This window comes from Strongylocentrotus purpuratus, unplaced genomic scaffold (assembly GCF_000002235.5).
Source record: "Strongylocentrotus purpuratus isolate Spur 01 unplaced genomic scaffold, Spur_5.0 spur5_scaffold_19, whole genome shotgun sequence".
Taxonomy (NCBI): Eukaryota; Metazoa; Echinodermata; class Echinoidea; order Camarodonta; family Strongylocentrotidae; genus Strongylocentrotus; species Strongylocentrotus purpuratus.
In genome coordinates this window covers 14,338,156-14,443,269 of record NW_022145604.1, presented here as the reverse complement: position 1 = coordinate 14,443,269, position 105,114 = coordinate 14,338,156, and the positions used below count along the sequence as shown (strand labels likewise).

Genomic DNA, 105,114 nt, shown 5'->3' with positions numbered 1-105,114 from the left:
AATAAGCGATCGATGCATGTATGTTGTTATAATTTGTAAGCTATTTTTTGCAGAATGTGATAAATGTTACTTCAGTTCAATTCAATTCAATTCTTTTATTCATAGGTTATATATATATATATATATATATATATGCGAAACTATATCGTTGTGTTTATAATCATAAAAGAACCATCAAAATAAAATGTAGACAACATAATTATAAATATTCTTATATTCTAGTATTACTCATTGAAAATGATGAAAGGATTGAACATCAGTGTGAAGGAAGGAAGGAAGGAAAACCAGGCCAGGGGGTGTTTCACAAAGATCCCAAGTCGAACTCAACTCTAAGTTGGACTTAAATATTATGGAGAGCCATTTGTAGCCTTAAAATAAAATATGTTCAAAGCGAAAATTCAAGTATTTTAGTCTTTTTATAAATTCCACATCAAGAACATGAAATCTCTTTGATAATAGAAAATTATGATTGATTTGAATCAACATTTTATACCTCTTAACAAAACTTTTACAAAATATTTTCAAAGATGCTAACGGCTTTCCATAATTTTTAAGTCCAACTTAGAGATAAGTTTAACTTGGATCTTTGTGAAACAACCCCCCCCCCCCCAGATCGATACTGGGACCCACATGATCCTCACTCCATTTGGTTGTACAAACGGATTATGAAACATAGTGGCCCAAATATAGGCCTGTCCGACATTTCAATGAGCGCATTCTCCTTCCTGACCCTAATAATTCGTATAAGTTATTTAGACTGTGAGCATAGTAAGTATGGAATTAATGATAACAAATAAAACTAAGAACATTAAAAATTTGATTTTGTTGCTGTTATGCTTTTCGACAAACTCCTATACTTTATGGAGAATTCTTTCCAACGACCGCTTCCTAATTGAATCATTCATTATCATCCATGAAAAGGATTAACCTCACTTTTAAAGGGTCACTCTTACCAAAACGGGCTAAAAAATAAAGAAAAAAGAGACATGTAGAATAATTGTTTTGAGAGGTTGGAATAAATATATTTAAACGTCTTTGCTTGTGCGTGTGCGGGTGTGGCTTCTTCGAAAACATGGAACAATATCCCACTTTCCATCAGAGAATCAGCCTGTCTTGCCTCTTCCTAAACATATCTTAAAACATACTTCTTCCCTCATATCAGTCACTTGATATGATATCCCTATTTCTATGAGCATATATGTTTTTCACGTTTCTCTTCACATTCTGTAAGTTTGTAAGCGCTACTACATGATAGATATTATTATTATTAATTGTTATTAACAAAAAAGGAACACCCGTGTGTTTTGGAGGAACCCCCCCCCCCCCGAAACGAAATATCGGTCGGCCGAATCCCCCCTCCCCACTTATTCACCGGCTGGTTGAGCCGTTGCGAAATTTGTCAACAAATCCTGGACCACCCCCCCCCCCCCTCGAAGAAATCCTGCGTACGCCCCTGGGCGGCGTACAGGGGAGGGGTAGGCGTGGCATTTCTAAAAATAATCCCGTTGTACACTATTTGCCTCCCTTCAATTAAAAGATTCTGGTGCCGCAATTGGATGTCTAATTGGTCTTCATCTTGGCAAAGCTGCTTCCAACCTTTGCATTTTCTTCCTGCGATCTCCTTTTTAATTCTTTTAATAATTTGATCCATCACTGATTAAAGTTTCCTCGAACCATAATGGTTTGAGTGGGCAAAGAATTGAAATCTGGATAAAATTCATCTCACATGGGGGTTGAAATTACACCACTACACATTAGAATGAACGCCCCACACCCTTGTAAAATCAGGGTAGCCAATTCGATACTACCCAATCACCTGATACAACGAAATTAACATTCCAAGAAAAATCTAAAATCTATGGCATAAAAGTTTGGTCGAAACCTTCCAGACGTTTCAAATCTTTAAAAATGAGGGCATATGAAGAGAAACCCTTTTCAGGACACATTCTCCTATGATGTTCTTCCAAACTAACGTAAGGCCTAAAATAAAAACATGTTGTATTCCCCTTTGGGTGCCAAAACATGGGTCGGTCGGTCGGAAAAGTGTTTTTTTTTTTTTTACTTTTTTTTTTGCCGCCCTCTTTGGGCCGATATTTTCAGATTTGATTTTTTTTCTTTTCTTTTTTCCCGGCCTCTTTTAGCTGATATTTCTGTTTTTATTGCTTAAATACATGTGCTTCAGCGTCATCATTCCATTGACATCATTTTCACCTCATAATTATCCATGGTTTGCACGAGTGAGAATTTTGGAATAGTTTGATTTTATGCATTTATATCCCATTTAAATAAACAAAATACATATATTTTAATTCATTAATTTAAAAAAAATCTAAAATAAGGTTAAAAGAAAAAAACTTTTTTTAAATACCGACCGTAGATTTTCAGATTTTTAGGTCGGTTGCAAAGGGCAATACAAAAAGTTTTTATTTTAGGCCTAATATGAATGAGAAAGCTCACAACTGAGTTCTCACCTTTACCAGAACTCTTTACGTTCTCTTTAAGGTAATACAAAGTTTTGGTAATATCTCAACAGGATTGGATTATGAAATTTAAAATTTGCATTTTGTGAAACCTAGTGTTAGAATATAAGCAACTTTGACAAAATTGGGCTCTAAAACACCAAGGATTTCAAGATATTGAAATATTAAATTAATCCGTGCTCCCGATACATTTCATTTGGTAGCTGCGACCATGAAAATCTTGGAATATGCAGGTCTGTATAAAATGTCTAAACGGGAATAGAAAATCGGTCAATTTTAATGAAGAAAGATTGTTTTGACGCTAAAGTAATATCAATCTTGCGAGGGAGCTATACAACATAAAGAGTTTATTATATATAATGTAATCACTTTAGACTCGATTTCAACTGCGACAACGATCATTGAATATTGTAGGATCGCATATCCCGATATATATGCTTCCAATATGTTTATTTGAACTAAATTCATGACCCCAAACCAAAACTTTGTAGTACCTTTAAATAAGCACTTTACCAGATTATAGACCTCACAACTAAACACATTTAGAATCAGATAGAAGACGAATACCAACAAAGTTTATTTGTTAAATCAAATTTTTTAATGTAAAAAATGAAATGCATAATTTCATTTATGCTTACCGTAGTGCTTTCTTTAAGGCCATTTATGTTATACATATGTACACTATCATACAAAATTATAAAGAAATCATTTCATTGGAGGCTAATAAGACAATTTAAAAAGAGATCAAATTAGAAAACTAGAAATCATCCATGTGTATCATTTATGAGAAATAAGACTAGAATTGGTTTCATTAAATTGCCATTTAAAAGAAAGAAAAAAACACAAAGAGTTATACAATGGTTATTACCTAAACATCCAATTTTCTTGAATGACTAATAAGTGCAGAGCAAAGTTTGCTATAACTTTTTTGTTTAAAGCAAACTGAGAACTGCAGAAAATATAATACTTGTGTGTGTGTCCTTGTAATAATAATTTCACTGCCTGCAAGGCCGTTACTCATATTGACGATACATAGATCTTACTACTAGCTCCTTGCATGCAAACAGCTGACGAATATTCAAATTCATTGATATCTTCTTCAATATATGCTCAGAATTGACATCACCTTACGTACAAAGTGTTAACGTATTTCAATAATACAAATATCAGTTGCATACACATGTATCTGTTGCTATATCAGGTATGCTTTAGGCAAGCCTTGGGATAACCAAGGGCAGCCACCTTAGAATAGTAATGCAAATATTATAAACATGTTTGTAAGCTAGTCTGCTAAAATCATGCTAGTATTTTTGTCTTGCATCAATACAAAATAACTCGTAAGAGAAATAGTCAATATCATTGTACATGTAATGTCATTTTAACTTATTATTTTTTAATAAAAAAAATATTTCATGCTGATATATGTGTACTTATCTCCACAACTTATAAGAAAATATTAGATAGTGGTGTATAGTGATTATACATTTTTGCACATAACATACATAATATATGTGGATCAAATGTAAGTGTTAATATGCATATGCGGTCAAAAGCAACAGCTTTACTATGTATACTAAACCTTAGAAGACATAGCAGCGAGGCATAATATGAGGTTTCTAATAAGATAAATAATTGAAGAAATGGTCCATTGTTTCTCCTAAGCTTTCATACTGTATAATCTACAGAGCAGGCAGTCTTCACTGATTATCATCACTATGAAGGTCTATGATTGGCTGATCTCTAGTTGGGGTGGCGTAATCAGATAGAAGACAAGTTTTGATTGGTTGATACTTATGATGGGCTATGCTGTCAAAGATCAACTCGCCGAAGATCAGTGATCATCATCACTATCAGAGTTTCACTATTGAGGTCTATGATTGGCTGATTTGTCATGGGGCTGGTAGGATCAGATATGAGGTACTCTGTGATTGGCTGATTCTTATAAAGGGCTATACTGTCTAACACCCACTCTTTAGGTATCACTGATCATCATCACTAACAAGGTCTATGGTTGGTTGATCTGTCATGGGGCTGGTGAATCAGTCAAAAGGTACTCTGTGATTGGCTGTCTCTTATAAAGGGCTATACTGTCTAACACCCACTCTTTAGGTATCACTGATCATCATCACTATCAAGGTCTATGGTTGGCTGATCTGTCATGGGGCTGGTAAAATCAGTTAAAAGGTAATCTGTGATTGGTTGACTCTTATAAAGGACTATAATGTCTAACACCCACTCTTTAGGTATCACTGATCATCATCACTATCAAGATCTATGGTTGGCTGATCTGTCATGGGGCTGGTGAAATCAGTTAAAAGGTAATCTGTGATTGGCTGACTCTTATAAAGGGCTATACTGTCCAACACCCACTCTCTCGAAATCACAGGAACTCTGAACTTTCTCTGCAGACCTAAAATGGAAAGACACACAAAGAATATTACAAAATCAATCTGATATACATGTATTAACCAGAACTAACCTACATTCTATATATAAAGTTTTAAATGTAAACATTCAAGATTCTGGTGATATGGAACAATGAAGGGAACCCATCGTAGCAGTTTCAAATACATTTCTACTAAAAATTAGTTATTAGTTTTTCTTTCAAAGTTTGAATTTACATGGTAGACTAATCCTGACTGATTAATTGTCTTTGTGGATAACATTTCCTTGGCACCAAACTTTGTCTTGTAAAAAAGCAATTTGTCTCAAATCACATAATTTTGATTTCAATTGTGGTGTATTCTACACTTCTTTTCCTCTCTGTCTGTCTCTCTTTTACTCCTTTTATTGCTATCTCTGTCTGTTGGTCTGTCCGTCTGTCTCTTGCTCTCCTTTCATCTCTATCTCTGTCTGCCTATCTCTCTCTCTCTCTATCCTTTTATCTCTATCCCTCCCTCAGTTTGCATGTCTCTGTCTGTTTGTCTCTCTCTCCCTCAATCTGTCTGTCTCCCTCTTAAAATATGTTTATGTAATTTCTTTTTCTATGAGCAGGACCTAATGTATTCAAGCGTGACTGTCTTTTTAAGGTCCTTCCATCTGCAAACGTTTTCTTCCATTGTACATTACACATACCGTAGTTATATAGTTACATAGTCGCATCAATATGCCTACCGTATACAGTCAAACCTGCTTTAGACACCTGTCTACAAGGACCACATTTTTTGTTTCCCATGAAAATGGTTTCTCATTCAAACATGCACTGAAGGAACCTGTCTTCAAAGACCACCTGTCTATAAAGACCACTTTTGTGTTTCCCTTGGGTGGTCGCTATAGACAGGTTTGACTGTATATCAAACATTCATGTATTATGTATTTAAATATATTTGCCTATGAGTGGAACAAAAACTATAACTGAACTGAACTGAACATTCTCTTCTTCTGGGACCCGTTTCACAAAGCCTTTTTTCAATGACAAATGTCCATAATCGGTGACAAAATTGCTGATAACCAATATCAGAAGCAAGGATTTCAGTAGCTTATAACAAAAACTGTTATTTGTCAATGATGACAAGTTTTGTAAAATGGGGCCCTGGGGAACAACACTGGGTCGGTTGCATGTTTGAATGAATTACTTTCAAAGAGTCTTACCTTGGTAGTTTCTGTCCGTGTCTAGGTTGGGTTCTACGACGATGAAGGCCTTCCTACCGGGGTTGTAGGGAAAGAGAGATGGATGCTGGACTGTGGAGGCACCACACATCTCACACAGACCTACTAGCTGATCTGTAGTGGGAGAGAAAGAGAGAGAGAGAGAGAGAGAGTGACATATGAAAATTATTAGGCAATGCACTGGTTCCCAATTTTTGTGCATGTAATTACCTTAATATATCATCAGTTGTTATAATGAAATAAGTTTGACCTAAGAAGAAAGCATTTTACCTATTGAAATTCAAACTTGTTAGTGTCAAAACCCAAATTTAGAGCTATTTTTCACTTTCAAGGGATACAAAATCTGTTTTTTTTACAAGATAGAAACTCAAAAATTTGCATGAATAATCACTGAAACATATTCTTAAAGACCCAACATATTTAAAGGTGTAGTTAATAGCAAATGAGTTTTATATCACAGTTATTAGATGTGCTGTAGTTCACAACAAAATTGTAAGAACTCATAGTATTCATTAGGCCTGAGTCATGTCGGGATTTTCATAAACCGGGTCCCGACGGCCTCGCACCGATCGGGACCCGGTGTCCCGAAGTCAGCTCGCAAGATTTGTCACTTGCCTCTATAAAAAGCGCAAATCATGATTATCATCAGTATGTCCCTTAAAAGTGACCTTTTTGTCAATCAAATAAATCAACACATGCATACCTCGGCTCAGATCGGTATATTCTTCCATTTGACATTATTTTCATCCATGATTGGCGATGTTTAGTGCCATTATCGTGCCTCTAAAAGTAAAAAAAAACTGAGGCAAAAATCGAAAGACAACATTCGAGCCGCCAGTTTGATTTATGCAGGTCGAATAAATCTGGTCAAGAATATGAATGTTAGAATAATAAAACGGCTTTCTAAAAAATTCTTCTTCACAATATACCGATCATATAATTTTTAGAGACAAAATAAATATTTATCTCTTATTTTAAACATCGCATGCTTTTTTTTAAAAGCTGAAAATTACTTGGTAATCACAAGAAGTTTCGATACGGATAGCTGTTGCAAAGCAAGTTCAGACTAGTCTCGGAAAAATGCGCAGTGCTCCTCGTTAGCTGTAATGCGTGCCAGAACGAACGCGAACAAAGACGTGATCGTAACGAAAAAAAAAAAATCATTAAAAACTACGAGCACAATTGGAAAGACAACTACTGCTCAAAATTACCATAATCAGATACATAACTTGGACAAAGAATTCAATAATCGCCCAAGAAATGCCACAGAAACTGTGATAATCGAAGAGTAACTGGGTACATTTTTATCGCAAGACCTGCTGCAAATACTCGAATCCTATGTTATACTGCTTTTTACCGTAGAGGGCGGTATTTGGATTCATTCTAGCCTCGTGTTCAAACACGTGTAATTCGGACATATCAGCAGGCCCATTCCGATAATATGATTGTACCTATAGTAACTCCTTAAATATCACTATTTCTGTGGCTTTTCTTGGACAACTATTGTATTCTTCCTCCAAGTTTTGTATCTTCTTACGATAATTTTGAGTAGTTTCTTTCCAATTGTGCTCTCGTAGTTTTTAATGATTTTTTTCTCGTTACGATCACGTCTTTGTTTGGGTTCGTTCTGGCACGCATTACAGCTAATGACGAGGAGCACTGCGCATTTTTCCGAGACTAGTCTGAACTTGCCTTGCAACAGCTATCCGTATCGAAACTTCTTGTGATTACCAAGTAATTTTCAGCTTTTAAAAGAAGCATGCGGTGTTCAAAATCAAAGAAAAAATATCTATTTTGTCTTTTAAAAATTATTTGATTGGTATGTTGTAAAGAAGTACTTTTTAAAAAGCCGTTTTATTATTCAAACATCAATTTTTCTTTCAACCTGATTTATTAATCCTGCCGAGAGACCCGGCCAGTACAGTATGCTAGCTAGCAGCTGGCAACAACAACCCCATGCCATGGGGCGAACTCCTTTACAACCCATATTTATATCAGAAGTTCGGATTGATTCAGGATGAGCTTGAAAATGATTGGTAACAATTAAATACTAAAGTTTTAAGGTGGATTGATTTTAGTGGTGTGCAAAACTACCATTTCTTACATATTTCATTATTTTTTTTCGGAGCGTCGGTTCTCAAAAAACGAAACCGGGACCCGACGCGACGGTCGGGTCCTGGTGTGATCGACCGTACCGACTCAAGCCTAGTATTCATATCTGGTGAATAAATAAGGAGATAGATTAAGCTCCAAAATCTGCGTTTCTCATAAATATGAATAGTTCTGATCCTAAAAATACACGTTTGAAGTAAGTAAACATAATTTAATTTTTGACCCTTCTGTGGATACATTTGGTATATGTTAAAAAAAACAGTGCATTATCATAAATTTACATCTTGGAATTGGCGTTAAACATCCCCAGTGCATCCAAAAGATGCTTATAGGGGTTGAATCATAGGTTTTTTTATTAGCATACCAGAGATTGGACCACTTAGCATCTGCCTAATGTTATAGGCTAATTCTTCCTTAACCCAAGTCACAATGAACCTTGGATATGCTGAGGGTCTCTTATCCTCTCTTACCTTTGTTGAGTCCAGTAAACGGTCCTATGCAGCATAGATCAAATTTAGCCATGAAGCCTGGTCCTTCCACAGTCCTGGCCCTCTTGGGTCCGTGATGGTCCTCACCATTCACCACGTCACCTCTGACCTCATAGTCTTCCTCCGCCAGGATTTTTCTTGCTTTCAGGCTATCGTGAACCCCTGTCAAGAAGATAAACGTACGATTGTGGTTAAAAATATTCAAAACAAATACAAAAACATTTCTGTTGAAATCTGCTGCTCATTAAAGTGACAAAATAAAAAATATTTTTGTTCATGGAGACAAAGACTAATTGGTAAAATATAAAACATTTTAAAAATGACTAATACTGCACATATTTCAACAACTACTCTCTGGGCAATTTTCAACACTAAATTTGTTTTATTTGTCTCTTAACCAAATACTACACCATACCTGCCAACATTTGAAAGTGAGAATTAAGAATTTTTAGCACGGTATGTCTTAGAAAATAAGAAATCTGTACAGGTGTTCGCACATGCAGCGGCAGTGTTACTAGCAATATGCAGTAAATCTGTGCAAAAAAGCGAATACAAATTCGTTGCTCAATCATGCAGCCCTTCAATGGACGCAATACGTGAACTCTCACATCGCGGCATATGATAAAACAAGCTTAATTTGGCTTAAGCAACACACACACACACACAAAAAAATTGGGGGGTCCTAAAAATCCAGAAAAACAGAATATTCCGGATTATTCGGAAGGGTTGGCAGGTATGCTACACATGTCTTTACCAAACCCCAAAGCTAAACTGATTTAACTGAACCTTTAAGCCAAATGCAACCCAAGCCACTTTATTGATGACAAAATCAGCCCCAAAGAAACGATGAATCACCTATCACTAACTAGATGTAGAAAGAATAATTTGGAAACTTGAAGAATACACACACAATGCAATAAATTCATTCTGATCAGGGTCCCGTTGCACAAAACTTACCATTGATGGTAACTTTGCCATCAATGGTAACTACATGTACCATGGAAACCTTGATTTTGATTGGCTGTTGAGCCCTGTTACCATGGTAGTTACCATTGGTAGCAAAGTTACCATCAATGGTAAGTTTAATGCAGCGGGCCCAGTTTTATTGCAATCTTGTATGAAAGAAATATAGAGGTTCGGATTACAAATTGGAAAAGAAGGAAACTTGGGGAATAAGGGGTAGAAAAGAAGACAAGTGAGAATACCAATGCAAATGATTCAGTACACTTCTCAATGTATATACAGTCAAACCTACTTTAGTGACCACCTGTCTACAAGGACCACATTTTTTGTTTCCCTTGAAAATGGTTTCTCATTGAAACATGTACTAAAGGAACCTGTACATAAAGACCACCTGCCTATAAAGACCACTTTTCTTGTCTCCCTTGGGTGGTCCTTATAGACAGGTTTCACTGTTTATTGAATTGAATGTGTAACCATATACTTACATTGAAAGCTAACGATCCATGCACGAGCTGCAATGCCTTGGAAATATTTCAGAGTACGCTCGCAAACTAGGGAAGAATCTGTGGATGATATTTGATATGAAGCATATACATGTATTCAATAAGGTTCTAGAAAAATGATGTATGAAACAAAATCAGTATGGTCTTTTTGGTCTCAATTTTGTTTTCTGATCTTGCTTTTACCTTCAAAATTCTTCTCAATGCATCGTGCCCTATATTCTTAAGTTTGCAATAATCAATTGCGTTTAAGAATATGATATTCTTTCTTTTGGGGATTTGTAATGGAAAAGAAATAACACTCTTCCCACAATGCATTACCTGTTGACACTCAAAAGAAAATGACTAAAGATATACATTTCACATATTAAGGTGAAACTTAAATGACACCTACATGTACCGGTTAATGGGATACGAGTGTGTGTAATTGGTTTGTACAGACGTGTATCAATCAGAGTTGATTATTTACGTCTAGGATCGACCATCTGAAAGACGCGACTTAGTTTCGGACATGGGTCCCAACAAAGTCAGTATGTAGGCAAAGACAAAGAGCTGACCGTACTGCGGACATTTCCACTAGACCAACTCACATCTTACACTTACACACATCTTCCAGACTTTTTCACTATGATGTGTAAAAGGCTTCATTCAGTGATACATTTAAAAGCTGTCCGTACTAGTTTGGCCAGAAGGGATTAGACCACCCAGCGAAGTGACTGACAGGTGGCTGTCTCATCAACTCAGCTCTCAATTGTCATAAGAAAAAGAGGATCATGGGGGACCAGCAGGCACCGATTGGGGAAGTTTTCTATATAGAGGGAGCAAGTAGCTACAAGTAGTACAGACAGGTGGCTATCTCATCAACTCAGCTCTCAATTAACATAAGAAAAAGAGGATCATGGGGGACCAACAGGCACAGATTGGGGAAGTTTTCTATTTAGAGGGAGCAAGTAGCTACAAGTAGTACAGTGGGGCTTTAAATCACTGACCTGTCTTGACAATGACGTGAGTGGTGTTGGCGTTGAAGGCACTGGCAAAACGACAGTTGGCTAGCTGACTCGTCAGTTGCTCGACTTGACGCTGTAGGAGGGGACAAAAACATAACTTTTTGAATGAGATTGCATCTCTATAGTAATATTCATCCACCTATGTTTTTAGTAATATTGGTTGCTGATATATCATCATGATTTCATTTATTAATGTCATTATGCACACAAAAAAAAAAAAATGGAGTCTATCTGCAGATCTGCTAACTACACTATGAATATGATGGACAAAGAAAGCGGACAAAATATACAGTTGCTCAGGTAGACAAAGGAACATCCCTTCACTGCTATTATGTAAAAAGGTTAATATGCATGTGACACCTGTTCTACACATTTTTACATAATAGCAGTGAAGGGATGTTCCTTTATCTACCTGAGGAACTGTATATTTTGTCCGCTTTCTTTGTCAGTCATATTCATAGTGCTAGTAGTACGCTATGCAAAGATTTTAAAGATAATTGTGAATTGACCTTTGATCATGATGCAATCATTTCAAAATCTAATCAAGTCATCTACAAATGCAAAGATAACATATCAAAAATTCTTATTTTTATGCCACTTGAAATATTTGAGATTTTTCAAGTGAATTGAATGTGTTTCTAACATAATTACCCCCAAAAATGTATTCAACACATCCAAATTGGGATGAAATTTGAAAATGTGTTTTTAGAGATATTACAAAAACAAAGTCATATCTATGATCCTCATGTAAATGGCCTCATTAAAATTGATCCAGTGAGTCTGTAACTCAGGATCTATGCAAGAACACATACAAAGATAATACTTACCAGTTCTAATCTATTCAGACCAGTAGCGATGAGGGACATGGGTCGAGAGGAAGGTCTAGAACTTGGACATGGTCGTGCTTCAGGAGTTCTCAGAGACTGATCTCCAGACCTTCTCTCAGAGTGGGCGGCTGGTGACCTCTGGGTTTTCATAGAGACATCCAATGGGCTTGGTACTGAGAAGGCCCCAGGGGTTCTTCCTGGTGTCAGTCGGTCTTGTAGGGTGCGAAACTTAGGGGTCTGGTGGCCCAGAGGAGTGGCGATTCCTGGGACGCTGTGACTCCTTCCTTGTGGTGTCTTAGACAGTGACCTTCCACTGGCTGATGCTCTACTGGAACTGAGTGTTGGAGTTGTTCTTGAAGGAGGTGTAATGGAATGAACAGTTTTACGTTCTTCAACTGTCCTACCGACTGAGTTTGATCTCGACTTTGCTGGTGAGTTCACCCTATCTTGAATAAAGTCCACGTCGCTGTCCACACTGTCCATTTTTCTCTTCTTGGAGCTTGTTCTCGACGCCTCTGCCCTAGGTGAAGAAGAATTCCTAGATGACTTGCATGAAACCATGGCAACATCATCATCATCACTTCTATCATCATTATCAGAGGCATCCTTCGGGTCGTCCTCTATCCGTCTCTTCTTCGTAGTGACCTTCTTAGAGCTACTCTTTCGGTACTGCTCCACCATACTGGTGACGGAGCGGATACTGTCCGACATCGACAACGACGATGATGCCTTCCTGACGGTGCTCGGTGACAAGGGTGGAGGAGGAGACGGAGATCTTGGTTCAATCATGTCTTTCTCATCATCCATCTCGTCCTCTTCGTCTGAGGTTTCCAGAGCTTTGCTTCTACGCTTTGTCCTCCCTGGGCTACTTTGTCGAGACCTTGCTGAGTTGTTTTGCTTCTTTGAAGCAGGAGTGGATGCCCCTTCTGTTTCTTCAACAATGAAACCTTGTGGATTCTCCTCCACTTTCTCTTCGTCTTCATCATTAGTATCATCATGGCTCCTGCTCCCTCTCTCTCTGGCCAATGCTGCATGTAGCTCTGCCATCTGCTCCTCGAGGGCCTCCATGTCTTCACGAGTCTTCTCTTGTTGCTGCCAAGCAAACAACAAAGACATTTTTCTGAATATAAATCGATGCCCTTAATACAGGGATGCCATTTAGAACTGATCAGGGGGCCTGAAAATCACCTAAAATGAGCTATTTTGTACACAAAAAAGCCTAAACTAAGGTCTGAAAATAACTTGACAGGGCCTAAAAATTGGCATCCCTGCCTTAATAGCAATTCCATCTGTAATAGCACATATGCATCCATTAAAAACATTTTCTGAGTCTAGGACAACTGCTCCCTTGAATATCACCCAAGAAAACTATTCCCCTGCCCACTCGACAACTATATCTCCATAATTAAGACAAATACAGCCCCCGACTACATCTCAAACAAATACTGTACCCCCCTAAATTCAATAGCTTTCTGATTTTGATATACCACGCATTTTCCCTCCATCACTGACTCGGTAATCTCAAGGCAAATAGAAGTGAAGTCATTAAAACTATATGATTGGCAACAAGGACTCTTGACAGAGCAATTGTTAAAACTTATGACTATCAAAGTGTCAGAGGATAATCCAACCTTTGACCTTTGTTTATGTAATATTAGAGTTACCATTCCTACCTGTGTGTTCATGATCTCACTCTGACTGGAGGGAATAGATGAAGCACTGGTGAGGTTCATGTGATGACTGGCACAACTATCTTCGGAACTCACAGACCCTCCTGGAATCAAGAACAACAATCACACATAAAAAAATCATCAGGGGTGTAATCTGCAAGGTCTACTATGATTTAACATAAATCTGGGACCTGTCTTACATAGAGTTGATATCAATCGGAACTTATTTGCGATTGATATAAATTGCAACTATGTACACGAGAGAAAGGAGACTGCAAACTTGCGATTGATTGGAGGACTTGCGATTGATTTGGATCAACTCTTTGTAAGACGGGGCCCAGGTTGTATGTCAGCAGATTTTATGAATTACAACTAACTGGCTAAATTGTGATTGAGTAGTGGCTGTTTAAAGAGCATGACCCCCTTCCTGTTTCTTGATTCTTTGGTGCTTCTCATGTACAGGTGTCTACATAATTTTTTAAAAAGTTGGTAGTGACTTAAAAAAGAATCAGTTGTCACAGAATCTAATAAAATTTAAACAGAATGTTAAAACCTCAGAATAGATTTTTGCAAAACAAATTTGACAATGTTTGATTCCTGTATGATTAACAAAGGAAACATTTAGGATCACAAGTAAGGTGAACTACAACACCGTTATGCTGGCCCACGATGTCTGGTATCCTTAAATTCAAAGCATTGAGGTTTTTAGACTTTTGCGAAATCCTTTAAACAACTTCTTATAGATTTTTAAAAATTTAGAACTGCAACCTTGTGTATTATTTTGTCAACAAATTTGACAAATTCTGTTCTTGAACCTTTCTTGTAGAAAATCTGACTAAAAATATTTACCATATGCTCCATGGCTAAGGTGAGGACCTGTGTGGTCTCCGAAGAGTACCATGGGGTTGTCCTCATCATCATCTTCTTCTTTCTCTACAGGTTTCTGGACCGAGGTCTGCAGAAAGGAACATGGTATCAGTTCATCATCACTTTCATCTTCCTCATCTCTTGCAACTTGAACCATTCTCCGAGACTTCCTACGTTTCTGTCTCCCGATAAAGCCTTCCTCCTCTTCCTCCTCCTCATCATCGTCTGTGATCACCTGCTTTCTCCGTCTAATGGTCGTTTTCGGTATTTCATCGCTTTCGTTCGAGGATTTGATGGGAGGTTCTGATTGTGTGTCTCCAATAATCTGAGATGTTACCTTCCTACATGTCTTACTTCGTGGTCCATCCAGCCTCAAGTCACAAACTGAAGGCTCCCTAGGCGACAACTCAGGGTGCTCAGAGGCAACTTCCTGATCTCCACCTTGAACAGTCACAACATTCCGGTCTCTAGCACTTTTCTCTCTTCGATCCACTGACCCACGTTTTCGTTTTACAGGAGTGTCCGCTATGCTTTTGTCTTCAGTCTGAGACCGAGGTACTTTGTTTCTCTTTCTGGACACAACAGTCGGCGTCTCCATGACGAGACTCTTTGAACGAACAAAGTCCTGTTCTTTGGTGGTATCTTCACTGGGACACAGGAGAGAACTCATATCAGGTTCCAACTCTTCCTGTGCCTTCTTTTTCTTTGGTATTGCTTTTGAGAGTCCACTTGTATGAAGAAAGGACGACATGCGGGATTTGGACATGTCATGACAAGGAGGTGTGGGTGGTATGAGGGCTTCAGTGTCCTCATATTGACAACTGCCCTGTGATATCATTGCATCCTTTGTTTCATCAATCTCATCGGGTACATTAAGATTTTGAGATTTTCTTGTAGATCTTGGTGTTTCCTTCTGCATTACCTGCTTACATTGTGATGCATTACCAGATGGCTTTTCTGCATTATCTAAATCATTTGAGCTACAAGTATCTTTTGCATTAAGGTCCTTGGACAGAAGCAGAACCTCTGCATTCATGCTCTGGGATTCTTCAATTCCCTTGGCTCCCTGATTACCAGCTGTTTCTTCCTCGTCAAACATATCCCTGGACTCCTCGTCCAAATTGCAGGTGTCCAAGGACCTGTTGCTCTCCTGAGACTCTTCCTTCACAGCCAAGGACATTCCAAAGCTTTCATCAACAACGGTGATGCATTCTTGAGGTGGAGTAATAATTCTTTGTTCGATTTCCTGTTCCTCCTTTTCAGTATTACTCATAGCAGACTCATTGCGTGGCTGAATCATATCTCTTGATTGTCTTGCACTTCTTCGTAGCTGCCTAGGTGAAGACCCTGGTGTGCGCTGAGGATTCTCTGGCCCTTCAGGCAGGGTTTTCTTTGACTGCAGTTGGAATGCTCTGGCAGAAATAATGACATCTGATAATCGTTCGTTCATTTCAGATGCACCTTGTGTTGTCGGAATTGCACTGCCATCCGATACTAAACCTTCATATTTGGTATATATCTTGTTCCTTCTACTGGAAGAACGTCTTCCATCTCTAAGGCTTGAGGCCTCGTTGCAATTGCCATCAAAATCACCATCTGGATTGGATGGACTAGGCTGCACAACTGGTTCCTCAACATCGCTACCTCGAATAGGACTCTGAGTGGTGAGTCTACCACCACTGCGGCTTTTCCTTTTCAACGTCAATGATGATTTACTCGCAACTGACACCAAAGTCTCCTGAGAAGTATTAGCACAAGATGGAGATTCTTTTTCAGAATCTTCTATATTCTTGACAGCACTTTTTCTATTGCTCTGGCTATCAGATAAAGGTAGGGACCTATTTTTCTTTCTTGTCATTGGACTTGCTGTCTGTTGAGATGTCAAGGTTTCATCTGCAACTTCTAATGTCTTCCTATCCTGAGGTGACTTAGATCCCTTCCTGACCAACCTTTGACAGGAAGGTGCCTTCATGTTTTCAACAAAATCTATGTCTTCATCAGCTTCACATGTTTCTTTATGACTAGGTGCTTCTGGATACTTTTGATATTGGATGGCCTCTTTTGTCAGGTTTGATTTGTTTGAAGATGCAGTAGGTTGCTCGAGACTCTCAGGAACTATTTGAATGTTCTGACTTGGCAGAGTGGCTATCTCTTTTGAAGCTGGAGCAGATGGACTTGCATCAATGGTGAATGTCTTTCGTTTCCTACGGGATATTCTCCTTGTTGGTCTGCTGTTGCCTGACCCTGAAGAAGTCTGAACCCCTTGCAAGTCACTGCCACCACATGCTTCCTTTAGACCATCAACCTGTTGTATAGCTCCTGGTGAAGTCTGCATGGTAGGCTCCTTGACAATATCACCATCTGGTGTGTGCAGATTGCTTCCTTGTCTCCCATCCTCGGAAGCTTTTCTCTTTGATTGCTTCAGAGGCAGTAGCAGAGATTCGCTTGGCTGGGAGTTCAAATCAAGAGAAACTGGAAACGACCCTGAGGTCTTTGTCTGTGAAATGATTGTCACACTGGCTTGACTTGCCTGCTGCGCTGAGGAGCTTGAACCCGATAGTACTGTCAGGACCTCATCAGGCTTCTTGCTCAAGCAAACCTCTTCTTCTGTTTGCACCTGATCAGAAGCTGTGCCACTGCTGTTTCCACCGGGGCCAGGAGAAATTCCCAAATCAGGATGTTGTTGACTGGACATTGAAGGCAGAATACATTCCATAATGGACATCTCATCATCAAAAGGAGGCTTTTGTTGTTTTTTAGGAGGACTGTTAACATCTTTCTTAGCTGATGACCCTCCTGTTGATGGTTCAAACTCTTTCTCCAAAGCTCCATCTGGGTCTTCATATTCGTCGCTATCGATTTCCAAGTCAATGGACTCTGTAGTATCTGATCCTCTGCACTTTTTAGGACTGACTTCATCGTTGTCAACTTTGGGAATGTCCTCAGTATAAAGAGGCAGAGATGCTTGAGTTGGTACTTCAACTTCAACGTTCTCTCCTGCTTCTCTCTCTGCTCGCTCAATGGCTGGCAAACTGAATTCTGCTTCATTAGCCACATCACCTGCACCACGTAGTACTCTCACAACTCCTCTTGTTCTTTCTGGATCTGTCTCATTTTGTTGAACTTCTTCTGATACCTTAGCTTTCTTCTTCTTATCCACTCTACCAGACAACACTTCTTCAGGAACATTGTTGTTGCTGTTAGGAGGCCCTGGATGAGAACCACGTTTAGACCTTCTCAATGATGGGGTCAACCGTTGGGATGATTTGCTTTCAGGGGTGCAGTCATCTGCAGGTTGTTGATTCATGGAGCTCTTAGTATCCTCTACTTTCCCTGGCCTTGATGACTCCAAATTCTGCTCTTGACATTCTACCTGGACGATTCCTGTTTTGGGAGACAGTTCTCCCTCAAGACTCTTCTTTCCTTTGGGTTGGTCTAAAATAAAGGGAGTCTCAGGAATTGTCAAAATTTTTGCTTCAGGAGTGTCATTCTGTAGGACTTCACCATTCTGATCCTTTGCATGGATATTTCTCTGAATTCCTGGAGAAGCTTTTCTTTTATCAGAGGCTAAAGCCTTCCTTTTATCTGCTCCAGTACTAGTTCTTTCTTTAACAGTTGTTTTGACAGGAACTCTTTTGAGATTTTGAGTTTCAAATGAATCAATATCAATTGTTTCATTAGATTCTTTCTGCTGATTTTCTTGGACATGGCCTTTAGATTTCCTGACAGGTATACTCTCAGGAACTTTCTCAATGGTAAGTTTACCCTTCCTCCTTCTGGATGATCTTCCACCAGTTTCAGTGGGTTCACCTTTGAGATGCTCTGGCTCGGTGCCAAACTGACGGGCCAGCTCAAGAGCTAGCTCCCAGTCGCTCTTGATCGTGGCAGCTTTCGATTCCTTTCTCGCAGCTGCCGATTCCTTCTTTGCAGCTTTGGCCTGTTCCTTGAAGTTTTCTTCCATGCGCTGCTTTACAGTTCTACGTCTGGGGGGAGATTCTTTGTCCACATTCTTTGTGGATGTATTCATAGTTGAATCTTCAATGTCATGGATGTCTTCTTTGCCTCCTACATGATCCAGTGTCCTCTTTTCTTCTCTTGATTCTTTGTTGAGTCTACCTGAATGACGTCTGCCATTTCTACTCTCTAATACTGTTTTATCTCTCTTTTGGGGAGTAAGTTTCATTTGGTTAATTTGGTCTTCTTTTGATTTTGATTCCTCAACTGGTTCTGACTGATCTACAATGGTGGTTACTTTGGGGAGGACTTCTGGGGTACATTTGCCTTCCTCCAAAGGCAAACTCTCGTAATTTAAATCATCACTTCCTTGATCGGTTCCTTGAGTAACGAGAATGTCTGGAAGTTCTTCTGAATTTTCTGCCCCCTCTTTCTCCTTCCCTTCTTCTCCATCATCATCAGACTCATCACTTCCTGCATTCTTACTGACCAGCCAGTCAAGGATCCTGTCCTGTGGATCGAGAGGCGGACTCTTGTCCACTCCATTCTTTACTTTGCCGTAGGTGGTGGCAAAGACCCTTCTTCCATGATTCTTGTTGATCACTACCGGCTGGGAGTCGATCATCATCCCTCCTTCAGATGACTGCTGGCTCCCTTGGATATTGCCACCAGCTCCCCTTGGTCTTCTGATGACCACAACAGGTGTAATAGGTAGAGGATGTTTTATCAGGTTCCGATCCACGTGTGGGGCCTTCTCTTGAGCATTACCATTAGTTTTCAGACAGTTACCACCTTCGTTGTCAAGACGAGCAACAGTATCATCCATGACTACTTCTGTACTATCCATAAGATCAACATCTTCAATAATGGCTGTGGGAGTTTCATCCTCCTTTGCGAGATGGGTATGTGATTCCTTACCTCCATTCTTAAGATGACTGGATGTTCGAGTTGCATTCTGTCCCTTTGAGTTGGCTTTAGCAATAAGCTTCACACCCTCATCTACAGTCTTGCTTTGGTTTATTGCACTCTCTTGATCGCTTTCAGAGCAGCTACTGGCACTCCTATGATCCCTCTTTGGAGCTCCCAGCTTTGTAAACCTCCCATTCCTGATTGGAAATTCCTTCTTTCCATTCTGATTCTTCTTTCTCCCAGCTTTCTTTTTCACTTTCCGCGGGGTGCGCTGGCTGGGCACAAACTCATACGGATCTTGATCCCCTTCTTTAGGATTGTTCACTTGGCCAAGGACTCTAGGTGCAGGGACCGCAAAGATTTCTGAATCTGCTGGTGTTGTCAGATTCTGAGATATATTTGGTTGGCTGTCGAGTATACGACTCCCTTTTTCCTCGGGATGTCCAGAATTGATTGGAAGTAGATTGATTTCATTATTTAGCCGGTTTAACTCGTTGCTGTAGCCGGAGATGATATCCCTACGGCTGGTTAGGGGTGCAGCGTTTAGAGCAGCCAGAAGATCTTCTGCCTCTTTCTCCAATTCTTCATTTTCTTGATCATCATCATGGTAACCCTTTTTGCCATCGGTCTTTAGTCTCGGGAAGGATGAACTGTGTTTTTAAAAGAGAATGTGGGAATGGTTGACAGTTAGGAATATACAGGACATTTGCAATATATTGATTAAACTGCGTATATAAGGCACATTTTGTTTTCAAATTCATAATATGACTAATGCCCCTTGAAATCCAGAATGACTACCAAATTTTAGCAATCATATGATATCACAGAACTGTTGAAAACTGAGCTAAAGTTTCCCTTTTACTCAACAAAATTGAAAAAAGTCCCTGCATTTTTTCTAAGAAATGGTACTTAACCGACTTTAAAAACTTCTGAAAACCCATGTCTAACATTTACATTATGTTTTTAATGACTGAAGGACAGTGCTATCTATCCATTGGAAACTGTGATGTGTAAATCCATTTCCTTCTTCTTTCTCTTTTAATTATTAGGATTTTAATGGCACTAATGAAAGTCACCATCCTCCTTTTTTTTATTCATTACATAGTATACGTACTGACATTAGTGGAAATTGTATGCAGCTTTGACAAGTTGCCTATAGATTAGAAGATGCTCATTTTGGGGGCTCACCTGATGTTAGTATGACCAACTAGAGGAAGCTCAAAGGCATCACTATCGCTGGATTCACTGTCATCTCGATACACACTCACGGTCTCGGCAGCTTTCCTTTTGGTCTTTCGCAAGTTGCCAGTTCTCCCTTGACCTTTGACCTTGGAAGAGATTTGACCTTTCGCCTTTTTCTGAGGCGTCGGCTCTCTGGGCTTCGGGTCGGGCTGGGAAAAGAGGACTGGACCTCGTGGTGGAGAACCTACAAAGTGATTGGATGACACACATGAGTTATAATAATAATAATAATAATACATGAGATTTATATAGCGCCATTATCCATTTTAATTAAATGCTCAAGGCGCTTCAAAATATTAGGGAACACATTACATCATGACAAAGAATAGTGTACATTTACATAAGAAAGAAAATGCAAAAATGAAAGAATGAATGTCTGTCTTCAAAATGCAAAATTAAACAAATGGGAAATTAAACAACACTAGGGATTATCACTTTAAGGGATTTAACCTAATATTATATTTAAACAATTTCGGGGGCTCTACTTTTCAAGCTTGCTTGCATGGAAATAACACTATTAATTTGTTTCGCATTGATCTCTATGCAAATTATCGGGGCTCTTTTAAGTCTTTTTGGCATTTTGGGGACCACTTCGCCCCAAGATCATGTGTATTTTTTTTCCCTGGACCTTAAACCGTTAAGGCGGTGATGACAGTCTGGGCTATGGGACAGCTCAAAAAAGAGAGGATGGAAAATAGGTATGTACAAAACTGATATGGTTTCATCTAGATATATTTGCTACAGTGTAGGAAGAAAAAAATACATGATTTGTCATTCAAACTTTAGAATATGAAAATAGGTTATGTGATGACTATTAATGGGAAAATGGGGCAAAGCAATATAGGGCGTTTAGATGAAGAGATCGGAGAATGAAGATGTGACTCACATCGTAATCCTGAGTCCTCTTCCACGGCAGTAATGACGGAGCGTACAGCTTTCACGATCCCATCCAACTGCTCATTCTTGGTCAAGCTCCTGTTTGGAAATGAACAATAATTCCATCACATCAACTTAAAGCAAATCAATAAACAAGAGCATAAACATAGTAAATTAGTATTCAAGATTCAAGATAATTTATTGTCATGTAAAAAATACATAAAATCTGTCTTCTGACATTTAAAGGTGCTATCACTATGAACATGACAGACAAAGAAAGTGGGCAAAATATACAGTTCCTCAGGTAAACAAAGGAACATCCCTTCACTGCTATTATGTAAAAAGGTGAATATGCATGTGACACCTGTTCTACACATTTTTACATAATGGCAGTGAAGGGATGTTCCTTTGTCTACCTGAGGAACTGTATATTTTGTCCGCTTTCTTTGTCAGTTATATTCAGTGTATACATGTATATAAATACAGACAAATAATTACATTTCAACATAACATTTAACAAACATCACAATTTTAAGAAGATTGCATTAAAAGAATAAGATCATACTGAGGAAAAGGCAGTTAAATGCTCTAATTAAAACAAGATATACAGTGAAACCTGACAGTGTACCAGGTGTATAATGGCTGCTCAAAGGAGACAAGAAATGCAAAGTCACTAAGCAGGTGCTCTTTATGTACAGTTCTCTTAAAGGTACTACATGTATGTCCCATTTACAGGCCAAAAAAATGAAAAAGTTAAATTCCAACTGCATTTGAAAGATAATACAAATTTAGAACTTCCCTAAAAAAGGTGGGGCTTGAAAATGTCTTCAAGTGGGAAAATAATGAATATTAGTTGTCAAATCGACTTAGGAGCTATAGAGCCAATAAGTAATAGCCTTGATTTTCAGACAATTGTACTGAATGGTCATACGTTTTATGCTGTGCAAAGATTCAATCAGTTTAATTTTGGCCATCACAAGAAGTGGGTTATTGATGTAGACAAATGCTCATGTACCCTTTACAACTCATTTCATGTATGTATGTATGTAAACAGGTTTCCTTGTATAATTTGAATATTAGGACACTGCTAATGTTTAAATTTCACAGATAGGACATACATGACATATTCATGATTCCTGCAAAGTTCTACAGAATTTGAGGTTGGCCGCAAAAGGGACATAGTACCCATACCTGCCAACCTGAGACAAGAGAAATTAGGAGTAAATTTTTCTGGATGGACTACGAGGTCGCGAACCACCGAAGGATTGGGGTAGTAGCCCGTAGATTGGGGGGGGGGGAAGAACTAACGATCACGTTCGGGCTGCGCTGTGTATATCTTCTATGAGCGCGAGCGCGGATGTCGGCGTGATCTGGTTATCGGTGCTGTGTTATGCTTTAGTCTTATACATACATACATACATATTGGTATTTATTGAGCGCCTTTACATGAACATGCTCAAGGCGCTTTTCATTTCGAAATACAAACACAATAGTTATATACTCTCCAAGTGCATTACACTCTAAAAAAAAAAAAAAAAAAAAAAAAAAAAAAATGTAAATTAAAAAAAAATCGGAGTTTTGAGGCATGCATTCGGAATTCGGAGTTGGTATGAAAAATGCGGAGGAACTCCACCTAAATCGGGGTGGTTGGCAGGTATGAGTACCTTTAAAAACAGAGAAAGAGAAAGACTATTCAGTATTCAAGGTGAACAAAAAATACAGTCTGCATACAGGTCCTCACCAAAAACAGGTTTATTACGATACCATACGTTCATAGTACTGGTTTTCAGCAAGTCATACATTTCCTACATAACGATTCTCTGCACTAGTTTGGCCAGGAGGGATTAAACCTCCCTACGTGGTCACTGGCAGGTGGTTATCTCATCAAATCAGCGCTCAATTAAGATAAGGAAAAGGGGACTGTGGGGGATCAACAGGTACTGATCAGGCGTTGTTGGCTGTATAGAGGGCACAAGTGTGGTTTTTGAAGACAGGTGGTCATATTATATGGGCGGTCGCTAAAGCAGGTTGCACTGTATATCGGGATTAACAAGACGAAAGTAATTTTGAGGGCTTACCTTTTAGTGATGACAATCTTACATAGAGGGCAGCGTGCAGATGGCTTACTGGAACTCTGCAACAATGCTAGAACACAGAAGCTAAACGATATCAAAGAAACAAAAACAGGATTATATTTTATTGACAAAACCTTTTCAAAAGAAGGCGCGATAGCTCAGTCGGTAGAGCAGTAGTCTAGTAATCCGTTGACCCTGGTTCGAAACCAAGTCGATGTGCTAGTGCCCTTTGGTGAGGCATTAATCCTCATTACCAGGTCCCTCGGAGAGGACCTAAAGCCATCGGTCTTCTGGTTGCTTTCTTAGCTGTCAGGTAAAATAACCACCACCACTACTATAAACAAGTGACTCTCCGTTGCTAAATGAACTAGATTCCACATACAGCATGTAAGTAATAATTATATCTTGCTGTTGAGTTTGAAAATTGTTTTTATTTTCAAATAAGATTAGAATTTTACATTGTAAGCATAGATATGAAATAAAATTACATATTGGCAACATTTTGTGATAACATCTCGCTATTTCAACACCATTCAGCACTTCTCAGCTTGACTTTTTCACTTACTTTTCTTTTGGGGTGGAGACAATTGTCCATCTACCTCATCCCACTTTTTTATTTTGAGTCAACCATCTCATTTGTTTGTTATGATGGTAAACTTTTATAAAATATATATTTGTGTCTTCAATGATCCATTCATACATTTACAGATTATTTTAAGTTGAATTTTGGGCATAGCTTTAGAAAGCAGTGTGTTGGGGTAAGAGTCACTTACTTGCAGAATTGATGATCACACTTTGTTGAAACAGGATCCTTAAGCAAGTCCAAACTGTAAGTAAAAAGCAAATAAATAAATCATCAAACAAAACTGATGTTAGAGGCTAGAACAGCTCGCTACAATGAACATAGACCTACCAGAATGTGTAACTCATTACCTACTCTATCACTATGCTACCAACTTTGCCGTTCGTATCAGTTTAATTTTTGTTTTCTTCCTTTCACACAAACAAGTGGCTTGTCATCATAAGCATCACTACCGGTAGTCCAAATGTAGTAAGACAGTTTAATTCCAAGGGATGTGGAGCTATAGATATCCTGAAAGAGCTCTTGTAAAAATGGAATAAACTATCCACCACAAGTTACAACTTGCCATCAGCCCATCCGTGGTAAAATTGTCCCACTTCTTTTTTTCGTGAAACAACAAATGTAACTCCCAAAAGATCCCGCATGACATAATGGATGAATGTTGTTATGTTCTTACATCTATGATTGATGTGACTTCGCTTACCAAATTGAACACTCATGGGGGGTGTTTCACAAAGATCCTAAGTTGAACTTATCTCTAAGTTGGACTTAACAATTACGGAAAGCCGTTAGCATCTTCGAAAAATATTTTGTAAAAGTTATTTTGAAAGGCATAGAATGTTGATAGACCTACAAACCATTCATATTTTCTATTATCAAGGAGATGTCATGTTCTTGATTTTGAATTTATAAAAAAGTCTAAAATACTTCAATTTTCGCTTTTGAACATATTTTATTTTAAGGCTACAAATGGCTCTCCATAATTTTAAAGTCCAACTTAAGAGTTAAGTTTGACTTAGGATCTTTGTGAAACACCCCCCAGGTGAGATTTTGTTACCACTGTAATGTGACTTCACTTACCAAATTGAACACTCCAAGTTTTTCTGCATCAACCCGATGCTGTCTGTGATTTTCTTCAGTCTGACTTCAGCCATGTTTGCTCGCCTTCATCTCACTGCAAGCCTTTACTGAATCCTCATCACTCTCACCGTCAACTCTATAACATGGAGCAGCAAAAGAACAAAGGAATTACTGTAAAAAGTTCACAGATCTACCACTTTAAAAAAAAAAAAAATTTGTGAATTTTAATTGAAGGGTCACAAATTTAAAGGGAATTTCAACCTCGATAGAAGCAGACTGATGAAAGTTTGAATGAAATTGGACAAAAGAATGAGAAAGTAATGAATTTGTTAAAGTTGTGTCCCTATACATTTACATGTACATGGGCTCTTCTGTCTTCAAATTCGCTGAATTTGTTATGCCTCTGTGATGTAGTGGCAGACTAGGCCTAGTACAGGTGTAGTAGTAAGTTTGTTAGAACTAGTACTTTTCTAGACTTGAGACATGGGGGACTTAAGTTGACGTTAGATAACTTTTTTTTTTTTGGGGGGGGGGGTAAAATCTGCCAAGGCCAAGGCAACATTTTCTCTGAGTTAATATGAATGAAATGTCCCATATAATGTTCCAAATCAATTTTTCTACCCTCTTCCTTTTTATACAATCTATTCAGTAAATTAAGTATATCCACCTCATCCTGGCCTGGGACTTCCTTTCTTTCTCTCAAGTTTCTCCTTATTTCTCTCTCCTGTTTCTCCAGTCCTGCCCATAAATGATCAGTTCATCTTCATCTTTCCTCTTCACAACAGAGATAGATCATCTATCCATATCTTCTCCATGATCTGCTCTTTAATTTACTTAAAATTGAATCTTCTCCTTTAGGCTTCAATTATACCCGTCACTTTACTTCCTTTCTAATTCTGTACCTCATCATTTCGCCTCTTCTCTTTTCTCACACTCACACTCAACTCACCAGATGCTCAGTCACACTCACAGCTCTCTCTCTCTCTGACTCTGTCCGTGGACTGAGCTCCGGCCTCAAATAGTCAAAAATTAGATTCTAGATTAGATGTTTAGATCATGTAGATCTTATTCTAGGTCTATTTAAAAAAAAATGTTTTAATTGATCATTGTAGTGATACCATCTGTCCATGGCTAGGGCTTTTTGTACGACGAACCACACTCAATAGTCTCAACTCTCATCATCCACGATCACGTACGCGCGGCCAACCCAATCTAAGCCGCGCCCTCCCGCAATGCGGGGCCGACAATCGACAGGCGATAGTCGCGCAAAGGCAGAGCAATATCAACAAAGACGTGGTTTATTTCCTGTATTTCACAGGTCTACAGAGATTTAGACCATATATCTGATTCAACTTATAAATATTTAACAATTATTAACGGCGATTTTACATACCATAATATCCAATAGCTGAAATGCTGTTTGGCTTTTCGTCAGCTTAGGCAATGAGTGATTTCAAGTACGGTGTTCGGTGTTGGTGTTGGTGTTGAGAGCGCGCAAAGGCTGCTGAACCGAGCTCCAACACCGACGGTCAGTTTAGAAGGACGATACCGATCACGTAATCGATAGCTCAACACCAGCCTCAACACCGAGTGACTTCCTACTACAGGCGAAAGCGTCTTGCGATAAAAGCATAATCCATTCTGAAATTTCAATAAATTACGTCATATCGCATGTTAAATGTAAAATCATTTTAAAAAATCAAAAGAAAAAATATTGTTATTCAGTGATTTACCTATAAGTTTAATCATTCAATATTATCTTTACTGTAAAATGGATTTTGCGATCGGTATGTGATGAGTAGCCGTAAGCGAACAGGACCCGTATTGCCGTAATACTACGGTATGGCTTTGTTTATAAACATGCATGCTCAAACTAAATCGTGAGCACGTTCATGCATCTTTTGGACATTTTAGTGTGTTCATGATTAGAAAATGTGCAGTCGTGGTTGAACTATACAATAAATTTATTTACAGGGGAAGAAATGCCTAGGTCAGGAAGTCTCCGATAATCTTCCTAGATCTAGTCCTACAGCCATTTTGTCAATCAATCAATTACATGTATTACAGGTAGCGTGTAGGCCTGGAGTCTAGGCCTAATTAATGCATATTTATTATTTAAAAAATAAGAAGAATATCAAATTTACATTAACAACAAAATTACATAGTCTAGTCTATATTCAGTAATTAGTGGAATGATAGAAATAGTTTTATTTATTTTAACAGATCAGGGGTATAAAATGATTTGTCACAAATTGATCTCAATTCTTGGCAAAAAGTTTTGTAGAAAAAGATGTTGGTGCATGGATGACAGTTGAGGAAGTTTACATGCAAAATCTTTTATGTTTCTTTTCAGACTTCTGATGGACAAATATTTACGATGGTTAATCTTTAAGGCTAGACTCTAGATATCTACAGTGATATTTTATGCAAACTTTTCATGAAAGTCAGAGACAAAAGAAAAGGCTTCATTATTATTATTATTATTATTATTATTATTATTATAAAGCGTCCAGACCATATTCACAACTCTCCTTCATCGATCATTTCCCTGTGGTTCTTTACAAAAAAATCTTTAAAAAAGGATAGCCTAGTCTACACTCATACCAAGGTCTTCTGAATATATCTAGACTCTACAAGCATTACAAGTAAATTGAATCCTATTCCTAATCGTCTGACTTCATTTAATTAGATCTAGATCTAGACCTAGAGGGATCTAGACAGACCTAGATCTAAAACTATCCTAGATGATAGTAACTAAAACAAAGTAGACCTAGATCTAGATCTAGATCTAGACTATAAAACTTTGTTTGACTTTGAGTAGATTTTTCTATGACCGAGTCTTAGACCTACTGCAAAGGTTCGAAATATATCCTAAAATAGTCTACAGACCAGATAAAATGTAAAAACTTTTAAACTAACTCAGCTAGTACTGGGTCAAGGTCTAACTAATTTTACTCTGTCATTTCATTAGCTACAGAGCAGTCGAGTCTCGCTTGCGGAATACCGACCGACCGGGCCGGGCGGGCTGCGCTCCCGTGCCTGCAGGCGAGCCAGCCCACGGCATAGATATAGGTCGTCCAAGAGGCCAGGTCAGAATCGTACCCGATTCGATTCCAGATGATCAAAAGGCTTAATTGCGCCAAAAAAATATAGCAGAAATTTAGGATTTTCAGACCGTATCTGAGACTTACCTGGAGTTGACTGAACTTTTCCTCAAGATCACGAATATCTACCAAATACATCACATGTGAGTAACAGTTAAATCCATTGACATGGTTACGTGTCATTAACGATTTGTAGTATTTGTACTTGTAAAGTTCACTGAAGTGGGCGCACGTGTAGTAGACGTAATTAGCATAAGCAATGCAAATTTTATGACGCGTTTACCTCTCCGTAGTCTTTTCTCCCTGCTGTAGTCCGAGTGTATATAAATAGAAGCTGTTTATCAATGATCTGTGCAAGCTATTTTTACCCTATGTTGTCCTTGCGATAAAGACTAATATTTGTTTTTATCTCGGTTTTTTTTGTTTTGTTTTGTTTGTTGTGATAATAGAAAGTTAATGGAAGGTTGATCTAGACGAAATATTTATGTAAGACAGGGTCAGGGGTCTAATGATTGTTTTGTGTTTCAAGTAATTTCGGTGTAGCGTGTGGGTACTTGTACATGTAGAACATAAATAGAAATGAAAAGGATTTTTAAAATAAAAAGATCTAGAGTCTAGATCTAGATTCTTTATATAATTTACTGAGGGTGCATGCTGCGAAGGTGATTGTTTGTTAGTCGTACTATCATGACAGTTACCCTCTAAACAACCGCCCCACCCCTGAAAATTACCCCCTGTTTATTTAAGGGGGACGTCTAAGTCTAACAGTATGCTAAGCTTGTTGCCGGCCTTGGGGGGGGGGGTTGATTGCCCGAGGGGGTAATTTTCTGGGGGGGGGGGCGGGGGTAATAAATGTCCGATACGGGGAAGGGAGTAATCGTAATTGTCCTAGCACTCCTAGTCCTAGAAGTTCCTTTTTGCCTTTACACATTTTAATGGGGTAGGAGAAGGGGGAAATGAAAAAGGGCTGTCATAGGACTTAATTGTGTTCACATCGTAATCGGTGTAGTCCTCCGCACTTCTTAATAATTTAACATACTCCCAGTTTCTAATAAAGTGGAATAACGTAATTTCAAGTTTATAAGCCATCACATTGAACTACACGCGAAAAAGAAAGAATTTTTCATGACACGATTAATTTTGCCATTAAACTTCATCAATGTTTAATACTGAATTGGACCTATTTATTTATAATCTTACTTTATACATCAAGATCAAGGGAGTTTTTTGTTTACGTTATAGGATGGAGACTCCCAAACTGAAGAAAGGTTCTTGGAGGGTGAATGAGATTATGGTATGCATGGATACGTACCTCGAATTACACAGCACGTACAAAGCCATGAAAAAAAGTGGACAGGCAAAACTGTTTCATGATAAAATATGCGACACTTTAAATCTGCCGCGAGGGTGTACTGAGAACCTCATGAAGAACATCGGCCGAGAGTATCGGGATGAGGTGAGAAGCTCCATGGCTACAGGGGGTGAAACCCGGACGCCTACACTGAGGGGTTCCAGTGACTTGTATGACAAATATGACGAATACTACCAGTTGTACTTCCCAGCTGGTGGACAGGTGATTATATTAATAAATTATATCATTCTTATACAATTTTACCTGACTACAAGAATAAGCAAGTTTTCCGTAGAATAAAGTACGCAATGAATTCGAATAACTCTTTTCTGTCGCTCTATCAAACTTGACAGATATTAATAACATAATATATATGGCCTATATACTGATGCCAAATGTCTATACAATTTACAAAGCTTAATATTAACAATGCATGTAACTTTAAACAAGGTATCATAAACGGCAAATTATTTTACAAAGTTCATGAATTTCAACTTAATCAAACCAAAATACAAAATGATACATACATGTAACAGTCTGTTTTTTGGTACTTATTTAACTTTTAAATTTAATTAAAAGCTTTAATTTTACTGTATCAACATCAAACTGACTATAAGTTTATCAGAAGTGTTGATATATTTACCATTTCAACCCGTTTTAGGTTAAGCCGCATGCAGTTATAACCGAAGGCATGGTGAGAACCATCAATGCCGCGGCGTCCGGACCAACCCCATCGCAACCAGGTACATCTGAGCAACCAAGCCCCAAGAAGAGGAGAACTCAACAGGATGAGATGCTCGATGCAATGAGAGAATTGGTTGACACCCAAAAAACAATTGCAAGTGAACTGAAAACTATAAGAATGGTTATGGCAACACATTGCGGCATTGAAGTGAGGGTTGAGAGCAATGAAATTTAAATTATCATTTATTTTCTTTACAGTTTTTAGTCGTTGCTTTTGGACTTTTACATTTCCAGACTTTAAAAAAAAAACAGAAATTTATTAGAAATTAATATTGTTCATCATAAGACTAACATCACTGTTGACCGTTGGTACTGATAATATTCATGTAGTGTTGGGAGCCCCAAATTCGCCTAAAATTTGACCGCAAAATTTAAATTGTATCATAATGTGAAAGCGGGTGTCAATTGGAATAATTTACAATGTACCATATAATCAAATCATCAATTGGATTCCAGGATATTGGTTGATCTATGAAGTTAAATGTAATTTGTATACCTATTATGTAAAACAGACATGGCTACCAAACATTTAGAGGGAAATAGAACACCGCCCTTTGCAGCCATTCGATTCTCTTTAAGTTGCGCCAGTCGCCATCTCAGCTGGGTAGCACCTATTGTCCTTTCTACAATTTGACGAAGTTTGGTGACGTCAATGTTAAAGCGTGCTTCTGCTTCGTTGGGGTGCTGTTTGACAACTCTGTGCACAACCGACTGATGGAGATTACGATAGGCTGGATCTCCAAGGACAACAAAATTGTCTGGGAGATTGTCGAGGAAATGCATGAAACCAACACTCCATTCCGTTGCTGTTTTATCATGTGTCGCTCCTGACAAACCTGCAATATTGTTTTGGTGTAAAGATACATAACTCAAATGTTAATGACCTTTGCCACTTATTTTTCGTGATTGGTGTTCACTGTTCACGATTTAAGACATGATAATCGATCTTATTAATTATAGTTACAAAAGTATTCCGGAGAAAATAATTATTGTAAATGAGCTAATTGCTTTGATTTATATTGATATTCAACAAATTACACTTTGGAAAGTTTAATGGCACTATATCTTCATTATTCATTTTAGTATTAAGTGCTATGTCAAATTGCACATTCTTTAGATATCTAATATTTACTCTGATATAATAATTTTGAAAAATTAAACTTTAGAAGTCTATACATGACTCATACATATCTGAAATTTTTTAGTTTCATGCGTGATTTTTTTTTAAATCAATATTTTTTCTTGATTAATGTTATAACATTTTTTATTAGGATCATTGTTCTTTGTTTTATTTACCGGTTATTATATGACGAACTTGGCCAAACTTATCCGAAATGAGCTGGGTGTTCAGTGAATCACATGATTTGCCATGGCGACCACAAAAGTAGGCGTCGCCTGCATGGTCAGGTCTCTGGATCCGGGAAATATACCCGTCGATGTATAAAATTACTTGCTTCAACTTTTCGTTCCAGATAAAAGAAAGGGGACAAAGTAAAACCTAAAATTAATTTAATTTGTTTTCATCATAATAAATATCATTATGATTATGGCTATTTGTCGCCGGTATTTAAACAAAACTCTTCTAGCGACCGCCCTCCCCCACTACGATCCAGCTACCATCATCATCATCATCATCATCATCATCATCACAATCATCATCATCACCAGATCATCATCATCATCACCATCACCAGGTCATCATCATTATCATCATCATTATCATCACCATCATCACATTATTATTATAGGCCTAAGTTAAGTTTTTTTTTAAATAATTATTTTCATTATTGTAAATTTGTTTATTCTATATTATTATTGTTATTCGATATCATTATCTTTACGTTATATATACCTGCCCATCCGGCATCATGATTTCAGACGCAAGCCGTTCGTATTGTTCTGGCCGCGGAAGAGAAATATACTCCGGCGCCTTATCAAAGAGAAAATCTGTCGTCAATCTGGTGTGACGAAATGCGGTGGAGGTGGCAATTCCCGCGGATCTGCCCAGTTGTCTGTAATAGCCACCTCCAGCCAAATAGTCTAGTAGGGTTTCTATCATTTGTTCTGATTTGAGATACCCGCGTGGTCCTGCCCCCCTCCAGTCGTTAAATTCACCTCCAAGTTGGGAAATTTCTCGCTCACTTAATCGATAATGTTTTACAGATGATTCGCTTGATGATGCTGGGACTCTATGATGATTTGGGCGCCGACGATAGTTAAGTAGATTGAACATGATACAAAATTAAAACTAATAAAACAGTATAGTGAAGAAAAAATTAATAATGTAAAAGGGGTACTTCTTCCGTGCAGCAGCCTTAATCGTAATGATAGCAACACCAACACCAACACCGAACTTGAAATCATGAATTTCCCAATCCCTAGGGGCTGGTGTTGGTGAATGGGAAAATTACACGTAAATCGTCAACACCAACCGCGATACTCGGTTCAGCAGACGACATCCAACACCAGCTTCAACACTGCGTACCGGAAATACGTCATATCTTCCGAGGTCAATCCCAACACCGGCTCGATTTCAAGTTCGGTGTTGTAGCTGGTGTTGGTGTTCTCACAACACCAACACCAGCTTTCAACACCGTACTTGAAATCACTCAATGGGACTTTATACACGTATTAAGCCCCTAGTTTCATAATATCGTATCTTCGCGCGGTAATTTCGTTGCCGGCTTGATGGCTGGCATTTTTCAAGTGATTTCATTTACAAATTGACGTTAATTATAGAAAACACAATAATACCATTCACCTCTTTATAAACTTGATGATTACACAAAGAAGTATAGATTTTATAAAATCTATGAGAATTAATTGAAAACATCATGATAAAACTCATGAATTATCATCGATTAATTTTTAGTAAATACGTATACTATATCAGATCTTTAAAACATACAATTACATCTGCAAATTGTTTTCTAAATAATATGCGCAACAAATTAGCTAGTCTGCCATAATCTTGTTGGATCGACGATAGGAAGAAAGAGAGAATGAGCAAGAGGGAAAAGAAGAACAGGGGCGGATCTATAGGGGGTTTCGACGGTTTACCCCCCCCCCCCTTGGGTGGCCAAGTGAGAGAAAAAAGGGAAAAAAGGGGGAAAATAGGGGGGGGGGGAGAAAAACGGCGCGGTTTTGGGGAAAAACAGATCCGCCACTGGTTCAACCCCCCCCCCTCCCCCGGGCCCCCTTGGCAAAAAGCTCGATCCGCCCCTGAAGAAGGAGGAGGATTAAGAAGAAGAAGAAAAAGAAGAAGAAGAAGAAGAAGAAAAAAAAAGGAAGAAGAAAAATAACAATATTTCGAGTCAACTTGGCCTATATTCTCCCTGTATTGATTCTCACATCAGGCCTTGAAGTAGCACTTTCCTTGGAAGAAGAAGAAGAAGAAGAAGAAGAAGAAGAAGAAGAAGAAGAAGAAGAAGAAGAAGAAGAAGAAGAAGAAGAAGGAGGAGGAGAAGAAGTCAAAATCGGAAGAAGTAACCGGGAGGAGCTGAAATAGAAAAGAAAGAAAGAAAAAGAAAAAAAAAGAAGAAGAAGAAGCTAAGATGGAGGAGAAGAAGAAGTAGAAGAAGAAAAAAAAGGACTAATTTTTTTTCTAGCGTTGGCCAATATCCCTTGCATTGAATTCTCACATCAATTTTTTTTAAAGTGAGATCACTATAATTTTGGTTTCAAATTATTCTTTCCACCTGAGCGGGGGAGGAAGTTGTGGGAGGGGGGGGGGGGGTTCCCCCTCCCCGTGATTGAGAAATTGATGGCATTTTCTATTTAAAAATCAAGTGTTATACGTATAGGCCTACAGTATTTTGCGGTTTCACTAATAACTGTTTCCTACACAAGTTAATTGCACTTTTGGCATTGTTTCCGTATATCAGACTGAGCATCCTCCTTCTTTTCAAAAAATGTCTACCAGTACCTCCTCCAGCCTCCAGGTTGATGACCTTGGCGTAGTGTAGACTCAGTCATTGGGGGTTGGGGGGGGGGGGGGGGGCTCCAGTCTTTAGTATACTAGATCAGCGTTTTTTAACCTTTGTTTAGCTATCTTAAATAGCGAGAATTGTTTTCCATTCCTCTTATATACATAGATGTATATGGGCTCATTTTCGCGCGATCAGAAATATTGCGAACGAAAAAGAAAAGAAATGAAGAAAAAAAAAAAATCACTTTTAGTTTTCGAATTTGTTTAATTAGTCATCAATATACATTAGATCAAATCTAAAGATATATATTCGGTCATCTCGTGGCAAGGAATCATCCCGATTTATCAATTTTGCGAGAAGTGAAGCGAACGAGGAGAAAAAAAGACACTTTTTGTTAATATAATTTAATTTAAAAATACATAAAGAAGGTTATATTCAGGCTGCCCGAATCATGACGATATTTGAGCAGCGGGATGCCCACATATCGTCATAACATAATGATGTGGATATTCATGGGACCTCGTTGCCCGAAACTCTAGACCGATTCCAAATTTTGCGAGCGAGCGAAACAAGCGAGGAAAAACACACTTTACCATCTCTGAAATGTCATTTCCTTATCAAAATATCTAAAGTGGGCATCTTGTGGTTACTATATTCTTTGGTTCCATGACGTTGACGTTATTCCCAAAACATATTTCTAATATTACTAAATACTCCCGCGGCACTCCGTTAGAAAAATGTCAGAAATAATCCATTGTAAAAATTTGAGGGGGCATAATTACTAGGCCAGGAGGGGATAAACCCCTTGCCCCTTTAAAGCGGGAAAATGTTGTATGCATGTTAAAGTGAAATGGGCACACAAACATAGGCCTACTCCCTCTGTCTCTTTTCCTGTATACCGTGTGAGTGAAAAAAAAGTTTACACCTAGAAAATTGCTAATTATTTTTAAAATCATTTTTGAACAGTAAATTATTATACATCTTATGAAAGAGTGTTTATCCCAAATCATTTGGTATCATTTTTGTGTGGTATGTGTTCGCGCTTGAATGAACAGGAGGCATTGTTTGCGAGAGTGCAAAAATCGACTTGCGCCAAAGTGATGCCTACAGTATGTATTATGTTGGGATGAGCGGAGTGACAGAATGAATTGAATGTATCAAATAAAATGCATTGCATATTATGCTTTTTGCAGAAGCAAAGTCACACACACACACACACACACACACACACGCACGCAAGCGCGCACAAATGTTCGTTGATACTTTTTATATTAGATATTTGATATGTGTGGCATGATTTATTTTGTTAGGGATGTTATTTGGATCTGCAAACACCGAATTAAAACCCAAATCCCAATTGTTTTATTCAAACATCACATAAGCAACTTTGGCGCGAGTCGATTTTTGCACTCTCGCAAACAATGCCTCTTGTTTATCCAAGCATGAAAACATACCACACAAAAATGATACCAAATGATTTGGGATAAAACACTCTTTCATCAGATGTATAATAATTTACTGTTCATAGAAGATTTTTAAAATAATTTGCATTTGTCTAGGTGTAAACTTTTTTTTGACTGTATGTCTTCTATCTTTCACTCCTAATCCTATCTCTATTTATTTTTTATTTTCAGCTGTATTATATACGCTTCATCAATGACGTATTTTGATCACCCAATAAAAGCACTTTTCGATAACCGTTTAATGCCCCTCACTTACTTCTTTGCTGATTAACATAATATTGTAATATTTGAAAAGCGTTTTCGAGCAATCTATATCTCATTATATTATCTTATGTTCGTTTTCCTTTATTCCTTCATCTTTCCCCTCGCTCTCATCTTTTGTTATATATATATTTTTTTTAAGTGGACCTTAAATAGTCAAGTAGCGAGGAAGGGGGGGGGGGGGTGCGTTTGCACCTGACCATAATTATGGGCCTGTACTATGACTTAATTTTTGTAAGGTGCCCCCCTCCTGCCACCTGCCCTTCCGTGCTCACCCCTATCCAAGAGCATTTCTTTAAAGATGAAATTCTAATTAACCACCATAATGATTGTGTTTTTTAGATTTCGGATCTGTACATTTTCTCGGGTTCATAATGCGTAAGCTTTTCTCCAATGCATATCCAGGCGTAGCCCGGACCCTTTTATTTTCTTTCCAAATATATATATATATATATATATATATATATATGTATACATCATTAACACGCCTGTGGGGACTTTAGAGCTATATCTTAACGTATTTCTCATCCTATTATGGTTTATTCTTCTTTCATCTCATTTTGTCTATTTTACTTTATATCGATTACCCAGTCTTTCGTTCTCGAATCCTATCCTTTTTTTCAAATATGTTAAACGTATGTCTTTTTTTCCTTTCTTTGAATTTCCTTGTTTCTTTCTTTCACGTTTTTGACAAACAAGTATATGGTACTATGTTTTCCTTATTAATAATTGTTTTAATTTCCATTCATAATAATCTTTTAATGAATTTTCATAATCATCGTAATAATAATATACACACACCTTTATAAAAAATATCTGTATAAATTATATGCAAGTTTGAAAATAACGTTGTATATTAAAGACTCTAGTCTCAATATGCTAATTTACAATTGAGTATTGCAAAAGGTATAACATTATATTAAAAAGAACATTACTTTGCATAAGAAGAACAAAAATTAACTGGAATGAGTTATCACAGTCATCGCCTATTCAACAGCGCTTCTCAACCAGTTCGCTTGCGCTCTCGCTTCTATATTATTAATATAGTTCAGTCGGCCTACTTTAGTAAGTTTGGCCCGGGGTGGCCCAAATCCAATATCAGACATTGTTTGTCCCGGGTGCAACAATACATAAATTCGCCACTGCATATAATTACCACACAATTCGTTCTTTATTTTCCTGTGTCATGATTCATTGCTAATATTTTCTCATTGTTTTTGTGTGAGGTACGTGAGCCTTAACAGCCATAGTGGGCCTCGAGTTCAAAAAGGTTGAGAAGCGGCTGGCCTAGTGCATTTAGGATAATATTGTAAGCGCGACTCTTTGGTATCACGAGAGGAATATTTACAAACACATTTGACATTAACATTGTTTCATCGACAAACAAAGCGTATATAGAACATTGAAATACTTAACATTTCAGACTTAGCATTTTCATAATAAGGAGCATGGTTTTAGAATGCACAAAAGATGAAAGGAAAGGAGGAAAAGGAAATAAAGCTGGGAACTTTATTTTGACCAAAAAGAAGCCATGGGGCCAAAAATGAAAATCTTTCTTGGCTCCAGCTTTTCAGTCTCTCCCCAACCCCTTTGCAGTCCTCTCTTTGCCACTGCCACGCACTATTAAAAAAAAAAAACAATTGAATTTATTTACACAATATTATTAGAAGTGCTTTTGATAAACTATCTATATTGCAAATCATTGAAAACAAAACATGCCAAATAATTATTATTATAGTTATTAACATTCATTGAACTTGTCTTCACTTTACAATTATGATTACCGCGCAGTACACATTAAACAAATCTAACTGATGAACATACTGGAAATAGCTGCATGGCTGCTAAAGGAGCCTTTAAAGTACTGCATGTACTTTTGCTTTAGCCAAGTTTCTATAAGCCATATACACTGGAAGCATTCAGTTAATTACTTCCTTTCAAATATCGTATAAAATATACAACTGGATTAAGAGTGGAAAATGAAGATTAATAGCTGTGACACTATTCTAAAATACTCTGACATTGAGAAAACCACTGTCTATCCCTTTGAAATTCTACACAATAGATTGAATGTGGACAATGTTGAACAATAATATTAGATTCCTCCAAGTTTTAATACTGAAAATTGCCATTAAGTACACTTAGCATAACAATGAAACAAAACAAAAATGCAGCAGGTAATGAACTCAATATTCTTTGTATCGATGCATGAGTTTGATGATGTTTTTAAAGAAAAAACTTCTTTTATCGAAAAAAAAGTATTTCGTCATAATGCATTAAACAAATAGGCCCGTATTATTTTTTAATATCTTTGTCCAATGTTGGAGAATCACCGTTGCGGAACCAGTGGGTATATACACAGGGGAACGAGCCTCCAGAAAAAAATGCGACCTCATTTTTTCCTTCCTCGTTTAAAAACATTATTTTTCATCATATAATTTGTATTCTTGTCACATGTCACACAGGACTAGATCCGCCACTGAATCGTTTGTACGATTACACTATGTGACAACAACAACAACAACAACAAAACAACAACAACAAACCATGACCGCATAGACTTTCGAGGAATCAACTCAAATGTAAATGCACTGCCCTATTGTAGTCACGTTTTGATTAACTTTGTAAGTATAACGCGTCATTGCAACGTTCGCATAATTTACAAGGTGATGCATGAAAGGCTATTGAAATAGCTTTAGGTTCATTTTATTCCTCGAAAATCTTTGCGACTGTGTCAATAATATCAACAGTGAGAAAGCATTAATGATATTGATTTAAAAAATGAAATGTGATTTGAATATCAGCATATTTTGTTTTAAAAGCGAATCTTTTTACAATCAATTAAGCCTATTGATATGAAATGCCTTCCAATTAGGGAAATGAACACAAAGTGGCCACGGTCGTGAAGAATAGTTGCATTGACATGTTCTACAATACTTTATTCTCAATGGAGACAATAAGGCGTTAAAAAAAAGATGTTGTATTGTCCTTTGCGACCGACCCCAAAATCCGTTTTTTACACACAAAAAATGTTTAATGCATATCAAAATATGTATCAAAGCATTCAAAACTGAGAAATATCAGCCCAAAGAGGAAGGGCAAAAAAGAGATTTCCGACCGACCGACCGATGTTTTGGCACATTAAGGGTAATATAACTTTTTTTTTTAAAGGCCCAATAGAGACAATACAGAGGGTGCAATAATAATGTATCCACTCTTTTAGGAGTCATAACATGGATCAATTCGTTCTGGTGTTGAATCTACCCTAAATCCATATTTCTATTACTGACTTACATTTTGCAATCAATTATTAATGGCCAATCAAGATCATCGTTGCATGCACATATTGATGATAAGGTTGACTATTCACCAATCAGAACCGTTATTTAAATTTTTCAATTGACTGTAAACCTATATGTTACGTGGCTCTGCTTTAATATTTCTAGTTATGAAAATTAAGTGCATTTTATTGGTGGGATAACCTGTCAGGGGTGGATTTTTAAAATAAATTTCACTCTTTCCCCCTCCTTCAAAATACGCCAGTGATTATGACTCCTCTTCAAAGAGTGGACTTCTATAAATCTTGAAAATCTAAAAAGGGTACAGAACGTCCCTTTAGAGCCAGAAGGGCGTTAAGTCGCCGTAGAGGGCCATTAGTTAACGCCCTTCTGCCCGTGGAATCAATCATGATATTGAAGGAAAGCTATCGTATCAAATTTTGTCGTAGTCTTGTCCCGATGAGGTCTCCATCATTTGAGTTTTACCGCAGCAGCTGAAGAGGAAGAAAAATCCCTCCTGTTATAAACACAAAAAAGAAATAAAATTGCATGTTATTAAATGAAATCGAAATACGTAATAGTTTTTGTTAGGCCCTGCCTGATTGTATAATTTAAACGTCCTGCACCATAGTAAATGTTATTCATTATTATTATGTTTAAAGATGAAGTTGAGTTCTGGTCATGCGATTGCATTGTGAAAGAAACGGTGTGGAACCGACCAGAAAAGGTTGATCATCTAGCATATAAGCATTTGTGTGTATTGCAAGGTTCTGGAATCATCAAAATGATAAGAAATTTGGCCAAGTCTTCTTAAAGTTACAAACACTTGCACAGAAAGATGTATATGGGACTACACGAACACGTGGCGTAAAAAGCCGGCCCCCCGATTTTTACGATTCAACATGCATATTTAGAATATGAAGCCATTTGAAGAGCCATGCTTTTCAGGGAACATGTCTTAACTGATGTTCTTCCACACTTGCATAATAAGAATGAGTAATGCTCACAAATTATTTTTCACCTCTTCCCAGAACTCAACCTTCTCTTTAACTGTCCAATGCTAACGATGGAGAACAGTCTGTAATATCATATCTAATTATTATTGTACCTTATTGCAGGCGTATATGGGGATTCGAAGTAATAAGTAATCATGCTTTTGCTCATGCGTGTAACGGAGATGAAAAATAACAATATAAGTAGGTATCCAAACCTGTACCATGAGTGAATAACAATATAAATATATTTCCAGTCCTTTACCATGAGTGAAAAATCTCTATAGAAAACCGTTGCAGCAGGTGCGTGGTATAGTTCATTTTCAAAACGCACACACACACACGCGCGTACGCACATATCTTTTTTTTTTAAAGTAATTTTGTTTATTCCCCCAAATGTAATACAAACAAAAACAACATACAATTGAATAAAATAAATAAACGTTTTCAATATCGATTGCTTGTACATAAACACAATTAAATAAAAACTCATTTGCAGTATTATAACTGAGCAACAAAGTAAACTTAAAGCTTATCTGCCGTAGTTTACAGGAGGGATTAGACTGCCCCGCAAGGTCACTGGACAGGTGGTTATCTCATCAACTCAGCTCTCAGTTAACATAGGAAAAAGAGGATCATGGGGGACCAATGGTCACCGTTTAGGCATTGTATGTTATCTAGAGGGCGCAAGTAGCTACAAGTAGTGCAGTGGGCCTTTAAAGTACATAAGCAGAATATATAAGTCAATTGTACATGTTATTCACTTTATATACAATTTTTTAAAACAAATCTGGAGGTTACTTTACTGGTACAAGAAACACAAAACAAAGTCCTGCCCACTCCCTCACACAAACACCCCCCCCCCCACACACACACACACATACCACACTACTCACTCAGTGGATGTCTGCTAACATTCTCAACTCAAGAACTATACTAAGTAAGTTAACCACACACGCACGCACACACAAAACACACACGCGCACGCGCGCGAACAAAATGAATTACCAGGATAAGAGTGGGTAGATCAAGCCAGAAGTGTACGTGAGGAATAATTTCCATCCCCCTCGCCCCACTGCAGCAGCACATATAGAAAGAACCAAGCAGGAAGTATCCACAAACGAAGCTTACAAATCTGGAAGAACAAATAGACATAACATCAAATTTATTTCTTTGATTATTTCATTATCTCAATATGATTTCATTTTAAATTCATTAATTTACTTCTCTGATTTCGACACTGATTGCTTTTTACTCACACAAAACTTAAAGGCACCCTGTCCTACTTGTAGCTACTTGCTCCCTCCATATAGAAAGCTCCGCTAATCGGTGCCTGTTGGTCCCCCACGATCCTCTTTTTCTTATGTTAAATGAGAGCTGAGTTAATGAGATAGCCACCTATCACAGTGACCTCGCTGGCTCGCTGGCTCGCTGGGTGGTCTAATCCCTTCTAGCTGAAGTAGTAAAGCCTGCCTTTAAGGTATAGGGCTCAGTCATAGTTTACAAGAACAAAAACTAATATAAATTGATATATAATAGTGAGAATGATTACATAATAATTATACATAACTATTGAATTTATTTGGTTTTGGCTTGTTTTGCTTCTTTAAGCCCCACTGCACTACTTATAGCTACTTGCGCCCTTTACACAGCCAACAATGCCTAAGCGGTACCCGTTGATCCCCGATGATGCCCTTTTTCTAATTGAGAGCTGATTATTTTGAAGAGATAACCACCATGCCAAACTAGTGCAGAGGGGCTTTAAACTAAGCATACTTACATAATGCAGATCACTCCTCCAGCTGTCAAACCGTGCGTCTCTGGGTGCGGTCTGATTGTTGCCCGGGTAACGGGGGGCGGTCCGATTGTTACTTTGGTAACGGGGGGCGGTCCGATTGTTACTTTGGTAACGGGGGGCGGTCCAATTGTTACTTTGCTAACGGTGGTCGGTGCGATTGTTGATTGGGGAATGATTGGCTGAGGTGTGACGGTGGGCGGACCAGAGGTCTTTGGAGTTGCAATCGCAGGAGCACATGGCATGAGCAGGATGAAGCGCTGCCAATTAAAAAAAAGAGAAAGGAAAAGAGAAGGAAAAAAGGAAAAGGCAATTAGAAATGACATTGAAATAAATTGAATTGAATTGATATCTTTATTTATACACGGTTAAAAAAACCCAAATAATATCAATATCTATGAATATGCAATATTCAGAAAATAGTATCAATTCTTCAGAATTCACAAAAGATTTTGTGTAAGGTCATGCACGCAATATATGATACAAATCATATAACCTGGGCAAAGGCATGGGGAAATCAAGTTTTGGGGGATAAAAAGGGAAATTAATGCCAAAATGGGATTAAACTATATAAAGCACTTGATATATAGTGAGGGCATGACGTCACAAACTGATAACCAAATTGGCAATTTGTGTAGTGATTTCCATTATTCCATAGTTTTACATACTTTTTCAAAAATTCATAACTTTCTTATTAGTTATCCGATTTTGCTCAAACCTTTTTTGATTGGTATGTCTGATTTTTCTGCTTCTATTGAAAGTAATTTATTTTTGGTGTGGATTTGCCCTTTAATTGTGAAGCAAAATGTTTGTTCCTTATTGCCACGGACTAGAAAGGAAGGTATATCTGCCCGGAAACAGTAGATGTTGCAGGATCAACTCATAACATGATGTAGGGATGTTAATGTATCTATTTATACATATATACATATATATATATATATATATATATATATATATATATATATATATATATATATATTACACATATAGATATACTACTTCGTAGCATTATTTTTTTCTCCATATTCATAGTGGATTATCTTCGTATTTTGTTTGTTTGTTTATTTATTTAAATACGGTGATTAAAAAACATGTTTTCAGCTTAGCATCGCTGTTTTGTCAGCATGTCCGTACATGGTACATTAAAACACATGAATAAACAGATAAAATACAAAATTAAGCAATAACAATACATAACATTAAATAAATGAAATCTAATGAAAACAAATACATATAAAAAAAGAGAAATATAATTCAAGTTAACGAGAAAAAAAAAGTATGTATAAAAGTATCAACATAGTTAACGCCATTCTTCCTCAAAAAAGACTTTAATAAAGGCGAAATTAGACCTCACCTATAATTTTCCTTTGTTAAACCCGATTTCGAATGAAAATTGATAAACCTAACCAGGGGCGTACGCAGGATTTTTTCAAGGGGGGGGGGGGGTTAAAATCTGGCCCAAAATATTTTGCTCCCGAAAAGTCGCTCAGTGGGGGGGGGGGGGGGGGGGGGGGGTAAGCGGACATTTTTTTTTTTTTATGGTCTCGAAATTTGAAAATTTGACATTTTTTTTCGTTGGGGGGGGGGGGGGTAAGGTCACTTTACGTTGGCCGTGGGCATAATTTTTAGGGGAGGGGGGGGGGGTTTAGTTTTTTTTAGGGGGGTTTACACACATAAAAATACCAAAGGGGGGGTTTGAACCCCCAACCCCCCCCCCCCCCCCCCCCCCTGCGTACGCCCCTGAACCTAACGTCGGGTTGAATATGTTTTATATCTTGAAACTTTTGAGAGGCTTACATGAATGACTTGATTCGGAGTTGATGACTGAACGCCCTGTACGACGATCTGGACTTCCTCTCCTCCGTTGCAAGCAGAATGGAACCGACTGATGTACCTGAGGGTGTTTCACAAAGATTCGAAGTCAAACTTAACTCTAAGTTAAAGCCCCACTGTCCTACCTGTAGCTACTTGCTCCCTATATATAGAAAAACTCCCCAATCGGTGCATGTTGGTCCCCCATGATCCTCTTTTTCTTATGTAAGTTGAGAGCTGAGTTAATGAGATAGCCATCACCTGTCAGTGACCTCGCTGTGTGGTCTAATCCCTTCTGGCCAGTAGTATTAACGGTCTTTAAATATTATGGAGAGCCATGTGTAGCCTTAATTTGAAATACATTCCAAAGTAGAAATTCAAATATTTAAGACTGTTCATAAAATTCCACATCAAGAACATGAAATCTCCCATGATAATAGAAAATATGAATGTTTTGAATCAACATTATTATGCCTTTTAAAATAACTTTTACAAAATTTTTTCAAGGATGCTAATGGCTTTCCATTATTGTCATTAAGTCCAAACTAGAGATACGTTCAACTTAGGATCTTTGTGAAACACCCTCCTGGTAGAATGAGATACATACAATAATATTAATAAAGGTTCACTTCTCAGTCAGGGATGGCGTAGCTACCTGATGGGGGCACATTATTTTAGAATTAGCATAATTATAGAGAGAGGAAATGTGACTGCTGTTTGGAATTTCACAATGCATACTGTTTCGACTAAACAAAATAATGCCATTCACAACTCGTCTTGTTTCTTGAAAAATCTACAATTATTCATAGCTCATGAAACAGGAAGAAGCCCCTCCCCTCCTTATTACCCCAAATGCCCGCCAAGAATTAAAATTTGATATTTTCATTTACGGTGCCAGAAGAATAATTTGGTACAGGGGGCTGGGGGCTTGGTGGTTCGTGCATTCACTTTCTCTCCCTTAAATTAATTTATAATAAAGATTTTTTTTTGGGGGGGGGGGTGGGGGGGGGGGTAGGTGAAGAAATGTTGACCCCCTCCCCTTTAGAATCGCTACTGTTCCTTTGCCTCAAGTGGGGCTTCGACTAAAAAAAAAACATTAAAAAATGACTTACACCAAATCCGGGTCGCTAGGATCTGTATGGTTGTACTCGAGCACCACACCATTGTCAGCTTCGCTGTAGTACATACGGCCAGTACTGGTAGCGGCAACATTTAGAGGGATGCCCAAGTCACTTATACGGCAGACCTTTGTAAAGTAAGGAAGAGGGAGAGAGAGAGAGAGAGAGAGAGAGAGAGAGAGAGAGGGGGGGGGGTGAGAGTGATAACGTTTTTATTGAACTATTAAGGGTGATAGTATGTATGGGTTATTGTAGTCAACAAAGAAACACTTATAACAATAATAATAAATCAATGACAATTATATTGATGATGATGATGATGATAATAATAATAGTAACAATTATAATAATGATAATAACAATGATAATAATTACGTCAATAATAATCGCGATAAATAATGATAATAATAATGACGTTGATAATAACAATGATAATAATTATAATATTTAAAACAAAAATCGCTGTCCTATACACTTACGGCCACACCTGCGCACTCAGTCCCCAATGTAAATCCATAGCAAGGGTTTATGGTATATAAATTTGGGTCCTGATTTACATCTAGAGCAGTCACGTTGTTCCATCTGAAACAAGAAGGAAAGGGCAGTGATGTCGAAAGTATGACTTAAAATACTACTATATTACGTTCAAAAGGTAACCCAAAGTCGTTATATCTTGAATTTAACCGGTAGGTGTAATTTCGGTCTAATAGAACAAAAGGCTTTTATGTCTCGACTTGCCCGCCTCTTTCTCCCTTTCTCTCTCTCTCTCTCTCTTTCTCTCTCTTTCTCTCTCTTTCTCTCTCTCTCTCTCTCTCTTACACACTAAATGCATGCATATAACAGAAGAAAAATAGTACATTTTGTATCAGAATTCAAAAATAAAACGTACTGTATTTATCTTGTTTAAAAAAACGATACATAGACAACATTCCTTTTTTTGGTTTCTTATAGTATAGCTTTCATATTTCTTGTGTTATGTTTATGTTCTCAACATTATTGTATAATATACTTGTCCTGATGAGAATAAATCGAAATCGCTTATGAAGTTTAACCCTTGCCTCTTGTGTATGGTATCTAACGTTGTAAATTTATATATTTTGTTCTATATATATTGTATATATATATATATATATATAGAAATTAGAATTTCGGAAACATATAGACCTATATTTTTTTGTTTTAAGTGTTTATATTTTGTGTTACGTTTCCGTTCTCAAAGTTTTATAATGTAAAGCGAAATTGTGATTATTATGCGATAAACACATTTGACGTTATCATTATTATTATAATTATATTTCACTTTATTTTACCTTGCTGTTCCATCAGTGTTCCCCGCACTAGTCAAATCTAGTGTCTGACCGTCGTCGTACTCCCAGACACAGTTTGATAACTGTCTCCCATGCTGCTGAACGCTACTCGTCACGAGCACACTCATTAAGATCGCAATGGGAACGTACCGCATCACGCCCATTCGTGCTGGTACGTAGCGAGAGAGAGAGAAAGAGAGAGAGAGAGAGAGAGAGGGAGAGATACCAGGCAACTACAAAAATAATATGTAGGCTCAATCAGACAGCGATAGGGTCCACAATCTTCCCCCAGAGTCTAGAAAAATGCAGAGAAAAATAGGCGTTTCCGAAAATATAGTTGGTTTAGTGAAGTTGCGTCCGAGTTAGAAGCACTTTAAGGCAGGCACGGTAATGTATTTCAAGAAAACGTATTGGAGTATATTCTTCCTCTACAACTTGGTGGAAACCACTAACATAATCTGCGTGATTATTTAGCTCAGACTCAACACAGCTGTACAACAATAGTTATAAAAGTCTCCACAAGTTTTCAAGTCACTGTTATTTTCCAAGACGCGAAGACTGACTTCGTTCTATAGCTTCAATCATTATAAAAATAATAACAGGCCCTATACTGAAGCTGTCCTGTACAGACCAATATGCATGTAGAAAGCTATGTGTAAATAGACCGTCATGTGCCTATAGTCCATCCCGATAAACTCTCCGTACCGTGTACAGGCGGGATACAGACCTTTGTATTTGATCAGTTCAAAGGTTTTTTTTTTGTTATCGGGTACTCATGTGATTCAATAAGTCAATTAACCACAATTCATGACCCCAATCGCTCCGGAAGGATATTCTACTGCTATTTTGTAGATAGGCAGAATATAATTACATTGACTGAGATACCTATGAAAAGTTGCAGAATAAAAAAAAAAGGTGATCGGATTAACAACAACAACACGCCGGCAAAATATTGTTATCCCTTGGGTGTACAAAGTACCATAATACAGACACGATCTGTCCTCTATTCTCCTTAAGCCCCCCCCCCCATCCCGCCCTTTCGAGTTGGTAGAGAGGGAGGGAGAGAGAGAGAGAAGGAGGGCATGAGAGACAGAGAGAGAAATACCAGGCAACGAAATCAATCAGTCAGCGCTATATATAGGGTACACACAATTATGAAATATAATAAAACCACAAACTAAAGGCCTCGTATTTGCCATTGCTTACTATACTAAACAATGAATCTCAGAAATCAATACGAATCGATGAATATTGATATGATTTTACTACTCTATAGGCATAATTATCTTGATTATAACAAGGAGTTACTACACTACAGTGTAGTAACTCCTTGATTATAAACTGTTTATAATTTTGTCAGGTTGTAATTTTTGTGTGTGGTTTGTTTGCTTGTTTTTCGTTGTTGCTGTTTTCGCAATTATTATTTTTTTATTATTATCAACTAACCATGATTGTCAGGGATTCCACAAGTCAACTGCACAGTCGCTCCTTGAATGGGGCTAAAATTATAATATATTGACAAAATCATTTAAGTAGTTATTGACAGTTTTAGAATTAGTGGCGGTGCCATTAAGTATTTTTGAAGAGATCGGATGCCTCAAACATGTCGAAACTCTCTGACAAGCGAAAAAGAAATGGAGAAGAAGAGGAAGAACTAGAGGAGGAAGAAGAAGATGAAGAAGAAAAGAAAAAAAGAGAAGCAGAAGAAGGAGAAGAAAAAACGGAATAAAAGAAATAGAAGATGAAGATGAAAGACGAGAAAAGGGGGAAAAAGAAGAAGAAAAGGAGAAGAAGTAGGAGAAAAAGGAAAATGAAAAAAAAAGAAACAAAGATGAAGATCAAAGACGAGAAAAGGAGAAGAAGAAGAAGAAAAGATGAAGAACGGAGCGAATTTGGAGTTTCGCCAGGGCAAAAGGTTCGTAAAAGATTGTAAGGAAGTTCGCAAACAGTTTTCATTGTCGTAAATAGTTTTTCTTGTCGCAAATTAAAATGTTCAAAAGTAGAAAGCATTTGCAAATTTAGAACCACATTAGGCGCATTTTCAGGCACTTCCTGGAGTTAAAGCTTATCTGCCGTAGTTTACAGGAGGGATGAGAGTGCCCTGCGAGGTCACTGGACAGGTGGTTATCTCATCAACTCAGCTCTCAGTTAACATAAGAAAAAGAGGATCCTGGGGGACCAATGGTCACCGATTAGGCATGGTTTGTTATATAGAGGGCGCAAGTAGCTACCAGTAGTGCAGTGGGCCTTTAAATGACGTTTAAATTGCTTTCTCCTACCCCCTCCAAGAGTAGGGATCTTTTGCAATTTGATAACCATTTTGGTGCAATAATGTACACTTGCACTACCTGGGAAAAACGAGGCCTTCTGATTGGTTAGAAGTTAGAGAAAAGTGATCTGTCACGTCGCGAGACGTATAATTTATGCTTCGTTGCTGCACAATGCACAAAGACGGTGGTCTGGCACCAGAAATACTTCAAGTTGCAAAAATCATCTCGAGTGTATAAACTGTGTTGCTTTCTGGGGCGTCGCTAGACCTTTTCAGTGGGGGGGGGGGGGGGGTGTAGAAGCCACCGATTACCGACAAAACTAGCCACCAATTACCGACAAATATAATTATTAATGTCAATTTTCCAATGTCTACAAATATTTAACCCTATAAACTCGGGGCCAGGAACTAAGTTATTTTTCAGTTTTCCCACTCCCGCGCAAAGCGTGGAAGCTTTGACACTTCATTAAATTATTAGAGTAAGAATTCGTCCTTTGTACCGTTCCCGAATCTTAATTCTTGTGTCGCCCCTCCCGCGAGAAGCGCAGAAGTTATGACGTTTCATTTAATTATTAGGGAAAGAAGACGATTCGTTGTACCGTTCTCGATTCTTAATCCTTTTCTGAATTCAGTTTCCCCTTCCGCTAGAAGCGCGGAAGCTTTGACGTTTCATTAAATTAATACTTTTAATCCTTGTCTGAATTCATTTTCGCCCATCGCTGAAGGTTTCACGCTTCATTAAATTATTAGAGAGAGAAGACGATTCGTTGTATCGTGTCCTTGTGTGAATTCAGTTTCCCCTCTCCCGCGCGAAGCTTTGACGTTTCATTAAAATATTACTCTTAATCCTTGTGTGAATTCATTTTCGCTCATTTGTTTTAAACATTTCATTAAATTATTAGAGAAAGAAGGCGATTCGTTGTATCGTGTCCTTGTCTGAATTTAGTTTCCCCTCTCCCGCGCGAGCGGCGCAGAACCTTTGACGCAGTGGCGTAGACAGGTTCGTACACCTGGGGGGGGGATGACTGGGCTGCCAACGCTAGTGAGGGCGCGAAGCGCCCGAGCGAGGGAGCGAAGCGACCGAGCGGGGGGGGGGGGAGGGTGTGGGAGGGGGTGTCCCCCTCCCACGGTAGGGAGCTTTTGCAATTTTGAACTTGAAATCGTGCAATCTGATGCATACTTAATGAGGTAAAATAACACACACAAGCGTGCACGCACACACACACATACTCACACACACACACACCACATACTCACACACACACACACACACACATACTACGCCTTGAATGGACAGACATACATCGACAAGATCTACACCGTGGCATACGAATACAGAATGGACTGACACATAGTATTGCATATTGAACCACACTACGTATTTATTTATCTCTGTGAATTTTGCTGTTACACCTCTTCAGAAAAAAACCAATGTCAACTGTGTACATGCAGGTATAGTCTTTGTTGTCTTGATAGGGGTATGTGGTTATGAATGAAAACAGCCTCTGTGGCCATTTGTGAATAGAACACATAAACAACAAACAAATAACGATTAAACTTTGAACAATTTGTTCATTATAAAGCATAATGAATACGTACATACTATGCTTTTTTTTTACCTCAAAGAAACAGGCATAGTATCCATAGATGGATATTGGCTGGCGGCTCATTAACATACAGATACAAAAAACATAAACAGTATCACTATGATCCATGGAGTAACAATACTGCTTTGTAAGTTTGTGAAGAAATCGGAACCATAACGGCATTTCATCGTTTCAAATTAGGGCATTATTTACTTCTATTTGATCTCAGTCTTATAATAGTAATAATAATAATAATAATTATAATAATAATAATAATACAAATAAAAAATAATACTAATACAAATAATAATGCTAATACAAATAGGTTCCTTTTATCTCGCATTTCAAGACAGGGTAAATTCACACTGCGCTTTACATGAAACAAACTTCTTTAAACATTTCAAACTTATGTCTTCATCAATCAACATACTTTAAATGAATACAAAACAAAGTGCATCTTAAATAAAACAAAAATAAATAAATAGTTAACAATACAGAACAGATGTAGCTGCTGCAAGCTTAACAACAAACTAATGTATACCATAGTCCTGATATCAGCATTAGTGTAACAATAGTCATATAGTGGGAGCATGAAGTTGAACAATTCATGATTATACATAATTATATATGTTTGTTTGAATAATACTTGTTATAAAGATAGTAGTATGGTACTCTCTGTCACGAATTATTATGTATACTTTTGTATCACATTCATTTTCTATTCTGTTTTAGAATTGGCTTTCACCGTGTGAATGCGGCTAACAATAAACACAATTACAATAATGATGAGGATTATTATTATCATCATCATAATTATTATTATTATTAATATTATAATTGTTATCATTATTATTATTACTATTATTATCATCATTATGACTTATTAAGTAAGCAAATATCATTCCCCAAAACCTGGGGGGGGGGATGATTGTACATGCCATCCCCCCACCTTGTGAAGTGGGGGGGGGGGGGGATGCATCCCCCTCATCCCCCGTTGTCTACGCCCCTGCTTTGACGTTTCATTGAATTATTACTCTAGTCTTAATCCTTGTTTGAATTGTTTTCCTCCTCCCGCGCTAAGCGCGGAAGACTAGTTTTGACGTTTCATTAAATTATTAGAGAAAGAAGACGATTCGTTGTACTGTTTTCGACTCTTAATCCTTGTCCGAATTCAGTTCTCCCCCTCCTCCAGCGCGAAGCGCGGAAGCTTTGACGTTTCATTGATTTTTTAGAGAAAGACGACGAATCATTGTACCGACTCTTAATCATTTTCTGAATTTTCTAAAATGTTTTTTTGTCCGATAAAAAGTCACAATTCGTGGGGGAAAAAAATTTGCCGGCCGACCGACATAACACATCTCACCGACTTCAAACTTCTGCATTGATATAGTACACGAGGATTGAGCAAGAATACCGACGCAGCAACATAATTATATATACGTATCTTTCTTGTTCCCTCGACGTCGGGTGACTCAACCCAACATCCCCCTCTCTCTCTTAATCTCACCCCTCTTCTCTCAGGCTCTCACCCCTCTCTCTCCTCTCTTTCATCCCCCGTTTTTTGTTTCCTATTTCTTTCCTTTTTCCTTTTCTCCTTTTCTGTCTTTTCTTTCTTTTCTTTCTTTTCTTTCTTTTCCTTTCTTTTCCTTTCCCTCTCCTTCAATTTTTTTTCTGTTTTACTTTATTTTTCTTCCCTTATCTTTCCTTTCTTTTCCTTTTTTAAAATACTTTTTTTCCCTTTCCCTCTCATTTTCCCCGGTTTTCTCATTTTCCTGACAGCAGCGCAATTTTACCGCCAATATCCTGACAGGTGGGGGGGGGGGGAATTTACACCCCCACGATCCCCATTTAGAGACGCCCCTGGTTGTTATCCCATTATTCTTTTATAAGAAATGCAATTCCTCATGCTCTCGCACATCTCTTCTATCGTTCTTTCATTTTTTCCTTTCTCTTTTAACTCACAAAAATTCTCTCTTTCCCCTTTTTGATCCATTTTTTTTCTTCTTGTGCTTTTATTTGGAGGGGAGGGGGGGGTACACGCTTGGCAACAGAGACTCCATAATGCACACTGCAAAATTGCGTCCCCCGCCCCTTTCCCGGTAACAAAAAAAAAACGCCTTTTTATATTATCACCCCCTTTCTTTCTTTGCCCTTCTCATTATCCTCCTTTCCCCCCTTTACTCTCCTCCGTCTTACCCCTTTTCTTTTTATTCCGCCTTTCCTCTCCTCTCTCTTCCCTTTCTTCTTTTCCTCCTCCTTTTTCTCTTCTCCCCTTTTCTCTCCTCCCTCTTTTCTTCTTCTTTCTCTCCCTTTTCTTTTCCCCCTCCTTTTTCTCCCCCTCCTTTTTCTCCCCTCCTTTTCTGCCTTTCTGCCTACCCCCTTCCCCCTTTTTTTTTACCAGAGGAGGGAGGCATGTGCCCCCTGTGCCCCTGAATCCGCCATTGTTTATAGTCAAACTGTAAGATGTAAAAGGCAAAGATTTAAAAGAAGATGGCTTAGCGCGAGGCAGGTGAATCAAAGAAACTACTATACCGCCCTCTAAAGTCTAAAAGCAGCATAAACAGCCATTTTGGATCAGGAAGTACTGACAAAACCCGAGCCTCTTGTATGATTTCCGGGTGTGATATATTACCATTAACCTAGCAGCCGAGAAGTTATCCTTGTCAGAAATGAGTTGTATATGGAGACTAGAGTGATATTCGGGACTGAAACAAAGCACTAAGGTATACAATTAATTTTACTTTATGGTTGTAGACGGGGACATTTTAAGGTAATCGCAGGAAATTCTCCGCCGACTACACAGCGCGAGGCATGCAAGGTAGACCAAGTCTGACGTCTGCCGCCGCAAGCTTTCGTGTGGTTGCTTGCCAAACTGCCCGTTGCTGTAGCCTAGTGAATATAATGAATGCCCATTGCATTGCATTTGTAGGCGTGTGTTATTCTTGTGTTTATCACTCTTGCCTAACATTTGACCTCGATCTCTCCATAGGTATATATCTTGTTTCAAGTTGTTTGCATATTACAATATACCATGATATTAAATGTATTCAACATATCTATTGAAAGAATGAAGAGTGAGATCTAACGCCCCTTTTAAAAATTAGATTGATTGAAGCTGCCATTTAAAAAAGAGGGGGGGGGGGGGGCGAGGGGAAAGAAGTTCGAATTGGAAGGGTCTAAAATAATGTATGAATATTTCTGTTATCATGATCTTGGATATTGAATGGTGGGGCTAGATCTACTGACATCATGTAGCTTGTTACTGTTAACGTTTATATCTCGGTTGCGTACTCCAACCGAGATGACGCACGGACGATGATGGATTTCGCGCCGGTGGACACTTGCGATCCCTGGGGGCTAGCGAAAAAACAAGCGCATGGATCGATTCCTTACGACTGGGACTATAATCAATCGATCCATCATTTCTAAAAAGTGGCAAATTTCAGAGCTACGATGCAAACAACATTTAAATCGCTGAAATGACACCCCTTTGGAAATATGGAGATTAATCTGCTCTTTCATATGACGCCTCATTTATTGAGTATTACCTTCAGGATCATGAGGAATAAAGGTTTGAATCTCGATTTGGTCATAAAAACATTGACCAATTTTGCATGATCGGGCAAAGCAGCGCAATGCACATAGACTGCATAGGGATGCGTGTAATCTCTATGGGAAGAATTTTAGGACACAACATCGGTTGTGAAATCAGACACCCTACTACAGTGTATTAGATGTATTAATATTATTAGATGGTAAAATTATTTTTTTTTTCTTTAGTCAGAAGAAAAATAAATCTTTGCAGTCAAATTGCCAAAAAAGAAACTGAAACCAGAAATGTAAACCAACATCGTAACAAAAAATGACAATATCATTACTATATGGATATAGTGGAAAATGCAGAGATCTGCAGTCAAGTTTCCAGGTCTATCTGTTATGTGCTCTGTGCACATTGCTTCAATCAAATTTAGTCTTCCCAGGGGTGAGAATAATGATCACCACACCAAAAATGTGTCAACACTGGCTTTGAAAAAGTTCACAGATGTGGCAGTGACAACCTCTGTGAGTTGGTAGGAACTTCCTGTCATGACCAGGTGATGAATATTCCATGCATATCTGCGTGTATTTATATATTTGTTACAGGAATGTAAATGTGTGTGTACATTTAATATGCAAATCCAATTGCTACTTGCATGTAACAAGGGATTTTCACCACATCTGGGCACTCGACAAGCACAGGTACGATAATACGCCAACGACGGTCTGTTCTTAATGAAGAAGAAGAAGAAGAAGAATAAGCTTGTCCCCAGTTTTGTCCCCAGAGACTGTGGGAGATTGTTCCATAGTTTTGGTTTGGCATACTTGAAAGCACGGGACCCATATGTTTTGGTAGATTGTAACTAAGGGGCGTGAACGAATGTTTTGAAGATGAATGGAGATTACAAATTGGTCGATGACTTGAAATACTATTGTGCAAATACCAGGGAGCATCATTGTGTTTACGTAATTTATATACAATTGTTAAAGAGTTTAAAAACAATTCTATCTCTTAGGGGTAGCCAATGCAAATCATATAACAGTACAGTATGTATGAAAAACTATGCAAAATGACTTTTACCTACATTTACAATTTTGTAAGGCAGATTTGATTTTTTTTCTAGTTTTTCGCCCAGATTTAAAGAGAAATGGAAAAGAAGGTTTCACAATACGGAAATGGTTGTCATTAGCTTTAAGAACAGGGAAGTGCTGTCTTTCTTTTTGAAAACTGTTGATGTTGGCATTGGAGAGCATTATACACATTACACAAACACATTGACATGTATCCTTATTTCTTAAAGGGATTTGGTATGCCTTTGCTTCAGATTCTAAACAAAATCCTGGATTTAGCTCATGCTGCAATCATAATTATAAACCTTTAGATCAGTCAGGAATCCAATGACTTTTACAAGCCAATCGCATGTTTGATTAGCAAGATATTTATGATTGGAATTCAAAATTTCAAAAAACGTTTTTCCAACGGTTTTACAACACTACAATCTATTGAGGGAAATGAGTATAGTAAAACCGGTCACTCAAATATTTTAACTTTTTTTGAAGCTCAATTTTACGCCATATCACAGATATTGATAACACGTACCTGTAGGGCCATACATCTCAAATTGGTAAAACTGGAAAAACAATGCCTTTAACCCTTGAACACACTGTATCCATCTGGTTTCTATACTGTAGCGAGTCCAATGATGAAAGCGACACGTCTGTATCAAATTCTTATGGACACTAACCTGAAACCTCTGGATACGGGATACAGTAGGAAAACATGTTAAAAATTCTTTGCTCTCGAATCATTTGGAGATGACTGATGCTGGAGTTCCGTCAACAGGGCTAGTCTGGCTTCAAGATGTAAACATGATTTTTCCCCCTCTTTCCAAAACAAGGTTTAAACTGGGTCTGGAGTACATAGACTAGATTCTCCTAACTATATATTTTTGTGTATTTCATTCTGTGTTTATCTCTTGATCCTCATTCAGGTACAGCGTATGACATAATAAACCTTGGCTTTAAAAAAAAATGTTGATGTATAATGTAATATGTTTCACATTTCTTTATCTTATAACACAGAGCTCAATATAAAAGTGAATTTGCTACGCATAGTTGCCATTCATTTACTGTATGCTTTTTAAAGGTACTGTATGTCCCATTTGCAGGCCAAAAAAAATGAAAAAGTTAAATTCCAACTGCATTTGAAAGATAATACTAATTTAGAACTTCCCTAAAAAAGGTGGGGCTTGAAAATGTCTTCAAGTGGGAAAATAACGACTATTAGTTGTCAAATCGACTTTAGGGCTATAGAGCCCAAAAGCAATAGTCTTGATTTTCAGACAATTGTACCGAATGGTCATACGTTTTATGCTGCGCAAAGATCCAATCAGTTTAATCTTGGCCATCACAAGAAGTGGGTTATTGATGTAGACAAATGCTCATGTACCCTTTACAACTCTTTTCATGTACAGTGTATGCTATTACCAAAGAAGAAAAAAAAAGCCAGTCAGTCACTTAATAGTGTCTGACAGTGAAGTCTAGCAAGTAAACGGCTTTCCTTGCATAATTTGAATATGAGGACACTGCTAACGTTTAAATTTCACAGATAGGACATACATGACATACAGTATTCATAATTCCTGCAAAGTTCTACAGAATTTGAGGTTGGCTGCAAAAGGGACATAGTACATGTACCTTTAAGGCTGTACATAACCGTGTAATGAGGTACTCGAGTACACTCCCGGGCTTACAAGTGAATACTCAGAATATTCGGACGCCAAAATCCCGGGCACTGTCCAGGCCGACGCTTACCCGTGCCAGGGAGAGCGCCCGCTGCCGGCATGGTACCGTGGGTAAAAATGTTTCCAGCTCAATCACTGTCAACTCACCTCTCAGATTTGGTCACCTCTGGGACCAAATGTCCGGATTTCTGTTTGGACTCGGAGGTAAAGTCATCTTTGATTTTAAAAATAGCATTGTTTACTTTTATTATTATTATTATTTAATCGGCGCCTTCAACCGCAACTCGAAGTAAAATAGCGTGGGTTTTCGGAGACAGACCTGGGATATTTCTACCGTTGTAGTATGGTGGTGGCAATTTTTTTATTTTTTATTTTTTGGGGCAGGGAAAAAAATACTTTAAAGATAAAGACCAGTTATGGTCATGCGATTGCATTGTGAAAGAAACGTTGTGGAATCGATCAGAAAAGGTTGATCATCTAGCATATACAGTAAGTATTGGTGTGTACTGCAAGGTTCTGGAATCATCAAAATGATAAGAAATTTGGCCCAGTCTTCGTAAAGTTACAAGCACTGTACACAGAGAGATGTATATGGGACTACGCACACGTGCGCGACACGTGCGTTTATCTCTCACACACCAATAGATAAACTAATTTACCAAATATATCAATTAGTAGGCGGTTTCCCGACAAAATTTTTATCATGTATTAGTCAAAACATGTTTTTTAAATTTTTTTAAATTGGGGCATTTCCAATACTGGTTTTACCTTTAAAAATTTCAGGGGCTACTTTTCAAGCTTGCTTGCATGAAAATAACCCTCTTTAATTTGTTTTGCATTGAACTCTATGCAAATTTGTTTGGGCTCTTTTATGACTTTCGGGGGCTCTTTTTAGCATTTTGAGGGCAAATTCGCCCTGAGCCCGTGTGCCTGTTGGTCCCTACGATCCTCTTTTTCTTATGTTAAATTGAAAGCTGATTTGATGAGATAACCACCTGTCAGTGACCTTGCAGGGAGGTCTAATCCCCCTGGCCAAACTAGTGCAGACAGGCTTTAAGGAAAAGTAGACAATCAATGAGGAAGTTAGGGTTGATGATTGAAGATTCTCTTTGTAAATGACATAAAGATTACTACACTTAGCTGATTGAGATGAATTGGCAATTCAATCATGAGTTTGTGATGTCATTCCCCTATCGACACACCTCTTTTTTCATAAATTTCCCGTTTGCTCTAGAAAAAACTGTTTTCCTCATGTCTTTGCCCTTTGAATATGATTCTTATTCCATATTTACACTTCAAAAACATAATTCTTTCACATATTATGAAGATTTTTTGATGATAATATATTAATTTTGTCTTTATATGATTCATACATTTTATGAAAATTCCTGCTACTGATACTGTTAGCATCAAAATCAACAAGATTGAATTCTGTTTTACCTGCAGGGTTCCTAACGGGGAAAGTCAATGCCATGTGTTTCTCAACTTCTAACATAGCGGTCTTTCTTCATCTTCTTGCCATTTAAGTCCGTTTAAAACATCCTTTCTATAAAGTTCTACCTCTTTACGGGGAAAGTCAATGCCATGTGTTTCTAACGTGTTTTGTAACTTCCAACATGGCAGTATTTCTTCATTTTAAGTCCTTTTAAAACATACTTTCTAAGTTCTACCACTTTGATCATTGTTGAGGCCGGCTTGAAGCCAGTGCAGGAGACGTGGATGCATGTATTGGGAGTGGAGACGCGGCCCTCCTAGTACATTGTACAATGAATGAATTCCACAATCCTACATTGCCATTTCCTGCAAGGTGTCTGCCTAGTTAGTTTTGCCTTGAGTCATCGGTGGGCATGAGGGACTTGGGCTAAGTTTATACTCCCCTCAAACAACTGAATTCTAAAGCCCACAAATGTCAAGTTTTATCATTTAATCGTTTGTTTAATACAGTCAAACCTGTCTGTAGCGACCACCCAAGGGAAACACAAAAAGTGGCCTTTGTAGACAGGTGGTCTTTGTAGACAGGTTCCTTTAGTACACGATTCAATGAGAAACCATTTTCAAGGGAAACAACAAATGTGGCCTTTGTATACAGGTGGTCACTAAAGCAGGTTTGACTGTAGTTAATTACAAAAATACAGTCAAACCTCTGCTAATGACCACCTCTCTAGGAGGCTACCATACTTATTCCCCCCCTCAAGTAAAACATGTGTATTACAGTACTTGGCTAGAAAGGTCACCTGTCTATAGTGGCCACTTTTCCACTTTTTCAGTTTCCCTCAGGTGATCTTAATAGACGAGTTTGACTGTTTCAAGGTTACCCGAGGGAAGAAAAAGAAAGTGGTCACTGTAGACAGGTAGCCTTTCTAGACAGGTTCTACAACACACATTTCTTTCTTGGGGGAGACCAAAAAAAGAGAAGGCAATTTGGCCACTTTAGACAGGATACCTACTAGTAGAGAGGTGGCCATTACCGGTAATATAGACAGGTTCGACTGTACCTGTGTAGGGTAGTTGAAAAAAAAACCTTGTGAATGTAATACATGCATGTAGATTATAAAGCCTCCCTGTAAATTGTGAAGTGAACAGTAAGTTTTCTTTAAAGATAAAGTTGAGTTCTGGTCATGCGATTGCAATGTGAAAGAAACGGTGTGGAATCGACCAGAAAAGGTTGATCATCTAGCATATAAGAATGTGTGTGTATTGCAAGGTTCTGGAATCATCAAAATTATAAAAACTTTGGCCAAGTCTTGGTAAAGTTACAAACATTGTACACAGAAAGATGTATATGGGACTACACTAACACGTGGCGTAAAAATCCCACCCCCGAGTTTTACGATGTTACATGACATACTTAGAATTATGAAGGCGTTTGAACAACCATGCTTTTCAGGGAACATGTCTTATCTGATGTTCTTCCACACTTGCATAATAAGAATGATAACGCTCACAAATTATTTTTCACCTCTTCCCAGAACTCAACCTTCTCTTTAATAGAAAGAAGCTGGACGTCCTATCTTTTGTTATTTCCTGGTACAGACCCTTGACTATAATGACCAGACCAGTGTTTTGTTAAAGATCTCATTGTTATCGATATCCTCAATGAGTTTGTGGGTCATTTCTCCTTACAAAACAACAACATACATTGTACATGTACATTGCTAATGTACAACATACATGTGTTTTGTTTTTATGTACAGTGTTCTGATAGACCGCTTTACTAACATAATTTTATGTATTCAAATTCATGGATGTTTCTTTCTTGGGGACCTAGTGACTGTTAGTACTGAACGAACTACCATAATTAACGGTGTATTAACCGCACCTTTTTGCCGCCGAAAAAAATTCAAAGTCGGGGGTGCGGCTTATACACGGTACACCAAACAGTTTTAAAGTTTCGATTTATGCCCCTCCACCTGGCGCTATGCCTGGCAATGTCTCCCAGCTCGATAATCGGTGTGTTGACTCACCACTCGGAAACTAGAACAACATTCAAATTTGTCTATCATCTTGGTTTGAAAGTAATCTTTATGTTAGATCTCAACATGTAGTTTATAATAATAATTCCTCCAATTTTTCTACTATTACATGGTGTACCACAAGGTTCTATCCTAGGTCCCTACTGTTTTTTAATTTACATTACCGTAATGATCTTTCACAAAAAAAAAAAAAATCTCAGCAAATTTTTTTTAATTTTTTTTTAAGGGCGAAAAAGAGGGGTGTGGTTAATACATGAGGGCAGTTTATACAACGTTAATTACGGTACAGTACTTGGAATCCAGTCTGCAAACTCTGTACATTACTTGTTGCTATACATGTACCATGACAAGTTCATGGCATTTTTCCGCAGAAGGGCGTACAAAAAGCCCCCAGAAAGACCCAAAACTTGAGGCCATCTTACGGTGTATTTGGGAAGTTATATATAATGGAAGTCTTACAAAGTACACATTGACACTGCATATCCTTGCCTCAAGAAAGATATTCCGCAGAAGTGCATACATCGAAAGAAACTGAAAGACCCCAAACTTGCCATCTTACGGTGTACTTGGGAAGTTGCATAATGGAACTCTTACAACGTACAAAGTACATAATAATTAATACCGGTACTGCGTATTGTGCCTCAAGAAAGGATACATTAGACTGCTCTAAGTCAGATCAATCGTGATGCAATGATACTGTTTGCCAGAATGCCAGATACAAAGCTCTTTGTGTAGTAGTATAAGAGGTGACCTGTATGCTCTATTGTTCAAATATTGAGTTCAGTTTGTTTATGCATGAGTGGAAAAACAATCACGGTTTCAGCATAAGGTACAATCATACAATGGTCTACCTGGTAAATGTATATTTTTATCCTGCATATTTGGCATTTGATGCATACTTATGAGATATGGCTTAGGTGTACCTTGTAAACGTTTATTTGTATCCTGCATTGTTGGCATTACACCCCATTCACAGTGGCCTCAAACACCGCGACAGCAGCGGGACTGTCCCGCTGCTGTCGCGGTGTTGTCTTCAGTGTGAAGGCTCGGACCCGTTATAAACTATCGCGGGATAACGCCGCCTCGCGATAACGCCGCGACAAACTATCGCTAGGCTCGCCTAGCTACAGCAGCGGGACAGTCCCGCTGCTGTCGCGGTGTTTACTCAGTGTGAAGGCTCTCCGCTATAACACCGCGACAAACACGTGTGATTTGTTTACTTACCTATCACTGATCTCTTTTCTCCAGCAATGGGGAACATAAAGTGAAATAGAAATAAAGTAACCAGTGGATTCAAATTGATTTTATTATTATGTAGATTTATAATTATCCAAATAAAAATATTTCACACTTCAAAAAATTAAAATATTCTGACTGGAAGCAATAAAAATGCTAGTTTTTTAAAAAGTAATATGATCGAGGATACAAAAAAGCAACTTGACATGTTTACCCTAAAACCCCGCGCTGAAGTATTTCCGGTCATATCGGGGTCACTCGCGGGTCATGAGCCATGCATACACGTGTTTGTTACGGAGGTAATAAAAATCACCCGCTGCAGCGTGAATGGGTACATGATATTTATCCCGCTGCTGCAGCGGGATAACTTTTCTACTGTGAATGCATTTGTAGCGGTGTTATGGCGGTGTCGCCGCTCCGCTACAACGCCGCTACAAATTTCAAAACCACTGTGAATGGGGTATTAGATGCATATTTATGAAATAAAGTTTATGTCAACACATTAAGGATTTGGAGTACCGGTAGGAAGATACATGTTGAGTCAGGAAGAATGAAAATCCATGAAAAGAAAGAAGAAGAGTGTTCCATGAATATTTGAAGTACGGTACATAGACAGTACATGCAGTCTTCTATTTGTATGTTAATGCACAGTAGTGGAGTTTGGGGCATCATTTCAAACGAAAACTCTATGTTATGCATGCGCCCCCTGTTATACATTTAAAATGTGGGTCCAGTGTTGTTTTTTGGGGGGCTCCTGGGGCATCAGCGACAGTTCATGTTAAGCTTGTTATCGCAGCAGACACACAAACTAAACCCAAGACAGAATTCTTAGGGAGCTTTCCGATTTGCGGAAGGATTTGCTCTGTGATCACGTAATGTACGGTATTCTTTGCTTGTCGGCACTTCTCTTTTATACAGAAGTGACCTTGGACTCGGTTGGGACTTCATTTCAAATCAAAACTAACTTGAAGTTACTTTAGGCCTTTCTTCATCAGCTCGAAATTGACAATAACCCGCTATTTTAACTATCCCGATCGCAAATTATCCAGCTAATTTGCGTCTTCATCAGCCCGAAGTTACAATTAGCAGGATATTTGGTCAAGATAATCATCCCAAGATATCTTGGGCTAGTTTGCAAAATATCCCGCTATTTGTCCGGTGCGTCTTCACCAGCCTGAAGACTCGCACTATGCGCGAACGCTGAGCGAAATATCTCGAGCTAATTTCTCGAGTTCTAGTTTGGAGGTCAAGTCTCGAGGTGATGAAGACAAGATTTGTAACTTTGGGCTTATTTCCCAAATCAGAAACGGCCGGCTATTTGGCAATCTCGAGCTGATGAGGACATACCTCTAGATAGTGGTCCCTGGTGAAAGCAGGATGTCCTCGAATGAGATTTCTTCTGTGCTCGAGTGCAGTCTGGGATACCATTTCCAGTTCATACTGAAATAAAAATTGACCAGGGCCTTGTCAATCGCATTTGATCCAAATCAAGTCCTCCAACCAATCGCAAGTTTGCAGTCTCTTATCTCTTATAGTTGCGAGTGATATCAATTGCAAATACTTAAGTTGCGATTAATATTACCTCTTTAAAAGACGGAGCCTAAAGACTGGCCCAGAAGACAACTTTGGTCAGTCCCCTGTAAGTTCTATTACAGGTCTAACTTGGACCTCATTCACCCAAAATGGAAACAAAAACATGTTCTGCCTTGAAGCGAGACTGCCAAGACGGAAGAAGCGTTTATTTTTCTTTGAAAGTCAGACAGACTGGGAATGGAAACCATCTACTATAAGATGTACATGTAATGTACATATGTCACAGTGTTGGATTGCGATTCGGCAAGTGTCCCATTTTCCTCTCTGCATGTGAGCTGGGAAGGAAGTGATAGAAGATGTGTTCAGACTTTTCAAAAAAATAGACCAATTTACCAACATATTCAAATTGTTTGCATACTTTTAAAACCAAGGTTGTGCCTGACAGCCCAAAAGCTTGCCCGGCATAGCACCAAGTAATATGTGCAGACTGGATTCCAAGTATTCATTCAGTAACCGAGGAAAGAAACATCCATAAGTTTGAATGTGTTAATAAAGAGGTCTATTGCTATGTATAGAGCAGCTAAAGCATTCTGTACATTGGTTTTATCTATTTTTCTGTACTTCATTCATTCTCTAGCCCATTGCAGTAATGCTTGAAGCAGCGTCTCTGTACTGCTATTAAAAAGGATTACCATGGCTCTATAGCCCTCAGCTGAGGCTCCCACCAGCATGGTCTCTTCAGGGACCTGGAGCTACATTGTACATGTACATGCATGACCTACAAATTGTACACTGTAGCCTACGTTGCATACCTGGGTCGAGAGAGGCAAAAGTAGGTTGGTGATTGTTTGATGAATAATTTATCATTTGTGATTAATGCCTTAGCAAAGGACACTAGTGCATCGACTTGGCTTTGAACCTGGGACCTCCCAGTTACGAGGCCTCTGCTCTACCACTGAGCCATCATGCCTCCTTTAATTACAGTTGAAAGGAAGGGTCATTCTCTGGATCTTTCAGCTACCAGTCTAGTTCCATGTGTATGTACGGTATCTTCATTAGTTTAGGTGTCTGGTGTCTTGTGCCTGGATGTTGTCCAGCTAATTAATGTTCCCTGGTGTTATTGTTAACAAGTCGGTTAAGACCCTCAATGAACCTCCCACATAATGTCAACAGTGTATTGTAGGCATACATGTAACATGTACATGTAACTACTTCTGCCATTGATTTCAACTTGTAGATAGTTGCTTTGCTTTTAGAAAGCAAAAGGAAACTTTGTATCGTAAACGTATGAGTATCAAGTAGTCATGCAGTATCACTATGTTACAAGATATTTTGGAAAGCGCTTTATAGAACCCTCTTGTATAATATTAAAGCCCTTTAGAAATATAATCTATTATTATTAATAAAGATCGTTTGGGAACAAAAGTCTTATGACAACTAATGTCATGCAACCATTTCTGCAGTCAGCTTTCACACTTCTTGTCTCATAAGAACAATAACATTTGATTCTGCTCTGAAACTTAAAGCAGACAATTATCTATTGATAGTCACTCTTGCAAAAGCAGAAACTGGACTTTGCTATTGTATTGAAGAGGCTTTAGTGATTGCCTGCCTGTATGCTACTTGGACATGCACATAGGCCTATCCTGTACACATCCACCATAAAGCGATAAAAAATTGCATAGATACGTGTATGTGTACGTTGTCCCAGACTACAATAAACGTTGATACCTGATTATAATGTAAATACAGTACATATATAGCCAACGTAGTGAATGCGATTATCAAAGTTCTCGTTTTTTTCCGCTGAGTTTGAACATGCCCTTAATATAGTGAAACTGAAACTCTTGTATGGCTCCACAGCCTTCTAGTGGTATAGTTTTGAAGAAGGTTTAGAAAGGGCTAAATGGGCAAGCTTGAAAATATAGTGATACTGACAGGCAGAGTAGTCTATGCCATGTACTGCATGTAAAGTAAATGGAGGCCTATATTTATGTTCAGTACTGCAGTTGAGATATCATAATGGTATTATTACTGTGCTATGTAGGCCTACATTCAAGGCACAATGGCTCAGTGGTAGAGCATTTGGTCTCGTAACTGGGAGGCCCTTGGTTCAAAACTTATTTGATGCGTTCGTGCCCTTTGGTAAGGCATTAATCCTGGTTGCTTTATACAAGCATACTTTTACACATGCTTCCTTAGCAGTCGGGTAAAACAACAAACCAACCAACCTTCAATATGTATTTTGTAGTAGGCTTTACATCATGTGTACAAAGAAAATTTCCATATATTGTATATTTATTTTAGGCAAACTGTTGAATAGGGTCGCTGATGTATGCATATTGTTGGAGATGTTACCTTCCCACTGCAATGAGAGCATACAGTACATGTACATGTACTGTACATGTATGTTTTTAATGTAAAAGTAAATACTACTCTATATGACCTTGCTATGTATATTTAGCCTACATTACTACTGACACTCGTGTGCGTGTAATAAACATACATGTTGTAGCCAGCTCCCATGCCACACAATACTGTATACAATGTGCTGACTACTGAGTATGTTGTACACTGTTGGCTAGTCCTGTACAGTTGACAACTATATTATCCAGACTTTGTGGGCCAATGAAGATTGACGAACCATCCTGTACTGGGCCCGTTTCATTCAACTTGTTATCGATCAAACTCAAAGGCAAGTTACAAGAACTGATATGCATTGTACGTAAGCTGCTGAAATTTTGCATTTGATTGGCTTCGTGCAAATCTGTTCAGATTTTGGTGCTTGTACGAAGCTGCCCACCATTCCTACTTTTTGGGGAATAACTCCTACGTTTGACCTTCAAAAAAGTTCAAACTGATGTTTTGAACGATAGATTCCTCTCTCTCTTTCTGAAATAGACTTCCTAATTCTGTCTAGAGTCTAGAGAGATTCTTGAATTTTGCTGTGAAAGGTTTAGTAGGCAGATATGCTTGTTAGTAATGAGAAGTTTTATGGAACGGTCCAGGTCCTCCTGTTGACTAGTTGTGGTACTGTTGGGCGGTGATGTACAGCTAGTGTACACCCTCTGTTTGTCATAGAGATGCTGGCCAGTGATAGCATTCATGCAGAACTTATCACCAAGTTAGTCATCCAATGGAGGTAAACAAATGCACCCATATACATTCCACAGGTGCTGGAATGAAATGCAAGCTCTGGTATGTCTGTCATGACTCCATACTGTATGTGGAATATATGTTTTTTATTGATTTTTTGCATTTGCAAGCTGAGATTTTTTATACAGACCATGGTGTATGCTGTATTTTTGTATTTCATACTTATCCTTTACTGCTTCTGCACTCTGCAGTGATAAATCAAACTTGTTATACTTCTACTATTTGCTCATTACATAAAAAACAACCTGAACTTTACTGTACTAAACTGAAGTAGACTTGAATCAAATGAAATGCAAGCTCTGGTATGTCTGTCATGACTCCATACTGTATGTGGAATATATGTTTTTTATTGATTTTTTGCATTTGCAAGCTGAGATTTTTTATACAGACCATGGTGTATGCTGTATTTTCGTATTTCATACCTATCATTTACTGCTTCGGCAGTGATAAATCAAACTTGATATACTTATATTGATCCAAAATCTTACTATTTGTTCAACACATCAAGAAAAACAACTGATTTATTATACTGTAGATCTCCGGAGGGGCAACAAAACCTTCACGATAATTATTGTTTTTAGAGCTCCGGAGGGGCAACAAAACCTTGCCGATAATTATTGTTTTTAGATCTCCAGAGGGGCAACAAAACCTTGCCGATAATTATTGTTTTTAGATCTCCGGAAGGGCAACAAAACCTTGCCGATAATTATGTATGTTGTTTATTGGCAAGGTTTTGTTGCCCCTACGGAGATCTAAAAACAATAATTATCGGCAAGGTTTTGTTGCCCCTCCGGAGATCTACAGTATAATAAATCAGGTTTTTGTTGCCCCTCCGGAGATCTAAAAACAATAATTATCGGCAAGGTTTTGTTGCCCCTACGGAGATCTACAGTATAATAAATCAGGTTTTGTTGCCCCTCCGGAGATCTAAAAACAATAATTATCGGCAAGGTTTTGTTGCCCCTACGGAGATCTTAAAACAATAATTATCGGCAAGGTTTTGTTGACCCTCCAGAGATCTAAAAACAATAGTTTTCGACAAGGTTTTGTTGCCTTTACGAAGATCTAAAAACAATAATTATCGGCAAGGTTTTGTTGCCCCTCCGGATCTAAAAACAATAATTATCGGCAAGGTTTTGTTGCCCCTACGGAGATCTTAAAACAATAATTATCGGCAAGGTTTTGTTGACCCTCCAGAGATCTAAAAACAATAGTTTTCGACAAGGTTTTGTTGCCTTTACGAAGATCTAAAAACAATAAACATCTGCAAGGTTTTGTTGCCCCTCTGGAGATCTAAAAACGATAATTATCGGCAAGGTTTTGTTGCCCCTACGGAGATCTAAAAACAATAATTATCGGCAAGGTTTTGTTGCCCCTCCGGAGCTCTAAAAACAATAATTATCGGCAAGGTTTTGTTGCCCCTATGGAGATCTAAAAACATGTCGGTATCGGCAATGAAATATCGTCAATAATTATTAATTTACGAGTTTGTCCGTATCGGCAATGAAGTCTCAAAAACAAAACACATGTAACAAACTGCACAAAAATAACGGTTAAACGGAGCGAGAAATGCTAAACGGTTTTGATTAATGCGGTCGTATAACCGTCGGTTAAACGTTTTGACTCGGGCCTAATTTCACTTAGATGTTGGTGAACTTGTACATTTAACAGTTTTGTGAAAGGCTGCCCTGGACCCCAGGGTTTTTGCTTGCAGTGCAAATGCCCCTTGTAAAGTGTCAAGTTAGAGTCTGTGCCATTCAGAAATAATGATAGACATTATTTGCTCGGCATGGTTGACGACTTGACAAATGAGCTGTTGCATATATATGTCCCTGATTCTGGTATTCTGACCACATTCTCACACAGCTTATTTTGGTTTTGCTAGGAGTAAAATTTTGGATTCCATTACTATTTATTTTTCAATTTTGTACCCTACATGTCTCTCTTTTTTGATAATTCTAGTTTGGGTCTTGATAGAGCCATTTTGCCCCACCCCCACTCTTGTTTATTTTTGTACTGCTACATGTACAGGCCTATGGAAGAAGCATTGTCTCAGTATATGTCTCTTATGTTTGGGTGTATTTCAGTCAGAATGTACCGGTAGCTATTGTCTATGGATGGGATCATCATTATCGATGGGTATAAATGCCATAAAGGAAATGACCGTTGGGACACAGTTCCTTCTGTTCCTTCCTTTCTGCCTTGTTGGTTCTGCCGGGGCCTAGCTCCATCTATTGTGTAAAGTATCAACAGTTGGGTTCACATAGCAGTCCAATAACTTAGGGTGGTATTCTTGAAAGCGGACTAACTTTAGTCCATGGGTTAATCCATCGACTAGGGTGTATGAAATGCCAAGTGTCCATATGAATATGTTTTTGAATAATTTAATCTGTCACTAAATTAAAATGAAATGTAATAACATAATTAATAAACAACAATATAACTATGAAATAATTATGTTATCATGGTAATTTAGGGACATTATTCCAAAATATACTCATATGGACACTTGGCATTCCATACTTAGTCGATGGATTAAACCATGGACTAAAGTTAGTCAGCTTTCGAGAACACCACCCTTTAAGTTTAGGTCATGGTTTTAAAGTTATCTTGTACATGTAGTAAGGGACTATGCTGATGCCCTCATTGTTATAAAACCAAGTTTACTCAAAGTTATAAACCACAAGCGATCTTAAGGTTAGCGTGATAAGTACAAGCAGCAGGGGATCTTCACTTGGAAGTTACGTGTCCTGCCGATGCAATTAATTTCAAGTTATGCCGATACACCGGCATCTACGGTGAAGTTAAAATGAATGCTCTCCCTCGCTTGAAGTTTAAAACTTTTCTTCCTCGTCGTATCAATGCCATGTGATCCCTCGTTGCTGTGATTGGATCTTTGTTTAGAATTTTTTGCAATCTTAACATTTTAAAGCTAAGGTGGTTTCGTGTGAACATAGCCTATATAGACCTCCCTTGTCTGATTTTGTTTTCCTTGCAAGGACATCCCTTTAGCTCTGTCATTTCCTTTCTGTGTGAATTCAAAGAATTGTTTGAAGGTAAGAAGAAGCATTTGGGTCTTGGGTGAAAAAAGCTTATTGTCATGTATTTGGAAAGTTGCTAACTTTAAAGCACTTTACATTTGTATTAAATTTTGTGAAATGTAACCTCCCAGTACGTCTCGAAGTACAATATATTTGTAGTGTTTTCCCTCTTCCAAATTCCTGACATTGAAACAACAACATCGTCATCCATTTTTTGTACTTAATCAGAAACAGACAATTGCATGTCTTATGTAGTTTAGTTTTCAACCTACCGGTATCTATCTACTGTACATGTATCTAACTATCTATCTACATGTATCTACATTATCTATCTATGTCTGTCTGTCTATATGTATGTATCTTTCGGTATCTATCTATCTTATCTTTCTATCTAGCAATCTATCTATCTTATCTCCTGGGAGTTAAATTTGTATCTTTATTTATTTATTTATTTATTTATTTATTTATTATTATTATTTTTATGTTTTGGGGGAGGGGGGGGGGGATGATTATGTCTGGCAGGGCTTGATACCCAACAGGTGAGTGTGATATGAGCCTCAAATTGTAACCCTGGACCCCTCCTCCCCCCACCCCCCATTTCAAAATATTTAGAGGGGGTTCATGCGTGCACACCCTCAATCCAAATCTCCCGCAATATAGTATAAGCCCTGCTTAAGGATATATACTATACATGCGAATCAACTTTTTTGTCCTCACTTTGTGTGATTGTTCCCCTTAAAGCAATAATGATTAATGATCAATAGAGGTTTGTGGGTTGAGACTATTAATGCAAACAGGACAGCCAATTATCCATGACATTCTCTAATATGCTTGAGCCACTTTAATAACCAAGAGGTTTCAGATACACTTTTGAACGTACAGTTTATGTATGAGAAGCCTACCAATACAACAGTCTCTCCTAGCAATCGACACTCGGTTAAATTCACGAATATGTAATGACTTCGGCCATGGATCACAACGAGGTGTCAAATCTGCATGACACTGCAGTTTACCTTTCGCCTTAGCAGTTTCTGATATAGAGAATGTTAAATATAATTATTAGAAAAGTTTATTTACAGTATTTGTGTAACATACAATGTCAAATTCTGGTATTAGGAGTTTGTTATAGAAATGCTTCTATCGTGGATACAACATTGGGCAATCGGCGATTCTGTGAGATACAAGTATAACATGTGACTTTTATTGCAATGATGATTATGATAAAATTATTATTTTTATATTTTTAATATTTTTGGGGAGTGGCAGGGGGGGGGGGGGATATACAATTACAATGTTTTGCAAATCCAAAGTTTAAACTCTGTCTCAACATAACTGATGCTGGAGGGCTTTAAAAAGCATTTACATGTAGGAAAAACTGGGAATTGGAGGGCAGTTGACTTCCCACAATCTTAATTTGTGCAATTGTTCTAGTAGTCAATTTTGAGCCTAGTTATGTAAATCTGTATTGTTCGTTGAATTCTGTACTGGAAAAACTCGTAGTGCCGTTACAGGTGAGCTGTAGCAGTATCAGGGAAACAAATACCCTAAAAATTTCGGGGGCTACTTTTTAAGCTTGCTTGCATGAAAATAACACTCTTTAATTTGTTTTGCATTGAACTCTATGCAAATTTTTTGGGGCTCTTTTACGACTTTCGGGGGCTCTTTTTAGCATTTCGGGGGCTAATTCGTCCCGAGCCCCGTGTATTTTTTTCACTGAGCAGTATGGTTCTGTAACTCCCTGCTTTCCTAGCTGCGCCTTTGGATCTCGCATCAAGTCTTCTGTCTGCGAGGTGGGCATTGTTGGCAAGTCTGACATGAGATGGCGCTGTGTAATAAACTACGCTACGGCACAAAGTTCATCAGTTCAGTATCGCTTTAACATTTTTTTTCTTCTTTGTTCTTTTTTCTTGGTAGGTACTATTGCCTGGATGCTGTGAAAACCCTCCTACCACCACCATTCCAGGGAGATAACCAGAGGGAGACCCAGTAGGGCTGAGAGAGGGATCTAGATCAGGGACCCCTCTGACAAGATGCCACCCCCGCCGCCCCCACCGGGGCCCCCTCCCCCGCCCACCTTTAAACAGGCCAACACGACCCCGCCCAACCTCAACAAGAATGAGCAGAAAAACAGAGGGGCCCTTCTTGGGGATATTCACAAAGGAATGAAACTCAAAAAGACAGTAACAGTGGACAAAAGCGGCCCTTTGCTAGGTAATTAATTAAATTTATACTCACTTAATATGTGATCAAGGTTATACATGTAGCAGGGCTACCGTAAATCTCTGTGTATAAGACACACTTTTTTTCTTCCGGAAAATTTGAAAGTAGGGGGTGCGTCTTATAGACAGGTACAGGATATTTTGGGTCCTCAAAATGCTACTTTCTATTGGTTTACAAACATCTCTGTGTCTCAACCTAAATTACAAAATGCGAATAAAAAATAGGATCTACTAATTGAAGTTAACCTACGTTCCTAATTTAAAGGGAAGAGACTTTTTTTTTTGTCTTAAAAAATAGGGGTGCGTCTTAATATACACAGAGATTTGCTTCATACAATCATCAGATACACTGAAATCTAAGCTGTGGCCAGTATGGGATAAAATAGCTTTCACCTGCCCATGTAGTAAAAAACAGTTCACAGATATATTTTGTTTAATACAGTATAACTCAGTGGGGTAATTGACTACATGTGTATAAGTTTTCGTAAGATAGAGAAACGGGTCATTTATTAAAACAATTTATCTATAACTGATGTATTTTTTTTCATGGATAAAGCGATGCCAGGTGTTATCTGCCAAGATCCTGAATAAATATGACAGGGCTTGACACTAAGAGGGGTGCGGACCACATGGCCCCCCCCCCCCCCAAAAAAAAAAAACACAAGACAGACCCAGCAACTCTTGCTCCCGACCACAAGAAAATAATGTTAGTCTGGCCCTCTTTATGTTTAGAGTTATGTTTGATTTTCTGTCTCTTAATGTAAGATATATTCCATCTTTCATAGTGTTTCATGGAAACCTACAGTCTAACTGATTACTTTCCCTTTATTATCTTTCATCTTTTAAGGTCCATCAAAACCTAGTGGAGGAGGAGGAGGAGGAGGAGGGGGAGGAGGCGGAGGAGGAGGGGGAGGAGGAGGAGGCGGCGGAGGAGGATTTGGAGGAGGAGGAGGAGGGGGTCTTGGAGGGCTATTTGCAGGTGGAATGCCCAAATTGAAGCCATCAGGAATGAGGGGCGGCGGAGGCGGCGGTTCAGGTGAGATTCAATAAAATGGTGATCAGACATTTGCTTCAGGTTTTTATCTGAAAAAGGTTATCTGTAAAAGCAGAAACTTTGCCCACATTGATTCTTTTTCTTCTTGTGGTCCAAACATAATACAAAAGTTTCAAGCTGCGAAGCAATTTAATAAAAACTAATCCATACTGAAAGAACAGAAGAGAAGAGAAAAAAATGATGCGAAGCTTGAATATATGATACCTACATGTTCACTCACAAAATTGCCGTAATTGTACAAAACTTGACTGAATAGACACCCTTTTTTCCATCCTAGAGAGATTCCATATTACCTGCAAGCATACCAGAACCAGTATAATTTTAGAAGACGTTTAATGATGATTACTCAAAATTAGAAACATTTCTTTCTCTGATGTGTCATGATGAAAATCATGATGGACGTCATATTTTCCCCATGTTTGGCTGCACATCGTACCAATGATGTAACAGGATGCACATTCTTATGGACACACATTATGTTGCAATTATTTATCCTCTGCATGATTCACTACTAAAGTAAAAGCGGAGAAGATTTCTTTTTGAAAAATCCCTTTCAAGGAATGCATGTGGGACACGGCGTAGTGTAGCCTAAACCTTTACCTCCTAAGGCACAGTTGATTTCAATTGAATAGCACCCTGGGCAGCGTGTCACGAAATCTTCATAAGTACAAGTTGGCGGACACCCCATTGAAACGTGTGTATTAAATGTAACATGCGTTTCAGTGGGATGTCAGTGAACATGTACTAATATGAGGGTTTCATGAAACGATGCCCAGATCTTGTACTTGTACATGTACATGTAGTTGTACAGTATGGTACAGATCACGGGCCTGTTTCACAAAACTTCTTATCAATAACAAATGCCAAAGTTCTATAACAAATTCACTCTTTAAAATAGCCAATTAAATGCCACAATTTCAATAGCTTATACAGTGATCGTAACTTGTCATTGATAATAGTTTCATGAAACAGGGCCCATATACACATTTCACACTGTTGTATTTAATTCTGATGAAAGATGTTGATCTAACAAAAATACTGTATTAGACCCTTTTATAGAGGTCCAATTTAATTTTCAGAGTTCCGATAAAAAATATTTCAAATAGTCAATACTGAGAACAAGCTAATCTCACGTTATAATTATCTGTCTGATGTTCCCACATAAAAATGTTTTTGTAATACATTTACATAATGTTTTAAGAAAGATGAACTAGCATGATTATAACATTGAAACAATAATTATAATGTGACTAGTGCTTTTTATTTGAAATTGATAAGTTGCAGCTTTTTAGAATGTGTTAAGTTTCTCAAATGCTTGGTACTAGTAAATAATCTGAAATGTGATTTTGTGACTATTATAAAGTTTAATTCATCAACAGTTTAAGCCTTTTCATTTTAGTTAGAACCTTCAACCCAATCTACATCTCTCCATCCATACAAACCTGTACATGTATCCCTAATTTACCAACATTGCTTAAAACTTGCTATTGGTTTGTTGTTAAGGACATGTTTGTATTTACAAAATTGGGTAATCTTCCATAAAACAGATAGAAATTAAAGTTGAAAAAGTTTGTAGGCCTACTATGGTTTCTTTAAATCTTTCTTGCTAGAAAATACTCTTTGGAGTTCTTTCAAAAGATTGTCCTATGATCACAGCCTCAATTGTGTTGATATAATCAGTACATTTTACTTCACAATCTATAGTGTAACCAATAGAATACTCAGATTCTGGCGGGATTCCTTAAACAAATGTCTTTGCTAATCATGGCAAATTTTTATGCAAGTAATAATTAAGAAATAAAATCTACATTCAAAATTAAAATGAAATTTAAAATTTGATTAAATCATTAAACAAAATGAATGATTTGGCTATATTCAGCTGTTTTATATCACTATGGAAATTTGTTAAATACAGGTTTAGATGCACAGTTAAGTGCTCAATCCTTAATACAGCTGTATTTGGTAGATATGGCTTTGTTAATGAAATTACTAATTAATCAAAGAATAAGAATGCTGAGATCACTGATATATATATATATATATTGCACTGGACAATGTTTAGAGGTGGAAATAATACTGAGAATGCTGTTTCTCTCTTTGATTTCTCTAGCACAATCAAACACACCCTCATTACATGCACCCTCATCAAACCATGTCCATCATAGCAACAGAGGCCTGTCAACGTCACCTCAGCCCCCAAGACACAAATTTGGTAATGGTGGAAAGCCCAGCGGTGGCGGACTTCCCGCTTCACGACCATTACCCCATCCCTCAGGGAACTCACGGCCGCTGCCCAGCCAACCACAGAACACTCACAACCCGGTGTCGGCCAGAATTAGTAATAAAGGCAGCAGCAATGGGCACGGGGCAGCAGACAGAGCACCACCCCCTCCACCTCCTAGTAGTAACAGACCTAGACCCCCATCAACAAGTTTTCCCCCTCCACCCCCATCATCTTTACCATCCTCAAAACCCTCAAATAATTTTCCACCACCCCCTCCCACATCATCTATACCCTCAAGAAATAGTAGAGCGCCGCCTCCCCCAAAGAGAGATCCCCCTAGTAAAGGGTCGACGCCCCCGCCCCCGCCCCCTCAAGGGAGGATTGATAATAAACTATCCAATGGTCCCAGTACAGGTCCACCACCACCACCGCCTTCAAGGCAGCCCCCCGGTGGCAGGCCGCCCCCACCCCCAAGAGATACCCCCAGGCCGGGGACTGCACCACCACCGCCTCCGCCTTCCAGAAGTCAAGGCCGGCCGCCGTCAACGGCTTCAAGTTCGTCGTCGAGGGCGCCGCCACCGCCGCCTAACAGAACGTCGACCGGTCATTCTGCTCCTCCGCCCCCATCCAGGGATAAAGGACCAAGACCGCCGTCAATAGTGGGAGGACCGCCCCCACCACCACCTTCTAGAGGTACACCCAGGAGTCCCCCTGCAAGGAACCCCCCTGCCAGGGATTCAGGAATTATGAATGGAACTGGTAAGTACCATGCAATATTCCTTTATCTAATTTTCTACCTCATTAAACAGTGATAAAATGCTATTTAACTATTTGCAATATGTAGAAAATGTTCCATCAAGTATTAACATTACTGCAAACCTGGCAAAAATGGTGATGTTTTAGAGATCCATTTCCGCATGACACTCCTGACATGGTGCGTGGTTGAGTTTTAAACAACATTTTATTTTCCGGGACAACAACGATTCTATCCCAGTTGTGTTCTAGATGCAGAAATACTGGGGTTTCTGTACAAAAGACTTCAAAGAGACACAACACCAGGTTATAGTTACAAAATCCAAGATATATAACCTTGAAGTTCGGACAAGATTTCCTTGTTTGACACGAACACATGTATTTCCTTATAATACCAGCCATCAACAATGTGACATGGGCCATGTATTATAAAGCCTTTTGATTGATCGTAAGGTTAATGTTGAGCGTAATTCTATGGCTCATCGTGTATTGATCAAGTTTAAGATCAATCGTAACTCTTTATAATACTCGGCCATGTACATGTACTGTATGCTGGTAATGTTCCATACTGCATCGCTTGCCAGAATCCAAATGTGTGTCTGAGATAGTTTTGATCCAGATAAATTCTTGTCAGTTCCAGGTAGGAATATGAAAGATATAATCTATCTAAATGTTAAGTAGACTTGGATACTTACAGTGTATAATATTGGATGGCTTTGAGTGTGATACAAGAATATATTGCTCGAGCTATGACAATATTGGACGAGTCAAAGACGAGTCAAAGACGAGTCTAATATTGTCTTAGCATGAGAAAAACTGACAGTTTTTGCTTGCAACTTGTAAATGCAGCTCATGAGTAGAGACTAATACAGAAATTTGTATGATATGCTTTATGTGTGTATGATTACCGCCTTTCGAATGCGTAACAGCTGTTTCTTGTTCCATTAAAGGTACTCAGCAACATATCTTATTAAGTTAATTCCAATCAGTTCATTTTGGGGTGGGTGGAGGGTGTTTAGGTTGTAGCTCTCCGATTGTGGACAGATACATACATGTACATACATCGTACATGTGTGTATGTTATTTTACTGACAAACATCTAAAATTATACTACTGTAAATGTAGATTTATCCTGAGAATCGTATAGCTATACGATATTATTAAAAGTAAATGCCTTTAAACAAAAATCTGAACATTGAATAGAGAAACATCATGTAATATGTAACAAAACGATTTGTAGAAAAACTCATGTTACAATGTATGTACAGTACATGTTATGTATGATATTCATAAAAAAAGTATAAATATTCTATTGAAGGAAAATCTCATGACTAGGCAGGGCCAGCGATTGATGTCTTCAAAACTAATTTCTTTATTTGACCTTTCTTTATATGATCTACAGTGTAGGCCCTTTAACACAAAGCCTAGCAATTGACCAAATGATTGATTTTTGCGATCGATTGCTTAAAGTAGTGATCACTGCAGTCAATTGTAAAAATCAATCGTACGATCAGTTGCTATAAAAATTTGTGTAAGTTGGGCGGTGGTCTGCACGCCTCTTTCGCTATACGATCAATCTCAATATGATGTTTCTTCATTCTAGTTTCATATACATGTAAGTCTCCTATAGTCTGAAGTCTGAACAGTCTATTAGTAAAATGGGTTTAATGGCTTTCTAAACACTCAATGTATCTTGTCAGTTGTGCGAGGCTTATCAGAGCAAAGACATCGTTGATGAGGCCATAGTCCAAAGACGAACGAAGTGAACGTAGAACAATTCCCAAGTGCACTGTACAAACATGTATACATCATAAAGTATGTCACACCCCCTGTCCGCACACAACATTTTCTGTGATTAGGCGTGATTAGCTATACCATTTCGCGATGGTGATACCGTTTCGTGATAGTTTTACGATGAAATTGTGTGTGTGGACGCTCACTAACGATACGTCGTATAACGAAACTAGTCTAACGAAACGCAGGTTTGGGCATCGTTTCGAGCTAGAACTCAATAAAGAATCACGCCTAATCACGGAAAATGTGTGTGGACAGGGGGAGTGTAACTAGTGTAACTAACTGGGCGGGGCTTACCGTGACCTCGAGCGAAAGGAGACCAGACCTCTCATTTCCGCTTCCATTTCATGACCGCAGTAGCAAACTGCGCACCTACAGTATACGACATTTCACTGTAGAGTTTCAGAATTACTTTCTACTGTGTGTGGACATCCTAGAATTTATATGATGATTATTTATACGACGTTTCTTGTGTGTGGACACTCTGAAATTTATACGATGATTCTTTATACGACGTTTCGTTATATAGTTTCGGGATAAATTGTTTTGTGTGTGGACACGCTGATAGTGAATGAAGAACAATTCCCAAGTGCACTGTACAAACATGTATACGTCATAATGTACATATGTCACAAAGTCATAGGCAAAGGTAGAATACAGATGAATACAAGTAAGACCACAAGTGTAGGGAAAGTGTAAATAATTCTTCAAGACAATCTTTGCTATTAAAGATAAACTTTAGTACTGGTAATGCGATTGCATTGTGAAAGAAAAGGTGTGGAAAGGATCAGAAACAGTTGATTATGTAGCATGTAAGTATTGGTGTGGACTGCAAGGTTCTGGATTCATCAAAATCATAATAAATTTGATTGAGTCTTGGTAAAGTAACAAGCACTTACACAGAAAGCTATATATGGGACAACACTCATGGTGTCGGGGCTGGTACTACCTTGATTTCCTTGTCTTCTTATGCTCATTACTCAGCCAGTATACATTTTCTTCCAAAATTGTTTGGCACATGTCATTTATTTGTAATCTTGAACATTCAGTGTAAGTTTCGTTTGATTCTGTGAGAATTCATTTTCTTTTTTTTACCAGAACTCAAGTTTATCTTTAACTTTATAAAATACTATGACCCTCATTGGATATAGAATGGAACAGTCATGATATTAATAAGTCACATTAATTTAAGTTTTGATGTGATAATGCTAAATAACTTTTTTGTTTTTCTTAGGATAGAAGATAACACTTGTTACGTGTAGGGACATGATTTAAATTCTTATCAAGTTTTATTTTGTGTAATTGATCTACTGCATGGTTATAAGAACATCTATTTTTATCCATTCTAACAAAAATTTGATATTAGTAACTCTATTTGTAATACAGTACATTTGATTTTGAAGCTTCCTTTTAACTTTGAATGGTATCCAAACAGGGAGGGGGAAGGAAAGGGTGAAAATATGATGAAAATGGCAAGTTGTATGAGTCACTGTTTTGAATTCATTGAATGAATACTTCAAATACAACCCCTAAAGCCACTTCAAGGCATACAGTCTGTACACATATGCAGTGGTGCTTGTACAGTGTATGCATTCACACAAGAAACTTTGAAAGACAGAATTTTGTCTGTTTTCTATCTGTAGACGATACAGGCTATTAAGTGGAGTATTGAAACCTGATGCCTTATGAGTATCACAGAAATATGCAGCAAACTTCACACATTCCATCTTTTCTAGTATACTCGTAGTCCAGAATCTGCACGGTCCTTTATAATTTCCCTACACTTGATTCAAGCCGTCGAAGATGGCGTTATCAACAAACTCATAATTATGCTCACAAGCCCAGCCGGGCGTCCTAATTTCATGATCACGCCATCATCGGCTGGGAGCAAGTAAGTAGGGAGAGGTTAGCGTTGGTGGTGGAGATCAAAATTAAATAGGCCAGATTCTGGACTAGTATACTCGGTACTCCAAATACCAAACACATAAGGAAGCAATATCCTGCAGCACTGCTATGGTGTTGTACATACATGTACATCACAGAACGGAAATCAGGGGGGTGTTTCACAAAGATCCTAAGTCGAACTTAACTCTAAGTGTGACTTAAAAATTATAGAGAGCCATTTGTTGCCTTAAAATAAAATATATTCAAAAGCGAAAATTCAAACATTTAGACTTTTTATAAATTCCACATCAAGAACAAGAAATCTCCTTGATAATAGAAAATATTGATTTGAATCAACATTTCATTCCATTTTGAAATAACTTTTACAAAATATTTTCATAGATGCTAATGGCTTTCCATAATATTTAAGTCCAACTTAGAGATAAGTTCAGCTTAGGATCTTTGTGAAACACCCCCCATATCTTTTCCTACTTGATTCATGTTGTATCACTTTGTACTGCTGAACTTCAGGCACTCATAGTGATCTGTCGGTTTCAGCAGACAGATAAGGGGAGCATGTCGAAAGCAACTCTCGCTATGATCAAGGAGCTCCTACTTTGAATCAACTTGTATTTGCCGTTTCAGGCGTATTTGTGTCTGCGAAATTCTCAGAAGTCTTTTTATTTTCATGAATATTCATGGTGTGTGTACTAGTAAATCTATTTTATTTATTTATTTATTTATTTATTTATATTTATTAGTCTTGTTTTAATAGTAGGGTGGCTCTATCAGTACCGGTAGTTCAATAATGTTTTCCGTGGAGGCCCTTCAACATAATACAAAATTTACAAGCTTATTGATGTAAACGATACAAATCTAGACAAAATAAATTTGCTTACAACATTTTCGAACAAAAGAAAAGAAACTAAAAACAAGACAATGAAACAGTTCAATGAGTAAGATTATGAGTGTTTACATTATGTCATGGAACTACATATTTTTCCATTGTCAAGAACTTAGACAATTCTTAGTTTAATCAACCCAAGCTGAAATAAAAACTTATTGTTATTTTGAAGCATTCATGCTACTTCTGTACTGTAGATGTTACATCTAATAAATTCTTTACACATGGTACACAATTCAACTCCTTCTTCCATGTATAACACATGTAATTGTTGTCATATATATATTTTCCTATGTTATGAATATGTTTGATATCATTGTTGTATTGAAGAAATACAAATAATGTAGCAAAAACAAAACAAAAATCATTTGATGGTTAGCTTAATGTAAAAAAAAAGGAGAAGTTTATACAGTGTAATCTCTGCACGGATGTATATTGCAAGTCACATGGTTGCCTCTTATATTGGAGACAGACTGGATGGAAAATACCCAACTAAGCTGGCAGACTATAGGGGACATGCCAGCGCAGATGTGATCTATGTTGCCGATAGCAACGACAAGCAAAGGGAGGCTTTGTGAGGAAATGGCAAGAGGAGTGGTGTCTGAACAGTCCTCTATTTTGGGAGAGATTTCACCGAGACCCGGGAACTCTGCCCCCTTCCTATCGAGGAGGCAGCCAAGGAGGAAAGAATTAATAAGGGTTTGCAAACTCGTTGTGCTTGTTAGTGTAGCAGAGAGAGGGGGAAAGATGGTAGAAGTTGGGAGGAAGGGAGAGGAAGGGAGAGGGAGGGAGAGGTAGAAGGGGGGGGGGGGGTTGAGAGAGAGACAAACAGAGGGTAGGGGCAGTTGAAGAGAGATGGATGGACAGAGAGAGAGAGAGAGAGAGAGATAGAGAGAAACAGGCACAAACATTTAGAGAAAGAAGACAATGAAAGAGCATACATGTACAGAGGTGAAAGAGATAGACAAAGGAAGAGAGAGATAAAGAGGGGAGGGAAGTCTGTTTTGTTTGTTGTTGTTTTTTTTTTTGGGGTGGGGGGGGGGGGGGGGGGGGGGAGGGTGATCACATGAGGTTCATGTATGTGTATGTACAGTGTACAGAGAATGAAAGATGGATGAAAAAGAAAGTATATCCCTTAGGGATGTTCAGCCAGAAGTAGACAGTTATGAAGAAGAGGGACAAATGACATATTTCTGGGAAGAAGAGAGGAAGAGACATAGTGGGAAGAGGAAGCTTTGCAAGCACTGAAGAGAGAGAGAGAGAGAGAGAGAGAGAGGGAGGGAGAGATGTATTAAGACACATGTACATGTAGGTACATGTACCACGGGAGGCATTTACATGTATTATGTATAAGAGAGGGAGCGATAGAAGGAGAAAAGGAAGATGAAGAAGAGAAGATTAAGAAGAGGAGGGAGGGAGGGAGGGAGGGAGGGAGGGAGGGAGGGAGGGAGGGAGGGAGGGAGGGAGGGAGGGAGGGAAGGAGGAGGAGGAGGAGGAGGAGGAGGAGGAGGAGGAGGAGGGGGGGGGGGGGGACATAGTGGGAAGAGGAAGCTTTGCAAGCACTGGAGAGAGGGGGGGGGGGAGGGGGAGAGGAAGAAAAGGAGAAAGAGAACGAGAACGAAAGAGAGAAAAAAAGAGCAAGAATTGAATCTCTGAATGGACATGAGTTAAGTTGTTGGAGGGAGGGAGGGAGGAAGGTAATGATACTGTACATTGCATTTGGCTACAGAATTTATGTGCATTTTAATGTGAAACTTCCAATTGAAACTATTTAGTTCGTTGGTAATAGTCCTGAAAGTCAAGGAAATACAAATGCATTTTATAACTAGTTTTCCATGTCAAAGACATTTAATTGCCCCATATCATTACTTGCGATCAATTAACAATGTATCCATTTTGTAGACCTTCATATCATAGAAACAGAAAGCACCAAATAATGTACATGTACGTCAAATAATTTCCGTAAATGTAGTTTACAGTGTAAGGTACTACATTGTACATGCACTACATTAAAGTCTAAACTCTTTGTGTAATCTTTGCTATTGGCTTGTAATGCTCAATTCCCCTCCTTTCTTGTTTTGTACACAATTCGTTGCGTGTATGTTTCTCAAAATTCTCGGAATCTGTTTTATGAGTTGTTTTCCTGCCAAGTCGCGTCAGCCAGCTTCTGGTGTCTATTTTTAGAGAGCAGGACGCGTCTTCCGTCTTTTTTTTTTTTGGGGGGGGGGGGGGAGGGGCATTATGCCCTACATGCGTACTTCATCCAGAAGCATGTTGTGAAGACTGAAGATACTACAGTGTAGCTTAATGTTATTGCCATTAGTGTCTTCACTAATTGCATATGCAGTGATTCTTAATCCAGATATCATAAAATTACATCATAACTGATCAAATACACTCTGAAGGTTTAATGAAATTGAAATTACCGGTAGGCAGATCTGTTTTTTCAGACTTTTTTTAATCAGCACTCTGTGATCGTACATCAACGGCAGTCCCCTGTATGTTGTTTGTCATATTGAAAAGTTTGACTTATTAAAGGGATCCGGTAACTTTGTCTTAGATCCTTTAAAAAAAGCCTTGATTTAGCTCATGCTGCAATGATATTTATAAACCTTTAGGCCAGTCAGGAACCCCATGACGTTTACAAGCCGTTCGCCTGTCTGATTATCAAGATATTTATGATTGAAAATCGCAATCAAATTTTGCGGTTGCCAAACTATTTTCATAACACTACATTCTATTGGGGAAAATGAGTATGTTAAAACCGGTCACTCAAAGGTTTTTACTTTTTTGAGGCGCTTCTTGATCATTTTGAAGCACAATTTTTTTAGGGCTTCAATATAAACACCATATCACAGACACTGATATCACGTAGCTAGGGCCATGTATCTCAGATTTAACATTGTTAAACGATCCCTTTAACAACATGCAGTACCATTGCTATGGCTTGTAGTCATGGTTGACTTTTTTAGAGATTAATTTATAAAAAGATAAAAGTTTTTAAATCAGTATTATTAAACATTGATTAAAATATTACTTTGAAGAAAATTTCTGTCATTTTTTCCCCAGCTGTACTGTAGTTGCATAGGCTCTGCTAGTAACTGTGCATCATATTTCAGCTTTAAACGTTATGAGAATTTGGGATGAACCATACAAATGAGAAAAGGAGGGAACATTCCTCAAATTCTTTTGCTTTTGGATTCTTTAAATATTTCCCCCTGTACCCCTGTACATGTGTACGTCCCTGCCGAGCTTTAAGGGAGAGGCACTCAGGATCTCGTTAAGATACAGAGGTTTGTTTAAAATCCTTTTATTGAGACACTGTGTACTGTATACACCTGCACAGCACCTATCGTTACGAGAGTACACCCGATGGTTGCCTGTACTTATAGCAAAGAAGAAGATGTACTTTTTATAATCCTGTACAAGTTAATGTATTAACCAAAAGGTCAGCAGCCAGGTTCAGAAAATGTATTGAAAAAGGATGAAATCTGGAAAACTGATCCCCATTTTATTAAATTTCTCTCCTGGGGAATTTAATTAAAATGGCCATCCTTGCTAATTCAAGTATCGTTTTTGGCTGAAGGGAAGAATAGTCTTCTGTACCGGACATGGAATAACTGAAAGAAAAACTTTCTTTTTAATTAAAAGTAACTTATGAAACTACTATAATAGAGTCTTCATTTCATTTTGTTTGCTTATGGCTCTTATGGATCACAACTGACTGATACTGTTACTCCTATGAAAACCATTTAAGGAAATAAGTCCTTATATCTACTTGATATGTCCCATATAGAATTGATTAATTTGTTTATTAATTTTTCTATTTTTATTAATGATTGCATTTATTTATATTATATTTACATAGTAGTTAGTTAGTTTGTTAGTTATTCACTGATTTAAATATTTACATGTATATCTGATATTCACCAACATTGGTTCTTCATTAGACGCTCTTTGGTAACGACAAAAATCAATAACAAATATTTATAAACTCATAAAATTCATTCTTGTAATCATTACATACATGTACAGAGACCCACACTTTTCTGCAACAAAGAATAAGCCCAACAGAATATTGCAAGAGAGTCACTGATATGTGAAATTTGCATCGAATGGGAGCTTGCTAGTATAAAAGAAGAATACAAAAAAAGTTGGATTGAAAGAGACATGGCCTTGAATGATTGCCCATGCATCCTCGTGTCAGAGAGACAATGTCATTACTATTAGTATGATCCAAGAATGAACGGCTTAGCTTCTGCGGGATACGAGTAATGAGGTGCAACAGTACACTTGCATGTACTGTTAACAACTGAATCATTCATATCCTTGAAAATTAGATGTTTTTGTCTGTATTTCCTACCTACATGTACATGTAACTCAAATAAAAGGAGGACTGGTTGAATTAGGGCCTTTGATGAATATTTGTTATGTTTCACTATTAGATACAATTTTTTCTTCTCAAAAACAAAAAGGAACCACTAATTTATAACCTACATGTATGTATGTAACATGAGAAACTGTAAGAATGAGGAAGTTTACTGTGAACACATAATAGATTGGAGAAGGCGACATAACATGACCAAATCACACACACACAAAAAAACCTCATAATCACAAGTTATAGCAAGTGATAGACTGCAGTTTTATCTTGTATGCGGATGTATTTTATTTGACAGTGACAACCATTAGGAATTAAAATACTACTCTACATGTATGTTTAAATGAATTATTATAACCTGTATATTTATGAGACAGCCCAAGGGAGACAAGATATTATACGGTCTTTGTATACAGGTTTCAATAAGAAACTGTGTTCAATGGAAGCCGAAAGGAGTGATCTCTATTGCCAGGTTTGACTGTATATTTTATATTTGTAAAAGAAAGGGGTTAATGATACATTGTACATGTATGTACGTTGATCACCAACTGCTTGTTTTTGTACTAGCAGCTCCCACACACACCATTGTGAAGTATCCTGACCTTTCTCTCTGACTGTAATGTAATGATTGTAACAAGAGAGGGGGTAATTCATCTAATACTTGGGGCCCAATTTGCAAAACTTTCACCAACAGTAAGTATAGTAAAAATAGTTGTGGAGGGTACTTGGGTAGCATTTTGATCTCACTTGAAGTCATGTTTAACGTTTTACAGACAAACCTATTTTCAAAACAGTAGTTTGATGAGAAAAGCAGTCTTCAAGTTCTTATACAGGTTGATGCAATGTGACTTTGATTCAGATTTGAAACAGCTATCTTTGCTAAAGTAAGGGAAAACAAAAAGTGTGATCTTTATTCATGGTGATCTTTCTAGGTTGTTTGTAAAGTAGGTTTTACTGTATTTCCACAACTCCACAATGCAATTGACAGAGGATTGTATCGGCAGATTGTTTACGTGACATTCACACTATCATTGATTTTGTTACTTGCTTCACTGACTTTCGCCGAGTTCTTCAGGTTTATCGTGACATAATGGACCAGGGGGTGTTTCATAAAGACTAAAATCGACTTTACGTTAGGCTTCACTATGGCAGGCCAGTCGTGCCACTGGTTGCTCTCACCATTATGATCTTTAGATAATATTTTTTCCTTCAATAATGAGTTATCAAAAATGAAGATTCTGTAGATTTGTGACCATGAGACTTGTATGTCCCTTGATAGACCAACACCAGTATAAAAAATGATGAGAGCAAATTACAGTGGCCTGCAGTAGTTAAGTCCAACTTAAAGTCGAACTTAGTCTTTGTGAAACACCCCCAAGGGACCCATTTCACAAAGCCTTTTTTCAATGACAAATGACTATTAATCAGTGACAAATCTGCTGATAATTAATCAGAAGCAAGGGTTTCAGTAGCTTATAACAAAAACTGTCATTTGTCACTGGTGACAAGTTTTGTGAAACACCCCCCCCCCAGGACTTCCTATCTGACATGGCATTCCCTAGGTCTTCAGCTTTGTGCGGGTACTCGAGCATTCGACTACCTGTCGCAGCCTTAATAGCAATGTTCTACAGATACAGATGTATGACTCAATAATTTCTATTTTTGTTCCTGTTTACTGTTAGGAATAAATCCAGTGCTTGCCAGCTTGATAACAGCTAACACCTGGCATTGTTTCTATGCCTGATGAGTTTTTCCTCTCCCATGCTCTCAAGAAAAAAAGTTCACCTTAGCCAACAAAAGGTCTGGATTCAAGGATCTTGTATGCAATTCGACCTGTACTCTCCACTCTACGACCCAGTTAATCAAGCCTCAAATCCATACTGCAACGACGACGTATCAGAATAGAGACACACTTGTTGTGTGACACCGTTTAACACCACCTAATTAGCAGCTGTCAGTTTTAAACAGTATTGTCAGCTGGCACGACTCCCCTCATCCATTGCTGCGTAGGTGGCAAACCGTTGAGTCGCCCCAGCTACGCGTCATGCTGTCCCCCTTGCGCTTCCTGTGAGGTCAGCTCGGTTTGATTGGACGTGTAGGCTCTCGGAAGCTCTCGCTAATCACACACTGCAAGATCAGACAGCGTTGCAGAAGTGCATTTTGTAGCTTGTTGTTGACTGTTGTGTATGCTACTTATGCAAGGTTCTCTCTCACAAGGAAAGCGTCTGATTCTCTGTACCATAGCCTGGGAGGTTTACATGTACTGACTCTGCCTTCCAAAGTTCTGGGAACTGTCAGAATTTTACTAGAAGATGAGGATTGTTCTTGTGGTCTGAACAAGAACAATTATTGTTGTGTACGCTTCTTATGCAAGGTTCTCTCTCACAAGGAAAGCCTCTGATTCTCTGTACTATAGCCTGGGAGGTTTACATGTACTGACTCTGCCTTCCAAAGTTCTGGGAACCGTTGGAATTTTACTAGGAGATGAGGATTGTTCTTGTGGTCTGAACAAGAACAATTATTGTTGTGTACGCTTCTTATGCAAGGTTCTCTCTCACAAGGAAAGCCTCTGATCCTCTGTACCTTAGCCTGGGGAGTGTACATGTACTGCCTCTGTCTTCCGAAGTTCTAGGAATCGTTGGATTTTTACAAGAAGAGGAAGATTGTTCTCGTGGTCTGACCAGGTTAAAGGACGGTTTTGGTTGTTTGGCTTCTGTGATCTAGAGCTTGAAGGAGGTGGAAGCGATGGCGAGTGGGAATCGACGTTGGGGTTTCAATGGGTATAACGGGTACAACGTGTACGGTGCTGGCCAGGCTACTTCTACATGCAGCCCAGGTAGGTCAAACATTGAGTATAGAGCCAGGGAAATAATAAATATTTAGTTTTCGGGGGCTACTTTTCAAGCTAGCCGGCATGAAAATAACACTCTTTAATTTGTTTTGCATTGAACTCTATGCAAATTTGGGGGGGCTCTTTTTTTTACTTTCGGGGGCTCTTTTGGGCGTTTTGGGGGCTAATTTGCTCCGATCCCCCGTGTATTTTTTCCCCTGTCAGACATTGAATGTAGAGCTCTGCCACCCTTGTCCATTGAAGGAGTGATTTATTTTTATTTTTATACCTTCAAACTACAGTCATACCTGTCTACAGTGACCGACCAAGGGAAACAAAAAATATGCTTGTTGTAGACAGGTGGTCTTTGTAGACAGGTTCCTTTAGTACATGTTTCAGTAAGAAACCATTTTCAAGGGAAACAAAAAATGTGCTTGTTGTCGACAGGTGGTCTTTGTAAAGAGGTGGTCACTAAAGCAGGTTTGACTGTACATACATTTCATGGATCTAACTCTCCTCTTTTTTCAACTTCTTGATACGAGCATACGCAGTTCTCTAGGCCTGTATATCGGAGGAAGGATTTCTCTTTCTCCCCTTCAAATTTAAGATATGAGCCTAGGATTCCTCGCTTGTTTTGTTATGAAAAGTTATGGTTAAAAGCATACAGCTGTCTACAGCATACAGATACAACTGGATTCATGATTTTGCCCCGAGAGATTGCTACGTTTTGCTGCAGAACATTAGCAGGTTTGAACGCTTGGTTTTGGTCATTGGAAATGGTTTGGAATCGCCCTCTTTGAATTTTCTTGGTGTATTGAATATAAACCATGACCATGAACTATCTTCTGACTGGTGAAAACAAACTTTAAAATGACTTTTGGTAAAAGTAACGACCATCAAAGTAATATCAATGTATACTTCATAAAATTGAGCTATGATTGTGATATTCTTAATGAATTGCCATCTTTTAACTTTGAGCTTTCTGTAGTATTCTATGTCAATGCTGTAGGTGCCACTACTTTATCGCAAGTTTGATGGATATATTACAAGTCGCTGTGATAAGAAGGGGGGCATTGCATAATTTCACGGACTTCAATTATTTGCATACATGTAGTATGAAATGATTGTGAACTTTAGACTCAGAGATATTGTTGAAACCTAATGTTCCTAAAACTAGCTGTGTTGACAAGTGCAACCCAAAATCGACTGTTCTTTGTGCTTTACAATATCTCTTGTGTGTGTCAGTATAAAGTAAACATACCCTGGGAAACTGGAATTGCCAATACATGAGTTTCATGAAAGGTGATTCCCCCAAAAATGTTTGACTTTGCTTTTCAAGTTTTGTGCCTTTTGAAGGAACCAGAAAGTGTGCCAAAGTCAAAAGAATTAATTGAAATTCATATTTAGGGACTGAAATTGCAGTATCATATTTGGTGCGTTAAACAAAAAATACATTAAAGAGAGAAAAAGAAATATGTTGTTGCCATGTATTCGGCAGCTTGGAACATCTGCCGTCAAAGACCCCAAGTCTTCAGTTGCATAATTCAATTGTACACTCTAGGCCTGTCTTCATCAGCTAGAGATTGCCAAATATCCCGCTATTTGAACTATCCCGCTATATTGCGTCTTCATCAGCCCGAAGTTACAATTAGCGGGATATTTGGTCAAGATAATCATCCCAAGATATCTTGGACTAGTTTGCAAAATATCCCACTATTTGAACTATCATGATCGTAAATTATCCAGTTAATTTGCGTCTTCATCAGCCCAAAGTTGCAAGTAGCGGGATATTTGGTCGAGATAATCATCCCAAGATATCTGGGGCTAGTTTGCAAAATATCCCACTATTTGAACTATCATGATCGCAAATTATCCAGTTAATTTGCGTCTTCATCAGCCCAAAGTTGCAATTAGCGGGATATTTGGTCGAGATAATCATCCCAAGATATCTTGGGCTAGTTTGCAAAATATCCAGCTATTTGGCAAAACTTCACGCTATTTGTCCGGTGGTCTTCACCACCCTGAAGACTAGCACTATGCGCGGACGCTGTGGGAAATATCTTGAGCTAATTTCCCGAGCTCGAGTTTCAAGTTTTGAGGTCAAGTCTCAAGCTAATGAAGACGCAATTTGTAACTTCAGGATTATTTCCCAAATCGGCAGATAGCGAGCTATTTGGCAAACTCAAGCTGATGAAGCCAGGTCTTCTGAAGAATCTGCAGGATGTTTGCACTAATTACTGATAATTAATTGTAGGTGGGAATCTCCTTGGTTATGGACATGCAGAGTAATCGTGCAATTTCGATTGACCATTGAAAGTAATTAGCCCAGTCGCACCTCTAGACTGACTTAATAATTTAATTACCTCTTTTCTTAAATCTTTTCTTAAATCTGGCCATAATATTCATGAAGGTACATTTTGTCATAGATTTTACCTCAAGACTATTAAAAGCCACATGACTGCATTTAAAGATGAAGTTGAGTTCTGGTCATGCGATTGCAGTGTGAAAGAAACGTTGTACTGCAGGGTTTTGGAGTCATTAGAAATGATAAGAAATTCAGCCCAGTCTTGTTAAAGTAATAAGCACTGTACACAGAACGATGTATATGGGACTACACGAACATGTGGCATAAAAATCTGTCCCAATTTTTATGATGTTACATGCCATATTTAGAATATAAAGGCCTTTGAAGAGCCATAATTTTTTCTCGATGCTCTTCCACACATATACAATGATAACGCTCACAAATTATTTTTTACCTCTTCCCAGAACTTAACCTTCTCTTTAAGTGGCATCAGACATACACTGTACCGGTACATGTACACTATGAACATGACAGGTTGTCAAAGAGATATCAACCACAGCTGTACATGTCTTTGCCATTTTACATACCTTGTACAGAATCACTGTACCTCAAGGAAACACTTATTATGTAAATGAACATGAACAATCAAATTAATGAGTCATTCCATCTGTATCACTTTTGTAACCCCTTTTTTTTATCACACAAGTTGACTCAATCCATTGTGATGAATTTGTAATCCCCCTTTTTGTTTGAATGCCAGAAATGTATACATTTTCAAAATTCAAGGTGTTTTGTCCCATACGTTGTACATGTATGTTAGATTATTGTTTGCATCAAATATTATATTTCTGATGATGGTTGCATCAATTTGAAAGCCTAATTTTTTAAAGCTAGGATCAGTGGAAATATTTAAGGATCACAGAACTGTTTATGCATAAATACATGTACATGTGTATAATAATAATAATAATAATAATAATAGGCATTTATATAGCGCCATCTATCTAGGCAATGCTATTCCGAGGCGCACAAGAAAAATAGAAAGAATGAGAGAGCTTGGATGAGTGTCATAGTGCCAAGTACAGGTATTGTTTAACAAAATTGATTCCATGATACTTTGCATCATATTGATCAACAACACTTTCGCTGGTACCTGGTCACTGTGCCCCCCCCCCTAATGTCCAAAACTGGTGTCCCTTCTGACAACAGAGCCTGAAATAGATAATAATAATAATAATAATATTGTATGGCTTTGGTTTTGTGTGATACAAGAATATGTTGCTCTCGCTTAAACAATTTAAATTCTTGTATCACACTCAAAGCCATCCAATATTCTATAAACACTTTCACCATTGTAGGCTTGACTCTTTACATATTCATGTACATGTAGAGTTCTGTATTGTTTTCAATCCATAAAATGTTATCATAGAAGGAAAAAAAAATACCGGTAGAGCAGCAAAAAATTAATTTGTATCTTTAATGGCAGGCAGTGGAGTGGCATGGATCAATAGTTGTATTTGGCTATACATGTACCTGTCCAGCGTATCTTTTTTTCAGGGTCGATTGTAACAATGACACGTACAGTAATACGCGTAAATGAAGGTGTGTTACAATCACAAACTTGGTACAGTACAAGTTCATGTACATGTATGTATATAGTGAAATGTTAAAACTGTTTGATACAATGTAATTTACATGTAGGTGCCTGCCTGGAAGTTAATTACAAAAAATCATAAGAATACTGTACACGTAGGTTCAATTCTTCTAGACGTTCTTAATATCAATTTCATCTTTATTTTTTCTTTCTCTCCTCTCCTCCCCCAGATGATTTTGAGAGTCGGTTCCGGTTTAACTCATCCTCACGCTTCCCAACTCCTCCACCTATGAAGAAGTTACAAAAGACGTATCCAAGCAAACAACCAAATAGACAAAGTAAGTATAGCAGTTCATGAGGAGGGTAGAGACGGAGGCTCGTAGCCTCAAAGTAGTCTCAGACCTAGGTCATTGTGCAAAAACGTCTCCCCACGGAGCAGATTCTTTTGCCATTCCCAGTTATGTGTTTTTTGTACGGTCTGTTTTATACGTTGTGTTGTCAGTCTAGTGTTCGGTCTTGTTTGCATGGCAGAGATTCATGTAATAGTTAAACTTGGCTTATAGACTCTTCTGCACATGGGAACTGATAACCATCTCCCTTTAATTGTAATAATCCATTGATATATGGAAGTCCAAATGTCCATCTATTTTTAGAAAAGGACATCTCTCTCCCCCCCCCCCTAAAAATTCAGGGCAAAAGTATAATGATATCCCAGGGCTATCTTTGAATTTCACCATTTTTATTGAAGATGAATTTTTGGGAAGGAAAGGCTATAGAAAGTGAATCTGACTCGCAATGACACTGCACACTGTATAGTCTCAGTCATCTAAATCAGCAAAGCATCCCCTTTAGTATAGTAGTAGTAGTAGTCACTCTATATAGAGCAAATTTATTTAATTTCTTTTCACATGATATAAACAATGACAAGATAATCACAATAATAAACATAGTGATAGATTAGAAAATTAGCATTGAAATATATTTTTGACACTTGTTTTAGTCTTATAATGCAAAATTATTTGGTAACAGGAAATGAAAAACTAACCTAATTGGAAGCAATGCTTGTTAGACCTGTGTAGGTGCAACTGCATCACATTATCATTTTTATGATGTATAATCCTTGTTTGTTACCGGTAAATTAAATCATCATCATGTGAAGATATTCTCAAGATTTGAGACACCACACCCATCACTTAAATGCTACAGCATCATTTCAAACCACAAAGTAGTATATTTATACTTTTTGTTTAGAACTTGAAGGGAGTTTAACCTCAGTAAAACAAGATAATTTAACGCTCTTTTGCCTCTGAACAGATGATATTATAACGCACTTCTATTAAATATTAAGTGTGTCTACAAACATAGATAAACAATTTGTAAATACACTTAACTGAAGAGTATTTCATCATTGCGAGCCAATCATATCCTGATGACGACAGATTACATGCAATGTTGTGTGTTCAAAGAAAACATTCTTTCTTTAAATATGCATCTGGTCAAAGATCACTTTTAAAAGAAATACAGTTAAGGACTCTACTTGTATTTGCAGTGTACTTAATCACACTGCAATGGAGTTAAATACGAAGAAACATTGGTGCTCTCACTTCCTCATTGCCTCCTCACCGTTATTTTCATTTCTTTGTTATGGTATTAAAACGGTTCACAGATGTGTCATCAGTGTGTAGCCTCAAAGGCGTCGTGAAATTCTGTCGAGCTGTGAATTCAGTTTGAACTGTATTCACATACTGTATGTCATTGAATGAGTATTGAATTGCTTGTTAGATGCTCAATTAGTATACATTTAAACCTGTCTATAACTCCACTTGAAGGGAACAGACAAACATTGGCCACTGTAGGCAGGTGGCCCTTCTATAAGGGTCCATGATGGAAATGATTGTAGGCGATAGGTGATCTTCAGAGCGAGGTGGCTAATGTAACACATTGGACTAATATTGGACATTGTAGTTATCTCATTGAGAAGCTACATGTATGTTGCGTTTGTTTGAAATTTTCTTGATTTTTCAATTTCAATGTCCTATTGTTTACCAAATCCCATAATGGCAACATTTTAACTCTACTACCAGTTAATAATATGTCAATAATATGTTAATAATTCATATTCAATGTTTATAGTTCACTCAAAGAAAAGCCCCCTGAGTCAATGTCATTTATTTGTATAATACTGAGAACTTTCCCCTTTAAGATTGATTGTAAAACCTCTCTTGAAAGAACATTAGAATATATGAGGAGTGGGGATACACTATTAAGCAAAATCTGTGATACAAGGTAACCGCATACCCCCCTTCCTGAAAAGTGGTACATTGTTTTGTATAATTTTAAATGTAAAATAAGCATTTTCAGATTGATTTTTCAATCATTTCTGAACTGTTACATTATCAGAACCTTTTGTTTTTAAACCCCCTTTGGCAAAAGATTTCTTGTAAAGCCTCTATTTCCTGCTTGGTGCTAATTGCATCCAACGTATTATTAGAAAAAGGTCATACAACGTATCATTAGAAAAAGGTCATACAATGATGTACCCGGTATGTCTGCATGTATTTATTTCCTTCCTTCTTTTTATAATTCCTCCTTTTTTTTAAAGCCTTCTCCCCCTTTTCCTTATTCCTCCTTTGTTTTAATAAAATATGTGTGATCATAAATGAGGAAAATCACACAGTAACTTCCAATATTTGTCCTGTTTTTAAGCATTTTGATTGGAAATTGCCCCATCGTCCCAAGACCTTTCATTGTACTGGTAATCTTATTGCATGAATAACTGATTTTGGTCGAAAAAATGTTTTGTGTAGGTGAGATTTTATTACTGCTTTGAAATGTTTGCTCTACCATTTTTCTCCTGTTACCTGTATATATCTTTTAGGGACCTGTTTCACAAAGCCTTTTTTCAATGTCAAATGACAAAAATCAGTGACAAATCTGCTGATAACCAATCAGAAGCAAGGATTTCAGTAGCTTATAACAAAAACTGTCATTTGTCATTGATGGCAAGTTTTGTGAAACGGGGGCCCTTGTGTCTTTGAGACCTTTCCAGAGCAAAACTGCTGCATGCCTCTGTGTATAAATATGTTTTCCTGCTCCTGGTTTTATAATGCATACATTGGATTCATTTGCAGAGACAGATAAATAACGCAATTTGTAAGGTTTCGTCTTAAAGGGATCGTTTAACAATGTTAAATCTGAGATACACGGTCCTACATGTACATGTTACCAGTGTCTGTGATATAGTGTAATATTGAAGCCCTAAAAAAATTGCGCTTCAAAATGATCAAGAAGTGCCTCAAAAAAGTAAAAATCTTTGAGTGACCGGTTTTACCATACTTGTTTTCCCCAATAGACTGTAGTGTTATGAAAACCGTTCAGCAAACGGTTTTCAAAATTTGTAATTCCAATCATTAATATCTTGATAATCAGACAGGCGATCGGCTTGTAAAAATCGTGGAGTTCCGGACTGACCTAAAGGTTTATAGTTATCATTGCAGCATGAGCTAAATCAAGGATTATTTCTAAAGGATCTAAGACAAAGTTACCGGATCCCTTTAAGACATCTTGTGGTGTGTTTTTTGAGATCCTGAATACATTTACCGCAGTTCCTCTCCTACTTTCGATGATAAAAACAGAATGTGAAAATGACAAGTCCTGAATGTTTAACGTACGCAGGTATGGCTCTACCAACGTGGTAGAAAATCAGTTTTACTGGAGATGTGAGTTATAAAAACACATTTGTTTTCAATCACACAAAAAAAGAAAGAAAAAAGAAACGCATATATTAATTGCATTTGTATGATTTGTATGTACTGGTATGTATTTTTTCCCTGATTTTTTCCCCCTCATAGATATATATTTTTGTCATTATATCTTAATTGCATTTGTATTACATTTGAATGATTTGTATGTATTTTTTTTCTTATTTTTGGGGGGTATTTCAGTGTCATTTTGCAGGGCTTGATATCAATGAGCCAAAGTGACCTTAATTTGATTTTTAGGTGGTCTGGACTCGAGTTTGCTTTGCCAAGATAATTTTTTGTAATGTTTCTTATTTTGTTTTTGCTCATCTATGTTGCACTGACATTTACTCAAATATATATTTTTTCTTTAATAATAATAATAATAATATGGATATTTATATAGCGCCGGTATCCGATAAATTTATCTCCCTCTTTTTTTTTTTTGCTCTCTCTCTTTATTTTTTTTTCTCTGTCTCTCTCTTCTCTGTCTTCTCTCTCTCTCTTTTCTCTCTCTCTCTCTCTCTTTTCTCTCTCTCTCTCTCTCTCTCTCTCTCTTCTTCTATCTCTGTCTATCTCAGTCTTTTATCTCTCTCCCTGCATGGGTTACTCTTCCAATATCTCTCTGGTCTTCAATATTGTATACAATGTACTTTTAATGTATTACATTTTTGGTTCCTGACATGGGCAACAATTTCTCTTCAATACTTTTTGAAGAATCAGTTGCCCGACATAGCAGTTTGGTGCCCCATGGCCAGGGGGCCACTACTGCGGTCAAGTCTTCCATATTGGAATATTATTTCACATTACCACTTCACTGTAATTGATGTACCCATGCTTTTTATGCACCCCCCTCTCTCTCTCTCTCTCTCTCTCTCTCTTGCACCCTCTCTGCACCCCACCCCACCCCCCTTTCGCTACCAGACTCCACTGTGTACTTTACATCCGAGCAAGCGAATGCACATTCCAATGGTGAGTGCTGCGACATGACAGATTTTGGCATATATGCAATTATGCATCCAATTGTTTTCTTCTAAAGGTCCCTTGCATTCCAATTTCCACCCCTATCGTTTTTGCATGTGCACTGTTTAGCTCCATTTTATATTGTTGACATGACATGATAAATTTTATTAAAGGTATAGACCAGTTCTGGTCATGCAAATGCATTGTAAAAGAAAAGTTTGATCATCTAGCATATAAGTAAAGGTGTGTACTGCAAGGTTCTGGAATCATCAAAATGATAAGAAATTTGGCCCAGTCTTGGTAAAGTTACAAGCACTGTAGACAGAAAGATGTACCGGTATATGGGACTACGGGATATTTTTCCAGTCCGGATAGATATAATAATTTACCAAATATATCAATTAGTAGGCGCTTTCCCTGCAAACTTTGTATCATCACGTATTACTGTATTTAAAACATATTCTTTCACTTGAATTTTTTAGAGGGGGGCATTTCCCAAACTGGTCTATACCTTTAAAAAGGAGGGTTCAATACAAAATGCTGCGACAAAACTTTACATGTACATTTACAAGAATTGCAAGAGATATTTTTTGAGGGTAAAACCCGTAGCCCCATGGTTCTGTACAGATCTGTATGACAGAAGATGGAGAAACATGGGTGCATTTTCTTAATATTATTTAAATTTTGCAGAATTTAATTTTGCAACATTTCTTTTTTCTCTCAAAGCATTTAACAACCTGGAGTCTGAATGGACCTTTGAATCATATTTTTTCCCCTGCATGTTGGAAGACTCGAAGATTCTTGATTCAGCTATTCTCTCCTACCCATCTTCTAGCACATGTAGTCCCACATGTGTAGAATGGAGCGGTGTGCGGGTTTCTGCCGAGAAATGCACTAGTTTATAATGGAATTTGCATGATAATGTTGTTTTTCTTATGTATTATTATTTATTATATTATTCTTTATTATTTTATTCTTTATTACCTGTATTCTTTCCTATTAGCATCCAATGCACCATTTGGACTTGATGAAGCGAGTTTTTTTTATATTATTTATTATTTTTTATTCAAGAATTACATGATTTGAAGTGATTGGCATGGCATGCCTTGCATTGATACTCATTTTTTTCGTATTGAAATTCTTGTTCACAGATTCAGATACATATCCTGTATAGTGTATGGGAAAATGAATAACATAAACTTATGCATAATGTAAAATACTTCTGCTCTTTGAAACTCGTTCTATCTTCTTGGGACTTTATATCGAGATAGTAACTCGACAATATTGAAAAATGATTAAAAAGTGCAGAAATTTACATAAGTTGTACCACATTTTATAATTCACAAGTTGTTAATTTATATTCTTTACATGAGATTCCACCGTATAAACTGCACCAAACTCTAAGGCCCGAATTCACATACATGAAGGAGGTTTGTCGACAAACCTAGGTTTTCGTGTTTTGACGCGTTTGTAAAAAACATGTCAAAATGCGTCATATGATGTACATAAACCTAGGTTTGTCAACAAACCTGCTTTGTGAATTCGGGCCTAAGGGTGGTATTAACGAAAGCAGACTAACTTTAGTCCATGGTTTAATCCCCTGACTAAGTATGGAATGCCAAGTGTCCATATAAATATATTTTTTAATAATTTAATATGTCCTTAAATTACGATGATAACAATTATATCAAAGGTATATTGTTGTTTATTAATTATGTTATTACATTTTAGTTTAATTTAGTTACAGATTAAATTATTCAAAAACATATTCATATGGACACTTGGCATTTCATACTTAGTCAATGGATTAAACCATGGACTAAAGTTAGTTCACTTTCAAGAATACCATCCTCAGTATATACCGTCCCCCGTAAAATAGCTACTCCTGTTTCTGCAAAAGCATATATTGCCTCATGCCTGAGAAAAAATGGAAACATACAATGTCATGTGAATGCCATTTTGCCTGGAAATTTGTACTCTGCTTGTTCGAACTTACGCATCATCAAGATTGCACTACCGGTACAAAGTTTTTATATTGACATTGTAAGAATCTTTTACAGGATATATATATATATATATATATATATATATATATACTACTTTACTATTTGTTAGGAATTTCTTTTCGAAGTACAAAGGGCTGTTATTCTGTTTTATACCTGTTGTATGATAATTTTTAAATTGGTTTGAACAAATTGAATAGATTTTAGATGTACTTTTTGTTGGCTATTACTTCTGAAACATGTTATTTTCTTTTTCTGACGTATGCAGCTTGTAATTTTCTGGTTTTAGAAATGAGCTTCTATAACAAACTACTTGTGGATACCTACAAACGGTTTGCCAATGTGCTGGCAATGAATACAATTTTCTGTTTTTTGTATATGCCTTGGAAACTGAATAAACAAAAAGTTCCTTATATTGAATTGAGATTTCTTTGCAGGCAAGATTTTAAAGTTCATATAAATTGGCATTTAATGTTGCAGGGTGAAAATGCTCACATGTTAAAACTGTTATTACGCCACTGCTGCCAAAAGCACGGGGATTTTCCTTGGTGCATAATAATTGGATTAGAATCATTTTCACAATGGAACAGAGGTTGTACGACACTCATATAAAACACAGTTGTACTGTAACTACAGGGGTAATATTGTAAAAGTAGACTCTTATTCACAGTTCAATAAAATATGAATTCTTAATTGATTTGGCTCTCTCTCTCTCTCTATATATATTTATGGGACTAATTACCCTTCTTTCTATTTTTTTCTCTCTTTTCTTTAATTTGTGTTAATCAGGTACAAAGAGAGGACAACCCCCTGCACCACCCAGACAATAGGATCTTCACTATTTTTTAGTAGCTTAGGGAGAATGATGCACTTGCTCTCCACTGACAGAAAGGACCAGCAGCTGCCACGCCTAACCATCCTAACAATGCAGTACCACCTAAGCTGGCTGAAGAAAACAAAATCAAAAACGAGAAAGGAGCGCCGGCAAGGTTCCTAATGGAATACTGTATGCCTGTTGGATGAACTTTTGCAAGGCAGTAAAAGCACTGGAGGGGACAAGAATGCTATGCCAGGTTTAAAGGCGGAGCATATAAATGTGTATAAGTGATATCGGAGAGAGAAGCACAGTATTTTGGGCAAGCAGTGCTGGAGTCTTTGATATATATATATATAATGTGCTTCAATGTTTCAGTCGAGTCAGAGAGATTTTATACTACTGGTAATATATTTGCACTTTCTTTACATACTCAGAAGAAGTTCCATTATTTATATTGCAATATTTTAGCAGATGTGTCTTAAGAAAAAGTCAAAGGAAAGACGATTGCATTGCAGGAAATCTGCTGAATGTGATTTAGCTGGCTCATTCTGCGGCATTCTGCCAAATCATACAACCTTGCTATAGGCCCTCTATTACCTAATATCCAGCAAGTGAATATAAATACTTTGAATTGGTTCTGGAATCTGGATTTTATATTTACCTGTAAAGCACAATTTGGTAGCAGGGATTGGACTTTTCAGAGTTTATTTCAGCATTGTCCTCTGGGATATGGTCAGTCTATGTACAGTAACACCAGGACATTTTGAGGCGTGTAACTTTGCATTGTATTACGGATGGTTATTTCCATGGCAAGAAACTTCAAGCCGCATAGAAGTTGGTGTCCACATGTCTTGCATCATAACTTGCTGACACTAGATTTGGTGGAATTACCAATGAATGTGTCTGTGTGTGCAACAAACCTGTGGTCCCACCAGAAACTACTCCTACTTGCCTTCATATCTCGAGGGTGAAGGAAATTCGATTTTATGATATGAATTCCTTACGGTGGTGGACTAGGGGCATTACACAAGACCTGACTGTTCCACTCTTGGTGACTGACAAGTTGACAACACCTGCTTACTTTGTTTAACACCAAAATGGTGTTAAGTTAAATTCTCCTTGAGAACCCACTATTATGAGCCTTTAACTATTGCAAAGATGTGATACGTTGTCAATTGTGATACATCTATTACGCTGCTACAACTTTTGCGAATCTGAACCACTTGTGAAATTATTGAACATTTAACGCAGCCGAAAATTCCTGGTTTTGCAGTAATGAGATCAGAGGAAAAAAAAATCGGTCGGAATATGGAAGGATAAAGTGAAAGGGAACAGACGACCCCCCCCCCCCTCTCCCAAATGAAAATAAATAAATGTAAGAACCATTCACAAGAACTCTCAAGAAACTTAGTGTGGTCATGAATGATCATCGACTTTCATTTTTACACCCTAAAAGCTTTGCCACTCGAGTACAAATTTACGGATCATAAGAAAGTTGAAATATCCATTTTTCACAACAACTAAAACGGAAGGAACATCTTTTCCGATAATTCCGAAAAGCAGCTTCTTTTCTAGTTTGTCTTCCAGGGGCCGTTTCACAAAGTGTTTTTGCAATGACAAATGACAAATATCAGTGACAAATCTGGTGATTACCAATCAGAAGCCAGGATTTCAATAGCTTATAACAAAAACTGTCATTTGTCACTGATGACAAGTTTTGAAAAACGCCCCCCAGGTGAAAGCAAGAAGTTTTGGAGATTTTTTAAATTTTACTTTCATACCCTCTTGGGTGATGCCAAATTCTGTTTGCATTGAGACCTGACTTTAAGGAGCTGGTCGACATCAATCATTTCTCTCGTATAACATGATGTAAACTGTGAGATATTATTCCAGGAAATTTGATATGACTTGGCCAAAAAAAAGAGAGAAAAACTCTTAACAACGGTCATCCATCATTATTTTGATATTTAGGAACTTCGTTTTTTTCTTCTTCACCCGAGTTCTGAAATGATAAATGCTGCTTTTGAGATGCCTTATCCTGGTTCTTTGATGACGTTGTCTGCTCGGATCTGAGTTTAATACCAAAAACATCTGTATGTCATGTTTTGTAATCAAGCTTCCTCTAACAGACCTATGTCAATACATGTATTTCAAATCTCAAACTTTTCCTCCCATCACATCTACATGTATTGTTGTACTCCATTTAACTTACTTCTAGCGTAACTGGTCGTATCAATATATTGTCTGCTGAGAGCCAGTATGAAGAACTGAGCATAAATTTAATCGTAAATAATCTTAACTTTTACCCATGTTCTGTAAGCATATGCTGAGAGAGAAGATCTTTGGGAAACCCTAAAAATTCTAATCTGAGAATGGTATTCTAGAACTTCTCTTTATCTTTGAATCAGTGAAGTATGTCCAACCTGCTTTAGTGACCACCTGTCTACAAAGACCGCATTTTTGTTTCACTTGGAAATGGTTTCTCATTGAAACATGTACTAAAGGAACCTGTCTACAAAGACCACATGTGTGCAAATAACATGTTCTGTGTTTCCCTCGGGCGGTCGCTATAGACAGGATTGACTGTAATTTCAATTATGATTTCTCATTGGTGTTTGCACAGATTTAATTTTCGTATGCAGCTACTAACCTGTACATGTAGGTGCCAGTGATTAAACATTGATGCACGATGAGTTCAGGGTTGTTACGACAGTCGAAGTAATTTCAATGAAATCAAAGATTTAAAGAGTCTTTGGAATACCACCCCTCATTTTTGATGCGACACTTAACATCACATCAAGGGTTTTGTCAGGGGTGATTAAAGCAAACTATTACCATATTAAGCATGTCTCTCCATCCAAAAAAAATATATATTTAGGCATCTTTGTGGGTTAGATTAGACATGTCCTTACATGTTATCTGCTGCAACATATGTTTGTCAAGTGATGTTTAAAGGTAATAGAGTGGTGAAGTGTGACGTCATCAAAAATCTAATTTTAGAATTTCTCAATTTTTTCTTCATTTTTCCGAAAGAGTATCAAAAATAATGTCCAAATGTCGAAAACCAATTTAATATGTTAAGTATTGGCTGAGAAATGACCATCTGAATAAATATATGTCCTATGGGAACTCAGTGTTATATGCTCTGGCTCCTAATGGTTAGGAGCCAGAGCATATAACACTGAGTTCCTATAGACAATCTTTTTATTCAGATGGTCTTATCTCAGCCAATACTTAACATATTTAATTGGTTTTCGACGTTTGGACATAATTTTTGATGCTCTTTCGGAAAATGAACAAAAAATTGAGAAATTCTAAAATTAAATTTTTATGACGTCACAGCTTAGTAGTACGCAAGCCATCAAAAACATTCCTGATTGTTGTCAGAAGTCTAGTCATCATACCTCGGTCACACCGCAAAACTGACACATCGACTCCAAACCAACCCTACTTGGTCATAGGCCTGTCTTCATCAGCTCGAGTTTGACAAAGAACCCGTTATTTCCAGACTCAGGATATTATCCCGAAGTTCATAATTGTGTCTTCACCAGACTGATACGCTCATCACAAAGTAGCTCGGACAGGCGCATATTAGCCCGCCGTTTCCCAAATAATGGGATATTTTGGAAACAAGACCAATATTTCTCGGGACATTTTCTTGACCAAATATCCCGTTAATTGTAAGTACGGGCTGATCAAGACGCAAATTAACTGGCTAATTTGCGATCGGGATAGTTAAAATAGCGGGTTATTGGCAAACTCGAGCTGATGAGGACAGGCCTAATTAGGGTAAAGTAATGTTTAGTTCCATCTGTCATTGGTCTGGCGTCGGTGTCGACCTCATCGGTGTGACTGGGTTATCGCTTAAAGTGTGTAGAGGCTCTGTGGTGCTGGTAAGGCCATTCTGTGTTTTAGAAAGTGGCTATGCACTCCAGTGGCAGTCTAGATAGCAGAGGGATCATCAGCAGCAGATTTAGCAAGCTTTGGCAAGCCTAAAACATCTTGAAACTCTTCAAGAGCACTTTGTTTTGATGCAATCTTAGGACACCAATTTCTGTTTGCATTAAAATGTAAATTAACCCCAGATGGTTTTGGCCAATAGTGGGGTACAGGGGTGCTGCTTATTAGCTGTATAAAGAGATGCATTATACTTTATATTTTATAGCCAGTTCTTTGTAACATTACTGAAGAAGACAAAATAGTAGTGTTGGAAAGTTGTGGGATGTATGAACTAGTATGAACAGTAAAAAATAAAGGAGGAGAATGAAGAAAAACCAGGGCTTTCCATCAATTTCTTAATATTACCTGTGTTATGTATTTGAGAACTTTTTTTCAACTCGGTGAATTTGTATGACGGTATAATTATACGACGTGTAGATAAGAAAATGATTCATACTCGCGAGAAGAATTCTCGGATAAATGGATCTATATGTTTGATCTTGTTTATGATATACTACAGACATCATTTGAAGAATGCGGCAAAAAGATGATTGAATTTTTGTATGATTGTATTTTTTCTAAAGAAAATAAATAATGTTTAGTATATTGATATTCCTTTTTGGAAGGAATGTCAGGTTCTGTACGATGTTTGTTACACTAAGATGCATATAATGTAGTTAACATTCTTTTCCATTAATGTTTTAATTATGTTTCACTCTATTTCCCTTTCTTTGTTTTCTAACATCGGTTGTTATCCAGAAATCATAGGTTATTGTACGAGTGTATATTTTCCAAATGCAGTACAAAGACAAGTAGAGTTCAAGGTTGTTAGCCTTGTGAATTATTTAACTTTCTATGTATATAGTTATGAGAACTTCCATGTCCCTCTGTCTCTGTGTTTGCCTTTAGTTATACATTGTATCCCCAAAACACAAGTCCTGCTTTAAAAAAGTAATACTGGTAAGTTTAAAGTACATGTATCAGGGGACAAGAATGGCACCTGAAGAAGAATTGTGTTTAAGTAAGAGCATCATAAGCAATAAAATTAACCCTTATCAGTAGGAATAATAATGATAATTATACCACTGTATATTTATTTCGCTTTTAACGTGAAGACTTATATATGCGCTTTACGACGCCCCCCAGTCACTAGTATTAAGCACACAGTAACTGTACATGTAGTTATTACAATTGAGTTGGAATTGAAATCATACAAATAAAAAATTAAGTTGGAATTGAAATCATACGTATGAAAAAATTGAGTTGGAATTGAAATCATACAAATAAGTTGGAATTGAAATCATATGAATGAAAAATTGAGTTGGAATTGAAATCATACGATTTAAGGTATTAAGTATATTTATGGCCACAATTTGTATTTTATTTTCTACATGAAGTGAAGATAAAAAATTATCAATTTTCTTTATCCCCTTGTATCTTTGTGTAAGAAGAAGAAGAAAAAGAGCAAGTACTCGGACGTTACTTTCGTAAAAATGAGAGCAATTGGTGTATGGACACTATGGAAAGCCTCATGTAAGTAAAAAAGATTATTGCAGTAAATGCATGTGTTAGATTATTTTCTGAAGACAAGTCTATAAATTCGTCTATAAAAATCATTATTTAACTCGTGAGATTTTAAAATTGATGTCTGTTGTCTCCATTCCTACCCTTCAATATGCAAATATACGGGACTCGTGGATCTTGCATTTGTGGATTATTTATATTATTTTGTTTCAAAGAGAAACTATTAAAGGCACAAGGCACTGTCATGAAATCCTTAGCCAGAAGAAATAAAGGATTTGGTAATTTTCTTTTTTCTTCTCAAGGTCTTTTTCTATATTAGATATTCCTGAAGTTCTTGGAGGAAAAGTGAAGTTCTACTAATTTTCCCACATGTACATGTAGATACACAGAAGTGGTCCAGAAAGATTTTGGCTAATCCACTTTGGATCTTATTTGTATGTAGCTGTTGTATATGCCTTTGTATTTTTTATTGTTCAATTATTGTCATTTTTCTTGTAAGATCATTCGTCGTGAATGAGTTGCAATACCGAGAAATCTACGAGAGAGAATTTTTTGTACCAAAAAATGATTTAAGAAATTAGAAATCTTTGTAAATGATTGTGTATCAAATCTTTACGGTTTATTTAACCACATTTTTTGTAAAGAATTTACTAACCATAGTAATATCTTCTATTATGATTTGCTCTATATGAAAGATTTAATTGAAAAAAAGCTATCTATTTAAATTCTCTAATTTCCTTGCATATGTATAATTGAATTTCTATCATGTATGTAATAAGAACATGTGCAGGAATTGTTTTTATATCAATTTCCTTTGCTTCATTTAGAAAAGGTGTACATTATAAATATATATATAACATTTTCTTCATCTAGTCATTTTGTTTGGGGTATAAAAAGAGAAATAAAAATGGTTATGATTCTTGAAATACTGTATCTTGCACCTGTGGTTGATTTATAACTGCTTTTGTCTTTGTGTGGCCTTAATCTCTAGCAGTCTCTATTTTGCCACGTTACATCTCAATTAACATAATAAGGGGAAAACTCAGGATGAAGTGAAAGAAAGGACAAAAATAAGGAATGAGAAAGAAATGAAAGTGTATTATCATTTGTACACCACATGCTCGTGTGACGATTGCTCCGTGGCCAATTTACCACAATAACTGCAACTTCTAAATATAATTACCTTGGAACCAACGCTATACCAAACCATAA

The 105,114-nt window shown here is 37.7% G+C and overlaps 3 protein-coding genes across 4 annotated transcripts; 1 reads left to right on the top strand and 2 right to left on the bottom strand.

Annotated features, from left to right (window-relative positions):
- Positions 1-3,033: 3,033 nt before the first annotated feature.
- Positions 3,034-25,381, bottom strand: LOC105438132. The gene is made up of 13 exons (XM_030990370.1): positions 25,243-25,381; positions 24,353-24,406; positions 23,583-23,663; positions 21,515-21,603; positions 20,575-20,812; positions 14,506-20,036; positions 13,660-13,760; positions 11,987-13,078; positions 11,142-11,232; positions 10,138-10,215; positions 8,672-8,851; positions 6,072-6,203; positions 3,034-4,890 (listed from the first exon to the last, which is right to left on the bottom strand). The coding sequence occupies exons 1-13, from the start codon at positions 25,314-25,316 to the stop codon at positions 4,727-4,729; spliced, it is 7,905 nt and encodes a 2,634-aa protein (XP_030846230.1). The 5' UTR covers positions 25,317-25,381; the 3' UTR covers positions 3,034-4,726.
- An 11,547-nt stretch (positions 25,382-36,928) lies between these two features.
- LOC115926053 lies at positions 36,929-47,080 on the bottom strand. The gene is made up of 7 exons (XM_030990369.1): positions 46,403-47,080; positions 45,572-45,674; positions 45,087-45,220; positions 43,960-44,056; positions 42,145-42,419; positions 41,373-41,499; positions 36,929-39,889 (listed from the first exon to the last, which is right to left on the bottom strand). Exons 1-7 carry the CDS (start codon positions 46,561-46,563, stop codon positions 39,806-39,808), a joined length of 981 nt encoding a protein of 326 aa, XP_030846229.1. The 5' UTR covers positions 46,564-47,080; the 3' UTR covers positions 36,929-39,805.
- Positions 47,081-52,809: 5,729 nt separating this feature from the next.
- Positions 52,810-101,180, top strand: LOC115926052 (WAS/WASL-interacting protein family member 1-like). Of its 2 annotated transcripts, XM_030990367.1 has the most exons (7): positions 52,810-52,977; positions 70,889-71,185; positions 72,041-72,229; positions 74,358-75,230; positions 91,147-91,254; positions 95,581-95,628; positions 98,412-101,180. In XM_030990367.1, exons 2-7 carry the CDS (start codon positions 71,005-71,007, stop codon positions 98,450-98,452), a joined length of 1,440 nt encoding a protein of 479 aa, XP_030846227.1. In that variant the 5' UTR covers positions 52,810-52,977; positions 70,889-71,004; the 3' UTR covers positions 98,453-101,180. The 2 variants fall into 2 exon arrangements, with proteins under 2 accessions (XP_030846227.1, XP_030846228.1); XM_030990368.1 differs by lacking the exon at positions 95,581-95,628.
- The last annotated feature ends 3,934 nt before the right edge of the window (positions 101,181-105,114 follow it).

Bases quoted from the DNA above. Each gene is read 5' to 3' on its own strand.
- LOC105438132 (XM_030990370.1), bottom strand. From the start codon at position 25,316: ATGGCTGAAGTCAGACTGAAGAAAATCACAGACAGCATCGGGTTGATG. The intron at 24,407-25,242 runs GTAAGTGAAGTC...TTTTACTTACAG, and splicing joins AACTTGGAGTGTTCAATTTG to TTTGGACTTGCTTAAGGATC. The intron at 8,852-10,137 runs GTAAGTATATGG...TCTTCTTGACAG, and splicing joins ATGGATCGTTAGCTTTCAAT to GGGTTCACGATAGCCTGAAA.
- LOC115926053 (XM_030990369.1), bottom strand. From the start codon at position 46,563: ATGGGCGTGATGCGGTACGTTCCCATTGCGATCTTAATGAGTGTGCTC. The intron at 45,221-45,571 runs GTAAGTGTATAG...TACTTTACAAAG, and splicing joins CTGAGTGCGCAGGTGTGGCC to GTCTGCCGTATAAGTGACTT. The intron at 39,890-41,372 runs GTAATTCATTTT...TGTTTATAACAG, and splicing joins ATCTACCCACTCTTATCCTG to GAGGGATTTTTCTTCCTCTT.
- LOC115926052 (XM_030990367.1), top strand. From the start codon at position 71,005: ATGCCACCCCCGCCGCCCCCACCGGGGCCCCCTCCCCCGCCCACCTTT. The intron at 71,186-72,040 runs GTAATTAATTAA...TCATCTTTTAAG, and splicing joins CAAAAGCGGCCCTTTGCTAG to GTCCATCAAAACCTAGTGGA. The intron at 72,230-74,357 runs GTGAGATTCAAT...TGATTTCTCTAG, and splicing joins CGGCGGAGGCGGCGGTTCAG to CACAATCAAACACACCCTCA.